The following is a 144,179-nucleotide window of genomic DNA, read 5'->3' as shown; positions in this document are numbered from 1 at the left end:
GTGTCCGGCCGCGCGGAGAGGAAGGGAGCTAGGTTAGGGGTGGATTTGATCCGGAATTTTCGTGGAGTGGCCCTTTTTATAGGTAGGAGGAGCTAGGAGGCTCCAAATTGAGCACGGTTTTCGGCCGCGCGATCGTGATCGAATGGCCTAGATGATGGAGGAGGTTTAGGTGGGTTTTGGGCCACTTTGGAGGGGTGTTGGGCTGCAACACACACAAGGCCTTCTCGATCCCTCGGTTAACTGTTGGAGTATCAAACGAAGTCCAAATGGCACGAAACTTGACAGACGGTCTACCGGTAGTAAACCAAGGCCGATTGGCATGTCTCGGTCCAACCCGAGAACGTTTAATACCCACACACGAAAAGAGGTAGAAAGGGACACCGGAGGACATAGGAGCGCCGGAATGCAAAACGGATAATGGGGAAAAAGCTCGGATGCATGAGACGAACACGTATACAAATGCAATGCACATGATGACATGATATGAGATGCATGACAAAGACAAAACAACACGAAGACAAAAACCCGACAACGAGGAAATAACATAACTTAGTGCCAGAAATGGCAACAGTTGGAATACAAATATGGCAGGTTACATACGGGGTGTTACATCTTGTTTAGCAATAAAATCATCAAACTCATCCAAGCATTGACTAGCAAACTTATTATAAGGAATATCACCCTTTTCAAATCTACTAAGAGAGTTTACCTCTACTACCTGTGTTGGGTTATCAAGACCATGTACTTCTTCAATAGGCGGTAAATTTTTAACATCTTCAGCTTTAATACCTTTTTCTTTCAAAGATTTCTTTGGCTCTTGCATATCTTCAGGACTGAGAAATAGAATACCCCTTTTCTCCGGAATTGGTTCAAGAACTGTCCAATCATTTTCATTACTCAATATATTATTCAATAGCTATTCAGCTTCCTCAACAGTTCTTTTCCTGAAAACACAACCAACACAACTATCCAGGTGGTCTCTGGAAGCATCGGTTACTCCATTATAAAAGATATCAAGTATTACATTTTTCATGAGAGGATGACCAGGCAAAGCATTAAGTAATTGGAGAAGCCTCCTCCAAGCTTGTGGGAGACTCTCTTCTTCAATTTGCACAAAATTAAATATTTCCTTTAAAGCAGCTTGTTTCTTATGAGCAGGGAAATATTTTGCATATAAATAGTAAATCATATCCCGGGGACTACGTACACAACCGGGAGCAAGAGAATTAAACCATAACTTAGCATCACCCTTTAATGAGAAAGGAAACAATTTGAGAATATAGTAATAGCAAATTTTTTCCTCATGAGCAAATAGGGTGGCTATATCATTCAATTTAGTAAGATGTGCCACAACAGTTTCAGATTCATAACCATAGAAATGATCAGATTCAACCAAAGTAATCAAATCAGGATCGACAGAGAATTCATAATCCTTATCAGTAACAAATATAGGTGATGTAGCAAAAGCGGGATCATATTTCATTCTAGCGTTCAAGGATTTTTCTTTCAGCTTAGCTAACAATTTCTTAAGATCTTCTCTATCATTGGAAGCAAAGAAGTCTCTAGCAGTTTCTTCATCCATAACATAACCCTCAGGAACAACAGGCAATTCATATCTAGGAGGAGAATCATAATCATCATTTTCAATAATATCATCAGTTTCAGTAATTTCATTCTCTCTAACCCTAGCAAGTTGTTCATCAAGAAATTCACCTAGTGGCACAATATCATCAAGTACAGAAGTAGTATCATCATCAGCATCATGCATAGTAGAAGTGTCATCATCAATAACATGCGACATATTGGAATTAATAGCAGGTGTAGGTGTCGTAAGTTTACTCAAAACAGAAGGAGAATCAAGTGTAGAGCTAGATGGCAGTTCCTTACCTCCCATCGTAGTTGAGGGATAAATCCTAGTTCTTTGATCTTTCAGATTCCACACAGTGATCAACGGATATAAATACCAAGTGACTCAAAGAATAAAGCTATGCTCCTGTGCAAGGATGCTAGAAAAAGGTCTTGATAACCCACAAGTATAGGGGATCGCAATAGTTTTCGAGGGTAGAGTATTCAACCCAAATTTATTGATTCGACATAACGGGAGCCAAAGAATATTCTCAAGTATTAGTAGCTGAGTTGTCAATTCAACCACACCTGAAAGACTTAATATCAGCCGCAAAGTATTTAGTAGCAAAGTAGTATGGAAGTAATGGTAACGGTGGCAAAAGTAATAGTATAAGTTTTGTAGCAATCGTAACAGTGGCAATGGAAAAGTAACAGAGCAAAGATCAATATGTGAAAATCTCGTCGGCAATGGATCAATGATGGATAATTATGTTGGATGGCATTCATCACGCAATGGTTATAACATAGGGTGACACAGAACTAGCTCCAGTTCATCAATATAATGTAGGCATGCATTCTGAATATAGTCATACGTGCTTATGGAAAAGAACTTGCATGAGTACCCTCCCGTGGCAGCGGGGTCTGATGTCGAGTACAACCCTAATCGGTCGACCTTTCATGAAAGGAGAGGATCCCGCAAAGAACACGAAGAACACGAGGAGGGAAATGAGGGAAAACACGAGGGAAACATGAGAGAAACACTAAACCAACAAGAAATAGTCACACATGTTCTAGACCCTCGAGTACATAAGAGAACACACGATCCAAGGACAACTAAGGACGATACAAAGGTAGCTGATCTTCTCCGTGAGGAGGTCTTGATGATCTTCTCCGCAAGGAGGTCTTGAATCCAAAGGGATCTTCTCCGAAGAGGGGCCACGGTCTCTCTCGTGGAGTAGATCCAATGTGGATGAGCAATGCTCTATCTCTAAAATGGGCTAAACCAATGCTAACCCTAGAAAGAGGAACGAGGAGGAGCATATATAGTCTAGGGGGGTTGAAGGGGTACATGGGCCTAGGCCCTTCACTGTGCGCAGACAGGGGAGGCCGAATGTTCGGGCGTCGGGCCGGATGTCCGGGCTAGAGCGGCTGGCTTGTTGCTCTCGGGTTCGAAGGGGTCCAAATTTCTGGGCAGGAGACCGGATATCCGGGAGCTCGGGATGGGCCGGATGTCCGGGTTGGCGGGGCCGGATGTCCGGTCCTGTAGGCGCTTGGAGGTTGAGCAGCTGTAGTGGACGGTGCTCCAGGGGCCGGATGTCCGGGATCACGGCCGGATATCCGGGGCCTGGGAGGTGTTCTTGTGTCCTTCTGCTGAGTCTCTTCATCCATGGACTTGGGGACTTGTCTGTCATCACGTGCATCTTCAGGAGGGTCCTCTTGGTACCTAATCATGCACAACGTCTCGGATTTAGTTAGTAGCCATGTCTTGAGAGGATCATATGTAATATCACTAAGGAAGGAAGTCACCTCGTTCTCGAGAGCTCTAGCTCTAGCTCGTCTCATTGGTCCTCTTGGCTCTTGTTGAGGCGATGGTAGGTCCATGGGGATGACCGTACGATGCTCTGCATCATCTCCCCTCCCTTGGGGAAGATCCGACCTCAGATCGAAATCCGCATCACCATGGTAGGGCGAGAGATCCTTGACGTTGAAGATGTCGCTCACGGAGTACTTGTCGCGCAGGAGGTCGATCTTGTAGGCATTGTTGTTGTAGCGTTCAAGGACCATGAAGGGTCCATCCGCTCGTGGTCGAAGTTTGGACTTCTGTTCGTTAGGGAAGCGGTCCTTGCGAAGGTGTAGCCACACAAGATCTCCAATGTTGCATACCACGGGGTGCTTGTTGATGTTCCGCTTGGTCGCAAGTTGTTGTACTTGGTGCTTGATGGTTTTCCTTGTATCTTCATGCACCTTCTTGAGATGGTTCACACATGCACTTGCGTCCATATTGATGCACTCTTATAGCGGTAGAGGGAGGATGTCCAATGGTAACAATGGGTTGAATCCATAGACGACCTCGAAGGGGGACTTGCCGGTTGTTCAGTGTTTTGCTCGGTTGTAGGCGAACTCGGTGATAGGTAGGCACTCCTCCCACTCCTTGATGTTCTTCTTGATGAGTACGCGAAGTAGAGTGGAAAGTGTGTGGTTGGTCACCTCCGTTTGCCAATCGGTTTGTGGATGGTACTCCGTGGAGAAGAGTAGCCTGATTCCGAGCTTGGTGCATAAGATATTCCAAAAGTAGATAAGGAACTTGACATCGCGATCCGAGACGATCGTCTTTGGCACACCATGTAGATGCAATATTTCCCTACAAAAGAGATTAGCAACATGTGAAGCATCGTCTATCTTGTTGCAAGGAATGAAATGCGCCATCTTAGAGAAACGGTTGACAATGACAAAGACTGAATCCTTTCCATTTCTAGTCATAGGCAATCCAAGTACAAAATCCATGCTAATGTCTTCCCATGGTTGATATGGAATTGGGAGAGGCATGTAAAGGCCATGGGGTTGAGCTTTAGACTTAGCTTTGCGACATGTAGAGCATCGGTTGGCGAAGCGGTTGACATCGCGATACATCTTGGGCCAATAGTAGTTCTTGGAGAGCGTGGCGAAAGTCTTCCCGCGTCCAAAATGTCCCATTAAGCCTCCTCCATGAGATTCCTGCAAAATCAACAAATGAAGAGAAGACTCGGGGATGCAGAGCTTGTTAGATCTCATAAGATATCCATCTTTGATGTAATAGCGTTCCCAAGATGTGTGCGTCAAACATTTGTCATAAGGAGTAGCAAAAGTAGGATCATGATCATACAAGTCTTTTATGTGCTCAAAGCCAATGACATTCAACTCAAGTTGAGTAACAAGCATGCATATGAGGGAAACGGCATCCGCCACAATGTTTTCCTTGCCCTTAATGTACTTGATGACATAAGGAAAAGACTCAATAAATTCACTCCATTTAGCATGACGCTTGTTTAACTTGGTTTGGCCCTTAAGGTACTTGAGCGTTTCATGATCGGTATGAATGATAAATTCACGAGGGAAAAGATGGTGTTCCCATTCATGTAAAACGCGGACTAAAGCATATAGCTCTTTGTCACAGATGGGGTAATTGAGTTGCGCTCCGGAAAGTTTCTCACTAAAGTAAGCTATGGGGCGCTTCTCTTGCGTTAACACACCTCCTATGCCATTACCACTAGCATCGCAATGAATCTCAAAGGGTTTGTCAAAGTTGGGTAAAGCAAGCACGGGAGCATGAGTAAGACAATTATTAAGCTCATTGAAAGCGGTATCGTGGGATGGCCCCCAAACAAAAGGCGCATTCTTTTTGCTCAGAGCATGCAAAGGCGAGGCAATGGTGCTCAAATCTTTCACAAAGCGACGATACAAATCCGCAAGGCCAAGAAAACTACGCACTTGTTGCAAGTTGGTTGGTTTGGGCCAAGTCTTAATAGCATTGATCTTGGACTCGTCTACATGAACACCCCTAGAAGATACAACAAAACCCAAGAAAACAAGCTTATCAATGCCAAAAAGGCATTTCTCCATATTAGCATAGAGACACTCTTTTCGAAGAGTTTGTAAAATGGTTCGAACATGGGTGACATGCTCTTTGAGAGACTTCCTAAAAACAAGGATATCATCAAAGTAGACCACAACAAACACACCAATGTAAGGGCGAAAGACATGATTCATAAGACGCATAAAAGTACCTGGTGCTTCCGATAGACCCACAACCATGACTAACCACTCATACAAGCCAAACTTGGTTTTGAAAGCGGTTTTCCATTCATCACCTTCTTGTATGTAGATTTGATAGTAACCTCTCTTAAGATCAATTTTTTAAAAGATATTGGCACCACTAAGTTCATCAAGCGTATCGTAAAGGCGTGGAATGGGATACCTATAATGAATGGTGATAGCATTGATAGGTCTACAATCGGAGCACATGTGAAAGCTACCGTCTTGTTTTGGCACAAGAATGACTGGGACGTCATAAGGGCTCAAACTTTCACGCACATGTCCATGGTCTATGAGATGCTTTACTTGCCTTTGTATTTCTTTGGTTTCTTCGGGGTTGACGCGGTAGGGATCTTTGTTCGGAAGAGGTGCTCCAGGGATGAGGTCGATGCGGTGCTCGATGCCTCGTAGTGGAGGTAGTCCCGGAGGTAGCTCGTCGGGGAAAACATCATGAAATTCCTGCAAAAGAGAAGACAACACTAGAGGTAGAGTGTGAGAGGTGTTAGCTTGTGGTTCATTGTCCTTGCACAAAAGGACATAGTGTAAGAGACTAGATGGGTTCTCACACACTCCTCTTATCTCACTTTTGGTGGAAAATAGTACTAAGTTCTTCTTTTCGCTCATCGTGGAGGCGCTCGATTTGGGCTTGTGGCGCTAACTCTCTTTTTGCTGGCTCGCTCTCTCACTATTCTCTCCATGATGGGTGGCTTGCTTGTCGGTGATCACTTGGATTGGAGACATGGGACGAAATATGTACTTCTTTCCCTTCATCTTGAAAATGTAGTGGTTCGTTCGGCTGTTGTGGACGATTCCTCTATCAAATTGCCATGGGCGTCCAAGGAGAAGGTGGCAAACGGTCATTGGAATGATGTCGCACTCCAAAGTGTCTTCATATGCGCCAATTTTGAAGGAGCCTTGTACTCGATGCTTGACTTGGATAGTGCCGGAGTCGCTACGCCATTGCACTTTGTATGGATGTGGGTGCTTCGTCTTGGGCAATTGGAGCTTGGAGCAAAGTTCTTCACTTGCGAGATTATGACAACTCCCTCCATCGATGATGACCTTGACGGATCTTCCATTGATGTCGGCCTTGGTGTGGAATATGTGGCATCTTTGGTCTTCGTCTTGGTGATGTTGGAGAGTCAAGACCTTGGAGACAACAAGAGCGGGACTTGAATCTTCATCGCAAAAGACTTGTTCCTCATCATCGTTCACTTGTCGGTGCATGGCGACTTGCTCAATAGCGTCCATTTCTCCTTCACTCATTGAGTCGTAAGTGCTGTCGTCGTTGAGGATCATGGTCCTCTTATTGGTGCACTCATAGGACTTGTGGCCTCGGCCTCCGCATGTGAAGCATTTGAAGGAACTCATCTTGACAGTCTCATCGGTTGAGTGGATGATGATGAAGCTCTCGTCTTGAAGTTGCTTGTAGTAGGAGGATGACTTGCAGTTGATGAAGCTTTCTTGTGACTCGACTTGTCGACGTTGCTTGTAGAAGGCTTGGTAGACAGTGTTGGAGTCATTAAAGCTTGCGTGTTGGAGAAGCCGTATGACTTGGATGAGAAATTGGCATACTTGAAATCGTCTTGCACTTGACGTTCCACTTTTGTAGCTTGATGCACGAGCTCAATGAGGTTCAAGTATGGTTGGAATTCAGCGATCTTCTTGATAGGGTGATTTAGTCCATTCAAGAAACGTGCCATAGTTTGCTCATCGTCTTCCATGACATTGACTCTTACCATGGCAATATCCATCTCCTTGTAGTACTCTTCAACGCTCTTGGTTCCTTGCTTGAGTAGTTAGAGTTTCTTGAAGAGGTCGCAGTTGTAGTAGGTAGGCACAAAGCGTGCTCTCATGACATCCTTCATTTGCGCCCAAGTAGTGATCGGTGGTTCACCTTTTGCCTCTCGGCGCTTGATAACTTATTCCCACCAAATGAGGACATGGTCTTGGAACTCAAGGGATGCCATCACGATCTTCTTCTCTTCTTCATAGTTGTGCAAATGGAAGATTTTGTCCACCTTCAATGCCCATGAAAGATAATCTTCGGGATCATTGCATCCATTGAACTTGGGCATGGTGAACTTGATTTTTCCGTAGCGTTGCTCTTCATTGTGTTGGGGTCGGGGATGATGACGCCCGTTTTGTTGATGATTGTCAAGCTCGTGTTGCTCTTGGTGAGGAGGGTTGTCAACCTCATGTTGCTCTTGTCGTGGAGGATTTCCATTGTCTTCATGCTCTTGATGAACTTGATGTTCTTGGCGAGCTTGTGGAGGAGCTTGTCGAGCTCGAGGAGGAACTTGACGATGCATGCGAGCTTGAAATCTTCGTTCGTGAGCTTCTTCGCGAAGTGCTTCCTCTTGTTCACGCCGATGGCGATTACGTGTGGTGACGGCATGATTTGAATCTTGAAGGGCATGTTGCGCCTCAAGTTCTTGGCATTGTGCCTCGGCATCTTGTGCATCTTGGTGTAGACGCGCGCGCTCTTCCTCTTCACATTGGTGTTGTCGTTGCCGTTCTCATGCTAGCGCAAAAGCCTCTTGGCTTTGACGTTGTCGGTGCTCTTGAGAGTTTGTGTCGCATAAAGGATTGAGGCTTTCTTGACGATCGTTGCACACGGCATGGTGAAGAGTGTTCGATGTCGGTGTACTTGAGCCGGAGAGGGTGAAGTCAGAGTGTTGACTTGAGCGGGTCCGTCTTGATGAGGACGAAGTGGAAGAAGAGCGGTTGAGCAAAAAAGCGCGAATCTCGTCCATTCTTGCGTCATTCTCTTGCTTGTGATCATCGATCTTGTGGTCGAAGTAGTCCCTTGTACATTGCTCGGAGAGTCGCAAGTCGGCGGCGAGGTTGCCGATGCGTTCGCTCATTGCTTGTTGCTTGATACGTGTCCGTCTTATCTACTTTTCCAAACACTTTTGTGTTGGGGAACGTAGCAGAATTTTAAAAATTTCTACGCATCACCAAGATAAATCTATGGAGTCATCTAGCAATGAGGGAGATAGGAGTGCATCTACATACCCTTGTAGATCGCGAGCGAAAGCGTTCAAGTGAACGGGGATGATGGAGTCGTACTCGCCGTGATCCAAATCACCGATGACCAAGTGCCGAACGTACAACACCTCCGGGTTCAACACACATACAGTTGGGAAGACGTCTCCTCCTTCTTGATCCAGTAAGGGGGAAGGAGAGGTTGATGAAGATCCAGCAGCACGACTGCATGGTGGTGGATGCAGCAAGATCCCGGCAGGGCTTCGCCAAGCACAAGCGGGGAGGAGAGGTGTTACGTAGGGAGAGGGAGGCGGCAAGAGCAAGGTGCGGCTGCCCTCCCTCCCTTCCACTATGTATAGGGGCTAGAGGGGCGCATGCCCCCTTGGAGATCCCATCTAAAAGGGGGGGGCCTGGGGGCAACGACCCCCTTAGGGTTTCCAACTAGGGGGGCGCATGCCCCCTCGGGGGGCAATGGCCCCCTAGGATTTCCAACCCTAGGCGCCTTGGGCCCTTGGGTGGGGCGCACCAGCCCATCAGGGGCTGGTTCCCATGCCACTTCAGCCCATGGGGCTCTCCGGGATAGGTGGCCCCATCCGGTGGACCCCCGGGACCCTTCCGGTGGTCCCGGTACAATACCGGTAACCCACGAAACCTTCCCGCTGGCCGAAACTGGACTTCCTATATATAAATCTTTACCTCCGGACCATTCCGGAACTCCTCGTGACGTCTGGGATCTCATCCGGGACTCCAAACAACTTTCGGGTTACTGCATACTAATATCTCTACAACCCTAGCGTCACCGAACCTTAAGTGTGTAGACCCTACGGGTTCGGGAGACACGCAGAGATGACCGAGACGCCTCTCTGGTCAATAACCAACAGCGGGATCTGGATACCCATGTTGGCTCCCACATGATCCTCGATGATCTCATTGGATGAACCACGATGTTGAGGACTTAATCAACCCCGTATTCAATTCCCTTTGTCAATCGGTACGTTACTTGCCCGAGACTCGATCGTCGGTATCCCAATACCTTGTTCAATCTCGTTACCGGCAAGTCACTTTACTCGTACCGTAATGCATGATCCCGTGACCAACCCCTTGGTCACATTGAGCTCATTATGATGATGCATTACCGAGTGGGCCCAGAGATACCTCTCCGTCATACGGAGTGACAAATCCCAGTCTCGATTCGTGCCAACCCAACAGACACTTTCGGAGATACCTGTAATGTACCTTTATAGTCACCCAGTTATGTTGTGACGTTTGGCACACCCAAGGCACTCCTACGGTATCCGGGAGTTGCACAATCTCATGGTCTAAGGAAATGATACTTGACATTCAGAAAAGCTACAGCAAATGAACTACACGATCTTTGAGCTAAGCTTAGGATTGGGTCTTGTCCATCACATCATTCTCCTAATGATGTGATCCCATTATCAATGACATCTAATGTCCATAGTCAGGAAACCATGACTATCCTTTGATCAACGAGCTAGTCAACTAGAGGCTCACTAGGGACGTGTTGTGGTCTATGTATTCACACATGTATTACGATTTCCGGATAATACAATTATAGCATGAATAATAGACAATTATCATGAACAAGGAAATATAATAATCATTTTATTATTGCCTCTAGGGCATATTTCCAACAGTCTCCCACTTGCACTAGAGTCAATCATCTAGTTACATTGTGATGAATTAAACACCCATGGAATTCTGGTGTTGATCATGTTTTGCTCTAGGGAGAGGTTTAGTCAATGGATCTGCTACATTCAGGTCCGTATGTACTTTACAAATTTATATGTCTCCATTTTGAACACTTTCACGAATGGAGTTGAAGCGACGCTTTGATATGCCTGGTCTTCCTATGAAACCTGGGCTCCTTGGCAAGAGCAATAGCTCTAGTGTTGTCATAGAAGAGAGTCATCGGCCCCGACGCATTGGGTATGACTCCTAGGTCGGTGATGAACTCCTTCACCCAGATTGCTTCTTGTGCTGCCTCCGAGGCTACCATGTATTCTCTTCACATGTAGATCCCGCCACGACGCTTTGCTTGCAACTGCACCAGCTTACTGCCCCACCATTCAAAATATACACGTATCCGGTTTGTGACTTAGAGTCATCCAGATCTGTGTCGAAGCTAGCGTCGACGTAACCCTTTACGACGAGCTCTTCGCCACCTCCATAAACGAGAAACATATCCTTGGTCCTTTTCAGGTACTTCAGGATGTTTTTGACCGCTGTCCAGTGTTCCTTGCCGGGATTACTTTGGTACCTACCTACCAAACTTAAGGCAAGGTTTACATCAGGTCTGGTACACAACATGTCATACATAATAGACCCTATGGCCGAGGCATAGGGGATGACACTCATCTCTTCTATATCTTCTGCCATGGTCGGGCATTGAGCCGTGCTCAATCGCACACCTTGCAATACAGGCAAGAACCCCTTCTTGGACTGATCCATATTGAACTTCTTCAATATCTTGTCAAGGTACGTACTTTGTGAAAGACCGATGAGGCGTCTCGATATATCTCTATAGATCTTGATGCCTAATATATAAGCAGCTTCTCCAAGGTCCTTCATTGAAAAACACTTGTTCAAATAGGCCTTTATGCTTTCCAAGAATTCTATATCATTTCCCATCAACAGTATGTCATCCACATATAATATGAGAAATGCTACAGAGCTCCCACTCACTTTCTTGTAAACGCAGGCTTCTCCATAAGTCTGCATAAACCCAAACGCTTTGATCATCTCATCAAAGCGAATGTTCCAACTCCGAGATGCTTGCACCAGCCCATAGATTGAGCGTTGGAGCTTGCACACCTTGTTAGCATTCTTAGGATCGACAAAACCTTCCGGCTGCATCATATACAATTCTTCCTTAAGAAAGCCGTTAAGGAATGCCGTTTTGACGTCCATTTGCCATATCTCATAATCATAGAATGCGGCAATTGCTAACATGATTCGGACGGACTTCAGCTTCGCTACGGATGAGAAAGTCTCATCGTAGTCAACCCCTTGAACTTGTCGATAACCCTTAGCGACAAGTCGAGCCTTATAGATGGTCACATTACCATCCACGTCTATCTTCTTCTTAAAGATCCATTTATTTTCTATGGCTCGCCGATCTTCGGGCAAGTCATTCAAAGTCCATACTTTGTTTTCATACATGGATTCTATCTCGGATTTCATGGCTTCTAGCCATTTGTCAGAATTTGGGCCCGCCATCGCTTCTTCATAGTTCGAAGGTTCACCGTTGTCTAACAACATGATTTCCAAGACAGGGTTGCCGTACCACTCTGGTGCGGAACGTGTCCTTGTGTACCTACGAAGTTCAGTAGGAGCTTGATCCGAAGTATCTTGATCATCATCATTAACTTCCTCTCTAATCGGTGCAGGCACCACAGGAACATTTTCCTGAGCTGCGCTACTCTCTGCTTCAAGAGGCAGAACTTCATCAAGCTCTAATTTCCTCCCACTTACTTCTTTCGAGAGAAACTCCTTCTCTAGAAAGGATCCATTCTTGGCAACGAAGATCTTGCCTTCGGATCTGAGGTAGAAGGTATACCCAATGGTTTCCTTAGGGTATCCTATGAAGACGCATTTTTCTGACTTGGGTTCGAGCTTTTCAGGTTGAAGTTTCTTGACATAAACATCGCATCCCCAAACTTTTAGAAACGACGGCTTAGGTTTCTTCCCAAACCATAATTCATACAGTGTCGTCTCAATGGATTTCGACGGAGCCCTATTTAAAGTGAATGCGGCAGTCTCTAAAGCATAGCCCCAAAAAGATAGCGGTAAATCGGTAAGAGACATCATAGATCGCACCATATCTAATAGAGTGCGATTACGATGTTCGGACACACCATTACGCTGAGGTGTTCCAGGAGGCGCGAGTTGTGAAACTATTCCACATTTTCTTAAGTGTGTGCCAAATTCGTGACTCAAGTATTCTCCCCCACGATCTGATCGCAAGAACTTGATTTTCCTGTCACGTTGATTCTCAACCTCACTTTGAAATTCCTTGAACTTTTCAAAGTTCTCAGACTTGTGTTTCATTAAGTAGACATACCCATATCTACTCAAGTCATCAGTGAGGGTGAGAACATAACGATAGCCACCGCGAGCCTCAACACTCATTGGACCGCACACATCAGTATGTATGATTTCCAATAAGTTGGTTGCTCGCTCCATTGTTCCTGAGAACGGAGTCTTGGTCATTTTGCCCATGAGGCATGGTTCGCACGTGTAAAATGATTCGTAATCAAGAGACTCTAAAAGTCCATCTGCATGGAGCTTCTTCATGCGTTTGACACCTATGTGACCAAGGCGGCAGTGCCACAAGTATGTGGGACTATCATTATCAACCTTACATATTTTGGTATTCACACTATGAATATGTGTAGCATTACGCTCGAGATTCATTAAGAATAAACCATTCACCATCGGAGCATGACCATGAAACATATCTCTCATATAAATAGAACAACCATTATTCTCGGATTTAAATGAGTAGCCATCTCGAATTAAACGAGATCCTGATACAATGTTCATGCTCAAAGCTGGCACTAAATAACAATTATTGAGGTTTAAAACTAATCCCGTTGGTAAATGTAGAGGTAGCGTGCCGACAGAGATCACATCGACCTTGGAACCATTCCCGATGCGCATCGTCACCTCGTCCTTCGCCAGTCTCCGCTTATTCCGCAGCTCCTGCTTTGAGTTACAAATGTGAGCAACCGCACCGGTATCAAATACCCAGGAGCTACTACAAGTACTGGTAAGGTACACATCAATTACATGTATATCACATATACCTTTCGTGATGCCGGCCTTCTTGTCCGCTAAGTATTTGGGGCAGTTCCGCTTCCAGTGACCACTTCCCTTGCAATAAAAACACTCAGTCTCAGGCTTGGGTCCATTCTTTGGCTTCTTCCCGGCAGCTTGCTTACCGGGTGCGGCAACTCCCTTGCCGTCCTTCTTGAAGTTCTTCTTACCCTTGCCTTTCTTGAACTTAGTGGTTTTATTCACGATCAACACTTGATGTTCCTTTTTGACTTCTACCTCTGCTGATTTCAGCATTGCAAATACTTCAGGAATGGTCTTTTCCATCCCTTGCATATTGAAGTTCATCACAAAGCTCTTGTGGCTCGGTGGAAGCGACTGAAGGATTCTGTCAATGACCGCGTCATCCAGGAGATTAACTCCCAGCTGAGTCAAGCGGTTATGCAACCCAGACATTTTGAGTATGTGCTCGCTGACAGAACTATTTTCCTCCATCTTACAGCTGAAGAACTTGTCGGAGACTTCATATCTCTCGACCCGGGCATGAGCTTGAAAAACCATTTTCAGCTCTTCGAACATTTCATATGCTCCGTGTCTCTCAAAACGCTTTTGGAGCCCCGGTTCTAAGCTGTAAAGCATGCCGCATTGAACGAGGGAGTAATCATCAGCACGTGTCTGCCAAGCGTTCATAACGTCTTGGTTCTGTGGGACGGGTGTGTCACCTAGCGGTGCTTCTAGGACATAATCTTTCTTGGCAGCTATGAGGATGATCCTCAGGTTCCGGACCCAGTCCGTATAGTTGCTGCCATCGTCTTTCAGCTTGGTTTTCTCTAGGAACGCGTTGAAGTTGAGGACAACGTGGGCCATTTGATCTACAAGACATATTGTAAAGATTTTAGACTAAGTTCATGATAATTAAGTTCATCTAATCAAATTATTAAATGAACTCCCACTCAGATAGACATCCCTCCAGTCATCTAAGTATAACATGATCCGAGTTAACTAGGCCGTGTCCGGTCATCACGTGAGACGGACTAGTCAACATCGGTGAACATCTTCATGTTGATCGTATCTTCTATACGACTCATGCTCGACCTTTCGGTCTTCTGTGTTCCGAGGCCATGTCTGTACATGCTAGGCTCGTCAAGTCAACCTAAGTGTATTGCGTGTGTAAATCTGTCTTACACCCGTTGTATTCGAACGTTAGAATCTATCACACCCGATCATCACGTGGTGCTTTGAAACAACGAACCTTCGCAACGGTGCACAGTTAGGGGGAACACTTTCTTGAAATTATTACGAGGGATCATCTTATTTAAGCTACCGTCGTTCTAAGCAAATAAGATGTAAAACATGATAAACATCACATGCAATCAAATAGTGACATGATATGGCCAATATCATTTGCTCCTTTGATCTCCATCTTCGGGGCTCCATGATCATCGTTGTCACCGGCATGACACCATGATCTCCATCATCATGATCTCCATCATCGTGTCTTCTTGAAGTTGTCTCGTCATCTATTACTTCTACTACTATGGCTAATGCTTTAGCAATAAAGTAAAGTAATTACATGACGTTTATGTTGACACGCAGGTCATAAATAAATAAAGACAACTCCTATGGCTCCTACCGGTTGTCATAATCATCGACATGCAAGTCGTGATTCCTATTACAAGAACATGATCAATCTCATACATCACCTATATCATTCATCATTCATCACAACCTTTGGCCATATCACATCACAAAACACTTGTTGCAAAAACAAGTTAGACGTCCTCTAATTGTTGTTGCAAGTTTTTACGTGGCTGCTATAGGTTTCTAGCAAGAATGTTTCTTACCTATGCCAAAACCACAACGTGAATTGCCAATTTCTATTTACCCTTCATCAGGACCCTGTTCATCGAATCCGATCTGACTAAAGTGGGAGAGACAGACACCCGCCAGCCACCTTATGCAACTAGTGCATGTCAGTCGGTGGAACCGGTCTCACGTAAGCGTACGTGTAAGGTTGGTCCGGGCCGCTTCATCCCACGATGCCGCCGAATCAAGATAAGACTAGTAAAGGCAAGCAAATTGACAATATCGACGCCCACAACTACTTTGTGTTCTACTCGTGCATAGTAACTACGCATAGACCAAGCTCATGATGCCACTGTTGGGGAACTTAGCAGAATTTTAAAATTTTCTACGCATCACCAAGATCAATCTATGGAGTCATCTAGCAATGAGGGAGAGAGGAGTGCATTTACATACCCTTGTAGATCGCGAGCGGAAGCGTTCAAGTGAACGGGGATGATGGAGTCGTACTCGCCGTGATCCAAATCACCGATGACCAAGTGCCGAACGGACAACACCTCCGCGTTCAACACACGTACGGTTGGAAGACGTATCCTCCTTCTTGATCCAGCAAGGGGGAAGGAGAGGTTGATGAAGATCCAGCAGCACGACGGTGTGGTGGTGGATGCAGCAGGATCCCGGCAGGGCTTCGCCAAGCATAAGTGGGGAGGAGAGGTGTTACGGAGCGAGAGGGAGGCGCCAAGAGCAAGGTGCGGCTGCCCTCCCTCCCTTCCACTATATATAGGGGCTAGGGGGGCGCATGCCCCCTTGGAGATCCCATCTAAAGGGGGGGGCCCTGGGGGCAACGACCCCCTTAGGGTTTCCAACCAGGGGGGCACATGCCCCCTTGGGGGGCAACGGCCCCTAGGGTTTCCAACCCTAGGCCCCTTGGGCCCTTGGGTGGGGCGCACCAGCCCATCAGGGACTGGTTCCCACGCCACTTCAGCCCATGGGGCTCTCCGGGATAGGTGGCCCCATCCGGTGGACCCCCGGGACCCTTCCGGTGGTCCCGATACAATACCGGTAACCCCCGAAACCTTCCCGCTGGCCGAAACTGGACTTCCTATATATATAAATCTTTACCTCTGGACCATTCCGGAAGTCCTCGTGACGTCCGGGATCTCATCCGGGACTCCGAACAACTTTTGGGTTACTGCATACTAATATCTCTACAACCCTAGCGTCACCGAACCTTAAGTGTGTAGATCCTACGGGTTCGGGAGACACGCAGACATGACCGAGACGCCTCGCCGGTCAATAACCAACAGCGGGATCTGGATACCTATGTTGGCTCCCACATGCTCCTCAATGATCTCATCGGATGAACCACGATGTCGAGGATTTAATCAATCCCGTATTCAATTCCCTTTGTCAAACGGTACGTTACTTCTCCGAGACTCTATCGTCGGTATCCCAATACCTTGTTCAATCTCGTTACCGGCAAGTCACTTTACTCGTACCGTAATGCATGATCCCGTGACCAACCCCTTGGTCACATTGAGCTCATTATGATGATGCATTACCGAGTGGGCCCAGAGATACCTCTCCGTCATACGGAGTGACAAATCCCAGTCTCGATTCGTGCCAACCCAACAGACACTTTCGGAGATACCTGTAATGTACCTTTATAGTCACCCAGTTACGTTGTGACGTTTGGCACACCCAAGGCACTCCTACGGTATCCGGGAGTTGCACAATCTCATGGTCTATGGAAATGATACTTGACATTCAGAAAAGCTACAGCAAACGAACTACACGATCTTTGAGCTAAGCTTAGGATTGGGTCTTGTCCATCACATCATTCTCCTAATTATGTGATCCCGTTATCAATGACATCTAATGTCCATATTCAGGAAACCATGACTATCCTTTGATCAACGAGCTAGTCAACTAGAGGCTCACTAGGGACGCGTTGTGGTCTATGTATTCACACATGTATTACGATTTCCGGATAATACAATTATAGCATGAATAATAGACAATTATCATGAACAAGGAAATATAATAATCATTTTATTATTGCCTCTAGGGCATATTTCCAACATTTTCCCTTGTTTTGGACTCTAACTTGCATGATTTGAATGGAACTAACCCGGACTGACATTGTTTTCAGCAGAATTGCCATGGTGTTATTTCTGTGCAGAAATAAAAGTTCTCGGAATGACCTGAAAATCAATGGAGAATTATTTTGGAATATATAAAAAATACTGGAAGAAAGATCCATGTCAGGGGGCCCACGCCCTGTCCATGAGGATGGTGGGCCCGCCCTACCCCCTGGGCACGCCCCCTGCCTCGGGGCCCCCTTGACGCTCCACCGACCTCAACCTTGACTCCATATATTCAATTTCGGGGAGAAAAAAATAAGAGAGAAGGATTCATCGCGTTTTATGATACGGATCCGCCACCAAGCCCTAAACTCTCCTGGGAGGGCTGATTTGGAGTCTGTTCGGGGCTCCGGAGAGGGGAATCCGTCGCCATTGTCATGATCAACCTTCCTCCATCACCAATTTCATGATGCTCACCATCGTGCGTGAGTAATTCCATCGTAGGCTTGCTAGACGGTGATGGGTTGGATAAGATTTATCATGTAATCGAGTTAGTTTTGTTAGGGTTTGATCCCTAGTATCCACTTTGTTTTGAGATTGATGTTGCTATGGCTTTGCTATGCTTAATGCTTGTCACTAGGGCCCGAGTGCCATGATTTCAGATCTGAACCTATTATGTTTTCATGAATATATGTGAGTTCATGATCCTATCTTGCAAGTCTATAGTCACCTATTATGTGTTATGATCCGTTAACCCCGAAGTGACAATAATCGGGATACTTACCGGTGATGACCTTAGTTTTAGGAGTTCATGTATTCACTAAGTGTTAATGCTTTGGTCCGGTACTCTATTAAAAGGAGGCCTTAATATCCCTTAATTTCCATAGGACCCCGCTGCCAGGGGAGGGTAGGACAAAAGATGTCATGCAAGTTCTTTTCCATAAGCACGTATGACTATATTCGGAATACATGCCTATATTATATTGATGAACTGGAGCTAGTTCTGTGTCACCCTATGTTATGACTGTTACATGATCGATCGCATCCGGCATAATTCTTCATCACCGATCCAATGCCTACAAGCTTTTCATATATTGTTTTTCGCTTATTTACTTTTTCGTTGTTACTGTTACAATCACTACAAAACCCAAAAATATTACTTTTGCTACCGTTACCTTTTGCCTTCGTTACTACTACTATCATATTACTTTGCTACTAAATACCTTGTTGTAGATATTAAGTTTCCAGGTGTGGTTGAATTGACAACTCAGCTGCTAATACTTCAGAATATTCTTTGGCTCCCCATGTGTCGAATCAATAAATTTGGGTTGAATACTCTACCCTCGAAAGTTGTTGCGATCCCCTATACTTGTGGGTTATCAAGACTATTTTCTGGCGCCGTTGCCGGGGAGCATAGCTCTATTCTTTGAGTCACTTGGGATTTATATCTGCTTATCATTATAAAGAACTTGAAAGATCCAAGAACCAAGATTTGTCCCTCAACTGCGAGGGGAGGTAAGGAAATGACATCTAGCTCTGCACTTGATTCACCTTCTGTTTTGAGTAAACGTGCAACACCTACACCTGCTATTCATTCTGATATGTCGCATGTTATTGATGATGCCACTTCTTCTATGCATGACACTTATTGTGAAACTACTTCTATGCTTGATACTACTGTGCCACTAGGTGAATTTCTTGCTGAACAACTTGCTAGGGCTAGAGAGAATGAAATTATTGAAACTGATAATATTGATGAAAGTGCTGATGAAGATTCTCCCCCTCGGTATAAATTGGCTGTTGTTCCTGAGGGTTATGTTATGGATCAAGAAACTGCTAGAGATTTCTTAGCTTGCAATGATAGAACTGATCTTAAGAAACTATTAGCTAAGCTTAAAGAAAAATCTCTGAATGCTAGAATGAAATATGATCCTGCTTATGGTACTTCACCTATCTTTGTTACTGATAAGGATTATGATTTTTCTGTCGATCCTGAGTTAATTACTTTGGTTGAGTCTGATCCTTTCTATGGCTATGAATCTGAAACTGTTGTGGCACATCTTACTAAATTAAATGATATAGCTACCCTCTTCACTAATATTGAGAAAACTCGCTACTATTATATCCTTAAATTATTTCCGTTCTCATTAAAGGGCGATGCTAAGATATGGTTTAATTCTCTTGATCCTGGTTGTATGCGTAGTCCCCAGGATATGATTTACTACTTATGTGCTAAATATTTCCTCGCTCATAAGAAACAAGCTGCTTTAAGGGAAATATATAATTTTGTGCAAATTGAAGAAGAGAGTCTCCCACAAGCTTGGGGGAGGCTTCTCCAATTACTTAATGCTTTGCCTGATCATCCTCTCAAGAAAAATGAAATACTTGATATCTTTTATAATGGACTAACCGATGCTTCCAGAGATTACCTGGATAGTTGTGATGGGTGTGTTTTCAGGGAAAGAACTGTTGATCAAGCTAAAATTCTATTGAATAATATGTTGACTAATGAAAATAAGTGGACACTTCCTGAACCAACTCCTAAGCCAACTCCGAAGAAAAGGGGTATTCTTTTTCTCAGTCCTGAAGATATGCAAGAGGCAAAGAAATCTATGAAAGAAAAATGTATAAAGGCTGAAGATGTTAAGAATTTACCTCCTGTTGAAGAAATACATGGTCTTAATTCATCACCTATTGAAGAAACACACGGTCTTGATAACCCGACACAGGTAGTAAAGGTAAATTCTCTCTATAGATATGATAAAGCTGAAATCCCTCCTGCTAAGTTTGCTAGCCAATGTTTGGATGAATTTGATAACTTTATGGTTAAGCAAGAAGATTTTAATGCTTATGTTGGTAGACAATTGAAACATAATGCTTACATGATTGAACACTTGAGTGATTATATGGCTAGTGTTAAAGGTGAATTTAAACTTATTAGTAAACATGCTTCTATGGTTACCACTCAAGTAGAACAAGTACCTAAAGCTCAGAATGATTTGCTCAATGAATTGAATAGTAAAAATAATGACTTTGTTGTTAGAGTTGCAACTAGAGGAGGTAAGTGACTTAGGAACCTTTGTATCCTGAGGGTCATCCTATGAGAATTGAGCAAGATTCTCAGAGAATTAATATTGATGCACCTAGTCTTTCTAAAAGGAAGAGAAAGAAAATTGATAGGACTTTGCATGCTTCTAGTGAACCTGTTGTTGACACACCTGAGAATCCCAATGATATTTCTATTTATGATGCTGTAACACAGCCTGGTAATGAACATGAACCTAGTGATAATGTTAATGATGATGTTCATGTTGATGCTCAACCTAGAAATAATAATGATGAAGAAATTGAACCTGTTGTTGATCTTGATAACCCACAATCAAATAATCAACGTTATGATAAGAGAGACTTTGTTGCTAGGAAGCATGGTAAAGAAAGAGAACCATGGGTTCAGAAACCCATGCCTTTTCCTCCTAAACCATCTAAGAAAAAGGATGATGAGGATTTTGAGCGCTTTGCTGAAATGATTAGACCTATCTTTTTAAGTATGCGTTTGACTGATATGCTTAAAATGAATCTTTATGCTAGATATATGAAGGAAATTGTTACAAATAAGAGAAAGATACCGGAAGCTGAAATTTCCAGCATGCATGCTAATTATTCTTTTAAGGGTGGAATACCAAAGAAACTTGGCGATCCAGGAGTACCAACTATACCATGCTCCATTAAAAGAAACTATGTTAAAACTGCTTTATGTGATCTTGGAGCTGGTGTTAGTGTTATGCCTCTCTCTTTACATCATAGACTTGATTTGAATAAGTTGACACCTACTGAAATATCTTTGCAAATGTCTGACAAATCAACTGCTATACCTGTCGGTATTTGTGAGGATGTGCCTGTTGTGTTTGCAGACGTTACTATTTTAATGGACTTTGTTATTCTTGATATTCCCGAGGACGATAGTATGTATATTATTCTTGAAAGACCCTTTTTGAATACCGCAGGGGCTGTTATTGATTACACCAAAGGCAATGTCACTTTTCATGTTAATGGTAATGAGCATACGGTACACTTTCCGAGGAAACAACCTCAAGTCCACAATATCAATTCTATTGGAAAAATTTCAACAATTACTATTGGAGGTTTTGAATTTCCTTTTCCTACTGTCAAGAAGAAATATGATATTCTTATTGTTGGGGACATGCGTATCCCCATTGAGGTAACCTAGTGTAATGCGAAAATCATCCAGTTTCATGCAATTCGGAATGAGTTTGTTAACAAGACCTGATCAACCTTGTTAGTGGATTCCTTTTGATGAGCATGAGATGGAAAAAGTTAGAAAACACAACTCTCTGTACCCTCTTTTTACTTTCTGTTATTTATATTAAATAAAGAAAAAATAGTAATTTATGTCTGTTTTCTGAATTATGCATGCAATAAAAAATACCCAGAAAATAAATGTTCTCCAAATGCCCTGAAATTTAAATATGATATTTTTCTAGAATATTTCAGAATATCTGGCACTCAGAACACACCAGGGGGAGCAAGCACCTGGCCATGAGGGTCCAGGGCGCGCCCACCCCCCTGGGCGCGCCCCCTGCCTCATGGGCCCATGGTGGCCCCCTCCACTTATTCCAGCTACCACACACTCCTTCCTCCCAAAAAAATCACCAACCAGCTCAAACCCGAGTTCTTGCTCATCTTGCTGCCATTTTCGATCTCCTTGCTCAAAGCTCCATTCACAAAACTGCTTTGCGGGATTGTTCTTTGGTATGTGACTCCTCCAATGGTCCATTTAGTTTTTGTTATAGTGCTTTATTCATTGCAAATTTTTGCTGCTTAGGTGACCTTGTTCTTGAGCTTGCATGTCAAATTTATATGGTCAAAAGTAGTTTTAATGCATGATATATCCTCTAGGCACTTGTAGGAGTAGTTGCTATCAATTTTGTTGAGTTTGGTTCACTTTTATTTTCAATTTGCTACAAAATTCAGAAAAAGATGAAGACATTTTTGAGGGGCTCATCGAGCCAAAGCTCGAAGGATAAATAAAGTGAAGAGAACAAGAAGCCCAAGTATAATCTACCTCGCACCACGGAGGTTCGGCCGTGTGAATGGCCTTGTGATAATTTCTTGAGAGCAGCCGAGATTTATGATGATTTCTATGAATTGACTGAGAATGCAGGCCTCAACGCCTTCCTCCATGACCAACTTGAACAGTATCTCTTACTCACCAATATCTGTGTGCAAAACTTTCATTTCCATGCTAGGAGCTCACCACCTACTATGGAATTTTATTTATATGATGAGCATAAGGAGATGTCACTTCGTGATTTTTGTTGGGTTTGTTTGATCCCTTTTGAGGGCAGTGTACAGGAACCACATCGTCACGATGTGGAAGGGTTTATTGATACAATTGATGTAGGGGAAACGAGGAAGGTTTCTGATGCAAGAATTACTAGCATACATTTTCCTGTTTTACGTTACTTTGCAATATTTGCTAGTAGATGCTTAATTCATCGCGAAAACTGTGGCAACCTTAGTGCCCCTGACATTGTTATTTTGTGCCATGCCTTGTTCCGTGATGACACATTTAGTATGGGCGCTATTGTTGCAAAGCGGTTAAATCTTAACCGTACTAAGGGCCCCGTCCTTGGAAGCATCTTCGCCTCGCGCCTCGCTTCACACTTTAACATACCTATTAGGCATTATGAGAAGGAAGAGAAGTTGCTTCCTCCTGTTTTCTAGACTATAAGAGTATGGTAGCACATGATTTTATCGTTAAGAATAAGGAAAAGATGCTTAAGTACAAGCTGATATTTGATAAAAATCACCATGAGACTATTACTTTGCCTGCTCCTTCCTTGTTTGACTTATCTGTAGGTAAGTACCTTGTTCCTCCGGAGGCCATTCACGCCTACTGAAACCCCACACCAGGTACAGATCCAGAGCCGGAACCATAATTTGATCCTCAACGACAGTCTGTTTATCAGTGGAATCGGGAAGATATCGCCAACTAGTGGCACCAGGGGGATCCTTCTCATTATGACCCCAACTATTACTTTGGATATCCGCCAGGCCAGCCGTGGCCATAGACCAACTTAGGCCAAAAGCCTAAGGTTGGGGGAGTACGTATCTCTCCCCGACATTACATTCCTATTCACACACCCATGCTAGGTGTCGGTGCTTGTCAGTATCAAAACCGGCGGATCTTGGGTAGGGGGTCCCGAACTGTGTGTCTAAGGTGGATGGTAACAGGAGGCACGGAACACGATGTTTTACCTAGGTTCGGGCCCTCTTGATGGAGATAAAACCCTACGTCATGCTTGATTAATATTGATGATATGGGTAGTACAAGAGTAGATCTACCACGAGATCAGAGAGGCTAAACCCTAGAAGCTTGCCTATGGTATGATTGTTGTATATTGTTCTATCGACTAGCCTGGCTTCGGTTTATATAATGCACCAGAGGCCTAGTATAACAAGAGTCCTAGCCGAATACGCTGGTGGGGAGGAGTCCTTGTCTTGATCGCCAAGTCTTGCGGAATCTTCCTTGTATGCGGCAGCAGTCCGAACTGGCCCATGAGTATGCGGCCATGGGGGTCCTCGGCCCAATCCAACCAATCGGGAGACGACGTGATGAGTACCCCCTAGTCTAGGACACCGTCAATAGCCCCCTGAACCGGTCTTCAAGTTAGGAACGCTCCTCGATTCTTCTGAACTGTTCTTCATCATCGGCCGTCGGTCTTGAAAACTGCTTCAACAAATCTTCTCATCTTCGATCTTGAGGATCGCTGAAGTGCATCCGACGAGCTTACATGCCAGGTATCCGAGGAGCCCCTTTAAGTTTTCGGCCTTTATCAATGCCTTGTTATTTTTATGCCACACCTCGGGTTTGAAGTTATTCCCAGGCGGCAGTTTCCTCTTGCGTCCAAACCCCAACGCCGGACTGCATTCGAGGTATCTTTTGCAGCCGAGCACCAATGTCGGACTGCTTCCGAGCTCCAACGCCGAAATGTATCCGAGCTCCAACGCCGGACTGTGTCCAAGCTCCAACGCCGGACTATATCCAAGATGTCATAGATCATCTTGGTACAAAAAAGTTGGAGTTTAGCGGAGCTTAATGCTGGAAATTCCCTCTATGGAGCTAGCCGCTGGCGCCCGAGCTTTATGCCGGACTGCTTCCGAGGTGGTGCACCACCCGACAACGGGCTGGTATTTTGTGAATATTTTTTATTGGTGCAATTTATTCTCTGCCGAGATATATAACTGGTATATGTATATCCAGTAGCCCTCAAGGTGTGTGTCGGTCTAAAACCCGAGATGCACCTAAAGGAAAACATGAAACCGTTGTTCCCAGTAGCCCCTGAGACTCGGGCCGATGCGTGAAATCGTCCTGAGGATCAACTCCTAGCTCAGCAGCATACATAGGAAAAAAACGCAATGTAATATATTAGAGATAATAGTGATCGCTGAACGGGCCCTTGAGAGAGGGTCTTGAAAAGTTGCCGTAATTTATTTAGCTTGACGCCGGATAGGTCCAAATGGTACCTATTGTTATCCGAAGACACGTTTGCCCACAGTTCGGTCAAGCCGAAGACTTGGCATTTGGAATTTTCTGCATTGAAATAGGCAATGCAGTAGCCCCCGAGACACTGGTCAGGTGGCAACACCAGATCAGGGGATCAATGTGCCCCTTTAAGTTTTGTAAATAATGAGCGCAAAGCCCAGTAGCCCCCGAGCCTTAATGTGGGCACGGGTGGCCGAATTAAGGATCGATATCCAGAGTAAAATCACAAATTATGTGTAATTATTCTATGTATCCAAGTACTTTACATCATTATTTTGAATCCATTGTGACTGTTTATCAGTTGAAAGTGGCCCATTGTTGGCTTCTACCCTTGGTAGATACTATGCAGGGTGTTTCCGCACTAACAAAACAACCCTTAGCCGATGTCTCGGTGCCCGGAGGCGGTTGTGTTAGCAGAAATGAAGCAATCAGATATGCGGGCTTTATAACTTTCCCTTAGTCATAGGAGCTTTAAACTAGGAAAGCTAGCTATGAGCCCCTGGTTACTATTCGGCGACATCCAAGGTCAAGCCGTAAACACTTCAGCCAATGTTATGAATGGCCCATCATTTAATATAGTCATCGGATCGCTGACCAGTTTACGCCTATTGTGATCGTCAGTTTTCGGCTTTCTCCACTGAGGTGCTTGACCATGCAAGCTGGAAGCACAATCGCAGTGGTTCTCCCTTTGCACACCTAGCCGAACAAAGCGGAACGTAGGAGGCAAGCACAGGACCCAGGCAACCCAACTATTGACCGAAGACACAATTCGAAACCGATGCATATATAGCAATATCCGAGAATGTTTTTGCCGGATCCCTAAAGGTGTCCTGCGTTGCACTGCGAGACTAATGTTGGAAACGCACAAATAGTATAAAAGTGCCATAGGCTTGGAAAACCAAAAAATGTCAAAAAAAATCGACGTCCGAACTAGATCAATTGTTCGGTGCCAATCAGAAAATTGGACTTTAAAAAAAGTGCTTCTATCGTGCTTTAACATGACACATCCTATCTCAAGACTTTAAGCGGGTCAGCCTACGGCTTCAACCTCCTATCCCGAAGGCGGAGTACTTCTCATTAGGCCAGTTTAGCACACTAAACTCTAGCGGCTTTGAGAGAGAAATTAGTCACCCTGGCTAGTGACCACACACTCGTGTCGAAAAAAGGAGTGATGAATAATAATAGTAATAAAAACTTTGCAACAACTAAGAAGAAGAACACTTATTATAAAACGGCTCATATAAATTTAAGATCCCCCAAGTGACTTGGGTACAAGAATTTTATGTATAATGATTGTATGTACCGAAGTACTAATATCATATCTTTGTTCACCCGAACATTAAACGCGTCTTAACCGACCGCCGGCTTCTCCCTCTTCGGTCAAGGACCGAAAAGTGTTATGTACTCCACCTGTCGAGAATATCGACAGTGTTTCTGATAACCAGGCAACAGGGCCACAAGGCTGTAACAGACAAAGCACGCTCATGGAACTTATGCTATATTACAGACGAAGTGTAAGAAGCATCTTCGAAGAAAATAGTACCCCCACCGATACCTTTCTTCGGTGCTCATTATTACTATGAGACTTGTGCAATAGATTTTTTCTACTCATGAGTTCCGTTGTGTGCCGACCATGATTGAAAACAATAAGAGCGCTAGCTTTTGGCTTCATCCAGTCTGAGGTCAGAGCTCGGAGGACCCGGTCATGACAATCGCAGAGGTGCTCCCTTTACTCCCTAGCCGAACAATCGGGAACGTAGGGGTAAGCACAGGAGCCAGGCAACCCATCTTGCAAGCTTAAGTCAATATGGTGCATATTGTGGCGTAATACACGAACAAGGAACGAAGCCGTACAAGTATAATCGTATGCAAGAGGAAAAGCTTCATAAAGGAAGCCCCCAAATAAACCGGGTATTTGAATTTGTGCGTCACAAACAAAGTTTGGACAAGGAAATTTTTACAAGCAACTTTTTTTCCAAAAGGTATAATGCTTGGTCGAACCGAACACAAGTTAAAAATTTAAAACTTGGAGCATGAAGGTAACTTAGCTGGTTAATGTGTTCGGCATTGACGACGCAGTCCGAGCTTGATGCGGGACAAGGTTCCATCCCCCAAGCCGGTCCCGAGGTGGCGGAGCAAAGAGCTCGGCACTCCGAAGTTGTGACATAGCACGGTCAATGCAGGCTGGCAGAGTGATGCCGAAGTCCCCGGCATGGGGTAATGAAGTGTTGACGAAGCCCCCCGTCCAGCCGAGGTGACGCCAAAGGATATAGTCCGGCTGGATCATTTTCCTGTGCACAAAAAATAGTGCAAACCGGAGATAATAGTAATAATAATTAAAAAAAATCATTGCATAATAAATAATTTATGAAAAGTGAGTAATAAAAGATATGGCCTGGCACCGAAGTCAATGTCGATGCAGGGCGTCAGCGTGATGCGGTAAAGACGTGGCAAAGCCTGAATTCACAGGTCGGTCCGAGTTCCAGATGCGGCGTTCGCCGGACTATGTACGGAAACAGACCGAACCACCATGCGGCCACCATTTGATAGACCTGCGTACATATGATGGACAAACCAGAGTAATAATTCTTTGGGAAAAATGAACCCAAACAAGAAAAAAATATAGGATTAATATCACCTGGTTTATTTGTTGTAGCAATCCGAAGAAAGGTGATTCCCAAAATTGGGACTCGATCCGCGCACCCATTGCCTGATGGGTGATAAAGCGACGGCATGGCGATGCTAGCAAAGGTTGGCTTGCCGAGGCAAAGCCCTCGGTCCAGCTAACGTGACGGAGCTGGTCGGCTAGTGATGCCGAAGTCTCCGGAGTATAGGTTGATGAAGAGATGGCGAAGCCCCCAGTCCAGCCGAGATGTCGAAGCCTCGATGTTAGCCGATGAGTCAAAGTAGGTCAGCATGATGGACACCGGATTGAAGAAGCAACAGTGCGGCCCTGCCGATGCAGGTCGTGACATGGTCGATGCCGGCTTGATGAAGTGACCGTGCGGCGATGCCGGACTCTTGTTCGGCTTGCCGAGATGATGATCCAAAGAAGTTGAGCTCGGCGAAACAAAGTGACGACGCGTCTAGCGCAGGTCGGCAGCCGTGGAGCAATATTGCCGAACTGGTTTGACACCAGCATGATGTTGAAGTTTATGTTCAAAAGATTTTGAAGTTAGTGGGATGTGTTCAGGAACAAAACACAACACCCCATACAAAACTTCCTCCAAAAAGGATGTCCGAAATCCCGTTCATAAAAAAGATGAACTCGGGTCGGATTCGTTTTCGTGCAGAAAACAAATGTGAAAAGTGATGCACTAATCGAAAGGTTCCTGGAGTTTGGACGGTCGGATCGAGCTGAAATTTTGAGGGGTGATAGATATAGGAATTCCACAGTAGATCAACGGTTGGATCTTCCAAAGGACGTCCGAGCTAGAAGCCGGACACCACACCCGAAACTCGTCCAGATTTGAAAGGGCTCCGGTATATCGTAGATTGTGAGAGATTCCTCCATCGGAACTCGATGAAATTTTGCGTGGTTGTTGTAGACTTAATTTCACACAATTCCACCAAAGGAGTCGTCAAAGCGATGCTCAAAGAGGTGGTGGCAGCGAATACAAGTTCGTAGTTCAGAGAAACAACACAGTCGCCCGAGGGCAATGTTGACGTTGAGCCCCCGAGCTCCATGAATGATTCCTCCATGATCTTGATAGAGATCGGAGTTGATGTTGATGATGGCCCTCGTCCGAACATGACGATCAGAGATGGAGTACGGTCCTTGGTCGAGCCAAGGTGACCAATCAAGCCGGCGACGAAGATGTCAACATCGTAGTTGACCTGCAGATGAGCCATCGATCCTTTTGCCGATCACACAGCGGAACTCTCAATAAAAGCACCAATGTCGGTGTCAAAACCGGTGGATCTCGGGTAGGGGGTCCCGAACTGTGCATCTAAGGCGGATGGTAACAGGAGGCAGGGAACATGATGTTTTACCCAGGTTCGAGCCCTCTTGGTGGAGGTAAAACCCTACGTCCTGCTTGATTAATATTGATGATATGGGTAGTAGAAGAGTAGATCTACCACGATATCAGAGAGGCTAAACCCTAGAAGCTAGTCTATGGTGTGATTGTTGAATATTGTTCTATCGACTAGCCTGACCTCGGTTTATATAATGCACCAGAGGCCTAGGATAACAAGAGTCCTAGCCGAATACGCCGGTGGGGAGGAGTCCTTGTCTTGATCGCCAAGTCTTGTGGAATCTTCCTTGTATGCGGCAGTTGTCCGAACTAGCCCATGAGTATGCAGCCATGGGGGTCCTCGACCCAATCCAACTGATTGGGAGACGACGTGATGAGTACCCCCTAGTCCAGGACACCGTCAGTGCTCATACTTTTTACTTGTATCATCCATGCTAGTTTACTTCCCTTTTTATGCTTTCTACTTGTGTGTTTGATAAACTTTAAGAAAAACCAAAAAAATAGTTGTAGCTTTTAATTAGTTTACTTCCCATGCTTGTAGTAGTAGTAACTAAAAAGAAAACCCAAAAAGATTTCTCGTTCTTCTTTTGCTTGTTGGGAGCTTTCCCGTGTAAATAGTTTTATTTCTTTTCTTGTTCTTTGGGGTCGAGAGGAGAAGACCATAATGAGAATGTTGAGTGGCTCTCTTATGCATTATTGTTGATCTAACAAAGAGCCCATATTACCTTGTCTTCTCTCTTTAATTGAATGCTTGCAGATTCCAGCTTGGTCCAATGCACGTGCACTATTATTATTATCCGCACTATTCGGTCGTGCAAGTGAAAGGCAATAATGATGATTATATGATCAACTTATTGAGATGAGAAAAGCTGGTATGAACTTGACCTCTCTTGTTTTTCTAAATATGATTAGTTCATCATTCCTGATTCAGCCTATTATGCAAGAAACATGTTTGCAATGACAATTTGAGATTATAGTTGCTTATGCCATGCTTAATTAGCTAGGAGCTTATAATGGTTTACCTTGCATGCCAACATGCTATTAAATGGTTGTGATGTGGTATGATAGGGTGGTATCCTCTTTTGAACGATTCGAGTGGCTTGACTTGACACGTGTCCACACATGTAGTTGAAACAAAATCAACATAGCCTCCACGATATTTATGTTCATGGTGCATTATATCCTACTCATGCTTGCATTCGATGTTGATTAATTTTAATGCATGTTCGTGACTGTTGTCACTCTCTAGCTGGTCGCTTCCCAGTCTTTTTCTAGCCTTCACTTGTACTAAGCGGGAATACTGCTTGTGCATCCAATTACATAAACCCCAAAGTTGTTCCATATGAGTCCACCATACCTACCTATATACGGTATCTATCTGTTTCCGAGTAAATTTGTATGTGCCAAACTCTAAACCTTCAAATAAACATTTTGTTTTGTATGCTCGAAGAGCTCATGTATCAACTAGGGATCTCTGTATCTTCCGTGCTAGGCGGGTTATTCTCAAGAGGAGTGGACTCCGCTCCTCACTCACGAGAAAATGGCTGGTCATCGAGATGCCCAGTCCCATGCTTTATGCAAATCAAATAAAAATAACTGCAAACAAAACTCCCCCGAGACACTTGTTAGTTGGAGGCACTCGTTGTTTCGAGCAAGCCATGGATTGATGCTTGTTGGTGAGGGGGAGTATAAACTTTACCATTCTGTTTGGGAACCGCCTATAATGTGTGTAGCATGGAAGATATCGAGATCTCTCGGTTGTTATGTTGACATTCAATGTATACCACTCAAAATATTATTCATATATATTTCAAAACCGAGCTCTGGCACCTCTACAAATCCCTACTTCCCTTTGCGAAGGGCCTATCTATTTACTTTTATGTTGAGTCATCATCTTCTTATTAAAAAGCACCAGTTGGAGAGCACAGCTGTCATTTGTATCCATTACTGTTAGTTTACATTGAGTATGACTTGACTGGATCTCTTTTACCATGAATTACAATGTCTAGTCAGTCCTTGATCTTTAAAGGTGCTCCGCATTTATGTTTTGCAGTCTCAGAAAGGGCTAGCGAGATACCATCTTGTCATATCATATTATGATTGTTTTGAGAAAGTGTTGTCATCCGAGATTTATTATTATTGCCCGCTAGTTGATTATGCCATTGATATGAGTAAACATGAGACCTAAATGTTATTGTGAACATGGTTAGTTCATAATCTTTGCTCAAAACTTGAATGCTGGCTTTACATATTTAGAACAACAAGAGTAAACAGAGTTTGTAAAAGTTTTTCTTTATCACTTTCAGTTTATCAACTAAATTGCTTGAGGACAAGCAAAGGTTTAAGCTTGGGGGAGTTGATACGTCTCCGTCGTATCAACTTTTCCAAATACTTTTGCCCTTGTTTTGGATTCTAACTTGCATGATTTGAATGGAACTAACCCGAACTGACGCTGTTTTCAGCAGAATTGCCATGGTGTTATTTTTGTGCAGAAATAAAAGTTCTTCGAATGACCTGAATATCAACAGAGAATTATTTTGGAATATATAAAAATATTGGAAGAAAGATCCACGTCAGGGGACCCACGCCCTGTCCATGAGGGTGGGGGCGTGCCCTACCCACGTAGGCGCGCCCCCTGCCTCGTGGCCCCCCTGACGCTCCACCGACCTCAACCTTGACTCCATATATTCACTTTCAGGGAGAAAAAAAACAGAGAGAAGGATTCACCGCGTTTTACGATATGGAGCCGCCGCCAAGCCCTAAACTCTCTCGGGAGGGCTGATCTGGAGTCCGTTCGGGGCTCCGGAGAGGCGAATCCATCACCATCGTCATCATCAACCTTCCTCCATAACCAATTTCATGATGCTCACCGCCATGCGTGAGTAATTCCATTGTAGGCTTGCTGGACGGTGATGGGTTGGATAAGATTTATCATGTAATCGAGTTAGTTTTGTTAAGGGTTGATCCCTAGTATCCACTATGTTCTGATATTGATGTTGCTATGACTTTGCTATGCTTAATGCTTGTCACTAGGGCCCGAGTGCCATGATTTCAGATCTGAACCTATTATGTTTTCATGAATATATGTGAGTTCTTGATCCTATCTTGCAAGTCTATAGTCACCTATTATGTGTTATGATCCGTTAACCCCGAAGTGACAGTAATCGGGATACTTACCGGTGATGACCGTCGTTTGAGGAGTTCATGTATTCACTAAGTGTTAATGCTTTGGTCCGGTACTCTATTAAAAGGAGGCCTTAAGATGCCTTAGTTTCCAATAGGACCCCGCTGCCATGGGAGGGTAGGACAAAAGATGTCATGCAAGTTCTTTTCCATAAGAATGTATGACTATATTCGGAATACATGCCTACATTATATTAATGAACTGGAGCTAGTTCTGTGTCACCCTATGTTATGACTATTACATGATCGATCGCATCCGGCATAATTCTCCATCACCGATCCAATGCCTACGAGCTATTCATATATTGTTCTTCGCTTATTTACTTTTCTGTTGCTACTGTTACAATCACTACAAAACCCAAAAATATTACTTTTGCTACCGTTACCTTTTGCCACCGTTACCACTACTATCATATTACTTTGCTACTAAATACCTTGCTATAGATATTAAGTTTCCAGGTGTGGTTGAATTGACAACTCAGTTGCTAATACTTGAGAATATTCTTTGGCTCCCCTTGTGTCGAATCAATAAATTTGGGTTGAATACTGTACGCTCGAAAATAGTTGCGATCCCGTATACTTGTGGGTTATCATTGCTGTTGATCCAAAGCACGTTGTGCACCAAAGAGGTGGCTCTTTGTGACGTAGGAGTTCATATCGTCGTCGTGCTCAATGAAGAGTGAGTTGGTAGAAGTACTTGGCCTATCCATCATTGCAAGAGAAGAATGTGAGTCGTAGAAAGAGAAGAACGAATACCAAATGTACCTTGATCGAAGTTGAAAGTGGATCAATGATCACTCCAATGTGGACAAGGAAATAGCACAATTGGTACCAATTCTTGTCGGTTTCTCACACCTACACAAGTAAAAGCTTATGGTGGAGCTTGGTTAGGATGGTAGCACAAAATTTGATGCAATTGTAAATGAGCTTTAATAATGTTGGAAAAGATTCGCAAGATTGAAATGCAACAAGTAGACCAAGCAAAGTAATGTACACAGAAACACACACGCAAAGAGATAAGTGGGGTTGGGCAACCACTACAAGAAATGTGTTAATCCATGACGGATACAAACAGTCACATATATGCGCAAGACCGTCAAGGTAGATCGTCCGTGACGGACCTGAAATTCATCATGTATATCGCGTCACAATTTGACCATCATGCACTCCATGATGGATCGACTGTACTGTCATGGATCCTTGATGGTTCTTGACTGTCACAGTTTACTATCAGATAACAGGGTAATCATGTACTCCACATCATCATCTGACATGGCTGCCAACGTGGATCTGACATGGCGGCCCATGTAGTAGTCGGCCCAATTAGGATTTGGGCCCACCAAATTTCATCTCGTCAAGACCATCGGCCCATGTTTTGATGAACCTCATAAGAATTTTAGCCCATTAAATTTCAGATCAGTCAAGGGCCCACTAATTGCAATTGAGACATAGCCCATGACTTCATTTCTTTTGATCCATGGAAAATTAAGTCAATAAAAGAATTGTGATTAAATACACTCATTGCCTGATAGAATATAACATATAAATAACATTTTAATCAAAAAAGTAAGAAATACACAGCAAAAAATGGAATTACAGATTATATTTTTCCAGATCAGGCCTACTACTCTACACGGAGCTATACTATTCTGCATCCACCATATCAAGCGCCACCGAGCGCTCGCGAGACATCAATCAGACTTCATCGCCATGCCATGGATCTGGCAAACTTCTTTAAAATAAAATTAAAATAAAGACGATGCTGGAGACGCCCTTGTCGAGGCATTCGCTGCTGCTGCTCGTGTTGGAGGCGCCGGTGTGGGTGCGTCACATCAAGGCGAGGAGGAGGCCAGCCATCGGTAGCGCTGGATCCCGTGACCAAGATCGACGACATCAGAGTGGCGGACGAACCAGGCGAGGCAGGGAGGTCGGGAATGGGCCGCCGGCATCCGGATCCGTCCGGATTAGGCCAGCTACCGACGAGTTTGAAGGAGAATGATGGCTGGAAGGTAACCTCGGGTGACGCCATGGGCGCTCGGCCTCCATTGCTGCAAGGAGAGGCAGGGAGAGATGAGAGACGAGAGCAACCGAAAGAGAGGCAGCGCGAGGCGGGGCACACCGGCGTGCTACGGTGGGAGGCGCGGGCGATGGCCCGTCTCGCAGCCGACTGCGGCCGGGTGGGGAGAGCCTAGAAGGTACTCGAGTGCGGCTGCTGCTGGTATGGTGCTCGTGTTTGTGTGAGAGGATAAGGTATCAACGAAATCACAAATAGATAGTAGAAAGAGTAGGAACCGTCGGATCGATTAAGAATGAACGATGGAGAAGCACGATCCGTGGGAGGCCTGGTTCGACCAATCAGAATGTAGCAGGCTAAAGAAAATCTTCGGCTAATATAATAGAGTCCGGTGTGTTTACTTAAACTAGATCGCAGCTTAGTATAAACCTAGATCGATCATCCCCCACCCCCTCCCACCGATCCAACCCTCTCCAGCCGCCACCCCTGGTTGCCCATGCTGTTGTTCTGCTCCGCCCCTTCTATGGTGTGTTCCTCCCCTCCATCCCTGCTACTGTTGTTCTCTTCCTCTCTCCTGGTTGTTGCTCCTGCTGTTGTGCTCCTCCCCTGGTTGATGTGGCTGCTGGTGTGCTCCTCCCCTTGTTGTTGTTGCTGCTGCTGCTGAGCACTTGTTGTAACGCCCCGAGACCGATGTGCCAGGTGTCGTCCAGTTATTCGCTGTTGTTGCCTTGTCATTGCTTGCGTGCCACACATTGCATATCATGTCATCATGTTCATTTCATTTGCATACATGTTCATCTCATGCATCCGCGCATTTTCCCCGTTGTCCGTTTTGCATTCCGGTGCTCCTATGTCACCCGATGCCCCTTTCTACCTCCTTTCGTGTGTGGGGGTTAAACATTTCCGGATTGGACCGAGACTTACCAAGCAGCCTTGGTTTACTACCGGTAGACCGCCTGTCAAATTTCGTACCATTTGGACTTCGTTTGATGCTCCAACGGTTAACCGAGGGAACCAAAAGGCCTCGTGGGTGTTGCAGCCCAACACCCCTCCATTTTGTCCCAAAACCCACCAAAACCCTCTCCATCACCTAGAGCGTTCGATCACGATCGCGTGGCCGAAAACCGCACCTCATTTGGAGCTTCCTAGCTCCCTCTACCTCTATAAATAGACCCCTTAATTTTTGTTTTCGGATCTTTTCCTCGAAACCCTAGCCATCTCCCTCCTCGCGCCGCCGGACACGTCCATCCCACACCGGACATGTCCGTCGGACGCGTCACTCCGGCGGATCTACGCCGCCACGTCGCCTCCTCCGCCGCCCGAACCAACCAGCTCCTCGCCTCCTCAGCGCGCCTCCTCCCTCTCTCTCCTCCCGCGCCCGCCGCCGGCCTGCGGAGCCCAGGTAGGGCCCGCCCGGCCCGGATCAAGCGCCACCGCCCGGAGATGCCGCGCGAGCTCGTAGCCGCGCCGCCCTCCTCGCCGCCTCCGCCGCCAGGGCGCTTTCTCCGCCGCCTCGCGCCCGGCTCGCCGGCCGGAGATCACGCCGGCCAGCCACCGCGAGCCACCCCGCCTCGGACCATCTCCCGCCGCCCGACATCACCGCGGAGGACGCCGACACCGCCACCAACTCCGACCGGCCTCCTCCTCGCCTCCTCACCGCCTCTCCCTCGTACTCCGGCGATGATGAGCAAGTCCGGCCACCACCGCGGCCATTTCCGGCGATCCTTGAAGTCCGTGCCCGAAACCCTAGATCTGTTTCTCGGAGGTATAAAATCTCCTAAGTCCCCGAGATTTCCATGTTTCAAATGCCATGTTCATCATGTCGTAACTTTGCATCCGTAGCTCCGATTCATGCATATAGCATATCAAAATGTTCGCCTCAGAGAGTACAACATTTTCATTTGAGCTCATCTTGATGCCCGAAATACTGTTGGAAGAGTGCTATTTGAGTTAATTGTCAGATCTGCTGCACCAAATAGCTATTTGTCATTTTTGCCATGATTAATGTGTGCATGATATGCTCCTGAGCTCTACATGAGTTTTGTTATATGCCTTGCCATCTTTACAGAGGTGCTATCCATATATTTTTGTGATGTGTGTGGTGACTAGCACAAGCTTGCAAAGTGGTGCATTCATTAATGCTGATTTCAGGGACTTAGCAATTCCACCAAGTCCTTGAGCTGTTCTTATCAATATGCCATATGTTCATGTTGTTTCCTAGTGATCCGTGCCTCTTTTGAGGATGATCAGTAAGGATGATTTGTTAATATTGTGGTGCTCTATCCATACATGTCTTTGTTTGAAATTATGGAGCACCCTAGCTTGAGTCAATCGAGCTCTACTTCCGCTATTTCGTGAATCTGGGCAGATTGTCTACTTGTTAGCAATTTTGCCGAGGATGTTGTAGTTGATCCGTGCATTCTATGTTATTGTTCTTGCCATGTCTAGCTTGTATGTTGTGTATTCTTGATGGGTGCATGCTTAGATTGTCATGCCTTGCTCTATAGTGAGTGCATCGAGCTCGTTAACATGTCTACTTGATATTTGTTTTGCATGCTCCAGTTTTTCACAAAGTCTGTGATCTGATTAAGTTTTTGCCATGTTCACATGCTTGCACTTGTATTTTCTGATCCCTTTTGGCTCAAGGTCACTAAGGGACTTTTGTTAAACTATTTGAGTATCTCCATGCCATGCCTTGCTTTGCCATGTTAAGTTCCTGTAGCATATAATTTTCTTGCTCCAAAGTGTGCTACCTGATCTGAAATTCCAGACAAGTGTTAATTTCACTAAGTCTGAGATCTGTTTACCAATTACACTTTTGCCATGCTTGTTTGAACCTGTTAATGGATGAATTGGCCGTAGCTCAGTGTTACTCTTTTGTGAAACTTCCTGAGTGGATCCCTGCCATGTTTGAGTGCTGTAGCATGTTTGTCTTGTTGCATTTAGATGGCTACTTGCTGTTTATCGCAGACCGGTGCCATATTTGTTTTGCTTGCCATTTCCAAACCGTGCATCCGATTTCGGTGTTCTTTATATCGATTTCAACCGAAATCACCTCATCTTTCCAGTGGCACTCTTGGATTTCCAAGTTGAGGCTAGGTTCAATCACTCCTCGTCAAATCATGCATATGCATCACATACCGCATCGCGCATATCATACCATGTTCATGTGTTGGTTGTTTACTATGTTGTGTGCTTCTTTCTGGTGTTTGCTTCTTCGGGTTGGTTCCGATAACGTCTCGTTTGTGATGACCCATTCATCTACGTCCGTTTGTCTTCTTCATGGACTCATTCTTCTTCCTTGCGGGATTTCAAGCAAGATGACCATACCCTCGAAATCACTTCTATCTTTGCTTGCTAGTTGCTCGCTCTTTTGCTATGCCTATGCTGCGAAACCTACCACTTGCTTAGCATGCCTCCCATATTGTTGAACCAAGCCTCTAACCCACCTTGTCCTAACAAACTGTTGTTTGGCTATGTTACCGCTTTGCGCAGCCCCTCTTATAGCGTTGTTAGATGCAAGTGAAGATTGAAATTTGTTCCTTGTTGGAACATGGTGATGTTGTTCCTTGTTGGAACATGTTTACTTGTTGGGATATCACAATATCTCTTATTTAATTAATGCATCTATATACTTGGTAAAGGGTGGAAGGCTCGGCCTTATGCCTGGTGTTTTGTTCCACTCTTGCCGCCCTAGTTTCCGTCATATCGGTGTTATGTTCCCGGATTTTGCATTCCTTACGCGGTTGGGTAATAATGGGAACCCCTTGACAGTTCGCCTTGAATAAAACTCCTCCAGCAATGCCCAACCTTGGTTTTACCATTTGCACTAACAACCTACCACCTTCCCTTGGGTTCTGCAGACTCAAGGGTCATCTTATTTTAACCCCCCCGGGCAAGTGCTCCTCTGAGTGTTGGTCCAAACTAGAGCCCCTTGCAGCGCCACCTCAGGGAAACTCGAGGGCTGGTTTTAGTTATACGGACTGCTCATCTGAGTGTGCCCCGAGAACGAGATATGTGCAGCTCCTATCGGGATTTGTCGGCACATTCGGGCGGTGTTGCTGGACTTGTTTTACCATTGTCAAGAATGTCTTGTAACTGGGATTCTGAGTCTGATCGGGTCTTCCCACTAGAAGGAATATCCTTCGTTGACCGTGAGAGCTTGTTATGGGCTAAGTTGGGACACCCCTGCAGGGATTTGAACTTTCGAAAGCCGTGCCCGCGGTTATGGGCAGATGGGAATTTGTTAATGTCCGGTTGTAGAAAACCTGAACTTGACCTTAATTAAAATTCATCAACCGCGTGTCTAACCGTGATGGTCTCTTTCCGGCGGAGTCCGGAAAGTGAACACGGTGTTGGAGTTATGCTTGACGTAGGTTGTTCTAGGATCACTTCTTGATCATACTTTTATCGACCGTGCTCTGCCTTCTCTTCCCGCTCTCATTTGCGTATGTTAGCCACCATATATGCTAGTCGCTTGCTGCAGCCCCGCCTCATTCCTTTTACCTTACCCATAAGCTTAAATAGTCTTGATCGCGAGGGTGCGAGATTGCTGAGCCCCCGTGGCTCACAGATACTTCCAAAACCAGCTTGCAGGTGCCGATGAGTCCGTGCAGATGACGCAACCAAGCTCAGGAGGAGCTCGATGAAGATCTTGTCCTTTGTGTTGTTTCGTTCTAGTTGATCAGTAGTGGAGCCCAGTTGGGGTCGATCGGGGACCTTGTCACATTTGGGGTTCTTCTTTTATTTTGGTTCCGTAGACGGACCTTGATTGTATTTTGATGTTGTAATGCTTTATTCATGTAATTGTGTGAAGTGGCGATTGTAAGCCAACTATGTATCTCTTTCCCTTATGTATTACATGGGTTGTGTGAAGATTACCTCACTTGCGACATTGCTTTCAATGCGGTTATGCCTCTAAGTCATGCTTCAACACGTGGGAGATATAGCCGCATCGAGGGCGTTACACTTGTGCTCCTCCCCTGGCTGCTGCATAACTCACGTCGACTCTTCGCCATGTCGACTCATCGAACATGAGTCTAGACTAGTCTAGAGTCCCCCCCCCCCCTGAGCGACTCATCGACTCGAAAACATTGGCATCGATCTCTTCACCTTCAAACTACACCAGTTCTCTATTGAAACCATGTGTCTTCCTCAGAGATGGTTCGATTTCTAAGCAATGTACGTCATAATTGTTGCAAAACTTTCTCAAATTTCTACCATGCCCTATAGGGCTCATATGATGGGACCATGCCAATTTTCATGCTTTTCAGAGTTCATTGTTATTTTTTTGAATTAAAAAACCAAATAACTCCATGTTCACGATCGCGTTTTGGCACAATCTTGTTTGGATTTCCTTTCCTTTTCTTGTATAACGCTTGAACAAAGACTCAATGACACCAATATGATATTTCAACCCAATTTTTCCAACCTTTTCAACCACTTGCATTTCAAATTTGAATTATGTCAGCTAAATGCATTTAATGGCTTAAATATAGCAAACGGGCTCCGAAAAATGCCACATTTTTACATGAATCATGTAATGATGTATCTTCTGTGTAGAAAAAAAATTAATGCAATCGGGCTCCAAAAAAAACCAAGTTCATCGAATTGACCACCCTCCTTGCGCGTCCGTCCTCCATTTCCTACGTCTGAGCCGTTGTCTCCTCTACCCTTGCTCCCCGTCCGTGCCACCATCCTTGTCCTGCCGTAGGAGATGTTGACGCCGAGTCCCCGTTCCCCCACCGTCGCCATGAGTCATACATGTTGACATTTTTATCAATCCTATTTTTAAAATACATGTTGACATTTTTCAAATATACTCCTATACATGTTGAACAGTTGTCAAATGAACATTGAGTATTTCTAAAATACATGGCAAATATTTTTTAAACACACATTGAACATTTTTCAAAGACGCTGTCAAATAATTTTCTAAATACACGATGACTGTTTCGTAAATGTGTTGAATAATTCTTAAGATACACGATAAAATGTGTAAAATGCCTAGTAAAATGTTGGAACACATTTTTTCGAAATATGTCAAACATACTATAATTGTACGGTGGTCATTTTTAAAATACGTAGAACATTTGTAATAGATACATTGAATTTTTTTAGATACAGCATGTTCGAATTACACTATGACCAATTTTGAGTGCATGACACTCAAGTTTTTAAATATATGATGCCAATTTTATAAATATGCGATGATTTTTTTTAAGACGACAAACATTTTTTAAGATACATATAATTTTTAATCCAAAGACACATGAACCTTTTTTTAATATGCATGAATATTTCTTTGGTGTATGTGAACATTTTATATATTAGCGCGTGTTTTTTTACCAAAAAATACAAAAATAAAAAGTAAAATGTAAAGAAAACAGGAAAAGAAAATAAAATAATAATGATAGAAGGTCCGGTCTCCTTTATTAACACACCCGCCCACGCCGTTCTCTCCTAATACAGGCCCACACCTCTATGTCTGCCTTTTCCACTGTGAAAATTCATCTGACCAGTAAATGCCATCTTCATTGTCGCGTTGTTCCATTGGTCCACTTCGCAGGAGCAGGCGAGCTCGTCCGGCCTTTCGCCGCTCTCAAAACTATTGTTGTCATTTCGTAAAAAGACATATTATTTGCCTACGCATGAATGAAAATTACTAAAATAATTATGCTCAAGTATGTTTGGTCTGCTCATTGTAGCCTACCTGACAACGGACGTAGAGGTTAGTGCTACGTGGTTTGAATCGCCGTTCAATTTTTTTCAAACTAAAAAACTACGCTTGTTATATTAAGCACTTAGAGACCCCTATAGGAGAAACATGGACTTTGCCAAACGGCAACGACCCAATCATATGAGCGTGAGGTCCCTGGTACGATCCGCGTGCACCACATTACTTGTTTTCTTTTTTTAATATGTTTACAACAAACGATACATCGTAGCAGCAGCATCAGCATCATGCTCTTAGTTGATTTGAGCAAATACGTACGGATATCATCATCGTGTACACGTACATGTACCTTTTTTATGTGCGAGGTACATTAGTACATCAAAGATGTACAGATACCTGGATACATATAGGCGTACACATCGATGGACTTATACATATGGCCGGCCCGGGAGAGCAAATTGCTGTCGTCCGTGTGTATGGTTTTCCTTAAAAAAGCATCGGAAGGTTGTCCATAACAATTGAACAACTTGCAAAAAGAAAAAACAAAGCCTGACATGTGTGTGTCGTCAAACACGCATAACACGTCAGCATGAGCCATCCATGACGGTCTGTTGGGTATGCAGTTGGTAGATACGTGACGGTATCCATGACAGTCCATCGTAAGGGCGCCATTGTTGTTGGGCTTGTTCTCATCGCACTAACCTGTGACGGATTTCATGATGAATAAGAGAAATCCGTCATAGATCATGATGGTTTCTTAGAACGTCACCACAAATCCGTCATGGAATAATAGTTTTCTTGTAGTGAACCAAGGATGAGCCAAAATGTGGAATCCACAAAAATGTTCTTGTTGCACAACACTAGAGAGACGCTAGCACGATTGCACAATAGGTGGATGCAAGACTTGTGCACAACCTACTAAACAAAAATGCAATGACTTCTATCCCAAGTATGTTCTATGCAAGGTGTTTCTATGATATGATCAAAGATGATCTAATATGACAATCTTAATGTTGTATGATGCTATGGTTGTTGATTAAAAGCTCTTTGCTTATCTTCCCCTTTTGCTTAAAAGCTTGTTTGGCTCTTTCTTGTTTGAGGTCTTTTCTCATGCAATGCTTCATGAACCAAGATAGCAATTGTGTATGTGATGACAACCTTGTGACACAAGAGAGGATACCAAGATATGCAACAATGATGAATGTATTCTATGGGAAGTATAATCACTAATGTGCACAAGTCTCATTGCCGGCAATACTCAAAAGCTAGTCTCAATGGGTAAGCGACACAAAGGAGTAAGGCTATGATGGCTATCAAAGTAATGGCAAGAGTGATATGTCCGATACCGAGACGAGGTTACCGTTCTTTGGTTCCTCGTCCGCCAGCAAGAACGGATGACGGTGATCCAATGAGTGTCATGAATACCAAGATGTAGTCGAGGTGGTCGTTGTTGATGACGCGTCCGTGGCGAAGGTGAGCGGCGGTGATGTTGATGTCGAATCGTACCTAAATAGCCGAAACACAAGTAGGACATGGGACCGCAACTCAATTTCTCAAAGCAAAATTGGACCAAAATTGTCGGAGTTGGTGTTGGTAAGCGGTGGTTGTGTATGTGGGATATGGTGGTGCTATGCAGAAGTGGTGGTGGTATGCAGAAGTATATGTTGGCACCGGAACAAAATTTGGCGAAATATGGGCGGAAAACGGGCGGTGGAGAGGAAATGATGCTTCCAGGGGCCGGATGTCCGGGCTTGATGGCCGGATGTCCGGGGTGCCGGATGTCCGGGCTCTGGATCCGAGGACGAAAGTGATGAACGCCGCGTGGAGAGGTCAAATCCGGGCAAAATTCGGCGGAATTTGTGGATGGAAATTGGGGAAAAGAGGATGGAAAGCTAGATCTACCTACAACACAAGAAATCCACGGATCAAATCCAACAAAACTTCATCACACCAACATATCACAAAAAAAATTGGGGCTATTTTCGAATTAGGGACAAAATCAACAAAAACTAGGCTACACAACGGGGGGCTCCGAAATCGCGATCAACGTGGCTCTGGTACCAAGATGATGTAGGGTAGAACCCTAATCGGCCGACCTTTCACGAAAGGAGCAGATCCCACGAAGAACATGAAAGAACACGAGGAGGGAAATGAGGGAAAACACGAGGGAAACACTAAACCCACAAGAAATGGTCACACATGTGCTAGATCCTCGAGTACATAAGACAACACACGATCCACGAACAACTAAGGATGATACAAAGGTAGCCGGTCTTCTCCGTGAGGAGGTATCTATGATCTTCTCCGCAAGGAGGTCTTGAATCCAAAGGGATCTTATCCGAAGAGGGGCCGCGGTCTCTCTCGTGGAGTAGATCCGATGTGGATGATCAATGCTCTATCTCTAAAATGAGCTAAACCAATGCTAACCCTAGAAAGAGGAACGAGGAGGTGTATATATAGTCTAGGGGGGTTGAAGGCATACACGGGCCTCGGCCCTTCACTGTGCGCAGACAAGGGAGGACGGACGAGCGGGCATCGTGCCGGATGTCCGGGTTGGAGCGGCTGGCTAGTTGCTCTCGGGTTCAGCGGGGTCCGGATTTCTGGGCTGGAGGCCGGATATCCGGGAGCTTGGGAAGGGCCGGATGTCCGGGGCCTGTAGGCGCTTGGAGGTTGAGTAGCTGTAGTGAACGACGCTCCAGGGGCCGGATGTCCTGGGGTCACAGACGGATGTCCGGGGCCTGGGAGGTGTTCTTGTCTCCTTCCCTTGAGTCTCTTCATCCGTGGACTTGGGGACTTGTCCGTCTTCACACGCATCTTCAAGAGGGTCCTCTTGGTACCTAATCATGCACAATGTCTCGGATTTAGGTAGTAGCCATGTCTCGAGAGGATCATATGTAATATCACTAATGAAGGAAGTCACCTAGTTCTCAAGAGCTCTAGCTCTAGCTCGTGTCATTGGTCCTCTTGGCTCTTGTTGAGGCGATGGTAGGTCCATGGGGATGACCGTAGGATGCTCCGCATTAGGGTCCTACTGGAAACTAAGGGATATCTAGGCCTCCTTTTAATAGAGTACTAGACCAAAGCATTAGCACTTAGTGAATACATGAACTCCTCAAACTATGGTCATCACCGGGAGTGGTCCCGACTATTGTCACTCTGGGATTGCCGGATCATAACACGTAGAAGGTGACTATAACTTGCAATATTGGATCAAGAACACAAATATATTCATGAAAACATAATAGGTTCATATCTGCAATCATGGCACTCGTGCCCTAGTGACAAGCATTAGGCATAGCAAAGTCATAGCAACATCAATCTTAAAACATAGTGGATACTAGGGATCAAACCCTAACGAAACTAACTCGATTACATGGTAAATCTCATCCAACCCATCATGGTCCAACAATCCTATAATGGAATTACTCACTCATGGTGGTGAGCATCATGAAATTGGTGATGAGGATGGTGATAGATTCCCCTCTCCGGAGCCTTGAACGGACTCCAGATCTGCCCTCCCGAGGAAGAACAGGGCTTGGCGGCGGCTCCGTATCGTAAAACGCGATGAGTCCTTATCTTTGATTTTTTTCTCCCCGAAAGAGAATATATGGAGTTGGAGTTGAGGTCGCTGGAGGTCCAGGGGGCCCACAAGATCGGAGGGCGCGCCCCAGGGGGCTGGGCGCGCCCCCACCCTTGTGGCTAGGGTGTGGGCCCCCTATTGTTGATTGTTTCGCCAATATTTTTTATTAATTCTGAAACTTATCTTCGTGAATTTTTAGGTCATTCTGAGAAATTTTTATTTTGCACAAAAAAAACACCATGGCAATTCTGCTGAAAACAACGCCAGTCCAGGTTAGTTCCATTCAAATCATGCAAATTAGAGTCCAAAACAAGGGCAAAAGAGTTTGGAAAAGTAGATACGACGGAGACTTATCGGGAACTTCTTTTGATGATTCCTTAAGCAACCCTGATCAAGTTTTGTAGAGATGTGAGCAAACTAATCTTATCTTGAATTGGGAGAAGTGCCACTTATGGTTAATGAAGGTATTATCTTGGGACATAAAATTTTTGAATGAGGTATCGAGGTGGATAAAGCTAAAATTGATGCAATTGAGAAAATGCCATGTCCTATTGAAATCAAAGGTATCCGTAGTTTTCTCGGTCAGGCTGGCTTCTATAGTAGGTTTCTTAAAGACTTCTCTAAAATTTCTAGGCTTCTTATAAATCTTTTACTATAGGATGTTCCGTTTGTTTATGATGATGATTGTGTAGAAGCCTTTGAAACACTTAAGAAAGCCTTAACTTCTGCACCTATTGTTCAACCACCTGATTGGAACTTACCTTTTGAAATTATGTGTTATGCTAGTGATTATGTTGTTGGTCATGTTCTAGGACAAAGAGTTGGGAAGAAATTAAATGTTATCCATTATGCTAGTAAAACTCTAAACAATGCCCAAAGAAATTATGCTACTACTAAAAAAGAATTTTTGCAGTCGTGTTTGCTTGTGATAAATTCAGATCTTATATTGTTGATTCCATAGTAATTGTTCACACTAATCATGCTGCTATAAAATATAATATTGAAAAGAAAGATGCTAAACCTAGACTCATTAGGTGGGTTCTCTTGCTACAAGAATTTGATTTACATATTACTGATAGGAAAGGAGCCGAGAACCCCATAGATGATAACTTGTCTAGGTTAGAAAATATTCTTGATGACCCACTACCTATTGATGACAGTTTTCCTGATGAACAACTAGCTGCAATAAATGTTCCTCATAACACTCCTTTGTATGTTGACTATGCTAATTACATTGTCGCTAAATACATACCTCCTAGTTTCACATACCAACAAAAGAAAAATTCTTCTTTGATTTAAGGCATTACTTTTGGGATGACCCACATATTTATAAAAAATGAGTAGATGGAATTATTAGACATTGTGTAACTGAGCATGAACAGGGACAAATCTTATGGAAATGTCATAATGAAGCTTATGGAGGATATCATGCGGGAGATAGAACTGCTCACAAGGTATTACAATCTAGTTTTTAGTGGCCTTCTCTCTTCAAGGATGCCCGTAAGTTAGTTTTATCTTGTGATGAATGTCAAAGAATTGGAAACATCGGTAAACGTCAGGAAATGCCTATGAATTATTCACTTGCTGTTGAACCATTTGATGTTTCGGGTTTTGATTACATGGGACCTTTTCCTTCCTATAATGGGTATACACATATTTTGGTTGTTGTTGATTATGTTACTAAGTGGGTAGTAGCTATTCCAACTAGTAGAGTTGATCATAACACTTCCATTAAAATGCTTAAAGAATTTATTTCCCAAGGTTTGGAGTCCCTAGATATATAGTGACTGATGGTGGTTCACACTTTATTCATGGCGCTTTCCATACAATGCTTGCTAAATATGATCTCAACTATAGAATTGCGTCACCCTATCCTCCTCAATCTAGTGGTCAAGTTGAGCTTCGAAATACATAAATAAAACTAATATTAGAAAAATTTGTCAATAGGTCCTGAAAGAATTGGTCTAAGAAATTGGATGATGCAGTTTGAGCCTACAAAACAGCTTATAAAAATCCTATGGGTATGTCTCCTTATAAAATGGTTTATGGAAAGGCTTGTCATTTGCCTCTTGAGTTAGAACATAAAGCATATTGGGCAATCAAAGAACTCAACTATGATTTCAAACTTGCCAGTGAAAAGAGGTTGTTTTATATTAGCTTGCTAGATGAATGGAGAACCCAAGCTTATGGAAATGCCAAACTATTCAAATAAAAGGTTAAAAGATGGCATGACAAAAGAATCCAAAGGAAGGAATTCAAAGTGGGTGGATATGTTCTTTTGTACAACTCTCGTTTCAGATTCTTTGCAAGAAAACTTCTCTCCAAGTGGGAAGGACCATATATTATCAAAGAGGTTTATCGCTCTGGATTTATCATAATAAATAATGTCGAAGGTACTAACCCAAAGGTTGTCAATGCGCAAAGAATCAAATATTATATCTCAGGTACGCCTATTAATGTTCAAAGCAATATTATTCAAACCATAACACCGGAGTAACACATAAAAGAAACCTTCTGGAACACTCTAGAATCGTGAAAAAAGAGGATGTATGTGATACGGTAAGTAAACGGACTCTGAAAAGTCCACAAAAAAATTTCTGTCAGTTTGGAATATTACAAAAATTAGGAAAACAAGAAACAACCACGAAGGCAACCTGGTGGGCACAAGACACCAGAGTGCACCTGGCTTGGCAGGCGCACCCAGGTGGGTTGTGCCCACCTCGGGTACCTTCCGGATTCCATTTTTCTCCCGTTTGCTTGACCCCAAACATAAAAAAATCCTTATATACCCCCCGAACGTATTGACCACTGTATCACGGAGAAATCTTTTGTTCTTCTTTCTTGCTGTTTTCTGATAGATCTAAAATTATGTTGGCCCAAGATTCGGAGGACGAGAGCCCTATTTCTCACCAACCTCTGGATCGAAATGTCTTTAAGAAGACCTTTCCGTATTTCTGGTTCTCAGATGAGGAGGAAGACACTGATTCGAAGGATATACCTCCCCAATTTCGGCAGGATAGCAAAGCAGCATTATGCAAGAAGATCTAGAAGCTTGAGCTGGAGAATGAGGATCTTAGGGATGATAACTTCAGCCTCTGATGCCAGTACCTCATCACCACCACCACGTTCTTCACCATCGAAGGAGACTTGAGTTCATGGTATGGGCACTCCCCTTGGCTTGTGCCAAGCTTGGGGGAGGTGCCCCGGTATCATATCACCACCATTATGTTTGCCTTTATTTATCTTAGTTCGGTATTTAGTTATCTTTTGAATCAGTTGAATAAATGTTTAGTTCAATCTTTCATCGAGTGTTAGGTTAGTGATCTATCTATATTTGTAATCATGTGCGAGATATATAATAAAGAGTAGTTTGAGTTTTGCTTTCTTTACTTTTATGTTCCAATTAAAAGAAAGGAAAATAAATGAAAAAGATCATGTACTAATCTTATGATAAGTAGTGACATCACATAAGGAAAAGTATAAGTGGTAAAATTTATTGGAGATTAACAAACATAGCATTGGTCAATGATGCAATTCATGAAAGAATTAATAAGGGACGAGAAGATTCACATGCAAATACACTATGTTGGACATCTTTTATGATTGTGAGCCCCCATCGACATATTATATGCCAAAATTGTTGACGTTGGACAAGGAAGACAACGTAATGATTTATGTTTGTTCATATTCAAGTAGAAGTTATATTGTTATAGATCCTTTAACATGTGGTGCTTGCCCCCTATCTTTGCTAGCCAAAAATTCCGCACTAAGTAGAGATACTACTTGTGCAACAAAAAACCCTTAAACCCAAAATCTTGTTTTGAGAGTCCATGATACCTACCTATGGATTGAGTAAGATCCTTCAAGTAAGTTGTCATCAGTGCAATAGGGCAATAAAAATTGCTTCTAAATGTGTTAGATCAATTAGTGTAAGAGAAAATTCGGCATTGTACGAACTTGTGATGGCAAAATAATAAAAGCGACAGACTGCATAATAAAGGTTGCTATCACAAGAGGCAATATAACGTGAGATTCTTTTGCACTAAGAGATTGAGCATACAAAAAAAAGCGCATGGCAACCTCTGCTTCCCTCTGCGAAGGGCCTATCCTTTACTTTTCTGTATTTACTTTTATGCAAGAGTCAAAGTATTCTTCCCTATTCCTTTTTATTTTCACTTTTTGCAAGCATCATGTGGTGAGGAAAGATCTAGGCACATATATCCAGTTGGGTATGGGTGAGCATGAGTTATTATTGTTGACATCACCCTTGAGGTGAATACGTGGGAGGCGAAAACTATAAGCCCCTATCTTTATATGTGTCCGGTTGAAACTTTTTGCTGGTGTGTATGTGGTGAGTGTTAGCAATCATACTAGACTATATGATGCTTGAGTATGTGGACTTGCCAAAAGGCTCCGATACGAGACCCTTCCCGAAAAGATGATGCATTGTAGTGGCAAAGTTGACTACGAACATTGTTTGCTGGTTTTCAATAGAGTTTATGCTTTTACTTCGATGTTTTGATGAATTGTTACTTGTTCATGAGAAGTTATATGATAAAAGTTACGTGGTAAAGTTTGTTGCTGTTATAATAATATGCATGATGCTTCTTTGTCCGTATTTTGTTTTTATCGACAGCTCTCCCTCTCTAAGCATGTGGACATGTTTTTTGATTTTGGTTTTTGCTTGACGACAAGCGAGGTCTAAGCTTGCGGGAGTTGATACGTCCATTTTGCATCATGTTTTCCTACTGTTATTTATAATGTTTTTATGGATAATAATGCATTATGGAGTAACTCTAATGCCTTTTCTCTCAGAATATGCAAGGTTTACACAAAAAGGGAGAATGTCGGTAGCTGGAATTCTGGTCCTGAAAAAGCTACGTTAGAGTAACCTATTTTGCACATCTCCAAATGAGCTGAAAATTTATGGAGAATTGTTTCGGAATATATGACGAATATTGGAGCAAATAAATACCAGAGGGCCCTTCAAGGTGGGAACAACCCATCTGGGCGCGCCCTGGTGGGATATGCCCTCCTCGGTCCACCTTCGGTGCCCGTCTTCTGGTATATAAGTCATTTTGACGTAGAAAAAGTAAGGAGAGGACTTTCAGGATGGAGCACTGCCGTCTTGAGGCGAAACTTTGGCAGGAGCACTTTTGCCCTCCGGCGGAGCGATTCCGCCGGGGGAACTTCCCTCCTAGAGGGGGAAATCATCGTCATCATCATCACCAACAACCCTCTCATCCTTGGGAGGCCAATATTCGTCAACATCTTCAACAGTACCATCACCTCTCAAACTCTAGTTCATCTCTTGTGTTCAATCTTTGTACCGAAACCTTAGATTAGTACCTGTGGGTGACTAGTAGTGTTGATTACATCTTGTAGTTGATTACTATATGGTTTATTTGGTTGAAGATTATATGTTCAGATCCATTATGCTATTTAATACCCCTCTGATCTTGAGCATGATTATCATTTGTGACTAGTTACTTCTATTCTTGAGGTCACGGGATAAGTCATGTTGCAAGTAATCATGTGAACTTGATATGTGTTAGATATTTTGATGATATGTATGTTGTGATTCCCTTAGTGGTTGATGCGGCTTGAACTATGTCGGTATTTCCCCAAAGTGGAAGGGATGATCCAGCACAACTACAGTAGGTATTTCCCATAGTGATGATACCAAGGTTACCGAACTAGTAGGAGAACCACACATCAGTATGTAAATGGTACCTGCACACAAAGAACAAATACTTGCAACCCGATGCGTAAGAGGGGTTGTCAATCCCTCCCGGGTAAAAAGATAGATAAATTTGTAGTAGATTGGATAAATAGATCTGGCAGAAACGCGAATAAAATAAATAACAAAAAAGTGCAGCAAGGTATTTTTGAGTTTTTGGATTAATAGATCTAAAAATAAAAGTGAACAAAAATAGATCTCAAAGGCAAATATGATAAAGAATAAACTCGAGGGTTGTAGATTTCACTAGTTGCTTCTCTCGAGAAAATAGCATATGACGGGTAAACAAATTACTATTGGGTAATTTATAGAACTTCAAATAATTATGACGATATGCAGGCAATGATCATTATATAGGCATCACGTCCAATATTAGTAGACCGACTCCTGCCTGCATCTACTACTATGACTCCACAAATCGATCGCTATCCAGCATGCATCTAGTGTATTAAGTTCATGGAGAAACGTAGTAATGCAATAAGAACGATGACATGATGTAGACAAGATCTATTCATGTAGGAATAGACCCCATCTTTTTATCCTTAATAGCAACAATACATATGTGTCATGTCCCCTTCTGCCACTGGGATTGAGCACCGTAAGATCGAACTCATGGCAAGAAAAATCGATCTTGTTGGCCTAACTAAACCAAAGATTCGAAGAAGAAATACGAGGCTATAAGAAATCATGCATATAAGAGATCAAAACTCAAATAACTTTCATGGATAAAATAGATCTAATCATAAACTCAAAGTTCATCGGATCCCAACAAACACACTGCAAAAAGAGTTACATCTAATAGATCTCCAGGATACCATCATATTGTGAATGAAAAGAGGGAGAGAGAGGAAGCCATCTAGCTACTAACTACGGACCCAAAGGTCTACAATGAATTACCCACGCATCATCGGAGAGGCACCAATAAGGATGATGAACCCCTCTATTATGGTGTCTAGAATGGATGAATGGTTTCTAGAACTTGCGGCAGCTGGAATTATGTTTCGTCGACTCCCCTAGGGTTTTTGGATTTTCGGGGTATTTATAGAGAAAAGAGGCGGTACGGGAGGCCACCGAGGTGGGCACAACCCACCAGTGCGCGCCTGGGCCCCCAGGCATGCCCAGGTGGGTTGTGCTCCCCTTAGGGCACCCCTTTGGTACTTCTTTGGTCCATCTTGTGTCTTTTGGTCCAGAAAAAATGTCCAAAAAGTTTCACTGCGTTTGGACTTCATTTGGTATTGATTTTTCTACGAAGTTAAAAAACAAGCAAAAAACAGCAACTGACACTCGGCACTATGTCAATAGGTTAGTCCCAAAAAATGAAATAAATTGCCATAAAATGATTGTAAAACATCCAAGAATGATGATATAACAGCACGTATTAGTCGTGTCATGTGAACGTTAACTACATGGCACTTCACCATATTTGGGCCTAAGGGAATGCATTGTGGAGTAGTTATTAGATGATGGGTTGCTAAGTGAGAGAAGCTTAAAACCTAGTTTATGCGCTATTTCGTAAGGGACTGATTTGGATCCAAAAGTTAATGCTATGGTTATATTTTATCTTAATACGTTTCTCGTAGTTGTAGATTTTTGCGAGGGTGTTAATCATAAGTAGGAGGTTTGTTCAAGTAAGAACAACACCTAAGAACCTCTCCACCCACATATCAAATTATCAAAGTAACGAACATGAATCAAACCAACATGATGAAAGTGACTAGATGAAAATCCCGTGTAACCTCAAGAACGCTTTGCTTATTATAAGAGACCGTTTTCCCCTGTTCTTTGCCAAAAAATGATTGGGCTACCTTACTGCACTTTATTTACCGTTACCGTTACTTCCTTAGTACAAGTTATCTTGCTATCAAACTACCTGTTACCGACAATTTCAATGCTTGCATAAATTACCTTGTTGAAAACCACTTGTCATTTCCTTCTATTCCTTGTTGGGTTCAACACTTTTACTTATTCAAAGGACTACCATTGATCTTCTATACTTGTGGGTCATCACCGAGGGGGTGGTGCAGCCCTACCGTTGCAATTATATGCATGAGGACGACCTAGTGGTGGTGGTGCTGGTGGTTGCACGTAGTTCTGATTTTAATCAACCTCATCCTCGTAATAGTCCTCCTCCTCTGTAGTAGCAGCAGGAGCTACAGAAGCATCAAGAGCAGTAGCAGCGGCACCAGAAGTTTGTCCTGGCTCAAGAGGAACATGCTGCGCTCGCCCTGCTGGATCGTGACGTGGTGGTTGTTGTTATTGTTGTAATGGTGAAGTAGATGCGGGCGGTGGTTGTGGTAGACGTGCGAGTACTTCATCAAACTTGGCGTCCAAATTGGTGTGAATTGTCCTCTCATTGTCATCAATTATATCCAGTACATTTCCAAAACTGGCCACCACATCTTCTACCTGTTGACCTAACATCTGCTGAAAATTATCATGAAGCTCCTTCTTCGTCATGTTCTCCCAGTCAATCTCGTTAGCTTGTGATCCTGCCATGGTAGGCAACAATAGAAACACACAAGAATATGATCCTACAGACTACTAGAAGGTAGTGGTGGTGGGGTGTCACAAATCTGTCAAGCAAATCTCAAATTCTTACAAGTTCTTACCCAGTAGCAGGTGGTGATCGGCAACCGTTGTAGTCAAAACTCTCAAAGCTTGGACAGAGCGATTGCGAGGTGGTGTCACGCGCACGATGTATATATATGTGGAGCTGGGAAAGCTTATGATATGTTAGCAAAAATGTTAGCAATAATCAATTCAAAGATGCAAAATTGAATAAACGCTCAACGACGGTACTGTGCTGGTCCTAGGCTAGACCGTGCTAGAGACGTGAGCCTAGAACATTAACAAAAACATGGCGCTGCACGTAGACAACGGAGGAGCATGCGGTGAATATCTTTTTTTTTCGTTTTTCACCTTTTTGCACTTTTTTCCTCTCTTTTTTTGCTCCACAACAATTTTTTTAGAAAAGTCTACAAATGGTCTAAAAACTGCCCAGCCAGAATTTTTGAGACTTAGTTTTTTTAGTTTGGAGCTATTTTTCTTCTGCGGGCGGTACGGAAGTTGGGGAGTCCGGCTTGGTCACGACTTTGAGTATGGCGTGATCTGGAAAGCGGAAAAACAAGGAAACAAATATTGGACTCGGACTGGTAGCGGATATGAATCTTGTGGAACTCGTACTAGTGATGGTATATGACGGTGGTATTTGGGGACTCAGATTGGTGGTGGTATATGGCGATGGTATATGTGGACTCGGATTGGTGGTTGTATATGGCGGCAGTGATTGATATGGTGGGGGTGGTGGTATCTGGCAGTGGTAATGTATATCGTGGGTGTAGGATCGAAAGTAGGTTTAGAGGGGGGTGATTAGACTACCTGACCAAATAAAAAACAAGCCTTTTCCCAATTTTAAGTCTTGGCAGATTTTAGCAACTTAGCACAAGTTAAGCAATCAATCTACACACGCAATTCTAAGAGTGTAGCAGCAGAAAGTAAAACATTGCATATGAAGGTAAAGGGAAGGGTTTGGAGAAGGAAAATGCAATGCAGACATGAAGATTTTTGGCGCGGTTCCGATAGGTGGTGCTATCATACGTCCACGTTGATGGAGACATCAACCCACGAAGGGTAACGGCTGCGTGAGTCCACGAAGGGCTCCACCCACGAAGGGTCCACGAAGAAGTAACCTTGTCTATCCCACCATGGCCATCGCCCATGAAGGCCTTGCCTCACTAGGGTAGATCTTCACGAAGTAGGCAATCTCCTTGCTCTTACAAACTCCTTGGTTCAATTCCACAATCTTCTCGGAGGCTCCCAAGTGACACCTAACCAATCTAGGAGACACCACTCTCCAAAAGGTAATAGATGGTGTGTTGATGATGAACTCATTGCTCTGGTGCTTCAAACGATAGTCTACCCAACACTCAACTATCTCACACAGATTTGGCTATAGTGGGAAGATGATTTGAGTGGAAAGCAACTTGGGGAAGGCTAGAGAGCAAGATTCTTGTGGTTGGATTTGAATGTCTTGGTCTCAACACATGAGTAGGTGGTTCTCTCTCAGAAAATGAGTAGTGGAAGTGTAGGCACGTTCTGATGGTTCTCTCTTGAATAGAGAAGGGGGTGGAGGGGTATATATAGCCTGCACTCAAAATCCAACCATTACACACATTTGACCCAACTCGGTCAGACCGAATAGGAGAACTCCATGAGACCGATTCAGTTCAAAACATGAATGTTAGGAATCCCGGTGGGACCAACATGATCAACTCGGTGGGACCAATGTGCTAGGGCTAGGGAAAAACCTCATCTCGGTGTGCAGCATCAGGAATTGGTTTATACATGTGAGCCATTGAGTTGTGATCCTTTCTGGGCTTGGCATACACATCTATGTCAATTTCATCTTCCTCGGGGGCGTTGATCAACTTGGCCCATTCAGCAATTGTTGATTCATACCTTGTGCCTTCTGTCATCCTGACTATTTTGCCATCTGGATAGAAATGAGCAGTTGAATAGAATTGCATAATCATTTCTTCATTCCATTTTGTCAACTTTTGACCAACAAAAGTGTCAACACCGTTCATTCTGAAACTTTCATATACTCATGGGAAGTAATCCTCATTGTCATCAATGTACTTCCAGTCAACCCATTTCATGTCATAGACAATAGGCTTCTTGTCCAACAAGACTATCTCATAGAAATCTTGTTGTTCTTTGGTGTGAAAGCGACAATCAACCGTAGTTCTTCTCCTTATAGCATATGGATCAGTCTGTCTCCACAATCTCAGACCTGCATCCTTTCTCAGCTTCATATTTTCAGGAGCAGGATGTTCATCATTATGGTCAGGTATCTTGGGATTCAATTTTCTTAGCACTTGCTGCTCCTCATCCTCTTGAGCTTCTCGCACTGGGGCCTGGTTCTTCTCAGCAGTAGGGATGTTCCCGGTGGATCTCTTGGGTGCAGTAGACTTGGAGGCATGAGCTTGAGTTGGAGGCTTGGGGGCTGTCTTGGGCTTAGATGGAGCAGCCCCAGACTTTATTGCATCCCCCTTGAGCTTCTGAGACTTTGGAGGTGGTGCAGCTGCCTCTTCCTCCTCCTCATCTTCATCTGACTCTCTCATCAGAGATGATCTGCCAATGACTTTGGTCGTAGTCTTCCTGACTCTCTCCTTACCTTTCTTTCCTCTAGCAGCCTCTTCCTCTCTTGGTTCAAGTCTGAACTCCATGGTTTCTAGGGTGGAGGCTCTGGCTTTTGACATTGGCTTCCTCTTAGCATGAGCTTTCTTATGCATACCAGGCTTGATGGCAGCAGCAGCAGCAGCTTGCTCTCTCTTGAGCACCTTCTTCTTTGAGGTCACTTCCTCATCAACAACAAAGTCCTCATCTTCAGATTCTAAGGTTTTCTTCTTTCTTGTCCTAGTTGCAGCCTTAGGCAAATTGCTTGGGGTGCTTCTGCTTCATTCATCATAGCTGTTGTTGGAGGGACTAGTGCCCTCACTAAGACTCACCTGCCCCTCTGACCTGTTCTGACTGTCACTGCCTTCTGACATCTCTGAAGCTGACTCCGTGAATCGATAGGTATAGAGTGGATGAGCATCACAAAGTACTGCTATTTTGCAAAAGCATTGAGACAAAAACTTAACTTTAGTTTTCTACATAAAGCATTTCGGAGCTACCGATATGACAAACTAGCTGACACCGAAGCACAATCGGAGTCTAAACTTACAGTTCGATGACTCCGAGATGCTAAGGTTTAACAGAGAAAGTGAACTCGGTCACACCGATTAGTACACTTCGGTAAGATCGAGTAGTACATGTGCAATGGCCTGAGCCAAATCGGTGAGACTAAAATTTTCAATTTGGTTGGTCCGAGATGAGTTCGGCGGAAAACTAACCCTAAGTTTTTTGCATCAAATCTATTCTAATGGAGTTTTCGACGGATAGATTGATCTCAATCATGGCAAGAAACTAGGCATGATCTTTGTGCCAGAATTGGAGTTAAAGAAAGTACAATGAGGTCGAGTCCGTACCATAACATGGCGACGAACTCGCTACGGCGACAATGGTGGTGAGATTCTGTTGATGGCGACGGAGACCAGCGGCAGGAGGACGCTGGTGATAACGGAGATGATCCAGAGACCAGGAGGGGGCAGAGCTGGGTAGGCGTGGTTGGGTGTTTGAAGAATTTTCCAAATTTCAACCCCCGGTGTATATATACCTAGTCACTGTCGGTGTGACCGAGTGGAACGACTTGGTGGCACTAAGATGCAGAATCGCAAGCGGTTACTACAACTCGGTGAGACAAAACAGTTCTAATCGGTTGCACCGAGGTGAAAACCTAGATCAACTCAACGAGTTTGGTGGGACCGAGAGAAATGAATCGGTCAGGCCGAAAGCCATTAATAGGTTCTGGAAGTTTGAGCCCTTGACGGATCAGTGTCTTCGAGTGCTCCTCACCCAGAGGGTCCGAATTCGACTTGTTCAAACTTTGTGATGTAGCATGGATAGAGTTTGAGACGAGAAAAGCATAGATAGCTAGAGGGAGTTCTTAGGCATTCTTGTCCATCCATTTGGCAAAAAGAAAGAACAAACAATCAAAGCAACAAATGGATGTCCTCGAATGGAGAAACTTATGAAACCAACATGCTCACTCAATAAGATAGCAAATGAAATATGTGGCAAACCATGCACAAACACTCTAGCATCTATCAAGCAATTGGCGATGACTAGGTCATCTATATAGGAGTATATTAACTGAGGAGTCAAATGAGAACATTTGACCGTAGGTCATACTTGTCATTTAAGCACAAGTAGGGTTACCACTTTTACATAAAGCATTGTTGTGTTCACAAGATTAGAGTTGATTTAGCTCAATTCTTAGAGCAATGCTCCCCCTAGATGTGATATCCCCCCTAAGAGGGATGAACTAACCTTGGGTTTTGTCTATGATGACTTCATGTAGGTGTTGAATATGTGGATGCTAAATGATGATGTAGATCATTTGGAGCAATCCATTTGAGTGAGTTGCACTTTCAATACCTACATGGGTTAGTCCCACAAGGATATCCATAGACATAGAGTGAAATGCACACAAGATGGTGTCCATGAAAGCATTAGGTTACCTTGTCCCTTGTCGTACCAACGAGAGGGTTTGTGACTCCTTGAACTAGTGCAAGATATGAAAGTTGATCGCACTTGTCCTTGCCGAAGTGAATATGAGTGAAGTATGTTGGCGGAGTTACCCTCAAGAACTCTCTAGTTCTTCTTCTTTGGGACACAGATCAACCTTATGGGAATCCTTGGAGTTGTAGTCGTACTTGATGAAGTAGAAATTGATGTAGTCTTGGGAACCCACTTGACCAAGGCCTTTGGAGCTTCTTCAAATGTATCAATCTCTTCTTGAAGCTTGTCCTTGCCTTTTAGCTTGTGGTCTTGTGGTGGAAGATCATCTTGAGCTTGTGTTCCCTTGAAAGAAGTGGGATCGTACTTGTCTTGTTGAGGAACAAACTTTGTATTGGGGTATTGATCTTCTTCCCACTCAACTCCATTGGCATTGAACTTGCGTTCAAACCAACACCTTGATTCTTCCATTTCCTTCCTTGTTTGCGAGCAGTTTCCTCAAATTGCTTACTTCCGGCAAGGCTCTTGTAAACACCTTTCTCTATAATTCCCTTCAATAAGCTATTTTCTTGCTCAAGTGTAACTTGGCTAAGAGAATCGTTAGTGGAATCAAGAGAACTACTAGAAGCAACAATATTGGATTTAGCATGATTATTGTTACTACTAGAAGAAGAATCTTTCTTGCTCTTGTTGCTAGATTTTACTTGTGGCATGTAAGTAGATAAGAGTAAACGCTTACAATGTAAGAACTTTCCTTACAAAAATCATCATTGATTGCTTTTAAGAACACATGCTCTTTCTCTAAATTGAGCTTTTCAAAGCGTAGCTTCTCATGAGTCTTTAAAAGCTCTCAATGATCCTCTAAGGTAGTTTCATGAGCTAACTTAAGAGTGTTTAGTTCTGTAGTTAGACGCTCAATCTCCTTCTTATCATTGTCATTTGCTTCATCTTGATTAATGACAATTTCATCATAGTTTTCATCACTAGTGTTGTCAACAAGTAAATCATCATCACCTAGCAATTCATCTTCATCACTATTGAAATCAACATACTCGGGGTGTGATACCTTGGGGCCTTTAGCCATGAAGCATCTTCCAATCCCTTCATTTGGTGAGTCGAATATGTCATAGGAGTTGGATGACCCAAGTGCAAGACCGGCAACGCCTTCATCTTGAGTATATTCGGAGTCGGAGTGATAACTTCACTCGGAGTAGTTGTCGGAGTCGGAACAGGATACCCATTCAGCAACATGAGCTTGATGCCTTCGTCTTGTGTAGCTCTTTGATGACTTGTCCTTCCTTTCCGAATCCTTGCTTCTATGAGAGGGTCCTCGTTCATAACGTTCATCTCTACTCCTTCTCTCTCTTGGTAGTGATTCCTCTCTTACTTCTCCTTTGAGGTGAGTCTTCTCTTCTTTTATACGGAGTCGTACACTCATTAGAGTAGTGTTTGGGTCTTCCACAATGGTAGTAATTTCGATCACGACTAGAAGATCTTTTGTCATTGTAGGACCTTGACTTGGAACTTCTCTCTTTGCTTCTACTCTTGTAGAACTTGTTGAAGTTCTTCACCATTAAGCTCAATTCTTCATTGAATACTTGTTTCTCACTTGATTTTGTAGGAGCATCACATGAAGCTTTGTAAGCACCACTAGACTTGTTGTGATGATCTTCCTTATCCTTAAGTGACATCTCATGAGCGACAATTCTACCAATGACTTCCATTGGATTGAGATCTTTGTAATTGGGCATCATTTGGATCAAGGTGCACACGGTGTCATATTTTCCATCCAAGGCTCTTAGGATCTTCTTGATGATGAATCTGCCGGTCATCTCTTTGCTTCCTAAGCCGACAATCTCTTTTGTGATGAGAGAAAGCCTAGAGTACATCTCAGTGAATCCTTCACCATCCTTTGTTTTGAACTTGTCAAGTTGACTTTGAAGCACATCCAATTTGGATTCGTTGACGGCCTCGGTACCTTCATGCATATCAACCAAATTATCCCAAATTTCCTTTGCATTCTCAAGGTGGCTGATTTTGTTGAATTCTTTGGGGCACGGTCCATTGAAAAGGATATTGCAAGCTTTAGCATTGTAGTGCAACATCTTCAATTCTTCCGCGGATGCTTCATGATCCAGTTCTCTTCCATCCTTGAAGTATTCACCTTGCAAACCAATACGCACAATATCCCAAATGGCAGGGTTATGTCTAAGAATATGCATTTTGGTCTTATGCTTCCAACTAGCAAAATTTGTACTAGCAAAGTAAGGACCTCTACGGTGGTAATTTCCCTTACTACATGACATACTCTCCTAGGTAGTGAAACCAAGGCTATGATCACCAAAGCTATGGAAATCAAGGCAAATGGTGACCAAAGCTCTGATACCACTTGTAGGATCGAAAGTAGGTCCAGAGGGGGGTGATTAGACTACTTGGCCAAATAAAAATCTAGCCTTTTCCCAATTTTAAGTCTTGGCAGATTTTAGCAACTTAGCACAAGTCAAGCAATCAACCTACACATGCAATTCTAAGAGTGTAGCATAGGAAAGTAAAACATTGCATATGAAGGTAAAGGGAAGGGTTTGGAGAAGTCAAACGCTATGTCGACACGGAGATTTTGGCGTGGTTCCGATAGGTGGTGCTACCGTATGTCCACTTTGATGGATACTTCTACCCACGAAGGGTAATGGCTGTGCGAGTCCTTGGAGGGCTCCCCCCACGAAGGGTCCATGAAGAAGCAACCTTGTCTATCCCACCATGGCCATCGCCCATGAAGGGCTTGCCTCACTAGGGTATATCTTCATGAAGTAGGCGATCACCTTGCCCTTACAAACTCCTTGGTTCAACTCCACAATCTTGTCAGAGGCTCCCAAGTGACACCTAACCAATCTAGGTGACACCACTCTCCAAAAGGTAATAGATGTTGTGTTGATGATGAACTCCTTTCTCTTGTGCTTCAAATGATAGTCTCCCCAACACTCAACTCTCTCTCACAGATTTGGCTATGGTGGAAAGATGATTTGAGTGGAAAGCAACTTGGGGAAGGCTAGAGATCAAGATTCTATTGGTTGGATTGGAATGTCTTGGTCTCAACACATGAGTAGGTGGTTCTCTATCAAAAAATGAGTAGTAAAAGTGTAGGCATGTTCTGATGGGTCTCTCTTGAATGAAGAAGGGGGTGGAGGGGTACATTTAGCCTCCACACAAAACCCAACCGTTACACACATTTCACCCAACTCGGTCAGACCGAATTGGAGCACTCGGTGAGACAGATTCAGTTCAAAATGTGAACGTCAGGAATCTCGATGGGACCGACATGATTAACTCGAAGGGACCGATGTGCTAGGGCTAGGGAAAAACCTCATCTAAGTGTGACCGATTGCATGAACTTGATGAAACTGATTTCATAAATGAGTTAACAGAGAGTTGGTCAGGCAAACTCAGTGGGACCAATTGCTCATTTCGGTAAGACCGAAATGTTACAAAGGGAAATACAGAGTTTACATTGCGAACTTGGTGAGACCCCTCGCTAATTTCGGTAAGACCGAAACATTACGAAGGGAAACAGATTGTTTGCAACGCCATCTCAGTGAGATCGAGATCCATATCAGTGAGACCGAATTGTCTAGGGTTTCTCGCAGTGGCTGTGTCAAAAGAACTCGGCGGCGCCGGATAGATCAAATCGGTGGGGCCGAGTTTAACTTTAGGTTTTGGACATATTTGGAAATGAGAAAGTGGTTGAGGGATTTGGAGCATATCACTAAGCACTTTGAGCAAGTAGACCATTAAGCAACACCTCATCCCATTTTAATAGTATTGTCTTAACTATCGACTCAATGTGATATTGGATCACATAAATAGAAGTGAAGAGTCTTGAGCTTTAGCCAATCTTTGTCCTTAGCATTTTGAGGGGTCCACATCTCTAGTCCATGCCATGCCAATCATTGAACTCTCTGAAATATTTAACTTGAATGGATATTAGTTCAATGAGCTATATGTTGTTATGAATTACTAAAACCACCTGGGGATTAGTTGCACTTTTAGTGGGGTGGTGGTATATGGCAGTGATGAAGATGGTGCGGCGGCGGAGTGATAACATGTGACCAGAACTCGAAATTGTAAAAGACTAGATGCTAAGACCAGCAACTAGACCCAACGATGCGACAACAAATTCAACAAAGCAAATACAGAAAAGATTATGTAATGGCTCAGATTGGTTTGGATATGATGAACCCTAATTGTTTTGGCTTTTTTGTGGATTGTAGGTATAAAGAACAGACTCGATCTAAGCTACGAAAAATGGAAAATCTCACCAAGCAACCTGGATATCTGATACCACTTAATAGAGGCAAAGGTGTCTCATCTTTCCATGAGAAGGAGATTATTGTTTATGAGGAGTAGACTTTGATGATCTGACTACAAGCATGCGAGGAAATCGCGCCTTAGCAATCGCTAAACCAACTCCGAGAGGTTATTGACCACGCCGGCGCACAATCAACCTGGCCACGAGGGTCTATTTCCTGCAAGAAAACGAAGAACAAGCATGAAACTGAGATTGCAATCTGGATATTGCGAATATAAGATGAATTTTTTTATCAAGGTGGGGTTCTGTGATGTCTTGGTCTGGTCGTTGAACACAAATGAAGTACACGGTTGCAGGTATGGCGAACTTTTAATCTAAACAAAACTCAAAGTCTAAACGACGCCCTAAGGGCTGTATATATGGAGGAACAGGGGGGTGATTTCGTGACCCCTTGGAGGATGGGTCCGAAACCAACCCTAATTCTATTTCCCCACACATACGGACTCTAAAAACAACCTACAAAGTTGTATGTCAAAATTAATGGGCCTACCCTAATAATAAGGTGGTGCAGCACCTAAAATAAGCTATGGACGAGATTTATGATGGGGCATCATGTATATTTCGTCCATGTCCTTTTATGTCATCATGGAGGTTTCAAAGTGCTGAAATACGCACTAGAAACGCCGTTTTGGTTCCCTTCATGTGCAACTTCATCTCCGTGCTTGATCCTGCTCCAGTGTTCATCCCTCTTCTCCATGGTAGGCCCATCATTAGTAATCAACACAAGTGTATCCAATTTAGGTAGCTTCATATTCTAATGAACATTAGAATTGTTATGAAGAAACGAAAGTACCTGGTAATTCAATTGGCATGCACGAGCTCTAGTAATTGGTCCAGTACATATTGCAGCAGGGGCGGTGGGTGTAACAATGGTATTGGTGTCCTTATCAGATCGTGTCATCTTCTCCGGCATCTCCATCTCCTCCTGTTGGTTGTCTTCTTCATTGTAGTACACACATCTATCTCCTTGGGCTTGGATTTTGCCCCAGGGATGGGCCTGGCAGATGAGATCAGGCGCACTTTCGACAGATCGGTGCACCATACTGCCGAATCTGGCCACTTCACAATGGTGGTCTCCTTTGCAAGGCATTCTTTCCGGCTGGATGAAGATAATTTTGGCCTTGACCTTGAATATGCAATTGGAGGTTATTGCTCCCAACTCAAGGTATCTTCCCTCAATGATCAGGTTTTCTCCTTTTATGTTTCATTCAAACAAGTGGGGTTCTTCAAACTTCATCAACGTAGCTTTGTCTGCAATGAATTCAAATGATATTCTCATCTCTGGGGTCATGGAGGTCCGGATTGGGAGAAAGAATTTCGCCTCTGGCAAGCAAAATGCTAGTAGGAATGGACCCTAGTTAGTCCATCCAAGTGTAGAGTTCAACTAGGGATGGAGGCCATGCAGCATGGCCCTGCTAAATCTTCTATCCAGTCTCAAACATCCACTAATCTACCGAGGAAGAAACTTCATTTTGCCACATTCATTATCTATTCTGCTCGTAACGGGTATAGCTACCACCCCACGGCAACAGAGGTTTTGACTACTAGGGAGGCTGGTTGTCATGTTGACTCTCATGAGGAGTTCGAATCACATCTATCTCGCTGGCAGCCATGCTGACGGTGAGCCCGCCGCCTTCGGTGATCAAATTTGGCTCGTTACCACCTTCTCGGATAGGATGGCATCTATTGGTGGCAGGCCCGGATTCTTTGGAGGTTTGAAATTTTTTGGACCAGATTTTGTGGAGATATTTGATTCTCCTTCTATCGGGGATCGAAGCCCAGTCATCAGTCCTAGGCCCAATGGTTCTAGCAACCGACACATAGTGTTATCTGATGGTGGATAGCCCACTGCATACGGAGTCTGCAACTTTGGAAATTGCCTCCCCCTCACCACGTGATATTGCCAGAGATTTGCAAAGTTTTGATGATATGATTGAGGCTGAGGCTGCAAGTTTTTGGGACTACCAAAAATTCTTGGGCATGGGCCACTTGCAGAGATGTGCATAGACCGCGTTCCTTGTAGGGATTGTTTTTGGTGCGGTCATATTAAGAGGGATTGCACGGACGAACCACCCAACTTATCTCTCTGGGTGCCAAAAGTACCATCCACTGGCTTTGGGGCTCGCGCCAGGGAGGACTCCCTTGCCTCTTCGGTTTCTCCAAGCCAGGCCTCTCCGTATGGAAAACCCCAATCCCCTGCTTCTTCTCTACCGCCACCAAGCGCTCCACCATCGTCTGCTACTCCAGCTTCTACTTCGCCAACTACCACCACCTCCAATGGTGGCCTACGTGATTGACCCTCATTGGTTTAACCCGGCAGGCTACGACATTGTTGACTGCGGGAGGATCGGCTTCCTTGCACCTACTACACGCCAGCCAACCCGCCGCCCCGCACCCATGCGTAGTACATGGTCGCCGTTGTCGAGCCGCTACCGCCAGCTCATCTTATTGGGATTCGACGTTAGCAAGTTCTTGATTTTTCGACACAGACTTTGCATGTTTCTATTCTGTCTGCTCAGACATGGTTTTAAGGTATGGGTTTATTTGAGATGGAGGATCCAGTAGTTTGCGGCTCATTCACGTTGCACCCCCTTTCCTCTTTGATTTAGATGAGAATGGTAATGAGTTTTTCGTCAGATTTATCCCACACAACCAAGGGGAGGGTTTCAGAGCCATCCATGGGCATAAGACAGGCTGGTTAATGTTTATTGGAGTTCCTTTGGATTATCGCAATACTGATTGCCTCACAGATGTTGTCGGAACTTTTGTTCAGTTTCATTATTGGAACAACACGGATCGTCGACTTGTCCGCTCTCTTGTTCGAGATTCTTCTCCAGATAATTCTCTAGTTCCGCGCTCGGTGGTGTTTTGTGAATTTGCTAACTAGGGAGTTTCTGTAGTTTCATGGACAGGTGGCTGCAATATTCTCACTAGAGATTTTGTTGAGGCCATGATCCCGGCAATCCGCACCCCATGCCAGGAGTTAACCCACCCCAGCCCTTTTGGGCCACGCCTCCATACCTAGTGCTTGGATGGAATGTAGTGCCACCTGAACACAATCCAGGGAACAACGGAAAAAATGCTGGTTCCTGGGGGGATAACATGCATCATGCAGCTGGATGGGGACGCTGGGAGGAACAAGTGCAACAGCATGAACACCAGTAGGAGGAGGTACCTGACCAGCAGTAGGAGCAAGCTCAAGAGCAGAACACATCTCTGGATTCTGACAATGAGATGGACATGAAAGAGCTTCAACAGCCTCTAAACAACCTGGTTACAGCCCATCCCGTGGCGTCACTCAACCCCATCCAACTAGAGATCATGCGCGTGGTCTATGGGTGTCGGATTCGAGGTTCCAGAGACCCTCGAGAGGTTCAAACTCTAGGGTGCGTGCGAAGAACTCGCTCTTCCCAGTCTGCCTGCTCAACAATTTCACGGCCTAGCTTGACGAACCCAAGGGACAAGAGACACAAAATTTTATCCTCGTCCTGGTCACCTTGCGGTGTAATACCCTACTCCAGCTTTGTGGTGGATTGCCTCGAGGGGCTGAAGATGAACTAGTACAGTGGACGAACAGCCTCAGGATGTGAGGTGTTCTTGAGCTCGATGAGCTGGTGGGTGTGTGGATGATCTGATCGATCCGTCCCCCTATGGTGGTGGCTAAGTCCTATTTATAGTGGCATTGGTCCTCTTCCCAAATGTAGGCGGGAAGGAATCCTACAACGGCCAAATTTGAAGGGAGACAACTAGTATAAGATATCCTGACAAAAGTAGTGTTCGCCTGCAAAAGGATCTGGTGGTGACACTGTAGTGGGATCCATGATGACCCCCGTCCTGTCGTCGTGGCGGTCTTGGCCTTGTTGCACCTATACGGAAACCTTTAGTTGATTCCTCGGGACCCTGCGCATGCGCTTGCCTCCTTAGCACCAAAGAGAAAACTGGCACGCTATGCCCGCTTGGCCTTGGTCGTCATGGCTCACATCATGTGAACCTCGTGAGGTGCACCTTGCAGTGACATCTCCGCTCCTCGGGAACCAGCCTAGTAAGGCCGCCCCCTGGGCGGTCTCGGTGTCATCCTCCTCGCAAAGCTTGGCCCCTCGCAAGGGTCCTAGGTTGTTGTTACTGAAGCTGGGCTGTACCGGGCCGTCGACGGAACCACGCCGTGGGCCACAGGAAGGCAAGTCTGGGTGCCCCTGTTCCCAGGACGCCGACAGTAGCCCCCGGGCCCAAGGCGCGCTTGAACTTGGCTTGGAGGCGAAGCCAAAAGGCAAGGGCGGAGCGCTGCAGGCCCCAACCACCCGCGGCCTTGGTCGACGCGTGGCGATTGGTGGGACATGGGCGCCTCCGCTTCCCCATGCTGCCTCGGCAACCGTCCTTGTCTGACAAAAGGCTGGCGCCCGCTGCCGAGCCTTCATTGGCTTCCCTTCTTGTTGCTCCAGATCCCCTTTCTCCTTCTCAGCCAGAGAGCCCCCAGATCCACCGAAACTCTCCCCCAAGCCCGTAACAGATGGCCACCACCAAGGCGAAGGCCGCACGCTTGCCCTCCTGGTTCGAGCCTGCCCTGAGCGTGTCTGCAGTCATGGAGAAGAACCTTGCCGCCGCGCTCCTAGTGACGGTGGACAACAGCAACGAGGGGGAGATATAGTTCTCCGGGTCGGCGCCGTGAAGCCAAAAACCTTGGGCACACCTTCTATCCCTTCTTCTTGCACAGCGTCTTCGCGGGGCTGGTCCCCCCTTCTCCGGGTTCTTTTATGCCGTCCTTCGCCATTACAATCTCCACGCCCTTCATCTTCATCCCAAATCCATCCTCCTCCCGTCGATCTTTGCCTTTTACTGCGAGGCATTCATGGGGGTGATGCCGTCTGTGGCACTGCACCGCCATTTCTTCTACCTCCGGGTCAAGGAGGGCCAGTGCTCGGGGTGTGCCAACTTCGTTGCGGCCAAAGGTAGCAACGCGATCTCATGAGCTGGGAAGAAGGTGGAGGACTTTAGGAACAAGTGGGTCCTCATGGATGCTGTGCGCTCCTACCCTCGACTGGTGCTGCCGACTAGAATGCCATCGCCTCAGGAGGGCTGGAACCATGAGAAGCTCACCGATCCCCGGGTGGAGCAGTTGATGGAGAAGATGGTGGCCGACCTGAAGCCGGATTTCACGAAGGCGGAGACGCTGACGGGGGCCATGATTGTTAAGGAATTCCTAACACAGTGCCTGGCTCCACTCCAGGAACGCTCACGCCCCTTGTGGAAGCTTGTGGACGAGGCAGGCGAACTTCGCCTGTGCCCGGACGACCTGCCCGAAGAGGAGCTGAACAAGGTCATGCACCTCTTGGTCGGGAAGGACCAAGCTTACCCGCAAGACACCCATCTACCACTATACCACCGCCCAGATGGGGAAAAGATCACCGCCGCCATGCCTGCCTTCAACGAGCACGAGCTCGTACCACTGGCGCCTACTGGACCCCAGTCTCCCCGGTGACGTCCTCCGACTAGTTGTACCAAGAGGAGAGGTCGGACTCGAAGGCGACCCGGGAGGGGGCGGGGGAGACTTCTCCTCTATGCTAGAACGATCTCCTCCGTACCCTCCCAAACAACGACGATGTCAGTGAGCACTTGGGAAGGGAGTCGCCGCACTCTGCCAGGGTCACCACGAGGTCCAAGGGCACTCCTCTGAAGAAGCTGAAGTAGGAGGTGCCGAAGAAGAGCAGGTCGGCACTGATTCCTCAAGGCAGTGCATCTGCCTCGTCGCGGGTCGAAGCTGCCGCAGGCCCGAGCGTCGTGCCATCGTCCGCTGCTGGGGCTCGTGCGCCAGTGCCCTAGTCCGTGAAGGCTGCGAGCATGGAGCTCCTGAAGAGGACGAGGGATTACGCCGCCGTGGAGCAGTAAGTGCTCCATATTGATCCTTGTTTCCTACTCCTATTACAGTATCTTGATACCTCCCTTTTGTACGGGTAGGCCCACGCTGGCGATAAAGAAGAAGAAGGAGATGGCCGTGATCCCCAAGACCCAGCAGCCTGCCGTGGTTGCACCACCTCCGCCAAGGGAGGATGGGGCTGTCTTACGTGCTCCTGCGACGGAGTTGTCCTCTCGAGGCCCGGAGGCTGGACCTCATGAGGAGGTGATTTCTGCGGCCGAGCCGACTCCGGAGACGCTCGCCCTCAGCTCACCTGCTCAAGTCCCAAAGGCTCCGGAGTTCCCAGCTCCTTCTGCCGCACCTGATGCTCTTGAGGAGGCTCTTTCCGCGCTGACCCAACTTCACGATGATCTTCCAGGCGTCGACCGTTGCTTGGCGTCAGGGCGCCTGGAGCTGATCTCGGGATGGTTGCGGTCTGATGCGTCCGTCGGGGCGGCATGGAGCCATGCCGTAGCGGCCTCTAAGGAAGGTGAACAGGTTGCCGGCCAGGCTGCGGCCGCCCGCGATGTGGCGTTGAACGATGTTGAGACTGCCAAGGAGCATTGCAGGGTGGTGGAGGCCGAGCTGGAGACCCTGTGCAGCGAGCGTGCCACCGAGGCCCGCCAGCGCGAGGCGTGGGAGGAGGAGCAGAAGGCTTGATAAGACGCGGTCGCTGGTCGCGACAACGAGCTGGAGCAATCAGCGCGGGAGCAGGCCGTGGAGCGTGACCACTTGGAGAAGCTGAAGGAGGAGGTGGAGGCGGAGAAAGACCGGCTGAAGGCCAAGGCGTAAATCCTTTCCATCGATCATGCCGCCTTCGATTCTCCCGCAAGGCACTGCAGGACCTCTATAGGAGGGGGTTGAAGAAGCCGTTGGTGACTGCTAAGCAAGGCCCCACCGAGCTTCTACCCTAGCTGGTCACGGCGCTCGAGGACGTTGTCCTTGGGGTTGGCCCCATGGTGGAAGGAGAGGCACGCGCACTCTCCGCTTCAGCTATGACGCGTGTTTTCAGCCACCTCCATCTTCGCGACCCTAGCACCAACTTCGGAGCCCTGCTTGAGCCTATGGACGAGGAGCACTGCACCACCACCGCCGAAGCCATGAAGGACCAGGTGGAGGCCCTACTGCAGAAGTTCCTCGCCATCGACCCGGCGCCCCCGGCTGACGGCGCCGCCGAACCTACAGCCACTTTCGATGGTACATGTGAAGGTGACGTTATAGACAACGGGGCACTCCTTGCGGGCGATGGCAGCGCCCAAGGCTGAAGAGGCTTGCTGGCAGTGCTTCCCTCCATTCTTATTTCCTACATCATGCACCGTGCCTCGTGGAGACGTTAAAAGTTTATGTGTTCTGCACTTTTTAAGAGACATTGTTTCTTGTAATAATTTGCCAGGTTTTCGTGATTTCCTTCCCGCTTGCTTGATGTTCTGAGTCGGCAGGACCCGACCCCACGCATACCTCAGTCGCTGTTGGGTCGTTCAGATCACGAGGACGAGACCAACGGGTGAGGGGCTACGTGACCAGTTAGCCTCCTGAGTCGCGATGCTCAGGAGTCCCCCTTGACGTATAAACAGCCCACGGGAAGGAGATGCAAGAGTAGGCCTTAGCGTTCTGCGTTGGCAGGGCCCCGTCCCGCGCATACCTTAACCACCGTTGTGTCGTCTGGATCACCAGGACAAGGCCAAGGGGTGAGGGGCTACGTGACCATTTAGGCCCCTAAGTCGCGATGCTCAGGAGTCCCCCTTGACGTACAAACATACCTCCATACCTTTCCTCACCTTTCCTCACCGAGGTCCCGCTCGGGAGGGGCGCGCGATGACTAGGTCTGAGGGACCTGGCAGGATGGCGTGCGTCAGGCGTGACCTGAGCATAGCTCCCGTGCCTAGCCTCCTCGTGCGACTCTCCCGAGGGGAAAGTGTTGCGATGAGGCTGGACACTGAGCCTCGCGGCTCCCTAAAGTTGATGCGGCCAAGGGGCCGCCCTCAGTTGTTTATCACCAGCGAGGAGCATGGTGCTTCCGTACTTACACGGGCATAGCAGCTCCTCGACCGTGTCAACTGCCATTGCGGAGCATGCTGCTTCCACTGGTGCATGGGTGGGTTCTCCATCTGAGTGGAACCCCCGAGGCGTGTACAACCCCGCCCTAACATGTGGCTTGCACGGCAGGGCTAGACGAGGTGTGTCTGGGCACTCGTGAGCCAGCACGGAACTCACAAGGCCCTACCTCAAGGCGGGTTGCACTGGAATTTGATTCTTGACAGTTGTGGTGGCCTTGTGAGATGGTTAGACAACCTGTGCCGAATGAATCTCCTGAGGTGATCACATGAGAAGGCCAAACACCAACGACCCTAGGAGGTGACGTGAACAGGACTGGCCCGCCAGACAGAGCTCAGTCGTTGGGTTTATCAATGTTGTAAGGACGGACCCGGGCACAGACACCATGCCCAGTCTTCTCATGCGAAAATCCTGAAGAAAGACAACCGGCACGCGGCTCCCTTGGTGACGAGGCACCAAGTCGTGCGCCCTAGCTCATCCACCTGCGATTAGCTCATGCGAGGACAAGGCACCAAGGACCATGGGAGGTGACATACGCGGGAGCTGGCCCGCGAGCCAGAGCTCAGCCTCTTGGGTTTAATGATGTTGCAGGGATGGACTCGAGCACAGACGTCGTGCTAGTCCTTAGTCATGAGGCGGTCGTGGGTGGGCTTGTAAGGGCGTATGACGTTCATGGTATCGAAGTACCGGACATGCATATGATAATCATAAAGCAACTCATGGGAGGAGGTACAGCTAGTTCAGATAGATGCAAGAACAATACATGCCGCAGGGACAGACCCATGTGGCTTGGGGATGATGCAACCCGAGGGGAGCACCCAATAGAGTGATTGGAAGATGCAAGAAAGATACATGCCACAGGGATAGGCCCATGCGGTCTGGGGATAATGCAGCCCAAGGGGCGCCCCCAGCTGAATAAACTAGAAAATATCATGTGGCATCGTTGCTGAAGAGATGTTGAAGTAGCTGAAGATGCATGCTGAAGAGGTTGCTCCTCATGAGCCACCTGGGTCCTGAACCTCGGGAGGCTCGTGAAGAGCTGTCGCCATCTCCGCCAGGACTGCGTGGTGCCTGGCCTCCTGAGCCGCCATGATGCTTCGTAGGCGGCGCTGGAAGGTAACAGCCGTCCTCGGCAGGCCAAAGGGCATGCGAACGTAGCTGTGAGGTGGACCCTCACACTGACCAACAAGCGAAGGCCAGAAGCGCTCCTGGGATGCGGCTCTATTGAGCCCTGGAATGTTGATGGAGACGCGCAGCTCATTGTCTTCGCCAGGACATGGGGCTATGCCAGGTGGTAGGCGGCGGTCGCCGTGCATGGCTTTCGCCTCTTGAAACTCCTCGATCGCCTTGGTGACGAACTCCTGAGCACCTGGCACCCCATGCCTTGTGCCCTCGCGAGGGAAGCGTGCGATGAAGCATGCCTCCATGTGGTGTCCGAGCGCCTCCCTCGTGACGTTGGCTATGTCAGAGGCCTTCCAGAAGAGAGCCCCCGAGCCCCAGCTTGAGGAGGGCGCTGGGCAACCTTCCTATGCGAGGGAGGGAGGCGCCCCAACCATGGGCGCAGGTCCTCAGGTGGTGCAGCTAGAGACACCTCCCTCCCGAGCCTCTTGGCGGAGTAGATACTTCTTCTTCTTGGAGACAGCCTCAGGAGGGTAGATGGCGCCTTCGTTGTCTGGTTCTTCGACCGCCACAACCTGGTAGGCACGCTCAAGGGAGCACACAACGTCCTTCTCATCACAGACGATCGTGATAATGTTGAAGTTCCCTAGCATCTTGAGGACGTTGTAGCCATGGTGGGTCGCCGCCATGAACTTGGCCAGGGCCGGATATCCAAGGATGGTATTTTACGAAAGGAGTATGTGGGTGACGTCGAAGTCGATGAGCTCGATGCGGTAGTTGTCGCGTTGGCCGGAGGTGACAGGGAGGCGGATCTGCCCTATTGGGATGGTGGAGCCGTCGGTCACTTCTGAGAAAGGCTTGGTGGGCTTCAGCTGACCGTATGGCACTTGGAGGTGGTCGAACGTCTCGATGGAAAGAACATTGAGCCCTGCACCGCCATCGATGAGGGTCTTGGTGACAAGGACGTTGCTAATGATGGGTGAGCAAAGCATCGGGAGGGCGCCAGCAGTTGCTGCGCACTTGAGCTGGTCGGACAAGCTGAAGGTGATGGTGCACTTGGACCACCTAAGCGGACGCGTGGCCTCGAGCCTAGGGAGGGCCGCGTTCACCTCACGAGCAAACTTCTTGAAGATGCGCTGGGAGGCTGGCGACTGAGAGCCACCCAAGATGCAGGCGATGGCGCGAGGCTCCTGGAAGCCCCCAGCCCACTCATCCTGGTGGTGGTCATTGTTCCTTCTTGGTGGTGGTGGCAGCGGAGGGAGGTCGGCATTGCCCTGAGGATGGTCCTCACGAGGCTGATCTCTCCAAGCGCCTTCGCGAGGCTGGCCTTGACAGCGGTCCTCACGAGGATGGTCGCGACTCCTGGCAGGGACCGTGGTCGTCCCAGCGTCCTCCACTTCTGCCTCCTCTGCGGTCGTAGCCTCGATTGTTGCGCTCGGGGCATCGACCTAGGCGCCCATCGCGTATGGCCTTGAGCTCCTGACAGTCATTGGTGTTGTGTCTGTGTACGTTGTGGAAGACGCAGAATGGACGGCTGCCCTTGGATGATTCTAGGTGGTCGTAGCCGCGCTTCATCTCTGGTTCTGCCGCGAGCACGGCAGCCCCCTTGCGCTCCACGTCCTTTGCCTTGTCCTTCTTGTCTTCTGGGTCTACCACCGGGAGCTCGAGGAGGGAGAGGCTCCCTTCCTCAGCTCTCGTGCACTTGGTTGCCATGTTCAACATCTCCAAAGCCGTGCAAAAGTCCTCCTGGGTGGCGAGCTCCTCCTTCATCTTGACGTCGCGGACGCCATCTGAGAACACCGAGATGATGGCCTCGTTCGAAACCTTGGGGATCTTGAGGTGGACGCTGTTGATGCACTGGATGTATTTCTGCAGGGTCTCCCTTGGTGACTGCTTGATGCGTCGCGGGTCACCTGCTGCAGGCGGATGGTCGTGAGTGCCCTGGAAGTTGGCGACAAAATGCTCGCACATCTCGCCCCAGAAGGAGATCGATCCCACGGGCAGATTCAGGAGCCACGAGTGTGCGCCATCCTTGAGAGCCATGGGAAACCAGTTCGCCATGACCTTCTCATCATTGTTGGATGCCTCGATGCTCAGCTCGTAGAGCTGCAAGAACTCCACAGGGTCGGGGGTGCCGTTGTCGCGCGGAGGCAGGTCAGGTTTGAATTTGCCCGGCTAGACGATGCTGCCTAGTTCGGGAGTGAAGGCTCGGCAGGCCGTGATGGTCAGCGGGGCTGGTCGTGGAGGTGGAGCTTGATCTTGGCACTCACGTGCTGCCACCACAGGCGGCACACGGTCTTGACATGGCGCTGCTAGAAGCGCACGTGCCTCTGCTTGCAACCGCTAGACCACCTGGCAACTTTCTTCTTCATGTACAGGCACCCTGTGTGGCGGGTCGTGCCTTGGGGCCTCGCGTCTTGGACTAAGGGTGACGTCCTGATGGGGGGGTGGCGGAGGCGCTCCATGGACCACGTCGCCCGCAGCAGGCGGCGGGCGAGGCGGCGAGAGAGACGGTGCAGGAGAGCCCCCACCGGCGCTGACAAGCTCGACGATGTGGTCCAGCCAGTATTCATAGAGGTCGTCGACGGGGCGGTAGCGAAGGAGCTCATGCGCCATGAGCAACCCAGCTTGCGCGTTGGCTGGGCCATGACGAGCGTGGGATGACAAACCAGCCAGAGTCGGTGACCGGGTGGCGGTGCGTCCATCTCGCCGCATGGAGGGGTGGAGCGATGAAGCTTGCTGCTCGTGCCCTGCCGGGCCGGTGGTGGCGTCGGCGACAGGTGATGGAGAACGACGGGGAGGCCCACCGACGGGCACCGTCTGGGTGACGCGAGCGACGAGGCCGGCTCGACGCTCAGCATGGGCTCGACGGGCGTTATCCATGGAGGGGGTCGAGCAGTCGCGAGTCGACCGACAGAAGAGAGGCTTCGATGCACGCCTACCTGGCGCGCCAAATATCGGATCCGGGATTCCGCAGACCCTTGAGAGGTTCAAAAGCTAGGGTGCATGTGAAGAACTCCCTCTTCCTAGTCTGCCTACTCAACGATTCCACGTCCTAGCTCAACGAATCCAAGGGACAAGAGACACAACAGTTTATCCTGGTTCAGGCCACCTTGCAGTGTAATACCCTACTCCAGCTTTGTGGTGGATTGCCTCGAGGGGCTGAGGATGAACTAGTAAAGTGGACGAACAGCCTCTGGAGGTGAGGTGTTCTTGAGCTCGATGAGCTGGTGGGTGTGTGGATGATCTGAATGATCCGCCCCCCTATGGTGGTGGCTTTGTACTGTTTATAGTGGCCTTGGTCCTCTTCCTAAATGTAGGCGGGAAGGGATCCTACAACGACCAAATTTAAATGGGGACAACTAGTACAAGCTATCCTGATAAAAGTAGTCTTTGTTTGCAAAAGGCTCTGGTGGTGATGTTGCAGTGGGCTCCGCGATGACCTCCGTCCTGTCGTCCTGGCGGAACTAGTCTTGTTCAACCAATAAGGAAACCTTTAGTTGATTCCTTGGGACCCTGCGCTTGCACTTTCCTCCTTAGCACTAAAGAGGAAACTGGCACTATGCGCCCGCTGGCGCCCACCTGGCCTTGGTCGTCATGGCTCACACCATGTGAACCTCGTGAGGTGCACCTTGCATCGATATCTCCGCTCCTCGGGAGCCAGCCTAGTGAGGCCGCCCCCTAGGAAGGTCTCGGCGTCGTCACCTTGCGAGGCTTTGCCCCTCGAGGGTCTTGGGTTGTTGTTGCTGAAGCTGGGCCGTACCGGGCCGTCGACGGAGCCACACCGTGGGCCGCAGGCAGGCAAGTCTGGGTACCCTCATTCCCAGGATGCTGACAATGGGCCAGTCTTGCCTGCCCATATGATCTAGGAAAGATCTTTCATGTCTCACATGCCTAAATTTCTTTTCAGAGATATACCTGTTGCTCTATCTACCAACATGCTGCAACCACGCTTACTTACCAGTTACCACCTACATTTGGCCATACGAATATGAGCAAAGATTTAGCTATTTGCTTCAGCAGGATGTGTGCATAGTTGCACCAAAATGTTCTATCATTATCACGAACTATTGACTGACAATGAGGAGCAAGTTTATGAGGGTGCGCCCTTACCTGACAGTCAACTGCACTCCTCTCAACCTGCAGAGGATTTCTTGTTGACATCTGCTACTCATGCAGTTCTTGGCAAGCGGGAACAAGAAAAGAGGCACACTCACAGAACTGCCATGACTGTAGCACCGTCACCTAACTTCTCGAGAAGGCATATGACACACAGTTGTGCCAAGGCCTGTGGTTACAAACCACAGACCACGCGTCATTCATGGGCAAAGAAGGCCAAGGTGGTTGTGGATGTCACTGATGAAGAAGCGTGGCCCGTTCCTCCATCAACACCAATACGAGAGATGTAGGCTATCGACGCACGCCCACGGATCCCCACTGAAAAGTTCACGCTAGAGATGCTTACGGCTCCTCTTAAGAAAGCTACTTCTGACCAGGTGTCTGATGATGAATGATCCTATGTTCTTAGTCATAAGCCGAAGGGGTAATACCGGGCATGCTTGTTATTTTGTCTGCTCCTTCTTCTTTATATCTGAACTTTTGTGCTTGACTGAACTGTTGTTATGGGTCGGTATGGGCACTTTTACTGTTGTTATTATGTAGTGCAGTCCTTTATTGGTCTAAATTGGTTTCTTATGCCAAGTAGAACTTTTCATAGTTGTCGTGTGTTGTGGTTGAATATTCGTGGTTTGAATTCTGAAGCTCGACGGAGGGATGTGCGAGAAAAAATTGAGGAGAGCCAATGTTCTATTATTTGCTAGCAAGAGCAAAATGTGATGATTTTGATAGTAGGAAAATACGAGCTTTCTGTCCAAGGTGCTTTGATAACTTTATGTTTGCACCATCTGTGGGTGCCACTGGCGGCATTTTAGTTATTTGGAATTCATCAATCTTTAAGGGGGCACTAGTTGAGATTCAGAGCTTTGGCGCGGTTGTTTCTTTCTAATCAGTACATAATGCTGAACAGTGGACACTTGTCATAGTGTATGGTCCCTGTGATGGGCCACCTAGGGATAATTTTTTGAGTTGGTTATATCACTTAAACATCCCTACCGATGAATAGTGGTTATTCTTATGGGACTTGAACTTTATTCATTCCTTTGACAATAGAAATTTGCTGGGAGGTGATGTTAATGACATTTTCCTCTTTAATGAAATTATCGGGCATCTTGGTCTGCTAGAATTGCCTCTAAAAGGAAGGAGTTTTGCCTTGTCCAATATGCAGGAGAAACCAGTGTTGGAGCAGCTTGATTGGTTTTTCACAACCTCTGACTGGATTTCTTTCGACCCTAACATGGTTGTACTCCAAATGGCAAAAACATGCTCGGCTCATAGTCCCTGCGTCGTTTCCATCTACAGAAACATACCAAAAGCTAGTGTTTTTCTATTTGAATATTTCTGGGTGGACATGCCGGGCTTTATGGAACGTGTCCGTAAATCTTGGGAAGCACTGGTTTTTTCAAACCTTTCTTCATAAAAAGTCCTTTCAACAAATTTTAAGCACATGCTATATGATCTGAAAGCTTGGAGCAGGAGCCTATCATACATCAAGAAGCTCACGATGGACTCTTGCCGTGTCATTTTAGACTTTGATAATTTGGAGGAGCTGCACCCACTCACCATGCCCGAATTTAACTTCAGGAAAAATGTCAAGCAACGTCATGATCTCCACTTCTATTTGTCATTGCTGCAGATCTTTTACACATTGTGGTTAATGATATGTTGGCCAGAGGAATTTTAACACTCCCAATTCCATCTCATGATACTGATTTTCCTATTATTCAGTATGCTGATGGTACCATTATAATTTTATCTGTTGCTGAGGACTAGCCAGTTGCTCTTAAGAACATGCTACACATCTTCCAACAGTCAACTGGCCTTAAAGTAAACTTTACCAAATCTTCCATGGTGCCCTTAAATGTTGAAGCTGCTAAAGCTCAGAGGTTGGCTGATATTTTGGGTTGTAAAATTGGACAATTACCCTATACTTACCTTGGTTTGCCACTTGGTACTATAAGGCCCAAAATAAGTGAGCTAATTCCTTTAGTTGATAGTGTTGAACGGAGGATGTTTGTCAGTTCTTCCATGCTAAACCAAGGATCCAGGTTGCAGCTGTTCACTTCTGTGCTCAAATCCATGCCTATTTACTTATTTTCTAGCCTCCATATCCCCTGGTATTATCAAATAGCAAGACAGGATTTTCAGGCAGTGTCTATGGAGAGGCGACACTCATGCTCCAAAATAGTCTCTGGCAGCTTGGGATCTAGTTTGCAGACCTAGGGATCAAGGTGGCCTTGCTATTATGAATTTGCACATCGAAAACCAAGAGCCACTCACCGAAAAATTGCAAAAAATTTATATTAAAGTTGATGTCCCATGGGTCACGTTGATTTCGGATAATTACTATGATTGTGGTGTCCCTCATGCCACGGTTATGACAGGATCTTTCTCGTGGAGAGATGTTCTTAAGTTGAGTGATCATTATCGATCCATTGCATTAGTGCATATTAACCTTTGTTGGAAAAGGCATTGCCTAGGAGGCGCGTAGGCATGCCTAGGCGCTAGGCAATGGCCCAACGCCTCGCCTAGGGCATAAGCATAAGTCTAGGTAGAGCAAGTAAGAAATTGTCTACCCAGGCAAGAAATCATGCCATATTGCACTGATATGCCAAAAGGGCCATATTACAATCATAGTAGCTGGTCATTAACATACTTATATGCCCTAAATTAATAAAATACACATATAATAACCACAAATACACCCTAATAGTAAAAATAATATAATCTCCTAGGCTGCGGCTTGGACGCCTAAGCACCGTTTAGGCACTAGGCGAAGGCTAACCGCCTCCCTTACGTCCACCGCTTTTTTCAACCTTGATATTAACATGGGGGACTTTGCACTTTTTTGGCTAGATGCTTGGCATGTTGGAGGATCTTCCAGGCCATTATATCTCAGGCTACCGAAGCTATATTCTTTTGTTATGGATGACAAACTCTCTATTTGGGATTTTCTCCAAAACTAGGAACCATTCTCCATGTTTTACCTGCCCATCTCTTAGGAGGCAGCCTCTGAATTCCATATCCTAGAAGGGTGGCTATTCCACATATAGAGAGATCCATCGCTGCCTAATGTATGGATATGGCCCATGAAATCAGGACAATACACATCCAAAAGTTTTTATGACATCATGTACACCCACCTTCAAGTCATTCAACCTTGTAAGTGGTTATGGCAGAACAGATGTGCCATAAAAATAAAGTTATTTGGTTGGCTTCTTTTCTTTGATAGGCTCAATATCGAGGACATGTTGGTCAAAAGACACTCGAGGTCTCCCTCGGATGATAACCTTTATGTCGTTTGCAATGCTTATGTTTATGAAGATAGAGCCCAGCTCTTCTTCCAATGCAACTTCAGTTGTAGAGTATGGAATTACTTGCAAATTGATTGGAGCTATAGGATTGACATTGAGCAATGCATCTCTCAAGCCAGAACATGGTTTAGTCATCCTTTCTTCTTTGAGGTCATGGTCATGGTGGCATTCAATATATGGATCTTGAGGAATCACTACTGCAAGATGCTGCTAATGCGACACTACAGTCAGAGACCCTTCAACGAAACTGTGTGCGATGCCATAATCACAAACGGTGGTGTAAAAAACCGTCAAATAGGTGCAAAACATTTGCAATGGAGGATGCATCAAACATTGTTCAGATTTTAGTTCCATGTGCGATGCAGGGCATATGATTCAGTTTAATTAACTGTTTGTGATGAGGAGGAACAAAAGAAACGGGCAACCAGCTGAAGGTGTGTACAATATACAACATACGGTTCACTCGGATGAACTGTTTGTGATTAGGCAACACAAAAGAAACGGTCAGGCAGATCAAAGGTGTGTGCAATATACCGCATGTGGTTCACTCGGATGAATTGTTTGTGTTGAGACAAGAGAACAGAAATGGTTCAATATAACAAGATGTGTGTGATACGCGGCAAACAGGACCGTAATCGGAAATGTGTGTTAAGACCGATAATAACACAAATAGTTGCTGCTATTAAGACGTGTGTTGTGCAATGGGATTGCATACAGAACAACAACAACATACACACACACACACACACACACACTTATAAGGACATGGTTGCATAACCAAATTAAACATCCACTTACATAGGTGGCTACTACAACCATGTCATTTGCACACACCAAAGTAAACTATTACATGCATAATTACATAGGTGGCTACTACAAAGATGACATTTCCACACACCAATAAAGTAAACTATATATTATATGCATGATTAACTAGCATAAACGATCATCTGACCATCATCTCCTTCTTGTGACGCTTGCTCTACTCGTGGCTCGATCCGGGCTCGTCGATTTGGGAAACGAGGCACTTCCTCATGTCAACGAACCGCCAGTGCATCTCATAGCATGTGTACACGATCTTGGCCGCGAACCTAAGGTGAGGTCCATCCAGTTGCCACATCCAGGCCTTGTGCCAGGATAGGGGACTTGTTCTCAAGGCATCCTGCTTCATCTTTTCGTAGTAGGGGTCGATGATGGCCGAGGCGACTTCGACTAGGGAGTCCTTCTTCATGCTGCCCTAGACCCTGTAGTGGTCACGGATTTCGACAAGGTTCTTGCAGGCCAAGCCCGTAACACTGAGCGCGTTTACATCGTCGGTGATTTCCACTGTGGCGAACTTGTAGTCAGTGTTGTTGACAAATCTGTTTAAACGTTCACAAGGCTCTTTTGCCACGCAGTAGTGGCAGATGAGGACATGATGGCGCACACACAACTGGGAAACGGCAACCTTCTAATCTATGCTGGGACGACCGGCGGTGTACTGGAGGTCGATGCCGACCACCTTGTACTTGTCTCGAGCAAGCAACTGCTCAAAGCTATTGATGTAGTCGTCCACCACGGCCAGGTTGATGGTGTACACCACTGAGAGATCCATCTCCCTCGCGTGGGTCTCCACTCTATGCTCGCTGAACTCCATTGGGATGCTCGCTGAACTCCATTGGAACTCCTAACAGCGAGCAGAGCTTGCCGAGGGACGCGAGCAGAGGCCGGCACAATGATACATGGCAAATAAGACGAACTGTGCGGGCGATGTCGGAGACATCAAGCACGAATCAGATTAGAGTTGCGTGTGCGTTACGTGGCATATAGTTGATCCATCCGAGCTGTTTGTGATGGAATAAGCCGTGTGTGTTGCGGGTAAACGCTTGCTTGTATATAACCTTAAATTTAACCAAAAAAGTGTTAATGCATGTTACAAAAATTTTATAGCTAGAAACTATGTTCAAATACGACTCCAACGATATAATCTTGGCGACATGCATTTGTATTTTATTAGTTAAATCCTACTTATAAACCAGGACGGGGGTATAGTAGGTAATTAAATTGCAAAGGTTTTTTTGTATTAACCGTATGTGTACGTGTCCTTTCATCCTCCTCTCGCATGTCTTGTCACCCCGCTGCTGCATACGGCTTACAGCGCAAGCTTGCGCAGCGTGCGGGGGCGTTCTTTTGAACAAACGGTGGCTCGAAATGGTGCCAATGAATCGTCGGTGAGCCTGTTCCCGTGCAACCTCGCAGGTTCCCACGCAAGCTTCCAGCCTGACTCAGCGAAATCCCCCAAAATCCCAATGCTTACCAGCCTGCTAGAAAAACCCTCATGGCCAGCGAGTCCTGCGTCGCATTTTCCCCTCCCTACCTATAGCTTATTTCGTGTGCTTCTACCACAATCGCCAATGGCACCGGTCCATCATCATCACTCAGCCACTCCGCCGTCATCAGAGGACAGCTCCAGTTGGGAGGCTACACCACGGCGGCGGCGTAGTGTAGTGCGCGTGGCATCCCCGTTGGGTGTGCGCGGAACACCCACCACATGCTCCGCCGCCGCTGCCCGTCGACAGCTGTTTTCGGCCGCCATTGCTGCCACACCACCATCGAAAGCTAGGGCCATATCCCGCTCCGCCGTTGTGGCCCGAAGGCGGGAGGTGGCCGTCGTGACCGCCACCCCATTATCGGCCACCATGGCCATCACCCGCTCCACCACGGCAGCCCGAAGGCGGGAGGTGGTGGTCGTGCCCGCTACCCCATCATCGGCCACCGTGTCCGCCAGCCCACTGTCGACCGCTAGGATCATCACCCGCTCCGCAACCGCCTCCCTAAGGAGGGAGGCGGCGGTGGAGGCCCGCACGTGCGTCAGCGACCTTGCGCACTACATCGAGTTCCTGCAGGAGGAGGAGGAGCGCCTCGTCGAGCATGCAAAGAGCCTTACCACAGCCGTGGCTGCAGCACACGCTGACGCAGAGGCGAGGAATCAGGAGATCTACGAGTAGTCCGGCCGCTTCGAGAGGGATCGTCTGGAGCGGCAGTGGGCGTTCGAGCTGGTGAGCATCGTTGAACGTGCAGAAGTGGCAGGCACCATATTGCATTTCTCCTGCTCGTCGGTAGGCTCCTCCTCCTCTGCCTCTTACTGAGCATGCTCAGTAGAGGAGAGGCTACTGGAATTAGCACAAAGCCCCTCTGTGGTAGAAGTAGTATTTAGGGGCTATTTTGTTCAGTTCATCTGACTATAGATGTGTGATCGAACAGTACAACGTACCTAAAATTAGCTAGTATATATAGTTGAACTAGCTATTTCAGTACGTGGTTGGCAACAATTGGGGAAAAGTTTGGTCGGTTCAGCTGTCAAGTTGAACTGTTTGTATAAATTAAGAACGATTACTTAATCTATGAATGAAATCTATGCTTAATTACTGAATTTTAGTTGCAAAAATTAGATAGTGCTAGTCATTTCTAGATGCATATTTTGACAAATCGCAGTGTTACAAGGATTGACAAATGGCAATGTTACTAGATCAAAAAATGTCAATCTTTGCAGTTTGACAAATGGTAACATACCCAATATGACAGATGCAAATCTTACCAAATTGTGTGTACGTGGTTGCACACGGGTCATCCAAAACAACCGTTTGCGTTGAAGGGATGCACAAATCCTGCGCTGTGGATTTTCCCTCGACTTAAGGGGGAAGCCCATAGCTCTCACTTTGCATACGGGTGTTCTATCTAAAACGTTTGCCATCAAGAGCTGCAGAAATCCTACTCGGCACATTTTCTCTTGGCTTCCTGGGGAAGCTATCCTTTTGCATACATGTGTTCTAACTAAAACGTTTGTGATCAAGACCTGCACAAATCCTGCTAGGCACATTTTCCCTTGGCTTCCTGGGGAAATTGTCGGTTTTGCATACGGGTGTTCTAACTAAAACGTTTGTGATGAGTGTTTTATATTTAAAAACCGTATTAAAATGCAGCTTGGGCGCCACTAATGTAGAGGATGCGAGCAAGGCGGGCGGCTATGGAAGTCAAAGGGCTCGCTTCCTAGTGAGCCTGCACGGCGTACAGCTCGCACGCTTCCTAGTGAGCCTCCACTTTGGAGTATAGCTTGCACACCTTCCGTTTAGTCAAGAACTCAAGCACATGTCTGCACCGCACCTCCTAGCCATTAAAAGAGTGAGGCGTGGCATCACGTGAATGGTTAACAGAACGCGCACAATTTAAATTTTATAAAATGTTTGAGATGTTATAGTGGCAACTATTTGTTTCAAAATGCCTTTGTTGGTTGTTATTTGAGTGCGCCTTCTCTCAAAATGGACACGAAAAATAACACAGCATGTCGAGTGCCATTCCATTATAGCATGCCAAGTTTAATGAATTTCAGACGAGTTTTGGATTTACTAGAATTTAAAAATAAAGTATCTCAAGGTTTTGCCGGCAATCAATAGTGCCCTGGTGTTTGAAATTCATTCTCATTTCTTGCATGGGACCTAAGCATGCCCCGAAGAACACAAATTTGATTTTTCAACCAATTTATATGCACTGGAGCTTGTGCATGTAGTTCAAATTCAAATTATGCACACGAAATGCCTAGAAAACCCAGTTAATGTATAAAAATGTCCAAATGAACCCCAAAAAATTCCAAAATTAAACACAACACTCCTGTTTTTCTATGTTGACACTAGAAATTTTTTGAAAGCAATAAGAGGCAACGGGTATCATTTCGTCCCCAAAGGTGGCACGTTCCCTACTGAAACAATCATGCTTGTTGTGAGAAGCTCTAGTTTGTGAGAAGCTTATACCCAAACCCGCCCCCAACGGGACAAAAATTTTACCACGACATGTTGATGCCGCTCCAAGATAGCATGCCAAGTTTCATGAATTTCAAATGAGTTTTGGATTTACTAGAATTTAAAAACCAGGTATCTCAATGTTTGCGGCCGAGTGACGGTGGTAGGGTGTTTGAAATTCATTCCCATTTCTTGCATGGTACCTAAGCATGCAACTAAGGATACAGATTTGATTTTTCAACCAGTTTATATGCACTGGAGCTTGTGCATGTAGTTCAAATTTGAATTATGCGCTTAAAATGACTGGAAATTTCAGTTATTTTATAAAAATATCCAAACGAACCCCGTAAAATTCCAAAATTAAACACCACACTCATGTTGTTCTATGTTGACACTAGAAATTGTTTGAAAGCAATAAGAGGCAACGTATATCGTTTCGTCCCCAAAGGTGTCACGTTCCCTACCGAAACCATCACGCTTGTTGTGAGAAGCTCTGGTTTGTGAGAAGCTTATATCCAAACCTCCCTTAAATGGGGCAAATGGTTTACCACGGCATGTTGATCCTGCTCCATGATAGCATGCCAAGTTTCATGAATTTTAGACGAATTTTAGATTTACTAGAATTTAAAACCAGGTATCTCAATGTTTGCGGCCGAGTGACGGTGGCAGGGTCGGCGTGTTTGAAATTCATTCCCGTTTCTTGCATGGGAGCTAAGCATGCAACCAAGGATACATATTACATTTTTCAACTAGTGTATATGCACTGGAGAATGTGTATGTAGTTCAAATTTGAATTATGCATAGAAAATGCCTGGAAAACCCAGTTAATGTATAAAAATGTCTAAACGAACCCCAAAAAATTCCTAAATTAAACACAACACTCCGTTTGTTCTTTGTTGCACCAGAAAAAATTTGAAAGAAATAAGAGGCAACAGATATCGTTTCGTCCCCAATGGTGGCACGTTCCTACTGAAACCATCACGCTTGTTGTGAGAAGCTCTGGTTGGTGAGAAGCTTATACCCAAACCTGTCCCAAATGGGACAATTCTTTTACCACGGCATGTTGATGCTGCTCCATGATAGCATGCCAAGTTTCATGAATTTCAGACGAGTTTTCGATTTACTAGAATTTAAAAACCATGTATCTCAATTTTGCGGCCGAGTGACGGTGGCAGGGTGTTTGAAATTCATTCCCATTTCTTGCATGGGACCTAAGCATGCAACCAAGGACACGTATTTGAATTTTCAACCAGTTTATATGCATTGGAGATTGTGCATGTAGTTCAAATTTGAATTATGCACATAAAATGCCTCGGATACCCAGTTAATGTATAAAAATGTCCAAACGAACCCCGAAAAATTCCAAAATTAAACACAACACTCCTCTTGTTCTATGTTGACACTCGAAATTTTTTGAAATAATTAAGAGGCAACGGATATTGTTTCGTCCCCAAAGGTGGCACATTCCCTACCGAAACCATCACGCTTGTTGTGAGAAGCTCTGGTTTGTGAGAAGCTTATGCCCAAACCTGCCCCAAATGGGACAAAAATTTTACCATGGCATGTTCATGCCGCTACATGATAGCATGCCAAGTTTCATGAATTTCAAACGAGTTTTGGATTTACTAGAATTTAAAAACCAGGTATCTCAATATTTGAGGCCAAGTGACGGTGGCAGGGTGTGTGACATTCATTCCCACTTCTTGCATGGGACCTAAGCATGCAACCAAGGACACATATTTGATTTTTCAACCCGTTTATATGCACTGGAGCATGTGCATGTAGTTCAAATTTGAATTATGCACCTGAAATGCCTACAAAACCAAGTTAATGTATAAAAACATCCAAACGAACCCTGAATAATTCCAATTTTTTGATGACACACCTATAGTTGCATGTTCACTTCACATAAAAGTTCTAGCAATTCAAACACCATCCTTTGCAGCTGTGACCCCATTACGTAATTCAAATCAAGACGATAAATCAAGTAGATCGCACATAGTTTATTATCACCAACTGTGTGAGATGCATCACAAAATATCTTGGAGCACCATGGGTGTATTCTATGCCTATGGCTTACACGAGAAGGTGCGTCGGCTACAGTCTACAGTGTCAAGCACACTAGCTCACTCCCGAAATATCATTTCACTGTGCATTCATCGTCAGTGAAAGACGGGGATGTGGACCCACATCGTGAGGGCAACTTCGGCGGCCCACTCCGGCAAGAGCGCGGCCGCAACCGCCAGCCGCGTGCTAATAAGCTTCGTGAGGGCGACCGCCGTCTGCGTCTGGGTGGCCAAGGCAGCCCAAACGGCAGTTGTTTCTTGTCAGGCGGCGGCAACATCATCTGCCTCAGGGATAGCAACTTGCGAGAGCGGCACAATAGTTGTCTGTTCCGCAGCGGCGGCCTTAGCCCTGATGGAGGCTGCCCACTACCATGTCGAGGCCGTCCATGCCCAGCTCGTGGCGGTCACCGCACAAATCGAACGAAGCTTCTCCGACAACGGTCGTCAACCCACGGCCGAAGAGTTGGCAATCGCCGAGCGAGTTCGAGCAGCCGTCCGTTCCTACGCGGCATACCTTGCCACGATGGAGGCCGCCAGAGCCCAGATCGCGGCCGCCCATGCCCAGCTCATGGCGGCCTATTCCAAATATATGGCAGACACGGATGGCGAGATGCTTGCCGACTATGGTGCAATTGATGCCATGGAGCCATTCCCCAGGAGACCGTCGGGCACGAGCTGGACATGGAGGTAGCGGCGGAGATTGAAGAGCACCAGCCATAGTAGTACTCTTTATTTTGTTTAATTAAGAGCGTCGGTCTTTAATTTATTAGAGTAATGTTTAGGTCAGCTAGCTCTGTTTAATTCCTGAACTTGCTCGATTAAGAAGTGTGGGTGTGCTGTAGTCTCCTTTGTGTACCCAAATTATGCAATGACATGTATGACCACTGAAACCAGGGAAATTCGAACCAAATTTTTTGACATTCAAACTCAACACACACGGGTTAAGCTATCTGAATCATTTGTGATATTCACATATCGTACACAGTTCTAAATAAGGGACCGTGTCTGATGACACTTTGCACGCCAGTTTTTTCACTGAAGCGATTCCAAATTTTCGGCTTCCGCAGAAATATCTACCTCCCCGCCCCCTCCCCTTACCAAAAGCCACCTTTCCCCTGTTTCTGCCTTCTTTTCCAAGATGAAACCTTCACCACCTGTTTGCAGTGCCGCCTCCTCGCCAGCGACCCTCCTCCACGCTGCTCGGCCTCACCTATCCAGTTAGAAATCCATACCTGACCCCCATCCCCCTTCTCCTTCCACATCCCACATACCCCAACCTTCGGCGCAACACCTTCCACCCAAATCACCGACCCCTCCACCAAATAAGCGCCGCCCTAAGCCATGGCGCGCGCGGTATAGCCAGGATCCCAAGGACCATTTGGCAGCGGAGACCCCTAGATCTTGGAGGAGCACCTCGCCGTCGAGGCCCAGATCTTGGAGGAGCACCTCGACGTCGAGGCCCAGATCTTGGAGGAGCACCTCGCCGTCGAGGCCACCGTCGATGTCTCATGCGCTGACAACGCGACGCGGTTGGCTGTTCAGTTCAATTCTGCAATGCGATGTTCAATTGTTGTGGATGCATTCTGTTATTGTATACCATGTGAGGAATAAATTGAATTTGGCTGTAGTAAATACATGAGAAAAAATACTATTGATATATTTCCAAGTTGTTTTGCATGCTTGGTTTGGTTGACCGTCTGATCTTCTATTAGGAGTATGTTATATTGTGCAATGTGGTGCTCAGTTAATGTTTGGTTCATTTGTTGTGGTGTTTAGCTAACTGCTTGGTTCAATTCTGCAATGCGATGTCCAATTGTCATGGGTAGAATTTTGTATTGTTGTGCATGTGAGGAATAAATCGAATTTGGCTGCACATAATACATGAGAAACATATACAAGTGCTATGTTTCCTAGTTCTTAATCATGCATGGTTTGGATAAATGGGTTTTCCATGTGGCTTGAATTAATCTGATGAATCTGCAATGTGCTTATTTTTCATCAACATATTTTACTGATAGCATGTGAACCCTTACTTAACCTAATGGCTAACTACCTTATATGTGTTGCAGGCAAACAATGGGCAGAACTAAGGTTTACAATCGAGGTTAGCACATGCATGGTCCGTTATCTAATAGCACATTATTGTGCAATTGCAGGAACCATTCTAATATTTAGGTTTTTAACAATTTGGTCTTGCACATGTAGGTCCTGCTGTCAGAGGTTTTGACCCACTGTTCGACCCTTTTTGCATATGGGGAAATGAGTTGTCCATTAATATCATTTAAGTCAAGAAACTTATAAAGATTGTTAGGATAAAGAAATTAGCGACAAAAAAAACAACAAGATCTTTGTCTGCACAATGAACAAGACATCAGTTCACTACAGGATGGTACTAACTATTATACCTTGCCTTTTTTATTCCTTTGCCCCATTTCCAATATAGAGAAGATATTTATGCACATCCCTGTTTTCAGGCCTTTCTAAAGCAGTTCACTAATGATTACCTCTCAAACCACCTCTACGATCAGGAGGCGAGGAAGGTTTTCATACAACACCCACGGTTCAATATTGAAGTGTTCTTGAAGAGGACGAAGGACGGATGGTCAATCATCCACAGGCACTGGCCTAAAGTTGCAAAGACCTTCAACATGAATGAAGGCTCAATGTTCGCCTTCCGCTTCAGCAGTTTTCTAGATGAGACGCATCTGCCTATATACTGTCTATGATGCTAATGTCGAAAGGTTCTACATGTTGCATGTGAAACTTGGTGCTAGTGCAGTTGTGTAATGGGGTAGCTGAGTGCTGAAGCTATATCATGTTGTACTCTGATATATTTCAATTATGAAATTTTGCTTCCTTAATATGGAAATGAAATATACTGTGTGATTAATATGAATGTCAATTATATTAATAAATGGATTATTAATAATAGGGAAATTAGCCTGCTAATTGGGTTTTGCTATTGAAAACGGTTATTGAAAAATACCATGGGCGATGACCTCAGGCAATGGACATAGTTTCTAGGAATAAACCGTGTTGGATCAATGAACAATCACACATGACTTTCTCTTGAAAACTATTTGCGTTAGGCCACCTTGCACAAACGTTTACCACATAAAATTGTGTGTGACGGACAGCCTTTGCCACATAGTTTCTTCTACGGACCGTGTGTGATACATTCCATAACGCAAACGATTTAATGGGAAAAATTGTGTGTGATGTACCTGTGAACAGAAAAGTTTCCCTTGGAGCGACTGTGTGGGATGTACATACGAACGAAAATGTTTAGCGGGGACTGACTGTGCGGGATGTACTTGCGACCGGAAACAATTTCGCCTGTATAATTGTATTTTTTAGCTCTACTATATGTATTTCTATATTTGAGCGCTCGCCGGTCGCACACGACCTCATTTTGCCGAGCGTGTGTGCCAGGAGGGCATATTCCTGACAGTTTCTAGGTCGTGTGGGAAGGACCCCCCTATTGCCCACACTCACTAGGCAATGGTTCCAAATGTCGTCACAGAAAGGGTTTAAAAACCGTTTGTATAACACCTCGCTATTCTAGTGACTAGGAAAACCTTCAGAAGGGAATGTGCTACTTTTGCTACCTAGAGATGTAAATTTGTACATGATATTCTTCTTATTTGTCAAAGACTTAGAGGTAGCTCCAAGCAGAAGCTTGTTTCTTGGGTGAATACCCTTTTGTAATTGTAAGTAAGCCCTGCCATTGTCTAGACTTGTAGTTTTAGAAACCTCCTGTACAGTCCTCTTTTAATTTAATAAGGGCTATGGGATCTTACCCTATTCTAAATATTCAAAAAAAAATACTCGCATGTTGGATAAATTAACATCTTATATTATGGGAAGGATGAAGTTTATTACTGTCGGTGTGGAGCTGACAATCTATGGGGCAGGGCTGCCCCTTTGCTGGTTTAGCGAGCGGAAGCACGCGACGCAAAGAGCAAGACGACAAGGGACACAATGGTTTTTACCTAGGTTCGGGCCGCTACGAAGCATAAAACCCTACTCCTGCCTTGGTTTATTGGATGGGTGTGTGCACAGATACAGGGACCTCCCTAACGCGTCTCCAATGTATCTATAATTTTTTATTGTTCCATGTTGTTATATTATCAATCTTGGATGTTTTATAATCATTTTATAGTCATTTTATATCATTTTTTGGTACTAACCTATTGACATAGTGCCAAGTGTCAGTTGCTGTTTTTCTATGTTTTTTACATCGCAGAAAATCAATACCAAACGGAGTCCAAACGCAACGAAACATCACAGAGATTTTTTGGGACCAGAAGGAACATAATGGGCCCTGGCTGCGCCTGGGGGTGCTCCGAATAGATCACAACCCACCAGGGCACACCAGGAGGCCCAGGCGCGCCCTGGTGGGTTGTGCCCACCTCGGGTGCCCCCCGGACCGCCTCTTTGCTCTATAAATACCCCAATATTCCCAAAACCGTAGGGGAGTCGATGAAATATTCATCTAGCCGCCGTAGAGTCCAGAACCACCAGATCCAATCTAGACACCATCTCGGATGGGGTTCAGCACCTCCGTTGGTGCCTCTCCGATGATGCGTGAGTAGTCTTTGTAGACCTTCGGGTCCGTAGTTAGTAGCTAGATGGCTTCCTCTCTCTCTCTCTCTCTCTCTCTCTTGATTCTCAATAAAATGGCTCTTGGAGATCCATATGATGTAACAGTTTTGTGGTGTGTTTGTAGGAATCGATGCACTTTGAGTTTATGATTAGATCTATCTTCTGATATACATGAAAGTATTTGAGTTTCTTTTATCTCTTTTATGCATGATTGCTTATAGCCTCGTATTTCTTCTCCGATATTTAGGTTTGCTGGACAGCGATCGATGTGTGGAGTAATAGTAGTAGATGCAGGCAGGAGTCGGTTTACTAATCTTGGACAGTAATTTGTTCACCCACTGTTTGCTATTTTTCTCAAGAGAAGCCACTAGTGAAACCTATGGCCCCTAGTCTCTTTATCATATATTTTCCTTTGCGATCTAGTTTTCCTTTGCTTTTATTTTCAGATCTATTAAACCAAAAACCCAAAATACCTTGCTGTAATTTATTTTATTTGGCATTCGATCTATCAATATTTATAACTCTCACGTCCATTTGCCCATCTTGGGGCGCCGCTACCCGAAAGGGATTGACAACCCCTTTTACACGTCGGGTTGCGAGTAGTTGTTATTTGCGTGCAGGTGCTGATTACGTTGTGTTGCTTGGTACCTTACGTTCCGCTATATCGGCTAAGGTAGCACGGGGAGAACCATTGTGATTGTGTCCCGGTTCTTCCGGACGAGCACCTCAGTAGAGAAAGCCGAAAACTGACTGTCATGATGCGGCGAGAGCTGGTCGCTGTTCGAGAGGTCTCAAATCCCTAAAGATTTTTTTTCCGCTTCGGGCGAGGAGTCGGTCTTGTCCGACTTAGGCGTACATAGCGTCCCAAGTTCGGCCTTCCAAATAGCAGGGGCTTCGCCAAAATTTAAAATTGTAGACTTCTATGGCTAAGTGAGAGTGATAAAGCTTTATAGTCCGATTGCCTGGTTCGTTGTGCCGAACACCTCCTTCGAAGGACCCAAAACTGGGATAAAGAGTGATCAGGTTTATCCCGAACACCTCAGTACTAGTTACATGGGAGCAGAAGCCGACGACTGGCCAAGTCTCACATTTTATAAACGGCCGCACAGAAGGTAATATTTTAAATCAAACAAGCGCTATATAGCGCATATGGACTTGGTTCAAATTACAGGATCAGAAAATACATTCATTCAAATATTACATCCTTAGTACATTCTTCTGCCACAAGGCGAGCACCCTTCAGGACGTTGTCATAATACTTTTCGGGGTGGCGATGCTCCTTGCCCTCCGGCCGACCTTCCTTCACCAGCTTTTCGGCATCCATCTTCGCCCAGTGCACTTTCGCCCGGGAAAAAGCCCTGCACGCACCCTCAATGCAGACGGACCCATTTAAGACTTCAAACTGGGGGCAGGTGTTCACGAGCCGCCTTACCAAGCTGAAATAGCTGCCAGACAGGGGCTCACCAGGCCACATCCGAACTATAAGGCATTTCATGGCCAGTTCGGCCGCCTTGTGAAGCTCGACCAGTTGCTTCAACTAGTCGCTCAAGGGCATCGGATGTTCGGTCCCAGTATACTGAGACTAGAACAACTTCTCTGTCGAGCTCCCTTCCTCGGCCCGGTAGAACTTCGCGGCATCCGACACACTGCGGGGTAGATCTACGAATGCTCCTGGAGAACTCCGAATTCGGGTAAGTAAAAGGAAAGTTTCCTTCACATGCTTGCTTTGCATAATGAATGCCTTACCCGCCGCTATCTTCTTAACCGCCTCAATTTCCTGGAGGGCCTTTTGGGCTTCGGCCTTGGCATTTTGCATGTTCTCGAGGGCCTTCGCAAGCTCGGACCCTTGTGTCTTAGAGTCACGCTCCAAGGACTCGTACTTCTTGACGAACTCCTGGAGCTCTTGCTGAACATCGCCAACTCGGGCCTCTTGCTTGTCGCGCTCGGCACGCTCCTTGGCTGCTTTGCTTTCGGCCTCGGACAGCACCTTCTTTAGGGCTGCCACTTCGGTCGTGGCCCCTAGCAAAATTCATGACGATCCTGTGATCTAATGACAAGTTTCCTTATCAATAAACAAATGAGGTATCACTTACCTTTGTTCTTTTAGAGCTGCCTCTTGGTAAGGCCGAGCTCTTCCTTGGACCGCTCAAGGTCTCGCCTCAGTGCGGAGGCCTTCGCCATGTGAGCGGCAGCAGCTAGCAGTGAAGCTTGCTTATTCACATAGACATATTCTGATTAGACTCATGTGGTTATTATTTGATCCTCTGTTCGGCTTTTCTTCCGAACACCAAACAGAGCATCAGGGGCTACTGTCTATGCTATAACATTTTCTCATAATTTGATTACTTACCTCAAAGCCTGTTAGGAGGCTGGCACAGGCTTCAGTCAGTCCACTTTTAGCAGACTGAATCTTCTTGACCACCGCACTCATGATAGTGTGGTGCTCTTCGTAAATGGAAGCGCCGCGAAGCGCTTCCAGCAAATTGTCCGATGACCCTGGATGGACAGAGGCCATTGGCACAGACTTGCTGCCCCCGGCGTTAGAGCCCATGGGAGTCTTGCCCCTCGTGTGTCCAGCGTCCGGAATGTCGCCTTGGGGCACTTCCGGAACTGTCTCCCCTTGGTTCGGTACCCTTTGAGATAGCACCTCGACGTCGTCCGTATGGCGGGGGGAGGAGGTGGTCAGGAGTGAATCGCTATTCATCTCCGACAGGCCGAAAGACCCATTCGAAGAGGATACATCGATATGGGCTTTGGATGGGCTGCATGATCATGTTCGGCATGATAAGAAGCAATAAAATAAAACATACCAAGAACTATTATGGTATCCGGATACTTACAACTTCGCCAGGGGCTTGTCACTGGGTAACTACTCCTCGTCGCTAACAACAGCCACCGTGGAGCAGTCCGGAAGGAGAGTCCTTCCCTTCTTTGACCCTTCGGCTTCCCCTGATGGGGCGGACTTCCTTTTCTTCTCCCCCCCCCCCCGGTTAGGGGGGAGAAGATTCCTCTTCCTCCTCCTCGTTTTCATGGGAGGAGGGCGGCTCGGTGTTATCGGACAATGAGTCCGATATGACCTTGCACCGGAGACCATTCCTCGTCCCCGTGGCCTTCTTCTTGGCCTTCTTCTCCGGCGCCTCATAGAGCGCCGGAGCCAGCATCTCAGTTAAGAGGGCACTTGCTAGATCCTCGGGCAGTGGGGCCGGACAATCGATCTGCTCCGCTGTCGCGACCCATTCCTGTCAAATGGCACAGAGGCTTAGATCCCCCACATGATTATACCGGGGAAAGAAACATCTTATGAGTTATAAAGATCTTACCGGATTGGCAGGGTGCTTTGCGCTGAGTCCGCGATCCTCGGTAAGGGGAGGAGGTACCTCGGTGGCCTTGAATAGCACCCTCCAGATGTCTTGGTGCGTCGTGTCAAAAATCTCCCGCAGCGTCTGGTGCTTGGTTGGGTCGAACACCCACATATTGAATGCCCGTCCTTAACACGGAAGGATCTGGTGGAAGAGCATGACCTGGACCATGTTGACGAGCTTGATTTTCTTGCTTATCATATTTCTTACGTAGTTTTGTAGTCCGGTCAGCTCCACCTATGAACCCCAGGATAGGACCTTCTCTTTCCAGGAGGTGAGCCGCATGGGGATGCCGGATCGAAATTCGGGGGCCGCCGCCCAGTTGGCGTCACGTGGCTCGGTGATGTAGAACCACCCCAACTGCCACCCCTTCACGGTCTCCACATAGGAGCCCTCGAGCCAAGTGACAATAGGCATTTTGCCCACCATGGCGCCTCCACACTCCGCTTGCTGGCCGACCACCACCTTCAGTTTCACATTTAAGGTCTTCAGCCACAGGCCGAAGTGGGGCTTGATGCGGAGGAAGGCCTCGCACACAACGATAAACGCCGAAATGTTGAGGATGAAATTGGGGCTAGATCATGGAAGTCCAGCCCATAGTAGAACATGAGCCCGCGGACGAATGGGTGGAGGGGAAATCCCAACCTGCGGATGAAGTGGGGGTGGAATACAACCCTCTCATGGGGTCTTGGAGTAGGGACGATCTGCCCCTCGTCTGGGAGCCGGTGCGCGATGTCTGCGGCCAGGTATCTGGCTTCCCGGAGCTTCGTAATGTTCTCCTCCGTAACGAAGGAGACCATCCACTTGCCTCCTTCTCCGGACATGTTTGGAGTGGTTTTACTGAGAGAATGCGAACTTGGGCACTGGAGCTCGAGTGCGCAAGAATGGATGGGCAGGGAAGAAGAAGGCGTAGGTGAAAAGGAGGAGTCCTTGTCCCTTTACAAGGGTGGAAGAAGCTATGTGCCTCCCCACCTGCCTGGTAAACACGCTTATTCCCCAAGCACCGCAATTGATGGCACAGTTGGGTTACCCACACCCGTATTGATGAGAATCCCGTGATAAGGGGACACGATCTCTGCTTCGACAAGACGTGCCAAGAAAACTGCCCCGCAATACGTGTAGTAGCTGGTTGAGAAAAATGGTTCACATAATGACCAGGCCATGGCATGATGTCATGTTATGAAAAGTTTTCAGCATATTAGATTTGTGGAAATATTATACTCTCTACAGTAGTATGTGGAACTTTTTTTGCAGAGCCGGACACGACCCAAGTGTTCAAAAATCTTCTGTGGACTATTCGGAGGAGGAACCCGCCTTGCAATGCCGAAAGACAATCTGCGCGCCGGACTTATCGTCATTGAAGCCAGTTTCATGGGCTATTGAGGGAGTCCTGGATTAGGGGGTCCTCGGACAGCCAGACTATATACTTTGGCCGGACTGTTGGACTATGAAGATACAAGATTGAATACTTCGTCCCGTGTCCGGGTGGGACTCTCCTTTGCGTGGAGGGCAAGCTTGGCAATTCGGATATGTAGATCTCCTCCCTTGTAACCGACTCTGTGTAACCCTAGCCCCCTCTGGTGTCTACATAAACCGGAGGGTTTAGTCCGGAGGACAACAACAATCAGAATAATAGGCTAGCTTCTAGGGTTTAGCCTCTACGATCTCGTGGTAGATCAACTCTTGTAATACTCATATCATCAAGATCAATCAAGCAGGACGTAGGGTATTACCTCCATCGAGAGGGCCCGAACCTGGGTAAACATTGTGTCCCCTGCCTCCTGTTACCATCCATCTTAGACGCACAGTTCGGGACCCCCTACCCGAGATCCGCCGGTTTTGACACCGATAGAATCTCTTGAGCAAGTGGCCATGCACTGACAAGTTAACGAAGATGAAGAAGAACAAGTATTTTGTGACGCAGATTCAAGCCCTGCTCTCATTGTCTCCAAGGTCTTGACTCTTCAACATCAACAACAAGAATACCAAAGATGCCATATCTTTCATACCAAGGCCGGCATTAATGGAAGGTCCGTCAAGGTCATCATCGATGGAGGGAGTTGCCATAACTTGTCAAGTGAAGAACTATGCTCCAAGCTCCAATTGATCAAGATGAAGCACTCACATCCCTACAAAGTTCAATGGCTTAGCGACTCCGGCACTATCCAAGTCGAGCATACAGTTCAAGTCACCTTCAAAATCGGAGCATACGAAGACACTTTGGAGTGTGATGTCGTTCCAATGACCGTTTTCCACCTTCTTCTTGGGCGACCATGGCAACTTGACCGAGGTGTCATCCACAATGGCCGAACGAATCACTATATCTTCAAGATGAAAGGAAAGGAGTACGTACTTCACCCTATGTCTCCAAGCCAAGTGATCGCCGACAAGCAAGCCACCCATCGTGGAGAGAATAGTGAGAGAGCGAACTACCAAAAAGAGAGTGAGTGCGAGAAGCCCAAAATGAGTGACTTCACGATGAGTGACAAGAAGAACTTAGTTCTATTTGCCACCAAAAGAGAGATAAGAGAAGTGTCTGAGAACCCATCTAGTGTCATGCACTATGTCCTTTTGTGCAAGGACGGGGCACAAAAACTAACACCTCTCACAATCTACCTTTACTGTTATCTTCTTGATGTAGGGTGGAACCCTAGGTGGCCGATCTTTCACGAAAGGAGTGGATCACGCAAAGAACACGAAGAACACGAGGGGAAACACAAGAGGGAACACAAGAGAATCACTCAAAACCAACAAGAACGATCACACATATGCTAGATCCAAGTACACATAGAGATCACACGATCCAAAGTCAACACGGGATGATACATAGGGTTACCGGTCTTCTCCAAAGGTGGTCTTGATGGGGCCACCCAAGAGGGGGTCTTGAATCCAAAGGGATCTTCTCTGTAGAGGGGTCGCGATCTCTCTCAAGGAGTAGATCCGTATGGATGAGCGAGGCTCTATCTCACAAATGAGCTATGACAACGCTAACCCTCAGATGGTGGAGCTGGAGGAGTATTTATAGTCTAGAGCCACGAAGGGGTAAGTGAGGGGCGAAGGGGTACATGCGCCTCGGGCCCGATCTCTGTGCGTAGACAAGCGTCGGACGTCCAGTGGGTGTCTGACATCCGGAGGCTCGGGACGGTCCTGACGTCTAGAAGTCTTCGAACTTCCATAAATAGCATTATGTCGCCGTGGCACCGGTCGTCCGGTGGCAGTCGGTCATTCGGGGCCTGGGGGATCGGACGTCCGGTCCGCGTCGGTCGTCTAGCCTATGTAGCATTCGCGGGCTGACTCTTTAGGATGGTGGAAGCTCCAGTCGTCGGACGTCCAGCGAGGTCCGGTCATCCGGAGGCTGTAAACTTCGGGCAGCTTCTTCTCTTGGTCCTTGTACTTGGCGTCCTCGCTAGCTCGTCCATTGGATTTGGTGGCTCTGTGGCTTTCCTCTAAGTACCTGATCATGCATGTCACACACGTTGGAGGTAGTAGCCATGTCTCACATGTAGAAAGTGAAGGTTCGGAGAGGAGCGAGTTCACCTTGTGTCCAATGGCATATGTTCGAGGTCTCGTCATATGTCCTCTTGGGGCTTGGAGAGTAGTCGGAGTGTACATGGGGATGAACGTGGGATGCTCCGCATCATCCCCCCCTTGGGAAATATCTGACCTCGGATCATGATCCTCATCACCATGGAAACGGTAATCGTGGACGGACTTGTAGTTGGACGGAGTGGAAGACGTTGTGCAAGCCAAGTACCCCAAAGTGTCACCGGAGTGGTAGACATGAAAAAAAGCAAACACAAAGTACACTTGGAAATACAATGGTTAGCGCACACAAATTGTCCATCATATAAGAATGAGTTCATTCAGCAAAATTGTTCGTGACAAAGCGCATTAAGCTTATCAAGATGATATAGAATGATATGCAAAGCATTCATGGGAGCAAAAGCATTCATTGTGCACACAAATTTATTGTGAATATGATCAATGCAACCACGGTGCAAAATGATGTCATAGTGTGATGGTTTATCAATAGCATCAATATGGCAATGGATTCTCAATATGTTTATGTTATCATGCAATTGATGATGGACAATATGATCATGATGTATGAATATGCCATCAAGGAAGATCACAACAAATTTGCTAAGGAAATTCACAAGATCATATATCATGGATGACATTGGAATACAAGATGCAACAAGGCAATCATAATGTGAGTCAATCCATGCAAAAGATGCAAATTTATCATGTGTATGATATGTCCATCGAGCATGACATGTGTGAGAACAATCAACAAATATGGAGGTGTTGGTGTACCAATGCTCAGTGTCGTGGCATGAGTGGAGATACGAAGGTGCATCCAATAAGTCCGAGCCCTCCTCAATTTGAAGGTCCATAGAGCCAATCTCCAATGTTGCTCCTCCATTTGCAAGATGTATCATGGAGACAACAAGAAGTAGATAACAATGAAAGAGTGACCCATCCAATATGCATATTTGAGGATGGCTCAAAGGGAAGGAGTTCACCTTTAGAAATGTCTCAAGGATGTTGGAGTTGTGCATCTTGTATGCATTCACATAACCAAGTTGTCTCGTAATGGTACCACCTTGTGAATCCTTCAAAATGAAAGAACATGACAAACACTCAGAAAAACAAATGAGGTTAGCAGAAGTGCAAAACCTATCATTCGTGTGGTAAGATACCCAACAAGTGTATGCATCATGCTCATCATAAGAAAGGACAAGGGAGCATTTCATAGTATGGAGACATATAATGCGAGAACAACCCAATAGAATAGGCTGAATGAAACAAGCATGAATCACAAATAATATGTCCAAGTCTCCACAATTAATAAGATAGCAAGTTGGCACCCAATACAAGGGGATATGAGAGATGCCACTAATGGAGACAAGAGACAATGATCAAGACAAATCAAGTGAGGGGCAAGAGCATATATGTCATCAACCCAAGAAAGCAAGTAAGAATGGAACATGGGTGATGCGACAAAGCAATCAATTATAGTGGTCAAGTCAAGCAAGCTAGTAGGGCGAAGATGCAACATACTAGAAGGAATCATGGCAATCATGTCGTGTGTGCAAATAGTGATCATATATGATGCACATGACATATCACAAGCATGAAAGCAAGATATGAGCAAAATATCATCATTGTATTGGCGAGAGGCCATATGTAAATAGCAATGGGACATCAAGACTCTCCCAACTCAACAAGCAACAATAGCATGAGGCACATGGTAAACATGGCAATAGCAACAAGGATCTCCACCAAGCATGCAAATACACATATGAGTAGTATAATGGTGAATCATGGGTAGATGCAAGCAAGGGTCACAATTGCACATCAAAATCATAGAAGGAGGTGTATCATGCAAAGTGAGCACGCTACAATTGGCATAAAGTAACAAGTGATATATAGCCCATAGCCGTGTGAGAGACAAGTAAAAGAGATGCGTGTAGTTCTTGCGTGAATGGAACAGTGGTAATGGTAGTCCATGGGATCCCAAATCGCCGTTGCTCTCAAGAGCTCATTTCATCAACTCATGGGATTGTGAGGTTGACGAGTATACGTGAGTACCTGCACAAAACAAAGACAAAGGGAAAGTTGTGTGTGCGTGGTATACGTACACATCATCCATTATGATGGGCACGTGCTTGTGTTGGTTAGCACAAAATATCCAATGCTCCAATAAAGGAGATGCGTGATATAGAAACATGGCATCCATCATGATAGGTTTATTGTTATGTATAGCATAATGGAGACTCAAATTGTGTAATGCATCATGGGAAATATCTAGAGCATTGTTATGTGTGGGATGCATATGGTGCAAGCAATTATGAGAATCATGCAATGTATGGAATGCATCAAAATCTCCTAATATGTATGAGGAAACTATGGGGGTCTCCTCATGAGCATTAATGGAAACATCACACGGAGAATATTGACAACATCCAAAACAATGCATATTTGGAACATTGTGATCATGGCATGGTATATTAGATGAATTGCGCAAATCATGTAAAGGAAGCATGTTAATAACATCACATGAAAAACAAAGCCAATGACCATAATGTCGTCATCTATGCCATAAGTGCAAATAGGATTTATTTTAATGGGGCGTGCATAGCTACTATGTTGAGATTGAAATGATGCAATATGGGAGATCTCACTCATAGCATATTACAAGTTTAAAGGGTTGTTGAACATGAGTTGACCAAAAGAATTTTCACAAGATATCCTATGGAGCATAGCATCACAACTAGGCAATTCAACATGCTCATCATCATATTCATCATAAATGGGTGGGATATCAATGCATGTAGAAGACATAGTATGTAGTGAATCTATAAGGTGATCATCATCATGCAAGCAATCATTTGCAAGATAGTCCACTAGTGGGACAAGAGAAACACCATCACCTATGTTACCTTTAGAGCATCACTCATGTGTTGTAGGTGAGGTTGCAACTTGGTGGTACCATGTGGGGGGTGCATCTTCTTCCACCATGGCCATCGTCATCTCCATTGGAGGTATGGACTCGTCGAGGATAGACGTGTCATCATGTAGGAGACCTAGCACCAAACGAGAGAAGACACTTGGAGTATAGGGTAAGTCGTTAGAGATCATAGTGGCCTCACGTGCCGTGTCAAGTACCTCACTCACTCCCTCTTGGATGCTCTCCCTCATATGGTTGGTGGAGTCACTCAAATGGCTGTCAATGTCTCATAGGATGTGTGGCATGCTCTCATGTGCGGGGCTAGTGGTGGTCACACTCATCCTCTCATAGGAAATGCACTCAATGTCACATATGGTGGAGTCACTCATATCACTCGTGGTGGGGTGGCTCTCCTCACATGGGAATTGGGACATCTCATCATATGTGGGTGTCGGAGAGATGTAGGTGCAAATGTCTCCATGGTCAATCATGTCGTAGTCGTAGCCGTGGATGAAGGCCGAAGATGGCACATCATCTCTCTCCTCTACGACCAAAGATAAGGTCTCATGTGCGGTCTCGTAGCTTGACTCGGAGTATGAGTCCAATGTGTGAGCCATCTTCATGTTGTTGAAGAGGTTCATGCTCATCGTCGTGGTCGAAGGGGATGGCCCTTGCTCGACCTTCTTGTCGGTGGTGATGTTGTCGATAACTTGGATTGCTCATTGTAGTCCGAACTGGGGAGTTTTGTTGTTGTAGTTGTACGCGACGTCGTTGTTGTGGCAGATCGGAGATGAAATGCCTTGCCTATCCATCACAAGACTTCAGAAAATATGAGTGGGAGAAAGAGAAGAACTATACCAAATGTACCTTGACCGATGTTGAAGATGGATCAATGATCACTCAATGATGTAACAAGGAAATAGCACAATTGGTATCAATCTTGTCAATTTCTCACACCTACACAAATAAGGCTTATGGTGTGATGAGGACATCAATACAATTGTTACACCCACAGCCCCTGCTGCTATACATACTGGACCAATTACTAGAGCTCGTGCACGCCAACTAAATTACCAGGTACTTTCGTTTCTTGGTAATGATTCTAATGTTCATGAGAATATGATGCTGCCTAAATTGGATACATTTGTTTTGCTTACAAATGAAGGGCCTAGCTTGGAGAAGGATGAACATTGGAGCAAGAACAAGCATGGAGATGATGGCATGCGCAAGGGAAACAAGAACGGAGTTACAAGTGATGATTTCAGGACTTTGAAGCCACCATAATGGGTGCATGAAGCCTTGGACGAAATATACAAGATGCCACTTCATAAATTTCGTCCCGAGGCTATTTTAGGTGCTGCGTCACCTTATTATTGGGCCAGGCCCATGTAATTTCGAAATACATAAGTATAGGCTATTTTTAGAGTCCGTATGTGTGGGGAAACAAGAGATAGGGTTGATTTCGGACCCCTCCACCAAGGGCCACGAAATTCCCCCCCCCCCTCTTCCTCCATATATACAGCCCTTAGGGCATCGTTTAGACTTTGGGTTTTGTTTAGATTAAAAGTTCGCCATAGCTGCGACTTCGCGTACTTCGTTTGTGTTCAAAGACCAGACAAAGACGTCACAGAACCCCACCTTGATCAATAAAGCTTTCATCTTATATTCGCAATATCCAGATTGCAATCTCAGTTTCTTGCTTGTTCTTCGTTTGCTCGCAGGAAACAGACCCTCGTGGTCAGGTTGATCGTGCTCCGGCGTGGTCAATAACCTCTCGGAGTTGGTTTAGCGATTGCTAAGGCGCGACGTCCACGCACGTTCGTAGTCGGATCGTCAAAGTCGACTGCCACCAAAGCGATATCCATCATCTCATCGAAAGACGGGACACCTTTGCCTCTATCACTTGAATTCTTACCAGTTCTTACCCAGCAACAGGCGGTGATCGGCAACCGTTGTAGTCAAAACTCTCAAAGCTTGGATAGAGCGATTACCAGGGAGAGTCAAACGCACGACGTAGATGTATGTGGAGCTGGGAAGGCTTATACTATGGTAGCAAAAAGGGTCAGCAATAATCAATTCAGAGATGCAAAGTTGAATAAACGCTCAACGATGGTACTGTGCTGGTCCTAGGCTAGACTGTGCTAGAGACGCGAGCCTAGAACACCAACAAAATCACGGCGCGGCACGTAAACAAGGGAAAAGCACACTTTGAATTTTTTTTTCGCTCTTTTTTTTTGCGAAAAATCACTATAATGGCGAGTGTCTCAAAACTCTTCCTAGCTCAAACTGACAGGATGGGCACGAAATTTTTCGACCAATTTTTTTTTTTCGACTGCCCGGACCCAAAAACTGGAAACGGGTCAAAAAACACTTCCTATAATGGCACCTGTCTCAAAACACTCAGAAACACCTAAAAATAGGATAGCCAGAAATTTTTTCGAAAAATGCGTTTTCGAAAAATTTTGGGCCTAAACGGAGCGTGGCTACCCGACTCTTTTTTTTTTGGTCGTTGGAGGAGGCGCATGGAGGAGGATTAATGGGACACTTTGGCGTGAAGAAGACGGAGGACGTACTTGCTACACATTTCTTTTGGCCAAAGATGAGACGGGATGTTGAGCGTTTTATTGCTCGCTGCACTACATGTCAAAAAGCTAAGTCACGACTCAATCCTCATGGTTTATATATGCCTTTACCTGTACCTAGTGTTCCTTGGGAGGATATATCTATGGACTTTGTTTTAGGTTTACCTCGAACAAAGAAGGGGAGGGATAGCATATTTGTTGTCGTGGATAGATTCTCAAAAATGGCACACTTTATACCATGTCATAAAAGCGATGATGCTGCTAATGTTGCTGATTTGTTCTTTCGTGAAATTATTCGCTTGCATGGTGTGCCAAATACTATTGTTTCAGATCGTGATACTAAATTTCTTAGCCACTTTTGGAGATGTTTATGGGCTAAGTTGGGGACTAAACTGCTTTTTAGTACTACTTGTCACCCCCAAACTAATGGACAAACTGAAGTAGTCAATAGAACGTTGTCTACTATGCTTAGGGCTGTTTTGAAGAATAATAAGAAAATGTGGGAGGAATGCTTGCCTCATATTGAATTTGCTTATAATCGTTCATTGCATTCTACTACTAAGATGTGCCCTTTTGAAGTTGTGTATGGTTTCCTACCTCGTGCACCTATTGATTTGTTGCCTCTTCCATCTTCGGAGAAGGTTAATTTTGATGCTAAACAACGTGCTGAATTGATTTTAAAAATGCATGAGTTAACTAAGGAAAACATTGAGCGCATGAATGCTAAATATAAACTTGCTGGAGATAAGGGTAGAAAACATGTTGTGTTTGCACCTGGAGATCTTGTTTGGTTACATTTGCGTAAGGATAGATTTCCTGATTTGCGCAAATCCAAGTTAATGCCACGTGCTGATGGTCCCTTTAAGGTGTTAGAGAAAATAAATGATAATGCATATAAACTTGAGCTGCCTGCAGATTTTGGGGTTAGTCCCACTTTTAACATTGCAGATTTGAAGCCTTATTTGGGTGAGGAAGATGAACTTCCGTCGGGGACGACCTCATTTCAAGAAGGGGAGGATGATGAGGACATCAATACAATTGTTACACCCACAGCCCCTGCTGCTATACATACTGGACCAATTACTAGAGCTCGTGCACGCCAACTAAATTACCAGGTACTTTCGTTTCTTGGTAATGATTCTAATGTTCATGAGAATATGATGCTGCCTAAATTGGATACATTTGTTTTGCTTACAAATGAAGGGCCTAGCTTGGAGAAGGATGAACATTGGAGCAAGAACAAGCATGGAGATGATGGCATGCGCAAGGGAAACAAGAACGGAGTTACAAGTGATGATTTCAGGACTTTGAAGCCACCATAATGGGTGCATGAAGCCTTGGACGAAATATACAAGATGCCACTTCATAAATTTCGTCCCGAGGCTATTTTAGGTGCTGCGTCACCTTATTATTGGGCCAGGCCCATGTAATTTCGAAATACATAAGTATAGGCTATTTTTAGAGTCCGTATGTGTGGGGAAACAAGAGATAGGGTTGATTTCGGACCCCTCCACCAAGGGCCACGAAATTCCCCCCATCTTCCTCCATATATACAGCCCTTAGGGCATCGTTTAGACTTTGGGTTTTGTTTAGATTAAAAGTTCGCCATAGCTGCAACTTCGCGTACTTCGTTTGTGTTCAAAGACCAGACAAAGACGTCACAGAACCCCACCTTGATCAATAAAGCTTTCATCTTATATTCGCAATATCCAGATTGCAATCTCAGTTTCTTGCTTGTTCTTCGTTTGCTCGCAGGAAACAGACCCTCGTGGTCAGGTTGATCGTGCTCCGGCGTGGTCAATAACCTCTCGGAGTTGGTTTAGCGATTGCTAAGGCGCGACGTCCACGCACGTTCGTAGTCGAATCGTCAAAGTCGACTGCCACCAAAGCGATATCCATCATCTCATCGAAAGACGGGACACCTTTGCCTCTATCATGGTGGAGCTCGGTGAGGATAGTGTCACAAAAAGTTGATGCAAAATGTTAGCAAGAGGCAATAATGTTGAAAGAGATTCACAAATTTGCAAGTGAAACAAGTAGACCAATAGCAATATATGGCTCACGGAAACGCACACATGGATAGATAAATGGGGTCGTGCAACCAAGGAACGAGCACAAAATGTAGAATCCACGGAAAACACTCGTGTTGCACAACTCAAGAGAGACGCTAGCACGATTGCTCTATAGGCGGATACGACACTTGTGCACAACCTATAAGATGCAAAGATATATCAACTTTCTATCCCAAGTATGCTATGTATGTATGGTTCCCGATGTTTCTCAAGGTGATCCAAGATGATCGGATTTGAAAATCTTATGCAATGTGGTATGATGCTATGGATCTTGCTTACAAGCTTCTTTGCTCTTTCTCTTTTGCTTAAAAGATTATTTTTATTATTTGTTTCTTTTGTGTGGCCACTTTTGCACAATCCACAAACCAAGATAGCAATTGTGTATATGCGGGAACAAACTTGAGGCACACGATATGATATGGTACCAATATGATATGTAGGTATGCAATGGATGGTGTAGGTCACTAATGTGCACAAGTAACGTTGCCGACAATACTCAAATGACTAGTCTCGATAGGCAAGTGGCGCAAAATAGGCTAGGGGTTATCAATGCAATGGCAAGGAAATATACAAAGGAGGGATACCACACTACCAAGATGATATGGAGGTTACCGTCCGTGCTAATGATGAGTGGCGGTGATCTTGATGGAGATACCAAGATGATGGAGACTCGTCCCTAAGTAGCTGAAACACCTTAGGAAACGGAAAAACCGCGAACTCAAAATCTCAAACGTCAAATGTCAAAATGGTGGTAGCGGGAATGCGGTGGTGGTTGCGGAAGTATTGGTGAAAACCCGGTCAATATGGGTTAAGGTGGTGGAAGGGTATGATGGGCTATACACGATGTCAGAGTCGGAAGAACGGTCCCTAAGTAGCCGAAACACCTTAGGAGACACAACTCACAACACAAACAAAATTGGGTTAAGTTGGGGTGGCGGGAGTGTATGGTGGGCAAGGTTATGCGAAAGTGGTAGAGGTGGTTGGATAAGAAGCAACCATACCTAAGTAGCCGTAACACGTTAGGAGACTCAAGTCACAACTCAAACAACCACATATGCAATGGGGATCAAAATGGGTTAGGTTGCGGAAGTCGGTGGTGGTGTAGCGGATGATGTGGTGGAAGCCCTAGGTAAAGATGCCAAAGTTCCAAATTTTTGATGGATTCAAATGATGTTGGTGGTATTTTTGTGGGAAAGGGGATGTCAAGAGCTCCAAAACGAGCTAAAGAACATCAAAAATGGAGTTCGGATGAATTAGTTATGACCGAAACAAAAATCAGCTGAAGGTGATATCTAGAGGTGTCGGACGTCCGTAAATGGACGGATGTCCGGTCACCGGACGTCCGGTCGGGTCGAAAGTCCTCTAATTCAGCTCAGGCTTGGTGTTCCGGTCATCCAGTAAGTGTCGGACTTCCGGTGTCTCAAAGGGCTCCGGACGTCCATAAAACATCGGTCGTCTAGTGGGTCGGGGTCAACTCGAGATCCGAGATTCGAGACGCGATTTTGGGCGGAAATTGGGAATTTTGGGATCAAAATTGAGGTGATTTCGTGGTTGAAAGATGGGGAAACTTTGATAGATGCTAGATCCATTTGAAACCAAGCAAATCCATGGATCAAAATTAACAAAACATCATCAAACCAACAAATCACAAAAAAAATTGGGGCTATTTTTGGTGTGGATTTTCGAAATTTGGGAAGAACACAACAAAATTAGGCTAGAAAACAACGAGGGGAGGGTCCAAAATCATGATCAACGTGTCTCACGATACCAGGATGGTGTAGAGTGGAACCCTAGGTAGCCGATCTTTCACGAAAGGAGCAGATCCGGCGAAGAACCTGAAGAACACGAGGGGAAACAAGAGACAGAACATGAGAGAATCACTCAAAACCAATAAGAACGATCACACATATGCTTGATCCAATACACATAGAGATCACACGATCTATGGTCAACATGGGACAATACATAGGGTAACCGGTCTTCTCCAAAGGTGGTATTGATGGGTCCACCCAAGAGGGGGTCTTGAATCCAATGGGATCTTCTCGTAGGGGAGCCGCGATCTCTCTCAAGGAGTAGATCTGTATGGATGAGCAAGGCTCTATCTCACAAATGAGCTATGACAATGCTAACCCTTAGATGGTGGAGGTGGAGGAGTATTTATAGTCTAGATCCACGAAGGGATAAGTGTGGGGCGAAGGGGTACATGGGCCTCGGGCCTGATCTCTGTGCACAGATAGGCGTCGGATGTCCGATGGGTGTCGGACGTCCGGAGGCTCGGGACAGTCTGGACTTCCGGAAGTCTTCGGACTACCATAAATAACGTACCATCATCGTGGCACCGGTCGTCCGGTGGCGCTCGATTGTCCGGGGCCTGGGGGGTCGGACGTCCGGTCCGCGTCGGTCGTCCGGCCATTGGAGCATTTGCGGGCTAACTCTTCAGGCTGGTGGAAGCTCCAGGCATTGAACGTCCGGCCAGGTCTGGTCGTCCGAAGGCTGTAAACTTTCGGTAGCTTCTTCTCTTGGTCCTTGTACTTGGTGTCCTTGCTAGTTCGTCCGTTGGATGTGGTGGCTCCGTGGCTTTCCTCTAAGTACCTGATCATGTATAGCACACATGTTGGAGGAAGTAGCTAAGTCTCACATGTAGAAAGTGAAGGTCCAGAGAGGTGCAAGTTCACCTTGTGTCCAATGGTGTATGTTCGAGGTCTCGTCATATGTCCTCTTGGGGCTTGGAGAGTAGCCGGAGTGTACATGGGGATGAACGTGGGATGCTCTGCATCACTTCTCTATTGCAGGAATTCCAAGATGTTTTCCCCGACGAGCTACCTCCGGGTCTACCTCCTCTACAAGGCATCAAGCACCGAATTGACCTCATCCCCGGAGCTCATCTTCCTAACAAGCCCCCCTACCGCGTCAACCTCGAGGAAACTAAGGAGATCCAGTGGCAACTACAACAGCTCGTCGACAAAAACCATGTACGCGAAAGTTTGAGCCCTTGTGACGTCCTAGTAATCCTTGTTCCCAAGAAAGATGGCACATATCACATGTGTTCCGATCGCCGTCCTATCAATGCTATTATCGTGCATTATCGTTACCCTATTCCACGCCTAGATGATATGCTTGATGAGCTTAGCAGATCTACCATTTTCTCTAAGATTGATCTTAAGTGTGGCTACCATCAAATATGCATCCAAGAAGGTGATGAATGGAAAACCACATTTAAGACCAAATTTGGCTTATATGAATGGCTTCTTATGCCAATGGGTTTATCCGAAGCACCCGGAACTTTCATGCGACTCATACATTTTGTTTTTCGACCTTATATTGGTGTATTTGTTGTGGTCTACTTTGATGATATTCTTGTGTATAGGAAATCCCTCAAAGATCATGTCACACACCTTAGGACCGTGCTTCAAACTCTTAGAAAAGAGCACCTTTTTGCTAATATGGACAAATGCCTTTTCGGTGTTGACAAGCTTGTTTTCTTGGGTTTTGTTGTATCTTTTAAGGGTGTTAATGTTGATGAATCTAAGATCAATGCAATTCAAACTTGGCCTGAACCAACCAACTTGCAACAAGTGCATAGTTTCCTTGGTTTAGCCGGTTTCTACCATAGATTTGTGAAGGACTTTAGCACCATCGCTTCACCTTTACATGCTTTGAGCAAGAAAAATACGCCTTTTGTTTGGGGACCATCCCAAGATGCCACATTCAATGAGCTTAAGAATTTGTTTACTCATGCTCCCGTGCTTGCATTACCCAACTTTGACAACCCTTTGAGATTCATTGCGATGCTAGTGCTAATGGCATAGGAGGTGTTTTAACGCAAGAGAAGCGCCCCATAGCTTACTTTAGTGAGAAACTTTCCAGAGCGCAACTCAATTACACCATCTATGACAAAGAGCTATATGCTTTAGTGCGAGTTTTGCATGAATGGGATCATTATCTTCGCCCTCATGAATTTATCATCCATACCGACCATAAAACACTTAACTACCTTAAGGCTCAAACTAAGTTGAACAAGCATCATGATAAATGGAGTGAGTTCATTGAGTCTTTTCCTTATGTCATCAAGTACATTAAAGGTAAGGAAAATGTTGTGGCGGATGCACTTTCCCGCATATGCATGCTTGTTACTAAACTTGAATTGGATGTCATTGGTTTTGAGCACATAAAATACTTGTATGCACATGATCCTACTTTTTATATTCCTTATGCCAAATGTTTGACCCACACATCTTGGGAACACTATTACATTAAAGATGATTATCTTATGAGAGCTAACAAACTTTGCATCCCTGAGTCTTCTCTTCGTTTGCTACTTCTGCAAGAATCTCATGGTGAAGGACTAATGGGACACTTTGGACGCAACAAGACATTTGCTACGCTCTCGAAGAACTATTTTTGGCCCAAGATATTCCGCGACGTCAACCGCTTCACTAATCGATGCTCTACATGTCGCAAAGCTAAGTCTAAAGCTCAATCCCATGGTCTCTATATGCCTTTTCCAATTCTGTATCAACCATGGGAAGATATTAGCATGGATTTTGTGCTTGGTTTGCCTAGAACTAGAAATGGAAAGGATTCTGTATTTGTTGTTGTGGATCGATTCTCTAAGATGGCTCATTTCATTCCTTGCAACAAGATAGACAATGCTTCACATGTTGCCAAACTCTTTTGTAGGGAAATATTGCGCCTCCATGGAGTACCAAAGACGATAGTCTCGGACCGCGACGTCAAGTTCCTAAGCTACTTTATTAAAACCTTATGCGCCAAGATCGGAATCAAGCTACTCTTCCATGGCTTACCATCCACAAACCGACGGCCAAACGGAGGTGACCAACCGCACACTCTCCGCTCTACTTCGCGTGCTAATCAACAAGAACATCAAGGAGTGGGAGGAGTGTCTACCTATCGCCGAGTACGCCTACAACCAAGCAAGACATTCAACTAATGGCAAGTACCCCTTCGAGGTTGTCTACGGTTTCAACCCGTTGTCCCCATTGGACATTCGTCCTCTACCACTACAAGAGCACACAAACATGGACGCGAGTGCCCGAATCAACTATCTCAAGAAGATGCATGAAGATATAAGGCACACCATTGAGCGTCAAGTACAACAACTCGCGACCAAGGTCAACCTCAACAAGCACCCCATGGTATTCAACATTTGGAGATCTTGTGTGGCTACACCTTCGCGAGGACCGCTTCCCCCCTTGAACGCAAGTCCAAACTTCTTCCACGAGCAGATGGACCCTTCAAGGTAGTTGAACGCTACAACAACAACGCCTACAAGATCGACATTCCACGCGACAAGTATTCCGTGAGCAACATCTTCAACGTCAATGATCTCTCTCCCTACCATGGTGATGAAGATTTTGATCCGAGGTCGGATCTTTCCCAAGGGAGGGGAGATGATGCGGAGCATCCTACGGTCATCCCCATGGACCTACCATCGTATCACGAAGTGCCAAGAGGACCTATGACATGAGCTAGAGCTAGAGCTCTCAAGACCGGGGTGACTTCCTTCCTTAGTGATATCACATATGATCCTCTCGAGACATGGCTACTACATAAGTACATAATGTTGTGCATGATTAGGTACCAAGAGGACCCTCCCGAAGATGCACGTCAAGATGCAAAAGTCCCGAAGTTCATGGATGAAGAGACCCAATGGATCGAGTCAAGAACAGCTTCCAGGCCCCGGACATCCGTCCATGACCCCGGACATCTGACCCCTAGAGCAGCATCTGCCAAGTACCTACAGGCCCCGGACATCCGGCCTCAGCCCGGACATCTAGCCCGGCCCGGATATCCAGCGTGAAGCCTAAAAATCCGGCACCCTCCATCCAGAGAGCGTCAAGGCCAGCCCCTCCAGCCCGGACATCCAGCCCCTCGTGAAAGCCCGGATATCCATCCCGACGCCCGGACATCCGGCCTCCCCTGTTTGCGTACAGTGTAACGGCTGAGGCCCGTGTACCCCTTCGCCCACCTAGACTATATATACTCCTCCTCCATCCTTAGCTCATAATTGAGATAGAGCTTTGCTCATCCATACAGATCTACTCCTTGAGAGAGACCGCGGCCCCTCTTCGGAGAAGATCCACATTGGATTCAAGACCTCCTTCACAGAGAAGACCCCCCATCAAGACCTCCTTTCGGAGAGCACACAAGGTGCCCACGAGGTAGGGGGCCCGCCCAGGGGGGTAGGGCGTGCCCTCCACCCTCGTGGAGGCCTCGTGTCCTTCCCGGACAGCTTCTTATTTTTCTATTTCTCTGAATATTCCAAAACGGAGAAATATTGCCTTAAAACAGTTTTGGAGTCGGTTTACTTACCGTACCACATACCTATTCCTTTTCGGAGTCTGAAACATTCCAGAAAGTGTCCCTTATGTATTCCTCCGGGGTTACGGTTTCAATAACATTGGTTTCAACATTTATGGGATTACCTAAGATATAATGTTTGATTCTTTTACCGTTCACCACCTTCGGATTTGTACCTTCGAAGTTGTTGATTTTTATGGCATCGAAACGATAGACCTCCTCGATAACGTCAGGACCTTCCCATGTAGAGAGAAGTTTTCCTGCAAAAAATCATAAACGGGAGTTGTAAAGCAATACATAATCACCTACATTAAACTCACACTTTTGTATCCTTTTATCATGCCATCTTTTAACCTTTTCTTTGAACAACTTGGCATTTTTGTAGGCTTGGGTTTTCCATTCATCGAGTGAGCTAATATCAAATAACCTCTTCTCACCGGGAAGTTTAAAATCATAATTGAGCTCTTTAATAGCCCAATATGCTTTGTGTTCTAGTTCGAGAGGTAAGTGATATGATTTTCCATAAACCATTTTATACGGAGACATACCCATAGGATTTTTATATGCAGTTCTATAGGCCCATAATGCATCATCAAGTTTCTTGGACCAATTCTTTCTAAACCTATTGACAATCTTTTGCAAAATTAATTTGAGCTCTCTATTACTCAATTCTACTTGACCACTAGACTGAGGGTGATAAGGGGATGCAATTCTATGATTAACATCATACTTAGCAAGCATTTTACGGAATGCACCATGAATAAAATGTGAACCACCATCAGTCATTAAATATCTAGGGACTCCAAATCTTGGAAAAATAACTTCTTTAAGCATTTTAATAGAAGTGTTATGATCAGCACTACTAGTTGGAATAGCTTCTACCCACTTAGTAACATAATCAACAACAACTAAAATATGTGTATATCCATTAGAGACAGGAAAAGGTCCCATATAGTCAAAGCCCCAAACATCAAATGGTTCAATAACGAGTTAATAGTTCATAGGAATTTCTTGACGTCTACTAATATTACCGATTCTTTGACATTCATCACAAGATAAGACAAACTTACGGGCATCCTTGAAGAGAGTAGGCCAATAAAAACCAGATTGCAATGCCTTATCTGCAGTTCTATCTCCAGCATGGTGTCCTCCATAAGCTTCGGAGTGACACTTGCGTAGGATCTGTTCCTGTTCATGCTCAGGTAGACAACGTCTAATAACACCATCTACTCCTTCTTTATAAAGATGTGGGTCATCCCAAAAGTAATGCCTCAAATCATAGAAGAACCTTTTCTTTTGCTGGTATGTGAAACTAGATGGTATGAATTTGGCAACAATGTAATTAGCATAATTAGCATACCATGGAGCAGTATGAGAAGCATTTATGACATTTAATTGCTCATCAGGAAAGCTATCATCAATAGGTAGTGGGTCATCAAGCACATTTTCTAACCTAGACAAGTTGTCTGCAACGGGGTTCTCAGCTCCCTTTCTATTAACAATATGTAAGTCAAATTCTTGTAGCAAGAGAACCCATCTAATAAGTCTAGGTTTAGCATCTTTCTTTTCCATAAGATATTTAATAGCAGCATGATCAGTGTGAATATTTACTTTAGAATCAACAATATAAGGTCTGAACTTATCACAAGCAAATACAACTGCTAAGAATTCTTTTTTAGTAGTAGCATAATTTCTTTGAGCATTGTCTAGGGTTTTACTAGCATATTGAATAACGTTTAATTTCTTATCAACTCTTTGCCCTAGAACAGCAACTACAACACAATCACTAGCATCACAATAATTTCAAAGGGTAAATTCGAATCAGGTGGCTGAACAATAGGTGCAGAGATCAATGCTTTCTTAAGTATTTCAAATGCTTCTACACAATCATCATCAAAGACAAATGGTATATCTTTTTGTAATAAATTAGTCAGAGGCTGAGAAATTTTTGAGAAGTCCTTAACGAACCTCCTATAAAATCCGGCGTGACCAAGGAAACTTCTTATACCTTTGATGTCATTGGGGCATGGCGTCTTTTCAATAGCATCAACCTTGGATTTATCAACTTCAATACCTCTTTCAGAACTTGATGCCCAACCTTCATTAACCATAAAGTGGCACTTTTCCCAATTCAAGAAAAGATTAGTTTCTTCACATCTCTGCAAAACTCGATGAAGGTTGCTCAAGCAATCATCAAAATAAGATCCATAGACGGAGAAATCGTCCATGAAAACCTCACAAATCTTTTCACAAAAGTCAGAGAATATAGCCATCATGCATCTTTGAAAGATAGCAGGTGCATTACATAAACCAAAAGGCATACGTCTATAAGCAAAAGTACCAAAAGGGCAAGTAAAAGTAGTCTTTGATTGATCCTTGGCTGACACAGGTATTTGAGAGAAACCAGAATAACCATCTAGAAAGCAAAAATGTGTATGTTTGGATAATCTTTCTAGCATTTGATCGATAAAAGGTAAGGGGTAATGATCCTTTCTAGTGGCATTATTTAATTTGCGGGAATCAATTACCATCCTATAAACTGTAATAATTCTTTGAGGAATCAATTCATCTTTATCATTAGGAACAACAGTAATACCTCCCTTCTTAGGGACACAATGGACAGGACTTACCCACTGACTATCAGCAACGAGATAGATTATACCTGCCTCAAGGAGCTTTAGTATTTCCTTTCTTACCACTTCTTTCATTTTACGATTCAGCCATCGTTGATGATCACGAACTTGTTTAGCATCTTCTTCCAAATTTATTTTATGTTGACATAGAGTGGGACTAATGCCCTTAAGATCATCAAGACTATACCCAATAGCAGCACGGTGCTTCTTCAGAGTTTTCAATAATCTCTCTTCCTCATGCTTTGAAAGGTTAGCACTAATAATAATAGGATATATCTTTTTCTCATCAAGTAAGCATATTTAAGAGTATCAGGCAACGGTTTAAGCTCAAACACGAGATCACCCTTGGGTGGAGGAGGATCCCCTAGGATTTCAACAGGCAAATTGTGTTTCAGAATAGGTTCCTATTTAAAGAATACTTCATCTATTTCCCTTCTTTCATTCATAAACATATCATTTTCATGGTCTAGCAAATATTGTTCTAAAGGATCACTAGGAGGTACGGCAATAGAAGCAAGACCAATAATTTCATCCTTACTAGGTAATTCTTCTTCACGGTGTTGTCTACTAAATTTAAAGAAATTAAATTCATGAGACATATCATCTAAACTGATAGTAACAACATCCTTTTTGCAATCTATCTTAGCATTAACAGTGTTCAAGAAGGGTCTACCAAATATAATGGGACAAAAGCTATCTTGTGGGGAACCAAGAACAAGATAATAAGCAGGATATTTAGTTTTCCCACACAAGACTTCAACATCTCTTACAATTCCCATTGGTGAAATAGTATCTCTATTGGCAAGTTTAATTGTGACAACAATATCTTCTATCTCAGCAGGTGCAATATCATGAATAATTTCTTTGTATAAGTCATAAGGTATTGCACTAGCACTAGCACCCATATCGCTTAAGCCATGATAACAATGATCTCCTATTTTAACAGAAATAATAGGCATGCCTACCATAGGTCTGTTTTTTATCTTTTGCACAGGGTTTAGCAATTCTAGCAGTCTCATCAAGGAAATGAATAACATGCCCATCAATATTATTAGACAAGAGATCTTTAACAATAGCAATATCAGGTTCAACTTTAATTTGCTAAGGAGGTGTATAAGTTTTAATATTGCTTTTACAAACCAGAGGTGAAGCTTTAGCATGATCCTTTATCCTAATAGGAAAAGGTGGTTTCTCAACATAAGCGGTAGGAACAATAGGATCATTATAAGTGATAGTCTTTTATTCAACTTTAATTGGTGCAGCTACTTTTACTTCTATGGGAGGATGATACTTAAACCACTTCTCCCTAGGGAGATCAACATGAGTAGCAACAGATTCACAAAAAGAAGCTACTATTTCAGAGTCAAGTCCATATTTAGTGCTAAATTTATGGAAAACATCGGTATCCAGAAAAGATTTAACACAATCAAACTTAGGTGTCATTTGAATTCATCGGTATCCAGAAAGCTCGATACTTCTTGCGCTGACTCCTTACCTTAGTCGAGGTCCCAATCTTCAGAGTTGCGTTTAATTCTTTCCAAAAATCCCATTTGAATTCAATAGTCTTCATCATAAAAGAGCCAGCGCAAGAAGTATCGAGCATGGTGTGATTGCTATCAGAAAGCCGAGCATAAATTTTTTGAATAATCATTTCTCTTGAGAGCTCATGATTGGGGCATGAATATAACATTGATTTAAGCCTCCCCCAAGATTGAGCGATGCTTTCTCCTTCATGAGGCCAAAAATTATATATATAATTGCGATCACGATGAACAAGATGCATAGGATAAAACTTCTGATGAAATTCCAATTTCAATCGTTTGTAGTTCCATGACCCTGTATCATCACATAGCCTATACCATGTCAATGCCTCTTCCTTCAAAGATAGAGGGAAGACCTTTTTCTTAATAACATCTCTGGGTACACCTGCAAGCTTAAATAATCCACAAACTTCATCCACATATATTAGGTGCTCATTAGGATGCTTTGTTCCATCTCCCGCAAAAGGACTGGCTAGCAATTTTTATATCATACCCAAAGGAATTTCAAAGTAGACATTTTCATTTTAAGTTGGTTCGGTAGGTTGAGGATCAACTCTTTGCTCTACTGGTCGGGGTGAAGATACCCCGAACAAGCCCCTTAGAGGATTACTTTCCATAGTAACAAGTGATAGTAAATTTCAGCACACTATATAAATTTTTCCTTACCAAATTCCACCTACCAAAGGTGCTTCACTCCCCGGCAACGGCACCAGAAAAGAGTCTTGATGACCCACAAGTATAGGGGATCTATCGTAGTCCTTTCGATAAGTAAGAGTGTCAAACCCAATGAGGAGCAGAAGGAAATAATAAGCGGTTTCTAGCAAGGTATTCTCTGCAAGTACTGTAATAAGTGGTAACAGATAGTTTTGTGATATGATAATTTGTAACGAGCAACAAGTAACAAAAGTAAATAAAGTGCATCAAGGTGGCCCAATCCTTTTTGTAGCAAAGGACAAGCCTGGACAAACTCTTATATAGAGAAAAGCGCTCTCGAGGACACATGGGAATATCGTCAAGCTAGTTTTCATCACGTTCATATGATTCGCGTTCGGAACTTTGATAATTTGGTATGTGGGTGGACTGGTGCTTGGGTACTGTCCTTACTTGGACAAGCATCCCACTTATGATTAACCTCTATTGCAAGCATCCGCAACTACAACAAAAGTATTAAGGTAAACCTAACCATAGCATGAAACATATGGATCCAAATCAGCCCCTTACGAAGCAACGCATGAACTAGGGTTTAAGATTCTATCACTCTAGCAACCCATCATCTACTTATTACTTCCCAATGCCTTCCTATAGGCCCAAATAATGGTGAAGTGTCATGTAGTCGACGTTCACATAACATCACTAGAGGAGAGACAACATAAATCTCATCAAAATATCGAATGGATACCAAATTCACATGACTACTAATAGTAAGACTTCTCCCATGTCCTCAGGAACAAACGTAACTACTCACAAAGCATATTCATGTTCATAATCAGAGGGTTATTAATATGCATATAGGATCTAAACATATGATATTCCACCAAATAAACCAACTAGCATCAACTACAAGGAGTAATTAACACTACTAGCAACCTACTAGTACCAATCCCGGACTTGGAGACAAGAATTGGATACAAGAGATGAACTAGGGTTTTGAGAGGAGATGGTGCTGATGAAGATGTTGATGGAGATTGCCCTCTCCCGGTGAGAGGAGCGTTGGTGATGATGATGGCGATGATTTCCCCCTCCCGGAGGGAAGTTTCCCCGGCAAAACAGCTCTGCTGGAGCCCTAGATTGGATCCGCCAAGGTTCCGCCTCGTGGCGGCGGAGTTTCGTCCGAGGAGATGGCTTATGATTTTTCCTCATCAAAAGACTCCATATAGCAGAAGATGGCCATCGGGGGGCCACCAGGGGGCCCACGAGGTAGGGGGCGAGCCCCCACCCTCGTGGGCAGGGTGTGGCCCCCCTGGTGAACTTCTTGCGCTCAGTGTTTTTTATATATTCTGAAAACGTCTTCTGTGAAGTTTTAGGACTTTTGGAGCTGTGCAGAATAGGTCTCTAATATTTGCTCCTTTTCCACCCTGAATCCCAGCTGCCGGCATTCTCCCTCTTTATGTAAACCTTGTAAAATAAGAGAGAATAGGCATAAGTATTGTGACATAATGTGTACTAATAGCCCATAATGCAATAAATATCGATATATGATTCAAGATGGACATATCAGCTATGTTTAAAGGCCGTAAGGGCTTTAGCGTCTAGACAGTCGACGATTTGGTTCTTTTTAGTTAGGAACCGAGTCCAGAGTTTGCGGGCTGACTCTCCGGGTTGCTGGACTATGTGACTAAGGTCATCCACGTCTGGTGGCCGGACATAAGAATCTTGAAAGTTGTCTCGAAATGCATCCTCCAAATCTTCCCAGCTGCCAATTGAGTTCTCTGGGAGGCTATTTAACTAGTGTCATGCTGGTCCTTTTAGCTTTAGGGGGGAGGTATTTAATGGCGTGGAGACCATCACCGTGAGCCATGTGAATATGGAAAAGAAAGTCTTCAATCCATATCGCAGGATTTGTTGTTCCGTCGTATGCTTCAAGGTTCACGGGTTTAATCCCTTCTAGGAAATCATGCTACATTACCTCATCGGTAAAGCATAAGGGGTGTGCGGTGCCTCTATATCGGGCAACATCACGACGGAGTTCGGATGACATCCATGTTCGGTTTTCAGCCCGGGTGAGGTTATTCTTATCGTGCCAGGCTTGATGGCCGTCATCTCGTGTTGGAGCACGCCCCCTTGATCCATAGATTGATCTGCCTAACCAGCTCTATTGTCCAGGTCCTGGCGTAAGTCATAGGTGTAGCCCGGAGCTGCTACCTCCTTGCCTCGACGGCGGGTGGTGCGAGCTGGTGTGCGGCATAAGCTGCCACTTTGTCTCACCCACATGGCAGTCGGTCTGGTTCATCACCATGATTATATGTTGACAGTATTGGCTCAAAGGCCTCGTCATCAAATTGTGGCAGTAGCCGACGTTTCAGATAACTCTTTGTTGGGTGCTCGAGGCCGTATTCCTCGGCAGCTAGGACCTGGGTCCACCTGTCGTTGAGCGTATCCTGTTTAGCTTGAAGCTATTGCTGTTTATTTTTTAGGCTCCTTGCAGTTGCGATTAGCTGTCGCTTAAAGCGTTCTTGCTCGAGGGGCTCCTATGGCACGATGAAGTCTTCATTGCCAAGGCTGACCTGCTCCTCAGGGACCGGTAGATAGTTACTATCCTCCGAATTCTCATTCCTGATAAGCTCATCGGGGTTAACTTGTCCCTCCTCCCACTCATCCTGCTCGGACGCAGGCTCGGCGGGGTCTTCAGGATCTTTGGCATCGTCCGGAGTGTTATTGTCTCCGGTGTCGGTATTGCTGCCCTTTTTGCGACGTGATTTTGAGCGGCGCCACTGACATCGACATTTTGGTGGTGCCTCGACGGGCTTGTCCTCGCTCAGATCCTTCCTACCGTCATCGTCATCCTTTTTAGGTGTATCTACCATATACACATCATATGTGGAGGTGGCCGTCCAACGCCCGGTAAATGGCGGGTCTGGGCCTAGTTTGTCTCCGGCATCATCGTCCATACGGTCGATGTCTTCGGAGGCGTAATCTAGCATGTCAGTTAAGTCTTCGATAGTGGTTATTAAGTGGGTGGTGGGTGGGACGTAAAATTCCCCGCTCCCAGCCTCTAATCTAGGCTGGGCATAGTTCAGCGGTGATACTTCCGTAATGGAGAGATATCGCATTAAGTCCGGGGCCTCATTTAGCAGCGAAGATGGGACGCGGAACTGAGGTCCTGCAGAGCTGGGCATGGTGCTTGACACCTGGCCGTGCTCAACGGGCGCAGAACTTGAGAGTTCAGAGCTAGCCTCCCGGGGTGAGTTCGGTTCTCCGATGACAAGGAGAGTCCTGCTTGATTCCAAGCTTGCCGAAGATATGGTCGCCTCTGGGATTCTGGCAAATCGCTCCATAGTAGGAGAGAGTCCGGTGGGTTTCAAACTCCCTTCTTCGGATGAGGTGGTCTGCTTTGGATCTACGGCTAGGTCAAGGATGATAGTTGGACCTTTAGCGGTGCCTGATAATGGATCCGATGGGTTTCCATCTTGAAGATGAGGAATAGTGGTCGAGGTCGTGAACCCTTCGAAGATCAAGTCTCCTCGTATGTTAGCAACGTAATTCAGGCTCCTGAATCTGATTTGATGACCAGGAGCATAGCCGTCGATCTGTTCAAGTTGACCAATTGAGTTGGCATGCAGAGCAAAGAAGCCAAACACAAAAGGTTGATCGGGGAGGAAAGCTTCCCCGGAAACAACATCTTTGTTGGTGATCGAACGAGCCATCGAACCTTCTGCCGACGACACAGTGGAACTCTTAATGAAAGCACCAATGTCAGTGTTAAAACCGGCCGACCTCGGGTAGGGGGTCCCGAACTGTGCGCCTGAGGATCGAAGGTAACAAGGGACAGAGGGAACATGAAGTTTACCCAGGTTCGGGCCCTCTTAATGGAGGTAAAACCCTACGTCCTTCTTGATTGTATTTGATGAGTATAGGGTTTACAAGAGTCGATCTACCTCGAGATCGTAATGGCTAAACCCTAGATGTCTAGCCTATATGAATTCGGATAGCCTCTACGGACAAAACCCTCCGGTTTATATAGACACTGGAGGGGCCTAGGGTTGTACAGAGTCGGCTTGCAGAAGAAGGAAACTATACATTCGGAGGCCAATCTTGCCATCCATGCATAGGAGAGTCCTATACGAACACGGGGGAAGGTCTTCTACCTTGTATCTTCATGGCACATTAGTCCGGCTCATATCACACAGCCCGGACACCCGAGGACCCCCTAATCCAGGACTCCCTCAATGTTCCATCTCCTGCATAAGGATTAGCTAGCAGTTTCTCTATCATACCTGAAGGAATTTCATAATAAATATATTCAGTAGGTGCAGTAGGTTGAGGGGCATCTCCTTGCTCTTACGGTCAGGGTGAGGATACCCCGAACAAACCCCTCAAAGGATTATTTTCCATAGTAACAAGCGATAGTAAATTTTCGCACATTATATACATTTTTCCTTACCAGATTCTACTTAACAAAGGCGCTTCACTCCCTGGCAAAGGCGCCAGAAAAGAGTCTTGATGACCCACAAGTATAGGGGATCTATCGTAGTCCTTTCGATAAGTAAGAGTGTCGAACCCAACGAGGAGCAGAAGGAAATGACAAGCGGTTTTAGCAAGGTATTCTCTACAAGCACTGAAATTATCGGTAGCAGATAGTTTGATGATGAAATAATTCGTAACGGGTAGCAAGTAGTAAAAGTAACTAAGGTGCAGCAAGGTGGCCCAATCCTTTTTGTATCAAAGGATAAGCATGGACAAACTCTTATATAAAGCAAAGGGCTCCTGAGGACACATGGGAATTACTGTCAAGCTAGTTTTCATCATGCTCATATGATTTACGTTCGTTACTTTGATAATTTGATATGTGGGTGGACTAGTGCTTCGGTGATACCCTTACTTGGACAAGCCTCCCACTTATGATTAACCCCTCTCACAAGCATCCGCAACTACAAAAGAAGAATTAAGATAAATCTAACCATAGCATGAAACATGTGGATCCAAATCAGCCCCTTACGAAGCAACGCATAAACTAGGGTTTAAGCTTCTATCACTCTAGCAACCCATCATCTACTTATTACTTCCCAATGCCTTCCCCTAGGCCCAAATCATGGTGAAGTGTGATGTAGTCGATGTTCACATAACACCACTAGAGGAAAGACATGATTGTTTATAACAAGACTTCTCCCAAGTCCGTAGGAACAAACGTAACTACTCTCAAAGCATATTCATGTTCATAATTAGAGGAGTATTAATTATCATTAAAGATCTGAACATATGATCTTCCACCAAATAAACCAACTAGCATCAACTACAAGGAGTAATCAACACTATTAGCAATCCACAGGTACCAATCTGAGGTTTTGAGACAAAGATCGGATACAAGAGATGAACTAGGGTTTGAGAGGAGATGGTGCTGGTGAATATGTTGATGGATATTGATCCCCTCTCGATGAGAGGATCGTTGATGATGATGATGATTTCCCCCTCCGGGAGGGAAGTTTCCCCGGTAGAATAGCTCCGCTAGAGGCCTAGATTGGTTATGCCCAAGTTCCGCCTCAAGACAGCGCGCTTCGTCCCGAAAGCTTCGTCCTCATTTTTTCCAGGACAAAACCCTTCATATAGCAGATGTTGGGCATCGGGGGCCTGCCAGGTGGCCCACAAGTCAGGCGGCGCGCCCAGGGAGTGGGGCAAGCTCCCCACCCTTGTGGCTGCCTGGTGGGTCCCCTCAGGTGCTTTCTTTGCCCAATAATTTTTATATATTCCAAAATAATTCTCCGTAAATTTTCAAGACTTTTGGAGTTATGCAGAATAAGTCTCTCAGATTAGCTCCTTTTCGAGTCAAGAATTCCAGCTGGCGGCATTCTTCCTCTTCATGTAAACCTTGTAAAATAAGAGAGAAAAGGCATAAGTATTGTACCATAATGTGTAATAAAAACCCATAATGCAATAAATATCAATATAAAAGCATGACGCAAAATGGATGTATCAAGGGGTTCTTCTCCAGAGACAACAAGCGATGGAGCTCGTCGGAGTTGGGATTTCCGGCGAGGTCTGGTTAGTCTAGCGGCACCGTTGTGATCAATGGAAGCCCACGAACACGCTTGAAGGGTTGAGCGAGGACGGAGAGCACTAGAGCGAGTAGGCCGCATAAGGGGATCCACGGCAAACTCTGGCGATGATCGGTGGGTAGAGGCCCACCCAGCCTTGTCGCGGTGTTGAGCAAGTGTACTTGTGGCCAGAGGAGGTGAGTGGGATGCTTAGAAAGGCTCGGGGGTGGCTCTATTTATAAGGTCGAGGCAGAGCTAGCGGCCGCTGGTGAGGCTTCTGGGGCAGAGAGAGGCGACGAGGGGGCTCAGGCTTGACGTGATAGCACTCGAAGGATCGGCGAATCACAGTGGAAGAGAAGAGCCAAGCACAGGAGCAAGGAGGCAGACGGGACAGTCATGCGGGAGCACCGTGTTCTCTGCTCCGCCATGTCCGCATCTGCCGAGCAAGCTACTAATACGTCCATTTTGCATCATGTTTTCCTACTGTTATTTATGATGTTTTTATGCATAATAATGCTTTTTGGAGTAATTCTAATGCCTTTTATCTCATAATTTGCAAGGTACACACAAAGAGGGAGAATTCCGGCAGCTGGAAATCTGGACCTGGAAAAGCTACGTCAAGCCACCTATTCTGCACAACTCCAAATGAGCTGAAACTTTACGGAGATTTTTTATGGAATATATGAGGAATATTAGAGCCAATAAGTACTAGAGGGGGCCCACCAGGTGGGCACAACCCACCTAGGTGCACCAGGGGATTTTTTATGGAATATATGCGGACTATTGGAGCCAATAAGTACCAGAGGGGGCCCACCTGGTGGGCACAGCCCTCCTGGGCGCACTAGGGAGCCCAGGTGCGCCCTAGTGGGTTGTGCTCCCCTCGGTCCACCTCCGGTGCCCATCTTCTGGTATATAAGTCATTTTTACCTAGAAAAAAATAAGGAGAGGACTTTCGGGACGGAGGGCCGCCGTCTCGAGGAGGAACTTGGGCTGGAGCACTTTTGCCCTCCGGTGGAGCGATTCTGCCGAGGGGACTTCCCTCCCGGAGGGGGAAATCATCGTCATCATCATAACCAACAACTCTCCCATCTTGGGGAGGGAAATCTCCATCAACATCTTCAATAACACCATCTCATCTCAAACCCTAGGTCATCTCTTGTGTTCAATCTTTGTAACAGAACTATAGATTGGTGCTTGTGGGTGACTAGTAGTGTTGATTACATCTTGTAGTTGATTACTATATGGGGTGGTGGCTCTCCTTACATGGCAATTGGGAAATCTCATCATATGTGGGTGTCAGAGGGATGTAGGTGAAAATGTCTCCATGCTCAATCATGTCGTAGTCGTAGCCGGGGATGAAGGCCGAATATGGCACATCATCACTCTCCTCTAAGAACAAAAATAAGGTCTCATTTGTGGTCTCGTAGCTTGAGTCGGAGAATGAGTCCTTTTGGGGCGCCTTCTTCATGTAGTTTAAGAGGTTCATGCTCGTCGCCGTGGTCAAAGGGTATGGCCCTTGCGCGACCTTCTTGTCATCGTCTTGTTGTTGGAGGCCCATATGATGTGGCACCTCGTAGCTCGTCTCCATGACCGATGGGAATTTCCGATGCTCAGCCATCTTACTTGAGGAGCTTCCGAAGATGGAAGTGTCGCCCTCGCTTGTAGGCGGTTGCCTCGTTTGTGAAGGTGTAGATGTAGGCGAACTGATGCGGAGCATCCCACATTCATCCCCATGTACACTCCGACTACTCTCCAAGACCCAAGTGGACATACGACGAGACCTTGAACATACGCCATCGGACGCAAGGTGAACTCGCTCCTCTCCGAATCGTCACTTTCCACATGTGAGACATGGCTACTACCTCAAACATGTGTGCTATGCATGACCAGGAACCAAGAGGAAGACCATGGACAAGACAGAGAGGACACCAAGCGCGAGGAACAGGAGAAGGAGCAGCCCGGAGGCTACACCCGCCGGACGACTGGTCCTTACCGGACGTCTGACCCCCCTACAACGACTGGACGTCCGAACGTCTCTGGAAATCCGGAGCCTGAAGCCCAAGCCAAACGAGCGGACGTCTGATGCCACTGGACGACTGGCCACTTCCAGAAATCCGATGCCAGCTATCCCGAGCCAAAACGTTGGACGTCCGACAAGTACCGGACGACCGGACCCTTGCGAGCCACCGGACGTCCGGTACCCGTCGGACGACCGGCGCCTATCTGTGTGCAGAGTATCGGGCAAAGGCCCATGTATCCCCCACTTACCCCTTCGTGGACCTAGACTATATATACTCCTCCACCTCTTCCTAGTTAGGGTTAGCGTTGTGATAGCTCATATTAGAGATAGAGTCTCGCTCATCCACATCGGATCTACTCCACGAGAGAGACCGCGGCCCCTCTACGGAGAAGATGCACGTTGGATTCAAGACCTCCTCATGGAGAAGACCATCAAGACCTCCTCACGGAGAAGAACCGGTTACATCTTGTATCGTCCTTTGTTGACTTTGGATCATGTATTTCTCTTTGTGTTTCGAGGATCTAGCATATGTGTGATCGTTCTTGTTGGTTTGAGTGTTTCTTTTGTGTTTCCCCTTTGTGATTTCCCCTCATGTTTCCCCTCGTGTTCTTCGTGTTCATCGCGGGATCCACTCCTTTCGTGAAAGATCGGCCATCTAGGGTTCCACCCTACATCATCTTGGTATCTAGAGCCACGTTGATCACGATTTCGGAGCCTCCCCGTTGTGTTTTCTAGCCTAATTTTGTTGTGTTCTTCTCCAATTTTGAAAATCCCCACCAAAAATAGCCCCAATTTTTTTGTGATTTGCTGGTTTGAGGAAGTTTTGTTGGATTTGATCCATGGATTTTCTTGGTTTCAAGTGGATCTAGCATCTCTCCAAGTTTTCCCATCTTTCATCCACGAAATCTCATCAATTTTGGCCCCAAAATCCCCATTTTCCGCCCAAAATCGCGCCCCGGATCTCGCATCTCGCGTTGACTCCGACCCACCGGACGACCGACACTTTACGGACGTCTGGAGCCCCTGGAACGACTGGACATCTGCAACTTACTGGACGACCGGAACCCCCTAACCTGAGCAGAATTTATGGATTTCCGAGCCCACCGGACGTCCGGCCCCCGGACAGCCGTCCTTTTATGGACGTCCGCAACCTGTAGTTTCAGACTTCGGCTGATTCTTGTTTCGCCTGTAACTAATTCATCCGAACTCCGATTTTGACGTTCTTTAGCTCGTTTTGAAGCTCTTGACATCCCTCTTCCCACAAAAATATCACCAACATCTTTTGACACCATCAAAGTTTTGGAACTTTGGCATCTTTGCCTAGGGCTTCCACCACATCATCCACTACACCACCACCGACTTCCGCAACCTAACCAATTTGGTTCCCTTCGCATTAGTGGTTGTTTGAGTTGTGATTTGGGTATCCTAAGGTGTTTAGGATACTTAGGGATGGTTGCTTCTTCATCAACTACCACCACCACTACCGCATAGGCTTACCCACCATATATTTCCGCCACCCCAACATAACCAATTTTTGTTTGACCTTGTTTGAGTTCTGTGTTTTGTCTCCTAAGGTGTTTCGGCTACTTAGGGACGGTGACCTCAACTTCGGCATCGTGTATAGTACCCCACCTTACCATCCATTTCCGCATTGCCTACTCGCAAAACCCATCATTGCATTTCAGCAATCCCATTGAGCTTCCGCAACCACCATCGCATTCCCGCTACCACCATTTGACATTTGAGATTTGGAGTTCGCGGTTTTTCCGTTTCCTAAGTTGTTTCGGATACTTAGGGATGAGTCTCCATCATCTTGGTATCTCCATCAAGATCACCGCCACTCATCATCGACATGGACGGTAACCTCCATATCATCTTGGTATCGTGGTAACCCTCCATTGTATATTCCCTTGCAATTGCATTGAGAACCCCTAGCCCATTTTGTGTCACTTGCCTATCGAGACTAGCCATTTGAGTATTGCCGGCAACATTAATTGTGCACATTAGTGATCTACACCTTCCATTGCATACATACCATATCATATTGGTATCATATCATCCCTTGTGCCACAAGTTTGTTCCCGTATATACCCAATTGCTATCTTGGTTTGTGCATTTCGCATTGTGGCCATATACAAAAAAATAAGCTTTTAAGAAAAGAAAAAGACTGAACAAGGAGCTTGTAAGCAAGTGCCATAGCATCATACCACATTGCACATAAGATTGTCATATCCGATCATCTCGGATCATACCACCGGAACATCATACACATAGCATACTTGGGATAGAAAGTTGATACATTTTGCATCTTATAGGTTGTGAACAAGTGTCGTATCTGCCTATTGAGCAATCGTGCTAGCATCTCTCTTGAGTTGTGCAACACGAGCGTTTTCCGTGGATTCCACATTTTGTGCTCATCCTTGGTTGCATGATCCCATTTATCTATCCGTGTGTGTGTTTCTGTGTGCCACCCATATTGCTATTGGTCTAATTATCTCACTTGCAAATTTGTGAATCTCTTTCAACATTATTGACTCTTCCTAACATTTTGCATCAAATTTTTGTGCCACTATCCTCACCGAGCTCCACCATAAGCCTTATTTTGTAGGTGTGAGAAATTGACAAGAATTGGTACCAATTGTGCTATTTCCTTGTTACATCATTGAGTGATCATTGATCCATCTTCAACTTCGGTCAAGGTACATTTGGTATAAGTTCTTATCTTTCTCCCACTCATATTGGCTCGAGTCTCCTGATGGATAGGCAAGGCATTTCATCTCTAGTCTTCGACAACAACGACGGCGTGAACAACTACATCACCAAAGCGTCAATCTTCGATCTACAATGACAAATGCAAGGCGCACAATCAAGATTAAGGGAGCGCATCGAGAACCTCTCCATTGACAACCACCACTCCGAAGAGAGAAAAAGGGACTACATCGACAACAAGCTTTTCGCACAAAAGGAGGAGCGAGATGCAAGGATGGAGGAGATTCGGACCTTGTTGATCAACCGTTCTTCCCCTTCATCATCCTCAAGGCGGCGATGTTCAAGTCACAAGTCTTCGGAGTGGAAAAATTATGCAAGTGCAAGTCGTCCACGTCCACATCTCCATGGCAACCAACATCACGTTCATATCCACATCGTCATGAAGGGCAAGTCACCTCCAAGCAACATATGCACCACGACGACGAACGGCATCTACTACGAGCTCAAGCACGACAACGACACCATCATCATGAAGATGCTCCACAAGCGCAAATGCACAAGTCCCAACAAGCCCTACTTCACGCCAAGGCCAAGCTTCAAGAGCACAAAAGAAGACCGCGAGAGGACTCAGGGAGTCCTAGATTAGGGGGTCTCCGGACAGCCAGATTATATCCTTTGGCCGGACTATTGGACTATGAAGATACAACATTGAAGACTTCGTCTTGTGTCCGGATGGGACTCTACTTGGCGTGGAAGGCAAGCTTAGGCAATACGGATATGTATATCTCCTCCTTTGTAACCGACCTTGTGTAACCCTAGCCCCCTCCGGTGTCAATATAAACCGAAGGATTTTAGTCCGTAGGACAACATATAATCATACCATAGGCTAGCTTCTAGGGTTTAGCCTCTCCGATCTCGTGGTAGATCAACTCTTGTAATACCCATATCATCAAGAATAAATCAAGCAGGACATAGGGTTTTACCTCCATCAAGAGGGCCCAAACCTGGGTAAAACATCGTGTCCCCTGCCTCCTGTTACCATCCGCCTTAGACGCATAGTTCGGGACCCCCTACCCGAGATCCGCCGGTTTTTACACCGACATTGGTGCTTTCATTGAGAGTTCCTCTGTGCCGTCGCCAGAAGGAAGGATGTCTCATCTCGTCTTTAAACACGGTACTACTGTTGGGGGAGCTTTGGCTGACGGCTAAACTCTCCGGCTAGGCGGTTTCATCATGACCGCCTATTCGGCCGCCGCGCTGACGATGACTTCTCAGGTCATCGAAAACAGCCTCCACGTCAAATTGGCACTCGCCGAACAGATGGATCCAATGGAGCTCGCCTCCTTAAACAAGCTCTTAGATCGCATCGCCGCCTTGGGAGTTGCTATGGACTATGATCGGATTGGGCTTAAACCTGATCAAAGGGAGATTAACTCTCCACCGGTCACCCATCATATCGCAGTGGTGGAGGAACAATGCGGCGACCTTTCCTCTATCTTGAGGACCAACTATGTCCGGATTCCCAAGCGCTCCAAGCCTGACGCCCGTTCGCGGGAGGACAACATCCAATCCCTAAACTTAGAGTCAGGCAGCGGGCCAGGATTATCGGATAACACCCTCTACGAGAGTTCCTGCGCGAGAACTGGGACATATTCGCCTGGCATCCCTCAGACATGCCAGGAATCCCACGCAGGCTAGCCGAGCATAGCCTCAATATCCTAAAGGGATTCAAGCCGGTCAAGCAAGCTCTTCAGCGTTTCTACGAACCTAAGAGACAGGCCATGGGAGAGGAACTAGCCAAGTTATTGGAGGCCGGATTCATCAGAGAAATAAAACACCCGGACTGGCTAGCAAACCTGGTGATGGTACCAAAGAAGGACAAATCCTGGCGCCTTTGTGTCGATTTCAAAGACCTCAATAAAGCTTGCCCAAAGGATCCCTTCCCCCTCCCACGCATCGATCAAATCATTGATGCTACCGCAGGACACGAGTCATTGTGTTTCCTCAACGCATACTCCAGTTACCACCAAATCAAGATGGCGGAGTCCGACCAAGCCGCAACGGCATTCATCACACCATACGGTCACTTCTGTTTTAACACAATGCCTTTTGGGCTCAAAAACGCCGACGCAACATATCAGCGCATGATTCAGACATGTCTGGAGAAACAAATCGGCAAAACAGTAGAGGCATATGTAGACGATGTGGTCGTTAAAACCAAACACATCGACTCTTTGATAGACGACTTGAGGCTCACATTCGACAACCTCCGAACATACGACATCAAGCTCAATCCGGAAAAATGCGTTTTCGGCATACCAGCCGGAAAGCTCCTAGGTTTCATTGTCTCCAGTAGAGGTATTGAAGCTAATCCGGCCAAAATCCGAGCTTTGTCACAGTTGGCTACCCCAACAGACCTCAAACAAATCCAGAAGTTAACTGGATGCATGGCAGCTCTAAGCTGCTTTATCTCCCGCTTAGGAGAAAAGGCTTTACCCCTTTATCGCCTCCTTCGGTGCACCGAACACTTTGAGTGGATGGACGCGGCCACAGCCGGATTGGAAGAAATAACGGCCATCTTGGCAACCAACCCAATCCTGGCCGCGCCAAATATCGGCGAACCAATGCTGTTGTACATTGCGGCAACTCATCAAGTTGTAAGCGCGGTGCCCATTGTCGAACGGGAAGCGGACGGACATAAATTCCTCTTCAAAATCCAGTATACTATGTATCCGCTGTCCTCACTCCATGCAAATCACGGTACCCGCATTACCAAAAGATAGCATATGCGGTATTCATGGCATCGCGGAAGCTGCGACACTACTTTCAAGAGTGTTCGATTACAGTAGCCTCGGAAGTGCCACTTAATGATATTATAAACAACCACGACGCTACGGGCCGGATTGCCAAATGGGCCATTGAGCTCCTCCTGTTCAACATAACATACAAACCTCGACGAGTCATTAAGTCGCAACTATTGGCCGACTTCGTCGCCGAATGGACGGAGGCCAAACTCCCTAAAGAGTACGGGACATACTCCAATTGGATCATGCACTTCGACGGTTCTAAAATGCTGGCTGGTCTAGGGGCTGGCGTCGTCCTGACGTCCCCAACCGGAGATACCATTCAGTATGTATTGCAAATATTGTATACAGACTCCAACAATGCAGCCGAATACGAAGCTCTGTTGCATGGTCTTCAGATGGCAGTCTCCATGGGCATTCAACGCCTGGAGGTGCGTGGGGATTCAAACCTCGCAATATCCCAAATAAATGGAGACTTTGATGCCAAGGATCCGAAATGGCGGCCTATCAAAACGCCGTCCTAAAAATGTTAGCTCGGTTCGAGGGGCTTCAATTTCACCATGTGGCTCGGGAAAACAATCAGGCGGCGGATATCCTCGCCTGCATCGGCGCAAAACGTGATGCGCCTCCCCCCCAACATATTTTTGGAAAGGTTGTTCAAGCCATCGATAGTTTGGGAAGGGGACACCGGTAACAACAGTCCGGACCCGGCCAAAATACCCGATACCGAACTCTCTGACACAATTGGAGGCTCTGCCACCGAAATGACACCTTCAGCCCACGAAATAATGGCCATTATTGCCCCGTGGACAGAACCATTCCTGGCCTACCTAACTAGACAGGTACTTCCGGAGGACCAAAATGAGGCACGCTGCATAGTGCGGTTATCCAAGGCCTATAGGGTCCATGAGGGAGAATTGTACAAACAAAAGCACTACCGGAGTCCTTCAATGGTGCATCTCCGAAGAGGAAGGGCGGAATCTTTTGGCAGAAATTCACGCCGGACTCGGCGGTCATCACGCCGCAGCCGGGGCTCTTGTAAGCAAGGCCTTCCGTACATGATTCTATTGGCCAACGGCCCGGACCGATGCACAGGACTTGGTCCAACGCTGCGCCGGTTGCCAGCTCTTTCCAAATCAAAGACACATGCCACCCACCGCCCTCCAAACAATCCCCATTACATGGCCCTTTGCGGTCTGGGGGCTTGACATGGTTGGACCCCTTAAAGGGGGAACCCACAAGAAAAAATACTTATTGGTCATGGTGGATAAATTCACCAAATGGATAGAGGCCAAACCTGTTAAAACAGCCGAATCCGGACCGGTGATAGACTTCATATCCGGGGTTGTACACCATTATGGTATCCCCCACAACATCATCACTGATAATGGCACGAACTTCATGGCCGACGAGGTAAAACTCTGGTGCAGCAAAATGGGCATCAAGCTCGATTATGCTTCAGTCTATCACCCACAAACCAACGGTCAAGTCGAGCGAGCACACGGTCTTATAATGAGCGGCATTAAACCCAGATTAGTGTGCTCCTTAACGAAGTCTAACACGCACTGGGTAGAGGAGCTCGACTCCATACTCTGGGGGCTGCGGACCATGCCGAATCGTAGTACCGGATATACACCCTTCTTTATGGTGTACAGCGCAGAGGCAGTCTTGCCCTGTGACATAATTCATGACTCACCTCGAGTGCGCATGTACGAAGAAAGAGAAGCTGAGCTCGATCAGCAAGACACCCTGGAGGGGGAGCGCGACATAGCCAAAGCCCGTTCCGCATTTTATCAGCAACAAGCTCGCAGATACCAAAGCAGAGAAGTACGGGCCAAAACTTATAACGTTGGTGACCTAGTTCTACGTCTGCCAGATAAGAAAAAGAACAAGCTCGAGCCCAAATGGGAAGGCCCCTTCATTATTGACCAAGTTCTAACTGGTGGAGTGTACCGACTGCGGGATGCATCGACTAGTCGACTCGAGCCGAACCCATGGAACGTGGCCAGGCTCCGAAGATTCTACGCCTAGCACCGGACTCTATGTTAGTCCCCTCCCTTTGTCCATTTTCTGCATATACATTATCTGTCTTGTTTCTCTTTCTTTCTTTCTTTTATTATTTCTCTAGGCCTTCAAGGGTCACCCTGTGCCTCACTTGCACATTACAGATGCACTAGCCGCACTCTTCATACCTGGGGGCTTCTTTCACAAAAGCTTAAATTATTTATCTGGGCATCATTCCCCACACATGTGTTATACTTCCTCATGTACCTTTTTTCACCATTACATGCATCGATATGACTTAAGTTTTGGCCAAGCTAGGTTGCCTGGCTCTTGTATTTATGCCCTACATTCCCGTTAATTCGGCTAGGGCATAAGGGGAGCACCTCTGTGATTGTTACTGCCGGCTCAGCCGGATGTGTTCCTCAGACTGGGTGAAGCCGAAAGCTAGCATTCTTAAGGGAATATTCGGTCGGTGAACAAAAGATGATTTTTATTTATTGTCCATATCTACCCCCAGAGGTTTTTCCTGCGTTTCCTATCGCAGTACGGACATGCACTTTAGGGCATGCTTGCCCAGGGAAAGGAACCCTTAACGGAACTATTCTCCCTGGAAGATGTTTCTTACTACCCATGTAATATAACATAACTAGTTGGGCACTTGTCTGATAAAGCACTAATGACCCCTACGCCTGGTCTCCACGCATACCCCGCTTCTTATATAACTGAGCGGGTATTCGGATACACTCTGGACTATTGGGCTCGGAGGTTGAAGCGAAAAGGTCCGCAACGACAAATGATCTACAATCCGGCTAGAAGGCATTATACATGTCACTTTAATTACATAGTCATGCAGACTAACTAAATTCCTCTTCTATACCATCCAACAAGCGGTCTAGCTTACAATCCTGTTGAGAATACTTTGCGGCTAATTCTACTTGCCCATAAACTAAGCTAACGGGGATCTCTTTTCCATCGGGCCCCACAGGTCTGACCTCGGCCATGTGATTTGGGTCTGCCTTGGTATAGCGCGTCTTCACCATGGCCTAGGCTTCTCTGGCACCCTGTCGGCAGGCTGATATCTTCCATAATCGGAAGCGCCACCGTGCTCCCTTGAGCTTCTCCGCAAGCTTGGCAATGCCCTCTAGTAGGGAGACGAACAGCCACAAGGCCTAGGCAACACCCTACATCACCTGCCGAACTTGTTCTTGCAGATGTGACAACTCGGACAGAAGATCACCCGCAGACCCGGGCATTTCCTCGGCGGGACGACCCGTCAGCATACCTACAGACATAATGATGTTAGTCGGCTTCTTCGCCGAACTCCTTTAAAAGGATTCGTTCAAGCACTTACTGAAAATGCCGCGCCGAAGCCGCTTATTCTCCTTCTCGGAGTCTGCAAGCTGACCACAAACATCTTTTAGTTGCACGCTCAGCTTAATATTGGCATCTTGGAGATTGTTTTTCTCCCGCCTAACCTCAGTCAGCACGCGTTTGCCAGCCTCTAGCTGTCGCATAACATGCTGGTCCTCTGGATTCTCTCCGGATTCATCTGCAACATCTGTTATTAGATCTGCAGCCATGCCGCACGTTACATGGTAACCATCATTCTTTAAAGTAAATGTTACCAGCAGGTGACTTTTTCGATTCCTGCAATGTGGCCACAGCAGCCAGTAGTTGGGTCTTGCATTCCTCCATCTCCTGTGACAGCCTAGTATTCTTCTCTGTAAGAACCCGCACAATAAAGATGATCCTTAAATCAGTTCTGCTAACTGTTTCAAGTCTCAGGGGCTACTGATAGATATAAATCGTCAGATTTACTCACCCGTACATCCTTTACATACTAATCCGTGGCTCTGGCTAGACCATCTTGAGCAGCACGGAGGTACGCCTCTCCAGAATTGAAGGCGTCAAACGCCTCTGGTGAGAAACAAGCGTCATGGAGTATGGCCTGGCGGCGCCTATGATTCATGGCGCTTTCCACTTATGAGTTTGTAGCGGATAATCTATCTGCATCCTCTGTAGGGGGATTATCCGGCGCCTGCCCCATATCATCTTTTGCCTCCATGTCCGGTCCTGGCGCCCGACTGGTGGAAGCGTGATTGGCAACATCGCCGGACATATTCCGGCGAGCATTTTTTCTGTTAAAGAAAAGTAGGGGTCATTACATTTTGAGAAAGACGACAACCACGGAGCGGGGTTTTTCTTATACCTTTGCGCAGGCATCTCCATCCTAACCGCCTTCCTTTTTGGCCTACCCGGCCTCGGTGCCTCTTGTTGGCAAGTTGCTGCGGGTTCGGCAGGGCGTCCCGAATGCCTTCCCTATAAAAGATGCCATGTGTATATGGTGGGTGGGGATCCTAGTTTTGGAGTTGGGATTTTTGGTTTTTCTTACTTGCAATGCAGGGAGTAGTCCGGGATAGTCGGCCGTAATGGCCACCATGGCATCGTCGTAGCTTAACTAATAGAACTGCTGGTCTATCAGCTCCACGAATATAACCGAATCTTCTTCAAGTCCGGAGTCGAGGGCCCGGTCAGGGTCCTCTGGTTGTGGAGAAGGGCTGCTGACCTCCTTTATGGCTTTTCGCAGTTCCTGCCGCGAAGTGGCAAGGTGAATACTTATGACAAAGAATGCGGGAAAAATGGGAGCAGGGAGATATAACTTACCCAGCTTGGAGGATTGCACATGGAGAATCCATCCCGTGGCTTGATGCGGGTGAACTCCTCTTCCTCACCCTTGAACAATTCGGACAAAATTTTCGCTAAAGCAACAACATTGTCTGGACCCTTATGCCCGTAGTGGGTGGCGTCATCCGCCCTGTTATAACACCATAAGGGGTGCCCACGGTATTGAAGTGGTTGCACTCCCCGCATTATGCAAATCGACATAACTTCGATTATTGTCAATCCTAATTGAGCCAGTGCTTTGATCCGGTTCATCAGATAGAGGACTTCTCTGTTGTCTTCCGCCTGGGGGCTCCGTGGGCACCAACTTCGGCGCTTCTTTAGAGGAGCATTGCCGAACTCAGGAAGACCCCGCCGAACAGGGTCCGGAAGGGGAACATCCTCCATATAAAACCATTCTGAAGGCCAGTCTTCGGACGACTTCTTCGGGGTACCGGACAGGTATCCGGTATCGGTGATGCGCCATATTTCAGCTCCGCCCACTTGATAAAGTGATCTCCTCTGTATGCGAGGGACGAGGCAAAATAGCCTTTTCCATAGCTTGAAGTGAGCCTCGCAGCCCAGGAACAACTCGCAGAGAGCAACATAGCCGGCGATATGTAGAATGGAGGCAGGGGTGAGATTGTGTAATTGGAGGCCGTAGAACTCTAGGAGCCCGCGGAGGAACGGATGAATTGGAAATCCGAGTCCCCTTAGTAAATAAGGAACAAGGCAAACCCATTCCCCCATGGAGGGACAGGGAAAGCTCTCCGCTTGCTCCCCGCCATTGTAGGTGGCAAGCCCGGCTCGAACGGGCACCATATACGCCGGAGGGAGAAATCCCTTAGTCTACTGTTCGACTAATCGACTGTGCGGGACTGAACACCTCTCCCAATCACCGGGCTTAGGGCTACGGGGGCGGGAGGAGGAGCTGCGGAGGTCAGCCATGCTGGAATGGATCCTTCCGAAGTGCGCTCTGATGGATTCTCACTGGGGGAGGATGGTAATGATTGGATCTAAGAATCCCCATCCCTTTAATAGACAATTTATTTATCTGGCTAGGGCGGCAAATGTAAAAGCGCCCTGGCGCCTCGGATTCATTCGACGCGTGGGAGAAAGCCCTTATTGGGCACAGAAGCCAAGAGGTTCAACATTTATGGAGCCGGACACTGCTTACGAACACTTGAAAATTGGAGAAGAACCTGCCTTGTAATGTCGAGGACAACACTGCGCGCCGTACTCATCGTCATTGAAGCCTGGTTCGGGGGCTACTGAGGGAGTCCTGGATTAGGGGGTCTCCGGACAGCCGGATTATATCCTTTGGCCGGACTGTTGGACTATGAAGATACAAGATCGAATACTTTGTCTCGTGTCCGGATGGGACTCTACTTGGCGTGGAAGGCAAGCTTAGGCAATACGGATATGTATATCTCCTCCTTTGTAACCGACCTTGTGTAACCCTAGCCCCCTCTGGTGTCTATATAAACCGGAGGGTTTTAGTCCGTAGGACAACATACAATCATACCATAGGCTAGCTTCTAGGGTTTAGCCTCTCCGATATCGTGGTAGATCAACTCTTGTAATATGTCAGGACCCCGACTCAATGCCACACCGATCTAGCATGTAACACATCATATCACTTTGCGGCCTCACGCACGGTATTCCCACGGGTGCCACCTTACCTGGCCCGGGACCGTTTGCGCCTTTTGGCTCACGTATATGATAGTGTCGCTAGCATCCATATGACAAAGAACCCGGGCTGACATGACTAGTCGTGAACCCAAAGTGGCACTAACTTACAGGGACAGGCATCCATGACCCAGCATCGAACGTGTCGGTCATCAGCGAGTGAATCCAGGCTGTAGCACTGGGCTAGCAGGACTCCGGTGAACCGGGCTGTAGCGGGCTAACAGGACTCCGGTATTCATCGCGTGACATTTCCCCGAAGGGACAGACACAGGAACGAAGAAGGACACATGCCGGCCAGCCTAAGTGTTCCGGAGCAGTAGCAAGCTACCATGGCTCAGTGGAAACACTAGGAGACATTTCCCGGTAAGAGAGGCTACTAAGGATAGACAACTAGGTAGTCAGATCCCACACATACCAAGCATTTCAATAACATACACACAATATGCTCGATATGTGCAAATACAACATGGCATCACAAAATGACTCTACGACTCAAGTAGTTTATTCAATAGGCTCCGAGGAGCGAGATATTACAAGCATGGGTCTCATGACCCAACATTCAGAGCATACAAATCAAGCACATGCGGAAGCTTAACATGTCTGAGTACAGACATCTAGAAATGAAAAAGGCTGAGAAGCCTGACTATCTACCAGATCCTGCCGAGGGCACAAGATCGTAGCTGAGGTAACAAGCTAAACGTCGAAGTCCACACGGTACTACTAGCGAGACTGAAGTCTCTCTGCAAAACATAAAATAGGCAAACGTGAGTACAAATGTACCCAGCAAGACTTACATCAGATCTATCTACATATGCATCATTATCAACTAAGGGGTGGTGGAGTTTAACTGCAGCAAGCCAGCTTTGACTCGGTGGCTATCCTGAACTACGACTGCAAGTAACTCTTTTGAGGTGGCGCACATGAGTCCACATATTCACCATATCAATACACCACTATGGATCCACTCCCGTCTCCCTACGAGAACGCCATCCATAGCACTCACACTTATCTTGCGTATTCTAGAGTATCCACTTTCACTTGTCTATGAACTGTACAAGGGGTCCACGTTTCCATATCCGAGGAATCTGGCTATTCGAATAGATAATGATAACCCTGCAGGGGTGTACTTCTTCACACACGCTTTCGCCACTTATCGCCATGTACACGTCATGTACCTCGGCAACCTTCAAGCGGAAGCCGGGCGAGGGAGTCGGCCATGACCTGACTAACCGAACAAGTCTCTAGTCCAGGTTTATCGCCTATTCGGGTTCCATCCGCAAGGAGATCTGGTCGGGGTGTCGCTTACGGCCCCAAACGATGTGTGCAGGGTTCCCAAGCCCACCAACCAGGTGCCACTTGGTACACCGGGCCACTGTGCCTAGTCTGTCCCAAGCCCACCTGTACCGGGTGCCACTTGGTAGACTACTAACACTACCTACAAACACCAGAAACTAGTTGCAACTCCTGGACAGAGATCAAGTTGATTAATAAGTCGAGAGGGGCACTTAAGCATTCCAATGTGTGGTAGTAGCTGGTCATGGATCACAAACACAGAACTCAGTTCCTGAGGACGGTTGCAATGAGACAACCCACCATGTACTCCTACATGGCCTCTCACCGCTACCTTTACCCAATCGTGTTCACACACTTAGCTCACACACAGTAGGACATGTTCACACGCCTCTAATTCATCCCCGATGAATCAGACCTGACTCAACTCTAAGTAGTAGCAGGCATGACAAACAAGCATGAATGAGTAGGCACAACAGGGCTCAAACAACTCCTACTCATGCTAGTGGGTTTCATCTATTTACTGTGGCAATGACAGGTCATGCAAAGGATAAAGGGGTTCAGCTACCGCAGCAAGTAACAAATATGTCGTTGTTGTCCTAATGCAGTAAAAGAGAGCAGGAGCGAGAGAGTGGGATTTTATCGGAATGAACAAGGGGGTTTTGCTTGCCTGGCACTTCTGAAGATAACATTGAGTCTTCATCAGTGTCAACGATCACATCATCGGAACATCGTCTACCGAGAGGGGACAAATACCGGCAAACAAGAAAGATCACAATCAATGCGATGCAACAATATGATGCATGAATGTGACATGGCAATATGATGTGATTTGAGCTAATGCAACTAGCAGCAAGTTAAATGGAGTTGGTTTGAACCCTAGGTTCAAATTCAAACTCCACATGTGATTATTTAAATGCCATTTAATTGAATTGTCCTAAACAGTAGTGATAAGTTGTTCTAACATGCATGGAAATGGTACAGATGGATTCCTTGAATTTTTCTGATAATTTTTCATATATAAATTATTTCATTTGGAGTTACGGTTGAATTTCTATGAATTATTGAAGTTTTAGCTATTTTCTGGAATTTATAAATCATTTCCTAATTTATTTTAATTCCAGAAAGGAATTATTGCGTCAGCATGACCTCATGCTGACCTCAGCAGGTCAACGGGCGCCGTCCAGGTCAAACTGACCTGTGGGCCCTGCGTGTCAGTGTCTGGACTAACTAACCTAATTAAAATTAACCCTAACTAACTTGGTTAGCCGGGCGGGGCCCGCATGTCAGTGAGTCAGTGGCTTAATTAAAATTAGTTATTAACTTAACCAAAAATTAGCAGGGGACGGGCCCACACGTCAGTGACCCAGGGGGGTCAAATCCCTGGTCAACCGGGGCTAATCCACCGGCGTCTAGCCGCCGGCAACGACCAGACGCGGCGGTGGCTCGCCAGAGTTGCGCCAGAGACGACGGATCGACGCGCCAAGGGCACCAGGAGGTAGCCCGTGCCCGTGCGCATCTAGGGGTACTAACGGGAGGTGCGGGGGTGGCCGGGGTTCGCCGGAGTGGAGCCCGAGGCGGCGGCCGGAGCTCGGGCCAGCACGGCGCGGTGGCTGCAGCGCGTTAGCCAGAGAGCAGAGGAGCGCGTCGGGACCCTGGGGACCTGGAGAGCACGCGGGAGCTACTGGAGCGAGCAGAAGAGCTCCGGGACGCGAGGTTCGCCGGCAATGGCGATGGCCGGAGCTCGGTGCTTGCGGGCATGGCGGCTACGGCACGGGAACGAGCAGAAAAGGAGGGGGAAAACGAGGGAGTCCTCACAGCGGAGTCGTTGAGCAGCTCGGACGGCTCGGGGAGGCCCTCTTTGGCGCGAATCGACGGCGGGGATCCATGGTTGTCGGCGAGGAAGACGATGATGCTGACGGCAATACAGTGCGCCCCGGGCTTCTGATCTTGAGCGCGCAGATGAGGACGACCTTCTCTCAGCAGCTGGACCCGGGGCGAGGCCTAGGGTGCACGATGGCTACGGTGCTCATCGTCGGCGGCGACGGCTATGTTCGGTTGCGCTCGAGGAAGGGACTGGAGGGCGGGGGAGAGAACAGGGGATCGAGTGAGCGAGTCGGACGGACTGGGACGACACCGAGAAGGGGATTCGCGGCGTCGCGCTGTCCTCGGACACAGGCTGGCAGCCTGGTGGCGTGGCGCTCGCGTGCGGGCGCGTCGACACGCCTCTGCCTACTGGCAGAGGTTGAAGACGGTGGGGAGCTGGGCTGGCCCTCAGCCGCATTGCTGGGCCAGGTGGGGCGCTGGGGGGGCTGCAGGTAGGTGGCCCAGGTAGGCTTCTGCTCTTTTTACCTTTTCTGTTCTATTTGTTTTATTAATTTATTTTGCCACTGTTTTGAATTTAAAATAATTCAAACAATGCCAAAAACTCCTCTGAATATTTTTATTTTGCTAGATGGACTTTTCCAAAAGCTCATAAAATATTTCAGGGGTATTTGAAATTATATTGTAGTTATATGAATATAATTCAAATTCAAATAGCTAATGATTTAAATTCAAAGTCCCAAAAATAAATCCTTTTAAAATGTTCATTATTTTTGGTTTGGATCAAAACCCTTGCCAAAAATATTAAACATCTAAGAAGAGCATTTTGGAACAATGAATGAGATTTTAGGGTTTTTGCCCTTCTTTTATTTAGGGTTTTGAGGCTTCTGAATTCCTCAGTTCAAGTTTCAAAAATTTAAACATGATGCACAGATGGAAGCAAGCATAGGTCAGGTCAGAACTAGGGATGTGACAACTCACCCCCACTACACAAGAATCTCGACCCGAGATTCAAGTGTAGGGTAAGACGATGGGGAACGCAAACTAGCACAATCTTCACGATCCAGGTTGCACTTCATAGGAACGTTGATTCGATCACCATCATTGTCTTGAAGTCTTGCTCTGAGAAATCCTGCCAACATGACATGGAGGGAAGAAGGAGACTCTAGAAGGGTCGATCTTCTCGAAGATCGAACAACTCAGGATCAACTCATGGGATGAGACATTGACACATCTCTCGGGTTGAGACACGAGATACACATCAAGAGGGGTGGAAAGAAACGGATGACGAAGGTTCACTAGATGGACAATAATTCCACACTTAAGAAGGTGGTAAATGATTGTTAACGTAGCGAGGAGTTGAGTTGCCACGATACCATAACGGGGCACCTTAGGGAAGGTGACTTGTGGAGATATCCCCTTAAGTGGCAAAAAGAATTACCTTTGATTCAGAGATCATTGAAACTCTTTATACCAGCTTAAGGCAAATCATAATCGATCATTTAGAGGGGTTCGGTAGAATGGCATACTCGAACTTGGATGATGTGGATTACCTTGTTGAAGACAACGTAATGGATGAATTTGCTTACCACCGGAAATGGAAGAGACCCATGGTAGAATGGCACATTGGCGGTGCAAGCTAGGAACAAAATGCAAATGCTGGGAATGATTCTGGTAACTAGGGAAGAACCCAACAATAGAGAGTGGATTCACTGTTTGAAAAGGTCATAGCATTGCCGAGGAAACTGAGAGGAATCCCAGTTAGAGCCGATGATAACACGTAGCGCTTGTGCGTGCTCTCAAGAACTTGAGCATTCCCACAATCATCAAGGTTTTACCAATATCCGTGTCAAGGATCCTGGCAACACAACTTACTACCATGATGAATGATGATGGATGATGCAGATGCAAAGGAAGATAACACTTTCTCAGATTTCACCCTAGCAATGCCAAGGAAAGAAAATCTGGATGATCGACCGAGAGACATTTAGCACTCCGCTTCTAATGTTCTCCTTGATGTGCTAGTGTAATCCATTTATTGATATGGTTAGATATCTAGAACATCAAGTAAAAAGGTCGGACTTCGGAACACAGAAATCCATAGGGCAACTAGGGAGTAAATCCTACGAAATCCCTATGGGAAGATGGCCAACTTCCTCAATCAAGATACTACAATAATAGGTCTTCCGGCTGCGTGTGTTGGCCACGACATCCACCGTACCGGTTATCGAGGGACCAATATTATAGTTCTTGGGAAATGTTCCAACCATCATAACTGCCTGAGATTCAGATCTGGTTGGTGTCAGGATATTCCAGACTCATCGAGTCTAGGAAGAAAAAGAAAGTTTGCAACACAATTCGACGAGATGACGTTGCGAGATTCTCAGGAAATGAACTATGATAGCAAGCTCCAAAACATGAGCTGGTTCTGCTACACACATGTGAGCACGCTGTCCCAGAAAAACATGATCACATGGTAGTCTTACAATAAAACACTACCGAGTTCTGGTAGGGAACCATCATCGGGGATATCAGAGTCTTGTGCATTACCATGGATTAACACTTAACTCCTTTCCCTGAACAAATCAGTCAATGGCTTGGGGTGCTACGGAACACACATGGAGTGGAGGTAATTAATCTACCAAACCATAGTATACTTTGCACATGCATGACTGACTTGGGACGATTCCAGAGGAAACAAAACAAACCTTTCTCAAACCCATGGCGGCCACTTGCACCAAATGCACATGAATTAGAGGAAGTCACTTCTTCCATCCAAGCATAGGCTTCACGAACGGAACACGAAGGCATTGCTTACAAAGTTTCCAACACTAGGTTGATGTTCAACATGAATCATGGGGGAGACAAAATGCTGCTGATGGGCTCAACAGTAACTCATCGGAATTTCCATATCACTGGACTTCCGCCATCATGTGAACACGGTGGTAGTATTGGTCAGACCCGAAAGATATAATGGTGTATGCTCGAGGAACAACCACGAGTAAGACAACATTACGAATATCGTTGATTCGGACTTGATTTGACGATAACCCATACTCAAATCAAAGTTTTTATAAGGCAATAGGTCCAATAACTGATCACAGGGACCAATCGCTGAAGATATCATCTTTCTTCAACTCACACAAACACCAGATATCCCTTTTGGAAAATGAACTAAGTTAGGCAAGCTTTTATCTTCCAACTCTCCAAGTTGTTCTCCAGCTTAACCAACTAGCTCAGGGATATCTAACACCGATTCTTGGAGAGAAGGTGGTTCATAAGAAACCAACTTGATCACGAGCTCAACATAACGGTCAAGGAACAACCTGGTAATATTTCCGAGAAGATATTAGGAAAATCACGAACCACCGGTATGTTACTAGGCTCGAGAACAATCTCGCTTTTGAGGGCAAGACGATATGATCAAATAAGCAAGGATTGGCACTATCCTAACTCATCAATCGAAGGGTGCACCGAAATAAGGACTAGGTAGCACGATCAGTCTTAGAAGGATGATTCAATAACCAACACGCTAAGAATGAGGTTATCGTCCATTTAACTACCAAGCAATGGAGTTGCTAGCAGTATTGATTTCACACACCACGATTCACTTGTCGGCATTCCGGTTACGATAACACAGGAACCGAGGAATGAACAATGATGGCAAGAAGTATCATTGTACCAAGAGTTCATAGGATGGTGTGCAATTCCTATAACAATCCCGATATAAAGATGGTAATACTCCAAGGTAGAACAGACCAGAAGCTGGATTGGCATTTTGATCTGCGGAATACAATTGCTTTGACCCAATCCTAGATATGGATGAGGTTCTGGAGTTTGTTTCTCCTATTCATTCTGAAATAGAATGGCCTGGCGGACCACAAGGGTAATAGGCATCGATAACACGAATGCATAACCAGTCCTGACTATCAATTGACAGCCGAGGTCAGAAGACAACTAAAGAGAGGGACAACTCAAAGGAACTTATAACTTTCTGAGTTGTGGATGCATAGATTAGTATGTCGAACCAAGTTCAACAAGTTTCTTCCGAATAACCCATGCAAAAAAGTAGAACTGGCAGTGTCACAATATATAATGGAGAACTCATCAAGAGCACTCTGGTTGTGATTGTTCAGTTCAACGAGGAACTTCTGCCATAAGTAGTTCATGGTATTTGGAAGAAGACGATACCACGGACTTCAAGGACTATCGCAAAGGTTACTAATAACCTAAGGAAGCTAGCAATTACTATCAACATGATGTAAGTAGAGTGAATCTCGGGTTCAAGAACCCAGGAATAGAATACCTACTACTAAGTGGCATCACGGGATGCTTTCGAGAGTAAAGGCCAGAATCTTCACACTGAGACACAAATCATGGCTAAATTACTAGATGATCCCCTAAGACAACTAGGGTCATAATAACAACTCCCACATAAATGTCGAGGCAGTAGAGTACCTCAACTCAACAATTTGTGTGATTAACCTGGCCTAAAAAGACATTGAAACCAGAGGAAAAGGATTTGCAAATGCATCAGACTCTTTGGAAACCTGGGATGACTCGGACAGCGTAACGGCTGTAAATGCTCAGAAAAGACTTGAGACATTCACAAAAATGGTGGCATAACCACCCAGAAGCACAGTATCAAGGTTTCGAGATCAATAGTTAACATACAGAAGTCATAGGAACTGAGCAGAGGCTTGAATCCAACAATCTTATAAGTCTACGGATTAGTAACACGTGATCCTGATAGAAAGAAGAGATAGCCTAGTTCTTAATCCCCGTAGAAAAGAAGATGATGACTCAGATCAGAAGGCCATGAGGTATAAGGAGTAAAAAGAGCCTTACATTCCATCCCACAATCAATTCCCTTATATAACTAAAGAATTTCTAGACTCAACTTCGACCAGTTTGGCATGGTAATCCTACAGGCAGTCAAGCTCTGATACCAACGCTGTCAGGACCCCGACTCAATGCCACACCGATCTAGCATGTAACACATCATATCACTTTGCGGCCTCACGCACGGTATTCCCACGGGTGCCACCTTACCTGGCCCGGGACCATTTGCGCCTTTTGGCTCACGTATATGATAGTGTCGCTAGCATCCATATGACAAAGAACCCGGGCTGACATGACTAGTCGTGAACCCAAAGTGGCACTAACTTACAGGGACAGGCATCCATGACCCAGCATCGAACGTGTCGGTCATCAGCGAGTGAATCCAGGCTGTAGCACTGGGCTAGCAGGACTCCGGTGAACCGGGGTGTAGCGGGCTAACAGGACTCCGGTATTCATCGCGTGACATTTCCCCGAAGGGACAGACACAGGAACGAAGAAGGACACATGCCGGCCAGCCTAAGTGTTCCGGAGCAGTAGCAAGCTACCATGGCTCAGTGGAAACACTAGGAGACATTTCCCGGTAAGAGAGGCTACTAAGGATAGACAACTAGGTAGTCAGATCCCACACATACCAAGCATTTCAATAACATACACACAATATGCTCGATATGTGCAAATACAACATGGCATCACAAAATGACTCTACGACTCAAGTAGTTTATTCAATAGGCTCCGAGGAGCGAGATATTACAAGCATGGGTCTCATGACCCAAAATTCAGAGCATACAAATCAAGCACATGCGGAAGCTTAACATGTCTGAGTACAGACATCTAGAAATGAAAAAGGCTGAGAAGCCTGACTATCTACCAGATCCTGCCGAGGGCACAAGATCGTAGCTGAGGTAACAAGCTAAACGTCAAAGTCCACACGGTACTACTAGCGAGACTGAAGTCTCTCTGCAAAACATAAAATAGGCAAACGTGAGTACAAATGTACCCAGCAAGACTTACATCAGATCTATCTACATATGCATCATTATCAACTAAGGAGTGGTGGAGTTTAACTGCAGCAAGCCAGCTTTGACTCGGTGGCTATCCTGAACTACGACTACAAGTAACTCTTTTGAGGTGGCGCACACGAGTCCACATATTCACCATATCAATACACCACTATGGATCCACTCCCGTCTCCCTACGAGAACGCCATCCATAGC

General features: G+C 45.9%; 1 long non-coding RNA gene across 1 annotated transcript; it reads right to left on the bottom strand.

Moving 5' to 3' along the window:
* Positions 1-33,562: 33,562 nt before the first annotated feature.
* LOC119288893 lies at positions 33,563-34,257 on the bottom strand. The gene is made up of 2 exons (XR_005141336.1): positions 34,156-34,257; positions 33,563-34,084 (listed from the first exon to the last, which is right to left on the bottom strand). It is a non-coding gene; the product is annotated as an uncharacterized LOC119288893 (long non-coding RNA).
* Between the last annotated feature and the right edge of the window lie 109,922 nt (positions 34,258-144,179).

This window comes from Triticum dicoccoides, chromosome 4A (assembly GCF_002162155.2).
Source record: "Triticum dicoccoides isolate Atlit2015 ecotype Zavitan chromosome 4A, WEW_v2.0, whole genome shotgun sequence".
Lineage (NCBI taxonomy): Eukaryota > Viridiplantae > Streptophyta > Magnoliopsida > Poales > Poaceae > Triticum > Triticum dicoccoides.
Note: the sequence above shows the minus strand (reverse complement) of the source record. Positions and strands in the feature narration are given on the sequence as shown.